The 144,179-nt window shown below is 44.1% G+C and overlaps 2 protein-coding genes across 5 annotated transcripts in view; both read right to left on the bottom strand.

The window, feature by feature from the left end:
- The window catches only part of LOC111146043 (tudor domain containing 7), an 82,761-nt gene extending 29,764 nt beyond the window's left edge, over positions 1 to 52,997 (bottom strand). Inside the window, exons 1-12 of one of the 4 annotated variants that reach the window (XM_022501417.1) lie at positions 52,925 to 52,997; positions 38,735 to 38,947; positions 36,308 to 36,449; positions 35,105 to 35,318; positions 32,648 to 32,721; positions 30,240 to 30,457; positions 19,900 to 20,486; positions 16,038 to 16,224; positions 11,919 to 12,030; positions 10,104 to 10,306; positions 8,777 to 8,911; positions 6,980 to 7,066 (exon numbers count right to left, since the gene is read on the bottom strand). In XM_022501417.1, coding sequence (XP_022357125.1) covers positions 6,980 to 7,066; positions 8,777 to 8,911; positions 10,104 to 10,306; positions 11,919 to 12,030; positions 16,038 to 16,224; positions 19,900 to 20,486; positions 30,240 to 30,457; positions 32,648 to 32,721; positions 35,105 to 35,318; positions 36,308 to 36,449; positions 38,735 to 38,941 — 2,166 coding nt within the window. In that variant the 5' untranslated portion in view covers positions 38,942 to 38,947; positions 52,925 to 52,997. Of the gene's footprint in view, positions 1 to 6,979; positions 7,067 to 8,776; positions 8,912 to 10,103; positions 10,307 to 11,918; positions 12,031 to 16,037; positions 16,225 to 19,899; positions 20,487 to 30,239; positions 30,458 to 32,647; positions 32,722 to 35,104; positions 35,319 to 36,307; positions 36,450 to 38,734; positions 38,952 to 46,663; positions 46,787 to 52,449; positions 52,500 to 52,924 lie in introns of those variants that run through there. The other 3 variants (XM_022501415.1, XM_022501416.1, XM_022501418.1) reach the window with 3 other exon arrangements.
- Positions 52,998 to 74,007: 21,010 nt separating this feature from the next.
- On the bottom strand, positions 74,008 to 135,644 carry LOC111146215 (coiled-coil domain containing 180). Its single transcript, XM_022501659.1, has 37 exons — positions 135,576 to 135,644; positions 134,226 to 134,416; positions 131,284 to 131,372; positions 130,174 to 130,286; positions 129,228 to 129,356; positions 129,014 to 129,124; positions 128,795 to 128,890; positions 126,414 to 126,577; positions 124,908 to 125,027; positions 121,524 to 121,603; positions 118,724 to 118,812; positions 117,204 to 117,326; positions 115,881 to 116,054; positions 114,918 to 115,033; positions 113,702 to 113,828; positions 112,096 to 112,135; positions 111,452 to 111,966; positions 109,767 to 109,999; positions 103,348 to 103,523; positions 101,762 to 101,942; positions 100,686 to 100,832; positions 99,881 to 100,025; positions 99,592 to 99,708; positions 94,624 to 94,722; positions 92,483 to 92,602; positions 90,725 to 90,897; positions 90,401 to 90,456; positions 90,213 to 90,291; positions 88,411 to 88,488; positions 83,538 to 83,604; positions 82,595 to 82,736; positions 78,893 to 79,053; positions 78,208 to 78,345; positions 77,606 to 77,717; positions 75,782 to 75,887; positions 74,875 to 75,010; positions 74,008 to 74,468 (listed from the first exon to the last, which is right to left on the bottom strand). The coding sequence occupies exons 1-37, from the start codon at positions 135,642 to 135,644 to the stop codon at positions 74,337 to 74,339; spliced, it is 4,944 nt and encodes a 1,647-aa protein (XP_022357367.1). The 3' UTR covers positions 74,008 to 74,336.
- Between the last annotated feature and the right edge of the window lie 8,535 nt (positions 135,645 to 144,179).

Raw genomic sequence — 144,179 nt, 5'->3', positions numbered from 1 at the left:
TAACACCATAATCAGGTTACAGACCATATCCACCACTCCAAAAAGTTCTCCTTTACCCCTTTCCAATTAAACGCCCTCCACCTCCTGTCCCAGGCAACCACTGATCTGACTCCTATCACTACAGACGAATTTTACCTATTCTTAGACATCATTTACCTGGAATCATACAGGATAACTCTTTTGTATCTGGTTTCTCTCACTTGAACAGTCTGTGAGTTTTATCCATGTGACTGTTTTCAGTAATTCATTCCTTTTTATTGTCAAATAGTATTTTGTTAAATGAATAAACTACAATTTCCTTATACATTCACCGACTGGTAAAATATCTGGGTTGTTTCCAGTTTGGGACTATTAATAATAAAGCTGCTATAAACGTGTGTACAAGCCTTTTTGTGGACCTATGTTTTTACTTCTCTTGTGTAAATACTTAGGGTCATATGGTAAGTTTAGCTTTATAAGAAACTGGCAAACTATTCTAATTATCAGATTTTTAAAGTCAGGTCAATTGCTTAAAAGTTGGAGCTTTGTAGATTTAGTTAAGGAATTTCCTAAATCTCTCTGTGAATGACCAAGGATGGCTAGGTGGTTTGGGTGAGCTTGCCTCTGGAAGGGTCAGGGCCTCTGCTATGGAACCATTTGGGCAAGAAACAGCAAGTGTCTCTTTCTGAACCTCCTGACACTGTTCTTGGGTCAGGGGTTTCGGGGGAGAGTATCTGATGGACCTAGGCCCAGGTTCAGCAAGTAGTATTTGTACTCTGGGACACAAAACGGGTTATTTTCCAGAGACTGACATCACCCCAATAAATATGTTTCAAATTATGGAACAGAGACTGCAGAAATAGAAGTGTATTTCCCTGCTTACAAAACCTAGACAAAACTGCGCCTTGAGAGTGAGCGAGTTCTCCTGTTCAGTCTGCACTGAGGGTAAGAAAAGAGGTCATGCGGCAGAGGCTGACCACCAGGAACATGGCCAAGTCTGGAAGTCTTGGGGCCTGCTGAAAGAAGAGACTGGCAAAAGAGCCCTCTGACCTCTCCAAGAGGACCAAGAGGGCTACACATGGACAGCTCCTGGGGCATGACCCGAGCCCTGTTCATGGTTCTCCTCCCCCGGCTGCAGAAGAGGGGAGAGGAAGAATGTCATGTGCTCTGATCTGTATGCTTCCCTGACTCCAGAGTGCTGACCTGGATAGGCAGCCCACAGAGCTCTGATCGTGTTTATTGTATATCTCCTGAGAATGAAAATAAAGGCCTTTTCCTGATTATATCACAGATTTTGAATAGTGCCATGGAAAAGACTATTTTTTTAACTAAAACTCTGAGATAATATGACTACCACTGACTTAAAAGCTGACAGAGATAATCTTTTACAGATATTATCTTGTCAACTGGGAAAAAACTACATGCAGTTACAAAGGACACAATATTAGAAGGAACACTTACATTTGAAAAATAATGTGTTTGTCTTCATAACACTATGACAAAGTAAACAATGCTTGCCTTTATTTTGTTCTCTTCCGTTGAGATGATCTGTGCCCGTAACCAAGCATCCTCCTCAGCATTTACCGCCAGTAGCTGCCCTACATGCACCGTCTGGACTGGCGTGACCTTAGGGTTCTTACTGTAATACTCCTTCATCTCATCTTCCATTAATTCCTGAGCAGCAGAATAGTCTTTGCCCACATACCTGAATTAGTTAAAGGAAAGAACACACAATGAAGCAACCCAGGAGGAGGGAAACCATAGGAATTAATTAATGTTTCTCTGTGTTTTCCACAGCCATCTCTGGTTTCAGTCTCAGACCTGGCTTATACCAACAGGTAAGAGAACATATATTTAGTAAACATTTCCATCTTGATAAAGGAAACTGTAATATTGTGGAGTTCATGCAAAACAAGACCAGGTTGAACACAGCAGGGTAAACACGTGGTAGCAGTCCAGATAGCTAGAGGATGTCACAGTAAGCAGTCAGGGAAACTACAGGGAGGACGAGGCTGAGAAAAGATTCAAGGGAAGGAAAGAAAGGATACACGGTGGAAAATGGAGATGCCAGTGCAGGCCACATTAGCAAGAGTAGATTTAAGATTCTGACTAAGGCTGCTGGAAGTCTTTGTAGATTACTGAGAAGAGAATCTAGTTGACAGCTTTGCCCTGAGGCTGGGTTTGAACAAAGCTCGAGCTCTGAAAACAAATTAAATTTTAATAGAGAAAAACAAAGCCTTAAACACACTAAAGACGAACATGTGACAATCTCTCCCCCCGCCCCCGCTTATTGAACAAATTTGAGCAAATTATCACAAAATGTTGAGTTTTGATATCCTTAAAGAGATGATATCTTCTAGCTATATCTCTCTTAAATTATACCCTTTCTAAGAAGTCTTTTTTAGGATATGGCCTATCCCCTTCTATAATTTTCTGCTGCTGAAACTGCTGTCACCTTGTCCAAGTTTATGTTATCAAAACACATTATTTCCCTTTCTCTCACAAATAGGCTGTTGTTTTCTTGACCATCATCTCAAGGATAAGTCCACCAAAGGCCTCCTTCCAGGATGTAGACTCCAGCAAACCAAGCTCGATGCCTGCAGCAGGAGCGGTCTCGGCCACAGGAGGCCGCCTTCTCGGCTGGGAGCTATGCTGACCACTGAGATGGGGACATGCCACGAGCACACCACCCTCTGCACTCTTCTAGGTTTTACCAATGCCCCAAATGGTCCCACAGACCTTTAAGAAACTATTCCTCTGGGAACGTTCTCATGCGTTTTTGGTAACTATCAGCAGGACAGAAGACATCCTATTGAAGCTATTTGTTACTTGAGGAGAAAAAGCTTTAAATAATCCTACACAAAATAGAAAGAATGCCTCTTTTGAGGCAATGGCTACTTTAAAACCAAATATTACATGGACATCACTTATTCTAGAGGCCGAAGAAGCTTTGTCACACTCTATGGGTTCAGGTGACTGAGCTCTGCTAATGTGAAGGTGCTGCTGGAGTGCAGGTGCAGGCTTGCCTCTGAAGTCCCCCAGGGGGTCCGCAGCTCTGCCTAAGAGCCTATCTCCTGGGACCCTGACTCTCCCGGGCCTCCTTTTAGTGCTGCTACATCCCTGGGAGCCCAGTGGGCCAAGGCCTGTGCAGCAGCCTGTGACTTGGCAGTCTGCTCAGCACAGGCACCTGTAAGGGAGGACGGGGGCGGACTGAAGCAGCATGAAATGTGCTCTCCGGCAAGCAGCAGAATAGACTGGCTACACGGCTTGTGTGGGGTTGATAGTATAGTTGTGGCAAGAATGGTGGGTAGTAGCAAGAATGAGGTCCCCAAATTACCTAAGCAAGTGGGAAAGAATGACAGGTAGGCCAATTCAGTTATGCTGTTAAGTACAAAAACTTTACAAAGTAATTTTTGAGATCAGAGACAAGGGATTCCCGTACTTGATCTGAGGATTCGCTACGACACCTTCTCAGACCCTTTATGAGTCACAGGCCCAGTTTCTAGAACCTATTGCCTGCCTGGGTGAAGATGTAAATACAGAATAGGGCTCAACCCAGCTGGAATCTACTAAGTCTTTGGGACTGGGGTGGGGGATGCCAATGACCTAGGGTCAACCTAACAGCACACATCACCCTTTGTGCTTGCTGGCTGCCAGCCACTGTGCTGAACAGGCAGAATACTGACTCCAGGACTCAGATTTATACTGGAGAAGGAGATCTAAACAATCTGAGGACCTGGATCTAATCATCCTGAAGGAGATTAAACCCTTTCACTAAAGTCCTGGACCTGATCCAGATTCCTGCCAGCCCTTGGTAGGAACACCAGAAATCCCATGATCTGTCTAGCCCAGTGGCGAGTGCATGGTCTGACAACAGAACCAGCAGCTAATAGTAACAGACACCAAAGGATCTTGCCAAGGAGGCTGATTTAGATTTCCTTCTAATGCCAAATGGTAGAAGGTAGCATGTGCTCCTCAGCATCCTTCCTCTACATCAATTTATTAGTGAGCCACAGTGGGATCCCTAACCCTCAACAACCCATTTACATCTTCAGGTCATACCGCATCTTAGAATAAAAGCTTTACTCATTTCCTACCTCTGTAGCAAACAAGGCTTCTCCAAAGCTTCTGTACATTCAAATGGAAGAACTTTATAATTTTTATCTATTCTTTCACTTAAGGAATTTGACAATTTTTTGTGGTCTTTCTTTAGGCATTCCCAGTTTAGCTATGAGTCTCTGGAGGAGTAACAGCCCAAACCATATGGATGCTTTGGTTGAAGAAGGCTGGATACTATTCTGATTCAGCCTTTTCCTTTTCTGTCCACAAGCACACTCCGGGCAGGTGCCTCTAGAGATCTGCTATACACTTCCCATTCTTGATCCTGAGTCAGAAACTCCAAATTACAGATTTTCAATATCTTCTATGTAGTCTATATTTTCTCCAAAAGTCCACATCAAGTGCCTGGTTCTGGACCATTTTTTCATAATTCCAATGATCACCAGCCACTTTGACAATGACTGTTATCAAAAGGTCCGAGTAAGTAAGCAGAGTAGCTTTGGCTCCAAGGGCTAATCGGATGTATTATACTAGGTAGGCAGTGCTTAGGTATTCTGAATTTTGTGAAATGCTACATAGTCCCAGATTTAATAGTCTTACCTATCTACTGAGGGACTTACTTTTTCTATGGATCAGGTATTGCTTTTGACATACATAGTTATCATTATGCTTTCAACATAGATTTTGTTTCACATTCAGAACATACTATCACTCCAATTTTTAACTGTTTTTTTTTAAGATTTTTTTTAAATTTATTTGACAGACAGAGATCACAAGTAGGCAGAGAGGCAGGCAGAGAGAGAGAGAGGAGGGAAAGCAGGCTCCCCGCTGAGCAGAGAGCCCGATGCAGGGCTCGATCCCAGGACCCTGGGATCATGACCTGAGCCGAAGACAGAGGCTTTAACCCACTGAGCCATCCAGGCGCCCCTATCACTCCAATTTTTAAAACTATTAGTTATCTTTTCTCACAAGAACAGATGTATATTTTTAAAAATATAACAAATATTAAGAATATATGCAGAGACTGATTTTTTAAAGTGCTTTGATTTCAAGATGCTCACCACCTACTGGGAGAGACAAATGTACATATATAGTTATAATGAGGAAGAAATAAAAATTAATCTAAGAGATACAAACACAAGAAGTTCCAGTAATTGAGAGAAATGTACAAAATATGAAAACAAGAATTATTATTATACTTCATTATAACTCTGCACAACTAAGAATATACTATTCTTCCTCAACTCCCAGCATCCATGGGAAGAATAGCCAAGGGACAGTAGTATACCAGGGTCCTAAAGAATTAGAAAATAAAACTCACCTGATAACCACTTCGTTTGTGTTGCTCAGTTCAACCACCAATACTGATGGGGACGCCTCAGTCGGAATGATTAATGGAGGAACTGCTATATTCTCCACAAAGGTATCCGCACTTTTGGCAATGTTTTCTTCTATCTGCAAATACTCTTGTTCAATCATAGACTTGATATCATAATCTCCATGTGCTTGCCCTGCATCCTTCAGGATTTTGTCAGTGGGCAATGGAAGTTTAGCATAGAGAATGGCCTTCTGGGGATTTCCAGAAATGTAGTCTATGGTGCATACATCAGAAAACGAGGCAAGATTTTTTAAGGCATCCTCAGGGAATTTCACTTTGTACATGTCCGCAAAGGCTTTAGGGAGCGCACTGGCCCAAAGACCACTTGAGTATTTTGCCAGAAGCTCCGCAACTTTCTCTTTCAAGTCTCCTGGCATAACTGTTGGACACTCTTTTAATGGTGGTATTTGTTTTGGGGCAGGTAGTGGGGATGGAGGCACTTTTTCACCATCCAGTTCACTTCTCAAAAGCTGCTTTCTCTTAGCTGGATAAAGAAGTAAATCTTGACCACCACTGCAAGGTTTTTCCACCTGAAATTTTTAAGTAAAGCAAATGACAGATATCTCAATGGCTATAAACAACCTGAAAACATATTAATGCATTTTAAATAAGAACAACACTGTTTTCAAATTAATGAAGAGAACACAAAGTGTACACTTTACTCTTTTCAACTACGAAGACTTAATGCATTTCCTTCATCTACAAATAACATCATGAGCCACATTTCAGAAATAAACAGGGAAATAGAATAGCATTAATTTCGCTTATGAGGCATCTGATCTCCAACAACCCTATGAAATCCTGAGAGTTTCAGCCCTACAAACCACACATCTCATCGAGTTCTCTGTCAGATCCAAAGCAACAGCTTACAAAAACAGACTGAATATAAGGTAGGATGAAGCTATGAAAGGTATCAGAATGTCAGGAATCAGGTGGTGGGTATTAGAGAGGGCACGGATTGCATGGAGCACTGGGTGTGGTGCAAAAACAATGAATACTGTTATGCTGAAAAGAAATAAAATAAATAAATAAATATCTGTTGTTAGGAGAATGGAGTGATCACGTTGGTATCTTCACACATTATTGTATCAAACAGCAGTGAAAACAAATGAACAAGAGCTGCACACACCAACATGAACCTCACACATAATGAAGAAGCATGTTTCAGAAGAATCTATACATTCTACTATTTACATGCATTTTATAAATGTTTATCTGTTAAGTTATATTTTATTAAGTTTTACTATAAATATTCTATATACATTTCATTTCTGTATTTCTACTATCTCTATATTAGAATATAAATTTGTATGTATAAATACAAATAGAGTGAAAGTATAAAGAAATGAATAGGAATGAGAAACACCCCTTTGGCCGGCAGCCCCCGCCAGGGCAGGAGTAGAAGGGGATGCGGACTCGGAGCCTCAACCATACCGGGCATATTTTCTTTCTCACGTGGTAATGAGTACATGGGTGCTTATTTCATTTTTTTACAAAACTTGTTTGTATATCTACAGTATTTCCTAATAAGCTTTAAAAAAGAAATCAAGTGACTGCTTTTACCTCTACTCGTAACCATTTTCCTTTGCAATGGAAGAGGCAGACTTTCCCACAGAAGGGTAATGAAACGAAGTACTCAGAGGTCATGTGCTGCAAAACAGAAATGCGTGACACTTTTATTGCTCTGAGCAAGGAGCAGATTGCCACACAGTCAGAAAAACATCGCCGTGGCTCAGGCCGACTGGTGAACCCGTATTTAGCCAGGCTCCCCATGAGGAGTGCGCAGTGGTGCATGCATGAGGGTGATGGCCTGTCCTGTTTCTCAGACATTTGCTGGTGGCCTCCTCTACTCTCCCCCTCGCACATGGCTCATAAATGAGCACTGTTAAAATGTCTCCAGACATCAGTGTGCAGGTCAGTGTGATTCATCCAGGCACTGATGCCTTCAGTTAAACAGGAAGAGGGAGAATGAATCTGCCAAAAACGAGGAGAAGAGCCTGGAGGAAAGTGACGTTGGGCTAGCCATCCAGAAGGCCTCTTCTTTTCAACTTTTAACATTTAGATTCAAAGATGAGATTTTACTTTCAAAATAAATGTTATGCACACAAATATGGATATCAGTGCCAGTGAAATGTCTACAAATCACAGCTGTGGACCTCTACTCCCTCCTCTTTGCTGTAGTTTGAAGCTGGGGACCTGCCTTGGTCTCTCTTGTTCAGGGTGAATGTTTCTACTGTCCCCACAGGCAATGTCTCCATTCAGGTTACCAGAGCACTAGGGACTATCAAGAGAGCTTTCACCACCATAGGTAATAAGCACATGCATTCCAGTCAGTCACGGGAGGCAGCTTCTCTGGATCTCTCAGATTTCTCTCAGATTTCAGACTACCAAAGCAAACTTCAGTAATGACCCTGAGATACAGCTAAGACATCTGTAAGGAAGAGGTAAAGCTACAGATCTAAAGCTTCTGTTCTAGACTGTAGTCTGAATACAAGTTTAACCTGATTCCGCAAATATTTTAGAATACCTGTTCTATGTATGACACTAGATTAGGTACTGTAGTTTGTAAATGAATTAAGTACCCACCAGTACCTGGTAAGGCTCTGTCTCTGCCCTCAAGAAGCCTATACTCTAGTAAGGCAAACAAATACCCAACAGCTAAACTACCAGGTGGCAAATGACGCCATGAGGCATATTCAGAGGTTAGAGGTAAGGGTTCACTTCTAGGAACAAGGGGGAATATTCTGGATTACAACTATAATGTCCCAGTAGAGGTAAGACCACCACCTTAGAACCTTAAAACAAAACCTCTACGGGCCCTGATTCAGAAAATAATACTAGAATCAAAGGGTAAGGAGCTTATTAATACATTTAGACAGAGAACCACATTTACAGAGGTAGTAGCTTCTCAGGGACCAAAAAGAATGTGGGGAGTGGTGCCTAGGAGTTTTATCCTCCTCCTAAATTCCATGGGATTTTTTTTGCCCCAGGCAGAGGACCCAGCTGGCTCTAGCAGACGAAATCACAAGCAGGTGCACTGTAGCATCAACTGTATCTTGTAAACCACAAATCTGTCAGTTGCTGAGCAATTGCTCTGTGCCAGGCACTGTGCTGAGCAGGCCTGCCACGAGTCTTCAAGACAGTCCTATGGATGGCTATATACACTGGCTATATACACTATTATTATCCTCATTTCCTAATGCAGAAACCAGTGGCTCTTTTGTCTTTTAAGGTCTGCAGTCTGGGGCTCTTACCCACTATTCTACAACTCTTACCTCAAACTAGTCAAAAGTCATACACTTGTAACCTCTTGTTTGAATTTTTGGATTAATTTTCAAGGCAGGTGATGCTTGGCCATACCTTGCAATGGAAGTAGTCCTCTATCTTGTGCAGAAGATCATTGAGCTTGTTCAGACCTTTACAGGGCACCTGGCAGTAGAGTGTGCCATCGGAGCAAATATTAGTCACTCTGACATTGGTGTACATAGCATCAATCTGGAACAAAGGACACACCAAGGATGTTTGAGAATAGAGCCAGCTCTTCTTTCCTTAAGGGCTATCTACCTCAATAATCTCATTGGTCTTTGCCTACTTAAAATCTTTTAAGTAGGGGCACCTGGGTGGCTCAGTGGGTTAAAGCCTCTGCCTTCGGCTCAGGTCATGATCCCAGGGTCCTGGGATCAAGCCTCGCATTGGGCTCTCTGCTCCGCGGGGAGCCTGCTTCCTCCTCTCTCTCTCTCTCTCTGCCTACTTGTGATCTCTGTCTGTCAAGTAAATAAATAAAAATCTTTAAAAAAATCTTTTAAGTCAGCTGGAGAATAGATAGGATAATAGAATAATGTGAAAAACTCATTTGGATATCTCTCTTCCCAAAAGGAATATCTGAAATCACTGGGTCAGGCACATGTAGACATTTGCAAACATTAACTTATTACCAAATTTCATTACCCGAAAGGCTAAGAATATCTTTCATTTTGGTTTATTTTCTCCACATTAATTGAGAGAAATCATTATTACATGAAACATATTTTTGTGACATTAACAGAAATGAAAATAAAAAACTCACAAAATCAATCCCATCTTCAGCATACTTTCTAACCTGTGTTTATCAGCCACATGAATTTTAGTAATTTTTAAAAATGATAATCATAATAAAGGTTTCATTTTGGCCATTTTTTTAGTCAAACCATAATATAGAGATCACTCACAGTTGTTCTACCTATGAAACACACGTTTTCTCAATGTTGCCATGAAGTCTACAATGACCATTTTTAACATCCTTTTCTTTAGAGTGGCTGTTCTGTAATGTAAAGATTTCCTTTTCTTGCAGGAACTTGTGTTTTTCACATTTTAAAACTGTAAAAGCTAACAATTTAATAAACATCTTCATGGATCTAATTTTCCCTTCTTTTGTATTATCTGCCCCTCTTATCTTTGCAAAATAATTTCATATAAAATATAATTTTAGTGTAGACACTGGAATATAAAATGAAAACCCAATTCCTAATAATGACTGTTTATGTTTTGGCCTTATTTCCCCCCTCCCAGCTCCCCCCTACCTTTTTTTTCTCCATTCACAGGGAATGTGTCCCTATCTATTGCTAGCCTAAAATTTGTATCATTCTTTTCCAGTAACTTTCCTCCCTATAGTATGTGTAACAGATGACTGTAGTGGTCACCGTGCTACCTGAAGGTGAGCCTCCAGAGACTTGTCACAGATCGCCTTCAAGCAGGTGGCGTTAATATTGACATCATCTTCTCCTGAGGTGTCGTACAGGACAACAAGCGGGATATCCGCTTTTTCAAGTATTTCCACTGCAAAGATCTTTCCACAAGTTAAAGATTCAACCACCTTTACTAAATCAGGATCATCACTTAAAACTTCCAACCCTGAAAAATATTGAATATTTTAATTTCTACTTAATTAGCAGAATCATTCTAAGATTGAACAGGTTTGTTTTGGCCACTTATTATAATTGTGATTCTACTAAAAAATTCTCACAAAATTTTCCAGGGAAGCTTTGTTTTACAATCTTCTTCACATTACCAATCCTTAGGTCTTAAAATACATATTATAGTGTGAATGCCCTTTTAAATGATTATACAAAGGCAGGCAATCTTAAAACAAAAAGTTGGTGCCCTCTCAGAATTTGTATCTCAGGAGAATGGTCTTCACTTTACATATAAACACATATTTAAAACAAGAAAACTAGTATACATAAGAAGCTATCAATCAGTTATGTCTGCCAGTCAAGTATTTGTAATGTTTTTCCTAAAAATTTATCCTTGACCTTTTTCATTTTTTCTAATTAAATATATGATTATTTCATATAAAATGAACATAAATGTATTGGAAATTTACAAAATCACTTTTTTTCTTTAATTCCTCTTAAGCACGCCATGATGATTCTGAGTATACCAAAGAACTTTGTAATTTATCAGAGAAAGATTAAATTGTATTTAATATAATATGGGTTTTAGGTGAGTTTTATTGTAGTCCGATTACTCTTTAAATTATTTGAAAATTGTAATTCTATGTAGCATATACATGATAACTCAAAGTTATTCTATTACACTAATTAAAACTAGCTCATCATTCCCGAAGTGGTGCTATAAGGCCCATTTCCGTATACTTCCCCTTGAAATCCATAGCACAAGTTCACAGACTACCTCTGGCCTACCTCTCTCATTCTTGTTCTGTTCTCCAGACATGTAACGTTACAGCTTTTACCAAACCTCTCATTTCAGCATCCTAAATCTTGGCCTATGCTCTTGATATGTTCTTTTCAAAACTGCCTCCCAGGGGTTTGTAAGAGGCTTCTAACATTACTTGAGATTTATCTCACAGACAGAGCCATACCGAGTTCCTCCAACAGACACATTCTTGCTGAGAAGGAGGTATGTCTCCAAGGGCTAATATTCATGAAAGAATGGCGATTATTTCCCGAATCTAGCTCAGGCTCTCCTGGCATGATGCTTACACACTTCCTTGTCTTTCCTCGTATGAACGTGGCAACCACGTCCTCCGTGGCTGGAGGCTATCCCTACGATGTCACTCATGCATATGTGCAGAGACGCACGAACTTGAGCTTGACGCAGGTGATGTGTTACTTGCCAGTGAGCAGCAACCAGAGCCCACCTCAGTGGGAAAGAAGCAGGGAGTCACTTCATAGCACGTCAAACAACGGGATTCAAACTGACCAAACCTCATGATACAGCGCCTCTAGCATTGTTGCTAGGGCAGTCAGGACAACAACAAAACCTTTAAGATGGCCAATACACATTTTTATAATAAAATATATATAAAATAAAATATTATAACGTATTTACAATGATCACATCTTATAAAGAGGACATTAAACATGAATTTATTCGCATCTTTCAAGAAATAACACATTATAAGACTTTGAAATATTTAGTACATTTTAGGATTTAGCCACCCAAAAGTACAGTGATAATAATGTATCAAAATGGAGTGAGCATTAAAAAAAGTTCCTCTTACCTGCTAGCTTACACTTGGTAGCTTGGAATGAGAGTGAACAGAACTTTGGGTTCAACTTGTATGCTTTGCTCTTTTCAATATTTTCACTAAAACCATAGTCAACATAGCATACCTGATGATAACAGAAACATCATTTAGGTTCAAATAAAATATTTTAAGCTCACTTCTTTAAAAAAAATCTGACACATTTACCTAGTTGCATGTATTTCATAATCAGCATGCTATGTGGCACCAGACTGCCTGGAAAATGCCAGGGGCGGGGGGTACCCCTGATTCAGCCCAGGAGAGAAAGGGTAGGGCTGGAACCAGGGAAGTAAGGGCTCCTGACTCCAGGCCCCACTCCGCTTTGCCAGTCAGAAGAACGAGGGAAGACTGTGAACTCGGAAGCCTGGGTACCAGCTTCTTAGCAGCACCACCGTCTGGTTCTGCCAGCCCTGACTGCCAAGAGGCAGACTGTCCCTGACTGTCCATCTCACCTTATTCTTTCCTGAATTACACACTTCTACTACGGATGCACGTCCTTAGATGGTAGTGTTTGTTTCTAGAGAGAGCACCACCTAGAGAGGGGGATTTATCAGATCTGAAATCCCCAAAGCAGCAATTGTGACGACGGCCTATTCCCAGCAACTATGCTTCGGAGGACCGAGCTGCTCTCTGTCAGTGACAACAGTGATGTCATGGCTAGACAACAGGGAATTTTACACTGTAAAAATAGGTACTTCTGGTTCATTTTATTTCAGTGGTACAAAGCTGGGTTAGGCCTTTGTCCAGCTCAGCATAACACCTTAAATTGGAAAGCACTATATAAACAAAGCCTCTTTTTGAGAAAAATAAAATCTAGAAACACTGAGCTGTGGTTTAGAATGATAACTACAGGATGATAATAAGAATCTGAGAGAAGCTGTTGAAAATCTAGTATGCTTCCTAATTCAAACAGGACATTATTAAAACAAAGCAACAACAAAAACCAGAGCAAAGGCATGGCTAAGAAATAATGAGTAGCACAGAGCCAGGTGCTTTCACTTCCTGTGGAAAAATTAAGTCCACAGGCCAGCTTCTTAGTACCTAGATTATTTGGATGTACTAAACATCCGAAACAGAAATTCTCCCCAGCAGAGAATCAAAAGCAAAAAAGAAGAGATGTAGAGACTGCGAACGTCTTCCAGACCACCAGATGATTGGGTGTGTGGGGCCTCCATGTCCCATGCCGGAGACAATCACCTCCCAGAGTCCCTATCCTGACTCAGAGCTCACATGGGTTGAGATCTCTGGTGGGGCTCCCACAGAAGGCAGCCAGCCATTTAAATGTGGGGCCCATTTCTCCAGTCCCAAGTCACTGGGACTCCGCAGAGGCCTCAGAAGTCAGGAGCACTCCCCTCCTTTCATAGCTATCACCACCTACAACTTGGGTTTTGCTCTTCCCAGACCCAGAATGGAGATAACACAGTCTAACAACAGGACACAATCCGCGAAATCATCAGTCTCGGGAAACTCAGAGTGTACTCCTAGTGTCACGAGACTCAAGAATAAGGGCTCCAAAATCTTCAGAGGGTTTCTGTAGTGCTTGGAGTGTGTTCTCTCGTCTTCCCTCCTTTCTGAATCGAACACCGTATGGCAAATACTTGCATGGCAGCGGCAGTTTACAAAACACCTGCTGGGGGGCTGAGAGTTTGACTCACACCACACCCTGCTCTGGGTCCTTTGCTCTGTGAGGACTGAGTGGGATTTCTCTCCCTAATGCCCTGGGATCCGCACAAGCAGGCTCACAGTCCTGGCATCCAGCCCCAGGCGATTCCTGGTTCTCTGGCACCATCCAGTGGCCGCAGATCTCACCGTGTCCTGTGAGAGAGAAGCAGCCGGTCTGGGCCAGCACCAGACCGCACCGCGCGTCAGGGCATGACTTCATCCTCCTGTTTCCCATACTCACCAGCAATCTGACAAGTGGAAAGCAAGGAGGGAACTGTACTTGCTGTCGGGCATGGCATAGCTCGAGAGGAGTAAGACTGGCTAAGTAGCTGGGGTCTCTCCAGATAAAGGGGGAACTGCATGTCTGTCTGCTTCATGGGCTGTGGGGAACAAGCTCGGGCCAGAATCACTCCAACCCCTGCTGTGTGAGGGCTTAGGACTGTACAACATAGGAGATACCCCTCCACTCCAACACTCTCAGCAGCCATGCTATGGCGCATGCTCCCTCCCCACCAGACACTTGCTTCTTCTGGCTTTCATGACCCTGCCCTCCTGGTTTTTACTTCTTCTTTAGCCATTCTTAAGATGTGTGAAAGGTCTTCTTTTCCAGAGGAGGCTCCGGTGAAGATAGGGTCTCTTGATCAGAGCGTTTTCACCCAGGGAAGGGCATTTGAGATGCAGAGAAGGGAATGGAAGGACTTGAGCAAGGGCACAGGACATTCACAGGCAGAAACAAGACTAGGGCCCAAGCTGCTAATCACACTGTGGTCCCCACTAGTCCAGTTCTATGCTTGGTCCTTAGCTTCTAACAGATTTTTTTTTTCAAACTTTATCTACATATAATTTATATTGAATGAAAAATGTCCATTTAAAGCATATAGTTTGATGGATTTTGACAAATGTATGTACCCATATAATATACCCATATAAATCATATAACACCATAATCAGGTTACAGACCATATCCACCACTCCAAAAAGTTCTCCTTTACCCCTTTCCAATTAAACGCCCTCCACCTCCTGTCCCAGGCAACCACTGATCTGACTCCTATCACTACAGACGAATTTTACCTATTCTTAGACATCATTTACCTGGAATCATACAGGATAACTCTTTTGTATCTGGTTTCTCTCACTTGAACAGTCTGTGAGTTTTATCCATGTGACTGTTTTCAGTAATTCATTCCTTTTTATTGTCAAATAGTATTTTGTTAAATGAATAAACTACAATTTCCTTATACATTCACCGACTGGTAAAATATCTGGGTTGTTTCCAGTTTGGGACTATTAATAATAAAGCTGCTATAAACGTGTGTACAAGCCTTTTTGTGGACCTATGTTTTTACTTCTCTTGTGTAAATACTTAGGGTCATATGGTAAGTTTAGCTTTATAAGAAACTGGCAAACTATTCTAATTATCAGATTTTTAAAGTCAGGTCAATTGCTTAAAAGTTGGAGCTTTGTAGATTTAGTTAAGGAATTTCCTAAATCTCTCTGTGAATGACCAAGGATGGCTAGGTGGTTTGGGTGAGCTTGCCTCTGGAAGGGTCAGGGCCTCTGCTATGGAACCATTTGGGCAAGAAACAGCAAGTGTCTCTTTCTGAACCTCCTGACACTGTTCTTGGGTCAGGGGTTTCGGGGGAGAGTATCTGATGGACCTAGGCCCAGGTTCAGCAAGTAGTATTTGTACTCTGGGACACAAAACGGGTTATTTTCCAGAGACTGACATCACCCCAATAAATATGTTTCAAATTATGGAACAGAGACTGCAGAAATAGAAGTGTATTTCCCTGCTTACAAAACCTAGACAAAACTGCGCCTTGAGAGTGAGCGAGTTCTCCTGTTCAGTCTGCACTGAGGGTAAGAAAAGAGGTCATGCGGCAGAGGCTGACCACCAGGAACATGGCCAAGTCTGGAAGTCTTGGGGCCTGCTGAAAGAAGAGACTGGCAAAAGAGCCCTCTGACCTCTCCAAGAGGACCAAGAGGGCTACACATGGACAGCTCCTGGGGCATGACCCGAGCCCTGTTCATGGTTCTCCTCCCCCGGCTGCAGAAGAGGGGAGAGGAAGAATGTCATGTGCTCTGATCTGTATGCTTCCCTGACTCCAGAGTGCTGACCTGGATAGGCAGCCCACAGAGCTCTGATCGTGTTTATTGTATATCTCCTGAGAATGAAAATAAAGGCCTTTTCCTGATTATATCACAGATTTTGAATAGTGCCATGGAAAAGACTATTTTTTTAACTAAAACTCTGAGATAATATGACTACCACTGACTTAAAAGCTGACAGAGATAATCTTTTACAGATATTATCTTGTCAACTGGGAAAAAACTACATGCAGTTACAAAGGACACAATATTAGAAGGAACACTTACATTTGAAAAATAATGTGTTTGTCTTCATAACACTATGACAAAGTAAACAATGCTTGCCTTTATTTTGTTCTCTTCCGTTGAGATGATCTGTGCCCGTAACCAAGCATCCTCCTCAGCATTTACCGCCAGTAGCTGCCCTACATGCACCGTCTGGACTGGCGTGACCTTAGGGTTCTTACTGTAATACTCCTTCATCTCATCTTCCATTAATTCCTGAGCAGCAGAATAGTCTTTGCCCACATACCTGAATTAGTTAAAGGAAAGAACACACAATGAAGCAACCCAGGAGGAGGGAAACCATAGGAATTAATTAATGTTTCTCTGTGTTTTCCACAGCCATCTCTGGTTTCAGTCTCAGACCTGGCTTATACCAACAGGTAAGAGAACATATATTTAGTAAACATTTCCATCTTGATAAAGGAAACTGTAATATTGTGGAGTTCATGCAAAACAAGACCAGGTTGAACACAGCAGGGTAAACACGTGGTAGCAGTCCAGATAGCTAGAGGATGTCACAGTAAGCAGTCAGGGAAACTACAGGGAGGACGAGGCTGAGAAAAGATTCAAGGGAAGGAAAGAAAGGATACACGGTGGAAAATGGAGATGCCAGTGCAGGCCACATTAGCAAGAGTAGATTTAAGATTCTGACTAAGGCTGCTGGAAGTCTTTGTAGATTACTGAGAAGAGAATCTAGTTGACAGCTTTGCCCTGAGGCTGGGTTTGAACAAAGCTCGAGCTCTGAAAACAAATTAAATTTTAATAGAGAAAAACAAAGCCTTAAACACACTAAAGACGAACATGTGACAATCTCTCCCCCCGCCCCCGCTTATTGAACAAATTTGAGCAAATTATCACAAAATGTTGAGTTTTGATATCCTTAAAGAGATGATATCTTCTAGCTATATCTCTCTTAAATTATACCCTTTCTAAGAAGTCTTTTTTAGGATATGGCCTATCCCCTTCTATAATTTTCTGCTGCTGAAACTGCTGTCACCTTGTCCAAGTTTATGTTATCAAAACACATTATTTCCCTTTCTCTCACAAATAGGCTGTTGTTTTCTTGACCATCATCTCAAGGATAAGTCCACCAAAGGCCTCCTTCCAGGATGTAGACTCCAGCAAACCAAGCTCGATGCCTGCAGCAGGAGCGGTCTCGGCCACAGGAGGCCGCCTTCTCGGCTGGGAGCTATGCTGACCACTGAGATGGGGACATGCCACGAGCACACCACCCTCTGCACTCTTCTAGGTTTTACCAATGCCCCAAATGGTCCCACAGACCTTTAAGAAACTATTCCTCTGGGAACGTTCTCATGCGTTTTTGGTAACTATCAGCAGGACAGAAGACATCCTATTGAAGCTATTTGTTACTTGAGGAGAAAAAGCTTTAAATAATCCTACACAAAATAGAAAGAATGCCTCTTTTGAGGCAATGGCTACTTTAAAACCAAATATTACATGGACATCACTTATTCTAGAGGCCGAAGAAGCTTTGTCACACTCTATGGGTTCAGGTGACTGAGCTCTGCTAATGTGAAGGTGCTGCTGGAGTGCAGGTGCAGGCTTGCCTCTGAAGTCCCCCAGGGGGTCCGCAGCTCTGCCTAAGAGCCTATCTCCTGGGACCCTGACTCTCCCGGGCCTCCTTTTAGTGCTGCTACATCCCTGGGAGCCCAGTGGGCCAAGGCCTGTGCAGCAGCCTGTGACTTGGCAGTCTGCTCAGCACAGGCACCTGTAAGGGAGGACGGGGGCGGACTGAAGCAGCATGAAATGTGCTCTCCGGCAAGCAGCAGAATAGACTGGCTACACGGCTTGTGTGGGGTTGATAGTATAGTTGTGGCAAGAATGGTGGGTAGTAGCAAGAATGAGGTCCCCAAATTACCTAAGCAAGTGGGAAAGAATGACAGGTAGGCCAATTCAGTTATGCTGTTAAGTACAAAAACTTTACAAAGTAATTTTTGAGATCAGAGACAAGGGATTCCCGTACTTGATCTGAGGATTCGCTACGACACCTTCTCAGACCCTTTATGAGTCACAGGCCCAGTTTCTAGAACCTATTGCCTGCCTGGGTGAAGATGTAAATACAGAATAGGGCTCAACCCAGCTGGAATCTACTAAGTCTTTGGGACTGGGGTGGGGGATGCCAATGACCTAGGGTCAACCTAACAGCACACATCACCCTTTGTGCTTGCTGGCTGCCAGCCACTGTGCTGAACAGGCAGAATACTGACTCCAGGACTCAGATTTATACTGGAGAAGGAGATCTAAACAATCTGAGGACCTGGATCTAATCATCCTGAAGGAGATTAAACCCTTTCACTAAAGTCCTGGACCTGATCCAGATTCCTGCCAGCCCTTGGTAGGAACACCAGAAATCCCATGATCTGTCTAGCCCAGTGGCGAGTGCATGGTCTGACAACAGAACCAGCAGCTAATAGTAACAGACACCAAAGGATCTTGCCAAGGAGGCTGATTTAGATTTCCTTCTAATGCCAAATGGTAGAAGGTAGCATGTGCTCCTCAGCATCCTTCCTCTACATCAATTTATTAGTGAGCCACAGTGGGATCCCTAACCCTCAACAACCCATTTACATCTTCAGGTCATACCGCATCTTAGAATAAAAGCTTTACTCATTTCCTACCTCTGTAGCAAACAAGGCTTCTCCAAAGCTTCTGTACATTCAAATGGAAGAACTTTATAATTTTTATCTATTCTTTCACTTAAGGAATTTGACAATTTTTTGTGGTCTTTCTTTAGGCATTCCCAGTTTAGCTATGAGTCTCTGGAGGAGTAACAGCCCAAACCATATGGATGCTTTGGTTGAAGAAGGCTGGATACTATTCTGATTCAGCCTTTTCCTTTTCTGTCCACAAGCACACTCCGGGCAGGTGCCTCTAGAGATCTGCTATACACTTCCCATTCTTGATCCTGAGTCAGAAACTCCAAATTACAGATTTTCAATATCTTCTATGTAGTCTATATTTTCTCCAAAAGTCCACATCAAGTGCCTGGTTCTGGACCATTTTTTCATAATTCCAATGATCACCAGCCACTTTGACAATGACTGTTATCAAAAGGTCCGAGTAAGTAAGCAGAGTAGCTTTGGCTCCAAGGGCTAATCGGATGTATTATACTAGGTAGGCAGTGCTTAGGTATTCTGAATTTTGTGAAATGCTACATAGTCCCAGATTTAATAGTCTTACCTATCTACTGAGGGACTTACTTTTTCTATGGATCAGGTATTGCTTTTGACATACATAGTTATCATTATGCTTTCAACATAGATTTTGTTTCACATTCAGAACATACTATCACTCCAATTTTTAACTGTTTTTTTTTAAGATTTTTTTTAAATTTATTTGACAGACAGAGATCACAAGTAGGCAGAGAGGCAGGCAGAGAGAGAGAGAGGAGGGAAAGCAGGCTCCCCGCTGAGCAGAGAGCCCGATGCAGGGCTCGATCCCAGGACCCTGGGATCATGACCTGAGCCGAAGACAGAGGCTTTAACCCACTGAGCCATCCAGGCGCCCCTATCACTCCAATTTTTAAAACTATTAGTTATCTTTTCTCACAAGAACAGATGTATATTTTTAAAAATATAACAAATATTAAGAATATATGCAGAGACTGATTTTTTAAAGTGCTTTGATTTCAAGATGCTCACCACCTACTGGGAGAGACAAATGTACATATATAGTTATAATGAGGAAGAAATAAAAATTAATCTAAGAGATACAAACACAAGAAGTTCCAGTAATTGAGAGAAATGTACAAAATATGAAAACAAGAATTATTATTATACTTCATTATAACTCTGCACAACTAAGAATATACTATTCTTCCTCAACTCCCAGCATCCATGGGAAGAATAGCCAAGGGACAGTAGTATACCAGGGTCCTAAAGAATTAGAAAATAAAACTCACCTGATAACCACTTCGTTTGTGTTGCTCAGTTCAACCACCAATACTGATGGGGACGCCTCAGTCGGAATGATTAATGGAGGAACTGCTATATTCTCCACAAAGGTATCCGCACTTTTGGCAATGTTTTCTTCTATCTGCAAATACTCTTGTTCAATCATAGACTTGATATCATAATCTCCATGTGCTTGCCCTGCATCCTTCAGGATTTTGTCAGTGGGCAATGGAAGTTTAGCATAGAGAATGGCCTTCTGGGGATTTCCAGAAATGTAGTCTATGGTGCATACATCAGAAAACGAGGCAAGATTTTTTAAGGCATCCTCAGGGAATTTCACTTTGTACATGTCCGCAAAGGCTTTAGGGAGCGCACTGGCCCAAAGACCACTTGAGTATTTTGCCAGAAGCTCCGCAACTTTCTCTTTCAAGTCTCCTGGCATAACTGTTGGACACTCTTTTAATGGTGGTATTTGTTTTGGGGCAGGTAGTGGGGATGGAGGCACTTTTTCACCATCCAGTTCACTTCTCAAAAGCTGCTTTCTCTTAGCTGGATAAAGAAGTAAATCTTGACCACCACTGCAAGGTTTTTCCACCTGAAATTTTTAAGTAAAGCAAATGACAGATATCTCAATGGCTATAAACAACCTGAAAACATATTAATGCATTTTAAATAAGAACAACACTGTTTTCAAATTAATGAAGAGAACACAAAGTGTACACTTTACTCTTTTCAACTACGAAGACTTAATGCATTTCCTTCATCTACAAATAACATCATGAGCCACATTTCAGAAATAAACAGGGAAATAGAATAGCATTAATTTCGCTTATGAGGCATCTGATCTCCAACAACCCTATGAAATCCTGAGAGTTTCAGCCCTACAAACCACACATCTCATCGAGTTCTCTGTCAGATCCAAAGCAACAGCTTACAAAAACAGACTGAATATAAGGTAGGATGAAGCTATGAAAGGTATCAGAATGTCAGGAATAAACTGTTGGGAAGAGAGCTAGGAAATATTTAGACAAAATGGAAGCATCAGGAATAAACTGTTGGGAAGAGAGCTAGGAAATATTTAGACAAAATGGAAGCACCAGCTGTTTTTCTTCTTCTTGTAGTGTCCTGAGAAAACCCTTAACTTTCCATTACTTAGAAAAAGACCTTCCAGGGACGCCTGGGTGGCTCAGTTGTTTAAGCAGCTGCCTTCAGCTCAGGTCATGATCCCAGCGTCCTGGGATCGAGTCTCACATCGGGCTCCTTGTTCTGTGGGGAGCCTGCTTTTCCCTCTGCCTGCCACTCTGTCTGCCTGTGCTTGCTCGCTCTCTCTCTCTCTTTCTGACAAATAAATAAATAAAATCTTTAAAAAAAAAAAAAAGAAAAAAGAAAAAGACCTTCCAGAGGGAAGGTGCAGTTTTTACAACCACCAAAGTAGAAAGTTAGCTGAAAACTGACCCTCCAAAGAACAAGAGATGAAAATGCCTATAGCATTTGTACGTCATCCAATCTCTAATTTGATCTGTTTAACATTTCTGAGAGGCATGGCTTGATGGCATCTCGTATAAGAAAGAGAAACTGATGTATGGCACCATTTTCCCCAAGTTTTAAGCCTATAGGTTATTGGACCAGGGGTCCGCAAACTACAAGCTGCAGCCCAATGCAGCTCGTCACCTGCTCTGGCCTTGCCTGTGAGCGAACACGATTTTTACCTTTTTAAATGGTTGAAGAAAAACAAAAGAATTATTCCGTGATGTGAAGATGGTATGAAATCCAGTGTTCATAAAGATTTGTTGGGACACAGCCGTGCCCATTTGTGCAGGTGTTGTGTTTGGCTGCTTTTGCACTTCAAGAGCGGAGTCAAGCAGCTGTGCCAGATGGTGGGTAACAATGACAGCTGCTGGCCCTCAAAACTGAAAACATTTACTACCTGGCCTTTTATTTTAAAAAAGATTCTCGACTTTATTAGACTGAAGTTAGCACTCCCAAGTTAAAAAAACATAAAACGGATGTAATTTTTTTCAACTGAAACTTTAAGATTTTCATGAAAATTTGTTTTTCTCAGGCATTCTACAGTGATTGCAACCTATCCTCCACAAAATATGTCTTTGTCTCTCCTTAATTATCTGGTAAATAGGCTTACAAAAGATACCTACTAATGTATCCCCAGCTTACAACAATCTCCCCAAAGATAAGGAACTGCTATAATACGGGTAACAGTGTGATGTCCATTATTCATTGTGCTCTGGTACATCCAACCAGATTGTCATGTGATCTCCTGTTGCATCCCCCAAGTAGAAAGCTTTCCTCTAGCCTTCATGAATGACCAAGGTAAGTCAACAGCCACTTGAAATGTGGCTTTTATTATATATTTGGTATGATAATCAGCCGCTCATCATTTCAGTTATCTCTTAGGAGATACCTTCTTTACACCTTCTTCAGTCTTCCTGATCCAAATACATATCTGAGGAGGGAGTCAAGGGCCTTCTGTTCTGTAGGACAAGATTTCAAGGTCAAAACCTTCCCTTTTCCTCCATATTTTCTTTGTTTTGTTGGCTCTACATCCCCCCCTCTTTGGCTTTGGATATCCACTCAAAAAGCTACCTGGGAAGTGGCATGACCTGGAACTCCACATCTTTACTCACTCCACCTCAACCTCACCCCCAACAGGAGAGACAGGTAGGTAACAGAGAAGATTAACTCCCTACTCCATGGAGTTTAAACCACCTCCTTTGGCACTCATCAGAAGATTCTGGTATCTAATATGCCTTAAACTTTTTATCCCCATAAGTTCATTATATTTAGTTTCATTTCTGCCTCACTTGGAACTGCAGTGAAATACTTCTCTCACACCCCTCTGGGACTTTTTGTTTATAGTAGACATATTAGGTTTGATATATGAGAGGCCCAAGGATTTCAAGCATCGATTTCTTCAGGAGCCCCATTTGTTCATACAAATGTCTTTATCCTACACACCTAGAAACTTTCTTCTTAATTCCAGAAGTCTTTACTTCTTCCTAATTTTACGTGTAAACTTAAATTCCTGAAGCCCAAATCCTTTGAGACTATGGAAGGCTCATCTGCTAACTCTGCAGCATGAAGCACTGAGGTAAACTTACTGTCTCTCATGGAATCAGAATTTTCTCTGGGATTCTATAATAGAATCAGTATTGTCCAATTAAAAGGTTTTCTGAAACAGTTGTATTGGTCTCATCCACTGGGTAGTTTCCATGGGGTAGTGGTTCTTTGTGTTGAAGCTTTAAGTTCTTCCTTTTTTTAAAAAAAAAAAAGATTTCAGGGGCGCCTGGGTGGCTCAGTGGGTTAAGCCACTGCCTTCGGCTCAGGTCATGATCTCAGAGTCCTGGGATCGAGCCCCGCATTGGGCTCTCTGCTCGGCAGGGAGCCTGCTTCCTCCTCTCTCTCTGCCTGCCTCTCTCCCTACTTGTGATCTCTCTGTCAAATAAATAAATAAAAATCTAAAAAAATAAATAAATAAAAATAAATAAATAAATAAATAAATAAAGATTTCATTTGGGACGCCTGGGTGGCTCAGTTGGTTAAGCAGCTGCCTTCGGCTCAGGTCATGATCCCAGCGTCCTGGGATCGAGTCCCACATCGGGCTCCTTGCTCGTCAGGGAGCCTGCTTCTCCCTCTGCCTCTGCCTGCCATTCTGTCTGCCTGTGCTCGCTCTCTCTCCCTCTCTCTCTCTGACAAATAAATAAATAAAATCTTTAAAAAAAAAAAAGATTTCATTTATTTATTGTTTGTGAGAGTGAGAAAGAGAGATAATGCAAGAGAGCATAAGCAATGGATAGGGAGAAGCAGGCTTCCCACTAAGCAGGGAGCATGACGTGGGGCTCGATCCCAGGACCCTGGGATCATGACCTAAGCCCAAGGCAAGTGCTTAACCTACTAAGCCAACCTGATGCCCCAAAGCTTTAAGTCCTAAATTTCATTTTTATGGTCACCATCCAATACAAACCCAAGAAAGAACCGTAAAATCACATTTACCTGGAGGTCTGCTTCTGAGCAATCCAAGCATTAGCAAGGTTTTGAACTCAAAAAGAAACCAATTTAAAAACTCAACTTCAGCAGTGAATAAAGACCCCTGAGTACCTTGCAACAGTGAAAACATCAAAGAGTTACTGACCAGAAGCTAGTACTCTACGATCAGCCAGTTCACAGAAAGAAAGAATGACTGGTTGATGACCTCCTTAAGAGCTCAGTATTTTTGTGCTAAAGCTGAGGAGTGCTAGAAAAGTCAGACAATTAAGAAAGAGATGAGAATATGGTGCTCAGTGGCACCATGGGGTCACAGTGAAAACAGACTGATAGGTTGGGAGCTATAGCCCATAAGGGCAGTGGGTGGGGCATATCCTGCATGCAGGAAAAGAGAGATGAGCTAACCCACCCATCTAACATTCCACACCGCCTACATCCGCCGCGGGCTCTGCGGTTTACCAGTACTAGTGGTGCTGAGCCCAAGATATTTAGAAACAGTTACAATTTTTAGTTGCTTCTGTTTAAGAAAGCACCAGTGTTTGTGGCATCTTCCACAGAGATTTGCTCAAAGATAAAGGTAAAAAGTGCCTTACAGAGGGTAACCCCTGAGTGTTTACAAACCTTCTGCCCAGCAAAAACTCTCTCCACCATCTTGGACGAGTAGTTCTATGGACCGTATACAATTTAAGGCTCACAGTCTCTTTCACCTCTCACTTCTTTCTCCTAGTAAGGACTTTCTGCTGACACTGACTGCCAACTATTTACGTTAGGATAGAACTCACGTCATTTTCCTTCAGTGTGTCGGAGGTCAGGCTCTTGCTCCATTTCCTTCAGGAAGACGATGGCATCTTCTCCTGGTTAAATGTGTGCAGAGCTTTTGGGGATGATCTTGGCTGGCAGCTGTGGTTCCCCTGTGCCTTCTAGGCTCAGTACATACTCTAGGCATGCTCTCATTATCTTTGGCAGCGGAGGGGGTGCCCCTTGGATAACAGAAATTCACCTCATCTTGGAGTTTTGATTCCTTTGACTTCAGTCACCCACTGCTCCTTATCTTTTTCAGTTTAACCTTTTGTTCTTTCATTAGCTTTTCCTCTGTCTCCACTGAGCCCAGTTCCTTTGTAGAGCTCACTGGGCATGTCTCTGGTTTCCAGTGGGTTCTAACCTGCTTTAATTTAAGCTTTAATTGAGGGCTGCCCCTCAAGAAAGAGCGGCCCTTTCCCTAAATACCTGCTGCGTGTCTATGCTGCACTGGCAGCTGCTTTTTATAGCTTGTCCCATTTCACACCAGCGACCTCATGCAATGGACAGAGTCACATTTTAGAGCCGAGTGGGGCCCTGGAAGGATGATTTGTATGTTGAAAGTAAGATAGCTAAGAAATGGCAAGGCAAACATGGAACTCCAAAGACCAAACTCCTCCTATCCTGCTCTGGCGCCCTGTAGGCAGTTGCTCCGTTTCAAGTCCCAGTGCAGCAACATGGTCCACATCAACATCTCTGTTCTCATTTCGCCACAGTGCTATTCTTTCTTCTACTGCGATGCTCACGGAAATTAAATTTAAAAACTGTTTCAATGTGTTCACTGAGTTTTTTTAATTGGTGAAAGATTAGAAAAGAAATTAGGTTCTGATTAGATATTATGGCTCTACTTTGAAGCCCTCGGTTTATCTTTTCACTGCTGCTTCTCCTGGCGTTGTGTCTAGATTGTATCCATGCTATTAAGTCTGACGATGCATCCATGCTGTTTGATTTATGTTCACTTCCTTAGAAAATCCAAGTTGGTCAGTTTTAGCCCAGAAATATCCAGGATTTTAAAAAGATCGCTTCATTTCGCATGGCCTGACAGGTAGTTTTATTATCTTAAACTATTAATTACCACAATTAAAGAAAAATTCCTGAACACCCAAAAATATAAAAATGTATCTTTGTAAGTGGTGGGACTGTTGTTGCCTCCTATGATATTACAGAAATTACTGTATTGATGCAATTCAGAACTTTGAGAATTTTTTAGAGTCCGAGGTAGAGTTACTCAACAATGTAAAGAACAGTGATTTCTAAGGGGTAGGGAAATGTCATTTAACAAAAATGCAGAATAATAGTAAATGACTTTTTGTAAAAGCATGAATAATTAGTACAATGGACAGTTTTTTCATCACTCGCATTTTATGTTCTAGAATTCATGCTCTCGTCACAAAATGTTATATTCACAATTAAGGCCTGGCGTGCCTCCTGAGCAACTCAGAACGTTGCCCCGGCCATCCTGAAGTGGCCCTGTGCTCCTTCTCTAGGTCTCTGAAGTGGGGCGGGAATTCTCAGTTGCGCGCATGTGGTCCTGTGTGGCTCTAAGACAAGCTCCCCAGCTCTCTGCGCAGCAGCAAATAAGGCTTTAAATAAATACACACGTGCTGGCTCATGTGGGAATGGAGAGGTCTCTCTCTCCACCCATAATGCAGAGTGGGGAATGTCGACAAAATCTCAGGTGTCCAACAGTCATTGTCATGAGATTTAGAATTTTACTAGAAAGCAAAGTCTGCCAGAGGCTCTGGATCCTGGGAGACCTCCCGGTGGGGGGGGTCCCCGCCAAGTTCCCACCAACTGACGATTCTAGGTGGCCTCTAGCCTCTGCTTGCCTTTTGAGTTTCTTCTTGAGCCATTCTCTCCTTATTGAATTTCTTTCAGTTTCCTGAAAAAGCTTTTCATTCCATCTCAGGGCTCTGGCACCAGCTGCCTCCTTTGCCTCTTTTTTTTTTTTTTTTTTTTTTTTTTTTTAATTTTTATTGTTTCACTGTAGCAGTCTCCTCCTCCGGGAAGTTTTTCTTAACTCGTCATACTAAGTTGGGCCATTTCCCTAACACCCTGGACTTCTCCTTCAGCACAGTCACAGGCTTATCATTATTTGTTCAATGTCTATTTTCTCCCTTGGACAGTAAGTGCCATAAGGGCAAGCAAGGACCATGTCTGTCTTGTTTACTGTCATCCTTAGCACCCAGGGCAGTGTCTGGCTCATAGAAGCATTTTATAAATCCTAGCTAAACACAGCAGTTAAGAACATTACTAAAAAGACCAGCATTTTAGAACAGCTAAAAGGTGTCACCATCCTCCTCCTAGGACTAAGTGGGAATTCTCAGACTCCAGTATCCTTGGTCTAGCGACCTACCATCTGGGGCTCTTTGCCTTTCCAGGATAGCTTCTGCACAATTTCCAACTTCCCTCACAAGTTGTCTAGGAACCCTATGCAACAGGCTCATCACTGTGAACATGACTATATTCTCTTTAGATTTCAAAACTCAGTCCACATTTTGTTGTTGGAGAGATTAAGGTTAAGAACAACAGAGTCAAAGCATCCTTCCACCTGCATCAAAAGGTAACCCAAGATCCTTGTAAAGTGGTTTATGGCACACAGCTGGTTAGAACCTCCATGAAAGTAAAGTTCAGAGGTGCTCTTTGGCCCAGAAGCTCACGTTGCCCATTCTGATATTAGTGGCTATCTCTGAGTTTGTCATGTACATACGTCGTATCCATTGTATACAGGTATAAATGGGAGATCTTGCTTTCCTAACTTTATTTTTCAATCTTTTTTATATAGAATGTTTTATATGATTGGGACAGAAAGCATCTTTTAGAAGAAATAGGGAAATGTGCTGCACTTGGGTTTCTTCTTCAGTTTCACAACGAGCTGTGTAGAGAGATACACACTACCAAATCTTCCTTACCCAGAATTTTCTATGTTGCATTTGAGAATGTACACGTCTATCATAGCATCAGCTCTGGGCATGCTATCAGTCAGCATTTCTGCTTTTCAGGAAGGCGAAAAGCAAGAAGTCAGAAGACAGGGAAAACAACTATGGTATAACTGTTTAACACTGTCTAAAAATAACCATGGTGTAATTGTTTAAAACCGTTTACCAGCAGACTGTTAAAAATGTTCAGAGGTTATAAGAAAACCGTTTTGAAAAGATTAATAGACATCAACAAGACTGGAAGTTTTGGCATCCTAGCCACAGTGCTTTAACAACTAAGCAAATTCTCATCCTTAATAATTTATAGTGTTTGCATCTAAACAATCCTACTCAAAGTTGAGGGACACAGAATATAGATAAGAAACGTATATTCTGTGTCTTTTTCACGTTCTACCCTCACTGTCTGAACATTATCATGCAACAAAGATGAATTTGAGCAATCAAAAAATAAAAAGTCAGTTGTTTTGGCACCTGAAATTTAGTAAGAAACCTTTTATTGTAGATAAAGTTTTAAACATCAAAGAAATACTCTCTCGCCTACAATCCTAGCAAGAGAAATCCTGGAGTTTTGCAGACAGATAGTTAGCAAAGATGAAAATTTCTCTCCAAAAGCCATAAATTAAGCTACACAGACACTAGTAGTTATCATGGAGTATAAAATAAAGTAGCCAGAAACAATAATGCATTAAGATCTGTGGAGTTTGGGACGCCTGGGTGGCTCAGTTGGTTGAGCAGCTGCCTTCGGCTCGGGTCATGATCCTGGCGTCCTGGGATCGAGTCCCGCATCGGGCTCCTTGCTCATCGGGGAGCCTGCTTCTCCCTCTGCCTCTGCCTGCCATTCTGTCTGCCTGTGCTCGCTCTCTCTCCCTCTCTCTCTCTGACAAATAAATAAATAAAAAAATCTTTAAAAAAAAAAAAAAAGATCTGTGGAGTTAATTTTTAAAAATTTACTCCAAAGACAACTTTTTTTATTATCAAACCTTTATGTGTATCCTGACAAAAAGGGGCTCTAAGTTTATTGAAGATATGGTGTACATTTATGACTATCTATGGATTTAAAAAATAAAAGAGCCCTATGCATTTGGAGAAGGGGCTCCAGGCCTTGCACCTCTAAACTGAGCAGCCCAGTGAAACATCGAAAGTCCCCTCAAGATGAGGGAACACTGAGGGGGCACATCAATGGTGCTAAATCTGCACCCAAGGAGAAAACTCACCCTAGGAAGGAGTAAAAATGGAATGAAATGAATGGCAAACAACAGGAATTCCCATTATAAGAGCAAACCCCATATTCCACATAAATCAGGAGTAACATAGTCCATAAATGTTCTTGCCTCTATAAATTATAGGGCAAAAGCCTATTTCCAGAGTTTGCTATTTCTCCTTGTTTTCCCACTTTTCACCGCGTATTCTGACATGTGACTTGGTCCTAAGGGGTCCTTGGCATCTACGGCGGTGACTGGTCCCTGCAGGTGCACAGTAAATGGTATATAAACAAATAGTCTGGATGAATGAAGGAATGACTCTTGCCTGGAAAGTGACTGGGACTCTAATGGGTGTCAGAAACCTGGAGGAAAAAGTGGTTACAAATACATGTTGTCTTTAGGCCAGGTGCTTAGAAAAAGAGTGGCCTGTGCTTTATCCAACAAGGTTGGGGGCCCAAAATATATATTTGATTAGATAAATGAAAGCCCTCTATCAAACAAAAATCATATACTTACTCAATTCTGCAAGCTTAGAAGCCCCAAGTAGCTTGCCATTTTAAAATAGTTATACATCATTGAATATATTCTATGTAAATGACAACATTAAGAAACATAGTAACTTTTGGGATGCCTGGGTGGCTCAGTGGGTTAAAGCCTCTACCTTCGGCTCAGGTCATGATCCCAGAATCCTGGGATCGAGCCCCGCATTGGGCTCTCTGCTCAGCAGGGAGACTGCTTCCCTTCCTCTCTCTCTGCCTACTTGTGATCTCTGTCAAATAAATATATAAAATCTTTTTTAAAAAAAAGAAACATAGTAACTTTAGTTTAAGAATCTAATTGTCTCTATTGCTGGCTGAACTAAGATTTCTAATAAACTATTCTGATCTATCATTTTATTAGACTCTCAAGTAGAAACAGGTATAGAAATTGATGTCAGTTCACTTGTCAATTTTTTTCCTCCAAAGAACTTTATAAATATTTTAAATCACAACTCTGTATTAATTTAATAATTAAAATAAGGTATTCTATAAATAGCCAAAATAATAAGCATGTAAAATTTGAGGCTAATAAAGTTTTATTACCGGTAAGTTTAACTTATGAAAATGGCAAAGTTAGTAATATCTACTGGAAGCAGGTCAATACAAAATGGTATTCATATTGAATGCACTTAAAAATAATTTAAGACAAAATATATAAAAACAGCAATCACAACACACATAGCCCTCAATCTTGACATACTTCTATAAATAAGAACTGATATATGTTAATCTTAGAGATAAATATTAATGAAGCAATATTAATAAATCAAGTGCTTCGTGCTCCCAGGGTAAAGGTGATATGACTAATAACTCAAATTCTGAAAGTGGGGCAGGAAGAAGGCATCAGAAGGAAAGAACAGGAAAAACATACCGTGCAAATATGAGGCCAGTGTTCAAATTGTTGTAAAATTCCTTGATTAAGTTCTTCTTTATATAACTCTTTGTAAAAATGTGGAAGCTTAGATATCCAAATGCCATTGTTATGCTTGTTTAGTATTTCCTTTATGCGGTTCTGAACCTCATCCATTTTATAAGTGTAAGAGGCAGGAGGCGTGACATTTGGTTTTTCAACAGTCTGATTTAAATTATCTTTAAATTAAAAAAATGACAGAATTAACCAGAAGGCTTAACATTTTAGATTATCCCCATTATCTAGTATTTGTGTCATTAGGCTTTGTTACACTTCAGGTTTATGGGGGTCAAGGGACTTAGAAGCAAGCGGGATTTAGGCCAAGTAGGACTATAACAACTTCATTCTAAATTTTAACCGTAAAACAACCAGCAGGCTCAACAGTCACCCACAGATGGAACCTGCTTCCTTTATGTTACCAGGGTGATTCCTAATTTAATTTAAACATCAGAATGATCTTGCTTTGTAAAGAATAATGAACTTTATTATTTAACCAATCATTTCCGAAGTGCAACTGAGAAAGGTTAAATTTAAGACAATACTGGATTATATGCAATGCTCAATTTAAAGCTATATTCCACAAAGCATTAGGATAATGCCTTAATCATAAGGTCAAAGAACATTTTATAGAAAATAAAAAATTGTCTAGGTTTCCTGCTCTATTAATGAGAAAAATAATTTAGCAATATACAGAAGTTCAAAAATTGATCTACCTACAATAATCATCCTAGCCTCAGCTTATAAACTAAATAAAAGCTCTAGTGTTCACAGATAAGTATTACTAATTTGTTTTTATTTCATCAGTCCAAATCATTTATCTTTTATAAGTGATTTTTATATAAAGTTTTGGCTCTCTTTACTCACACTTATTTTTTATTTAAAACTTAGAATGCCTGAGAAAACATCCTAAGACAATAAAGAAATTTGAATGTCTATAGCTGACAGTTCCGGTATTTTAAGAACAATGAAATTCATTCCAAACCTCTTCACTGGGACAACATTAGAGTGTATTAAAGATTACCATCTACAAGCAAAATATATTTGTACTTTAATATATTTGTACTTTTTTTCCTACTGGGATTCAGCAAATTTTATTCTATTTTAAACTGCCAGGTAGAGAGATACACAGACTGATTTGGGAACACTGGCCTCTGAGGATGCCAGAAAGCCAAAGGCGAAACTGTTCCTTGAGGATGGCTAGATGCTGACTTTGCCTTATCCAACACAAGGCACAAGACTTAGTCTGGCTCAGCAAACAAGTCAGTCCATCTAAAGGTATCACTAATTTATTTAGGTTTGCCCCAAATAATGATACAAAAGGACCAGGAATAAGGAAAAGATGAGCTTCTGAGAACCAGACCTCCTTTAAAGGGAGAATGTCAGAACTGATGCACAGTTGGGAGTCTCTGCAAATGCACCTGTTCTGGGGGGCCACTGGGAGTCCCCTAAGCTTGTGTGCCTTTTGTTAAACAAATCAAGGAAGCAATCTGTTTTACAGGTAGGAGAGACTGTGTATAAGGGTGTACACATCCGCTGCCAGGTGAACTGTAGTCGTTCTGAAACAAGTCCTCATGGTTCTGTAGAAAAAAGCTTATTCTAATTGAAAAAGATTTACAGTCTCTAAAGGGTATACAACTTTACTGAGTTGCCATGTTTCAGAAAATGCATGTGTAACAGTAATTGATATAAACAAAAATCATATTCAATTAGTCTCCATAAGAAATACTGGAGATGTGTTCTTATGGGAAAAATTATTTTGACTCAGTAAGAATCACACTTAAAGCAGCAAATCATTTCAAATCACACTTAAATTTCAGGCAACATAAGTACTGATGGAAAAGACAAGATAACGAGTGTGTGCATTTTTAATCTTCAGAATCTTTGACTTAACTGTTTTCGTAACAGTCCTTTTGGATCTTATAACCCAAGGAATCATTTATATTCATACTTAGATGGTTAGTGGTCATTGTACACAGTTTATGGTCCCAGGCTTTTCAATGGTGGAGTATCTGAAACCATTTTAGGAGTTGAAGTCCCATATTTGTGTACTTTAAAAGTCACCCCCTAATGAATGAGAGGGTGGCAAGGGACACAAGTACCTCTGCAGGTGACAGGCGGAAGTGAAACAGGAGTGGTCTGATGTGAGGAAGGCCTTACGTCAGAATGAGGATATCCCTGGAGGTATTGTTTGTTCTTTAGATGACTTCATGTCATAACGTAAAGAAATGAGGAAAGACGGGAGGAGAGACATATTCCAAGTAGGATAAGGTGACAGCAAATGTGAAATACCACCACCAGACATTTTTCTCGGGGACTCTGAGGTTCCAGAAACCAAAAGGTATCATGAAGATAATGGTTAGCACACATACCACTCATTTCCTTAGCACACGTTCTTGAGAGATGCATCTGAAAAGGTGGTGGAAGGGATGCCTTTGGGCTAAACCTAAGGTGTTATAAAAAAAGAAGAAAAAGGAAGTTAAAATTCTAATAGTGAAGCCTATGTCAAGTTTTAAACACCACTTTTCATTTAAAGTCTCTGCAGCACTGAACAGCAAAACAAGTCAGAATATTTCAAAATGAGCAAAAATGAAAATGATACCTGGTATTATTAGCTTTCATGTTTCATATTCACCCAGAGAAAAATGTGTTAAAAGCTAAATTTATTTTTTTAATTTTAACGTAGTCACGTTTATTAGTCTTTTTATTATGGTTTTCACTTTTTTTTATTATGTTCAATTAGCCAACATATAAACACATCATTAGTTTTTGATGCAGTGTTCAACAATTCATTAGTTGCATTAACACCCAGTGCTCATCACCACATGTGCCCTCCTTAATCCAGGGTGATGGGTATTAAAAGCTAAATTTAAACTAGAACTTTATAGGTTTTATTTATTTATTCATGAGAGACAGAGAGAGAGAGGCAGAGGGAGAAGCAGGCTTCCCACCAAGAAGGAGCCTGACGCAGGACTCGATCCCAGGACTCTAGGATCATGACCCAAGCAGAAGGCAGACGCTTAACCATCTGAGCCACCTGCGTGCCCTAAACTGGAACTTTAAAAGAACTTGGAAGTTAGATTTCCAATTAATCACCTTTAAGGGACTAGACATATAAAGTTAAAAAAAAAATCATGCAGAGAGTAAGTAGTTTGAACATAAAGAATATTTTAGAATATAACTAAAAAATGAAGGACTTCTATCACCAGGAATTGAAATGAGTTATAAAATTACATTTATAATCTTTGAACAGAACTAAAATGATACGGAGCATAGAAACACTCAATTTACATTGTATCTGAGCATATGAAAAAAAGTGGCATTCCAAACCACAGAGGGGATTGCTCAAATAACAAGGAGAAAAGAAGAAACATAGATTCCCCATATCTCACACCTTACTCAAATAATAATTTTCATATAAATTATATTGGATATATGTAGGAAGATTCCTCCAAATAGGACAAAGACACCACACACACACACACACACACACCCCATTTGTGTTCATATCAGTCTCCCTCACTAGACTCCAAGTATCTTAATGATTTGTTCCCAGTGCCAGTTTTGCTGTCATTTTATAGATTCAATTCAAATTCAAAATGGATCTTGAAATTTAGGCACACAACTAGAGGAGCAATGGTACCTCAGTCACATATTAGACCCAACTAGTGCTTTGGGTCAAGATCCAAGTTTAAATGATGTATTTCCCAGACCTTATCAAAATTATAATAACTAGCCATAACTAGCATTAAACATATACCATTATGAAAAATTTTACCTAACTTATTAAAAATAACAAATTCCTTCTAAATATTCTAATATGGGGGACAGTGCTGGGATTTTTGAACGCTGATTTAAAAGGATATGATACAACAAAATTTATTTTATAAAGACACAAAAAGAATGAAAGAATGTGATACTGATTCATCTACGTGAGGAGTTGGTAAACTTTTTCTGTAAAGGGTCCACTAGTATACATTTCAGATTTTACAGGCTATACTATCTCTGCACAACTACTCAGCTCTGTGGTTGTGCAAAAGCAACCACAGACAATACATAAACAAAGGGATATGGCTTTGTTTCAGTAAAACTTTATTTACAAAAAAACAGGCAATGGGCCAGATTTGGCCCATAGGTCATGGTTTGCTGACCTGAATTACCTTATAAAGCCATAAGACTTAGAGCCAGAAAGGAACTTTGAGATCACCTAGTTTAACATTTTCATTAAATGAATGAGGAAACCACAGCCCAAAAGATGAAGTAATTTACTTATTCACCTGGCTAATAAATGGTAGCACCCAAACTAAGACTTTAAGCTTGTCCTTATTCTGTCCAATATTCTGATGCATGGATGTATGATGCTACTGTATAATTATACTATATATATATATATATATATATATATATATATATATATATATATGACTATTAGAGCACAATGGAATGTGTAGACCAATATGATTTTATTAAAAATTTACAAAAGTAATTATAAGAAATATTTTCAGAAAAAAATGTAAGTTATGCTGAAATAGCATCTTAGAATAACTTGTGAGAGCTTTTCTGTTTTTTCCTGTGAGAGCTTTCAACATGAATTTTATAAGGAGAGATTACCAAAAATGCAGAGAAAATATAAAATGAAGATATTCAGACAATGACATTTAGATAGCAGGAAAAGTGGCTTTGTAGTAATGATACATTTCCCTCCTACATGTGAACTTACATTAGATAAACCAGAAAGTATTTCCTTCTTGACCTAAACATACATTTTTAACATTAATTATCCTGTGTTCTCCAAACTTCTCCTTTTAGCCAGATAAAGCCCCAAATACCTGTTGTTTGTAGGTATGGTCACATGCCTCTGCACTGGAACGTCTTTGAATACATCGCTTCCAATAGTTGCGTGTAATGTGTAAGGTGGCATTTCGGCATCAGACTTAATTCCAAGAGAGTTTCCTTTGTCTCTTAACAGTGTTGGATTAGGTTTTTTGCTGATAGAAAAATCTGAAGAAATTCCTGGTTGTCTGAGGGTTGCTTTTGGTTTCCCTATGAAGTTAGGCATACATAACAAAATCAATTAGCTTTCCCAGAACCTAGTTTCACTATCTCACTCCCCTGTCCAGATGTTTTCTGTGGGTCTCTATTCTTAGAACAGTGTGTAAGAACACAAGGAAGTTGTCACTACAGGGTTTGTCAGTAGGGGAAGAACAGATTGGTATTTAGCTGATGAGATTCTTTAAAATGTGGCTTCATCTGCTAACCTAGTCAGTTACCATCCCTCTACTCACCAATCAACCCTTCAATGACAGCCACTTTATGCTGCTACAAATGCAGCATATTCAGTCTCCCTGTCTCTTCTTCATCTATTTAAATTCTTCCCATCGCCCAAGGTCTGGGTCAAGTCCCCCTTCACCATGAAGTCCTCCACTGCCATTCTCACCACAATTGCTCCCTCATTGAAAATGCTCACTGTGGCATTTAAGCATCTACTCTTTTATATTATCTTTGAGCTACATCTTGAGAATTTAGTTTTAGAATGATTATAAGCTCTTTGAGATAAGTGTCCAGTAAACACTGGCTGAGTTTCCTACAACACCTTTGTGTATTATATAACTCACGATTTTTTCCTGAAAATAGAGGATTTTAGTATAAAAGTATAAAGACATGATTTTTGTATAAAGACATGATTTGCTAAATAAGTCACTGAATCCTAGGTTCTTGGTTTATCCAGCATTCTAGATTAGGCTTTCCCCCAAGTAACTTAAAAGAATAAAGCGATACTTTGCCATAATAAAGCTTAATTAAAATCTACTCTTGAGTTAGTTCACGCTGTGTGGTAACTTAGTAGGTCATGCTCATCATCTGGTGATGGAAGTCAAGTTCAAATGGAAATATCAGCTTTAGGATTTCCCCCTTGACATGTGAATGTTAACAAATATAGGTGTTTATCACGAATACAAGCAATGCTTCCGTAATTCCCTATGATAATGTATTCACAGACAGGCTTAAAATTTCAGCATATGAAAAGAACGTACCTTCTAGAAAAAATGGCATGGTTTTCTTTACTCTCATCTGACAGTTAACTTGCCGCCCAGTTTTCCTTTTAGAACTCCTCTGACGGGCCACAAGCTGAGCAATTCTCGCAGTTTCTGTGCAGGCCATGGCATAGCAGGTAATCTGTTCATGAGCAGCAAGGGGAAAGGAGAAATATTTCTCAGATTCACTGGTGCCTAGAGGCTCATTTTTGAAAGTGGATTTTTGTGAGGTTACACATCCCAAATCAGACTATATGCAAATGTTTAAGACTCTCTCCTTGATACAGTGAGAGCAAAATTACATATTCTACAAGAGAAACCAGGAGTAGTCCAGCATATTGAATAATCCCTCCTCAAATTGACAATTGTACTTATTCCTTAAATAGCTACTCATTAAGCATCTACAATGTGCTAGGTACTATGGGATTAACAAATGAACCAGAAGAAACCTGTGTCACACATAGTATCTCATATAATCCTTGAGATATATTTTATTCCCACTTATATATGGGTAAGGGAGGCTCAGGAAAGTTAAGCAAACTTCCTGTCACACAGCTAGGCTATCTCTCTGAATCCAAAGTATGGACTCATAACTGCTACTTGTATTACCTCTCAAAGATCACCCAACCCTAATCTTGTCACTGAAGTGGATTAACCAGGTGACTTGGGATAAATCAGTTTCCCTCCCATATTTTAGTATTCTCAGCTGTAAAGCAGGAGTGGGCTTAGATCTAGGGTTTTCAAACTGCTCGATGGCAGCTCCAGGGCCTCACAATGGCGGAGGGGTGGTGAGGGCAAGGCAGGCCAAGCAGAGGCCCTGGACCCTGTGGCACCTGCTTAAAACACGACAGCTCAGCTTTTAACTTTTGAAAAAACTGGTGTGACATACAGGAGATTTTTTTTTTTTTTTCAAGTATGTAGGTCTCTAAAGCCCCACCTAGTGTTAAAAAGCTTCTGATTCTAAGTTGAGAGCAGGAACAGGAAAGCAATGAGGCTTTATATAAGCCAAGATACACTCTTATTCTTTGGCCCAGTATTTCTATTACTGAAAATATATTACAAGAAATGACTGAAGAAAAATGTACATACCCAAATATGCGCAATAGGGGTTATTTTAATAATCAAAACTTGGAACCATTAAAAATGTTCATAATAGGAGAGCAGGGTTCAGTGAATTATAGCTAGTAGCCATATGAGGCATTATTAACTTATTAACTCATGCAGACATTTAATCATTCACACATTCAAACATATATTTACTAAGCAGCAACTATTAGAGGTGAAAAAAAAACAATCATTCATCCTCAAGAAACAAAGGAAAAAGACACAAAGAGACTAAACAAAAAACATTGTGTCAAGTGCTATCTGGGGTGTATTACAAAGTGCCAAGTAGACAGAGGGGAGGGCTTAGCACTGTCTGGCAGAATCAGGGATGTTGAAACAAGTTTTATTATTAATATAATAGTTAACTAATTTATACATGCTCCTTATAAAAATTACTACAGGTGAGGTGAGCCTTCCCTTTGATCACTCTCTCAATCCTGGTCACCTTTTCCCTCCTCCACTGCCTTCCCTATGCCACCAAACAGAACAACTATTATAAGTTTTGGGGAGAAATAGCCCAGATTTGTGTATCTATCTACACATGCAGAAGTGTACCCAGAAGAATGTGCTGTTTGGGGAGGTGGGTGATTTTTGTCTTTTGGACAATGGTTGTCTATATCTTTCACACTGTGTATTGGGCAGATACCAAGAGGTGAAACTGCTGAGTCACAGGGTATGTGCAATAAAACATTTAATTACTACTCCAAAGTGTTATGTTATACATAAAATGTTCTTCTGGAGAAACTAAAAAAACTAAATCATATGATCGTAACGGTGTGAAGGACAGAAGAGCCTAGAGAACAAAGGGTATCAAGACAAGGAGAATGGTGGGACTAGCCCTGTAATAATCAAAGTGCTGAATGCTCTGCTAGGGATTGAACTAGTGTCCAGATAATAGGAACAGATAGGAAGGAGGTCAAACCATGAGAATTTAAAAGTATCTATTAGCTTTGGTAACCAGGAGGTCATTACCACCTGGGCTAAAACAGTTGTAGCAAGTTTGTAATGCATGTAGTGTGAGACCTGGCAGGTCTCCAGTAGACTTATTTTGCTTGAATGCTGAAGACTGGGTAAACTTTAACTTTAAAATGTTTGATTTAACATGATTAGGGTCTACTTTTACAATGAAAAGAATTTGAGGGATCAAGTAAAAGACCTAAGAAGTCTAGACTGTACTTTGGATGCTGTTCTAACACTACCAACCTCAAACCACTTAGCTAGTACTTTTCCACTTTGACTTCTAGTCTAGTTAGGAGATCAGAAGTGCCAGGTAGGTAATCAAGATTGGTTTGACTCTTGTGACATGCACAATTACCTTCTTACCTCTCCAGATCTACTAGTCTCTATCCTCACAACTGCTGGCACACTTCTCAGATAGGCTTCTAGTGTAGGGTAACCTAACTGCTTAAAGGGAATCCAGTCTCCAGTCAAGGATCTGTACTCTCCTTGGAGCCGGGGTAATGCTATTCCGTTCTTATGAGACTGTAGGACAGCTCGTAGCATTTTTGAAACCAGATCTGCTTCCAGCATCTTCACCTATAAGAACACAATAGAAGGTTACTATAATAGGATTCAATAGTCTGTGGATTCAAATAGATTTTCAGAGTGTACACGTGTTAGATTATCCCACCAACTATTACTGACTACTTTCTGTGCTATTACAGTAGAGAAATAACTGCTATGGTGGAGAAAAGCACAGAATATTATGAGAACACAGGGAAGTCAGAAGGGCAAAAAGACTAGTCTACAGAGGGAAGACATCCGGGAATTTTTCCCAGATAAGGAGAGGCCTGAATTGAATTCTGAAGGACATGAAGGAATTAGCCAGGCAAGGAGGAAAAGGATGTGTGGGGTCAGGATGGGGAGAGGTATCAGTCTCTAAAGGGAACAGGAAGTTCAAAAGGCACAGAGGTCAGAGAGAAGTACATGGTTGATTCTGAGGAATTCCAGGCAGTTATGTGGCTGAACGTGATTGAACAAAGACTCTAAAATTATAAGCTGAGGACTGAAAGATGGGGGTAGGAGAGGTAGAAAGAGGCAGACCCAGATGAGACTCCTATATTATGTTAACATGTGCATTTCAGCAAACATAATGTGGAGACTAGGTTTTCTAAAGTTCTGCACTTTAGAAAAGGTAACTACTCAGTAGTGGAGAAGATAAATGCAAAGAAGAAAAACTAATGAGCTGTAAAGATACTTGGAAATGTGGAGGACTTGCAAATAGGGCCCTGCGAATAAACAAAAAATCAATTTGAGAGGTAATTGGGAGGTAGAAGCAACAGAAATTGATTAACTGGTTTGGACAATGAGGGAAGTTCCCAAGTTTCTAGCTTAGAAACATGGTGGGTAGTAATGACCCACACTGGATGAGGTAGAACAGGTTTGTAAGAAAGGAAGAGCATGAATTCCTTTGGGACATATGGAGACTGGGATCCTTGTAGGTCAGCCACACAGATATATTCACTAGGAATTCAGGTTAGAGATCTGAAGTGGGTTTAGAGTTGTTGGCCTTCAAAATATATGTGGTATTTGGTATCCAGGGAGTAAAAATTAAGGTTAAGGATGGACCTCTACGGAAGGCTGTCATTAAAGCATGGGCAATGAAAGAAGAACCTATAAAAGGCTGAGAAAAAGTACCAGAGAGATATAAGTAGAAAAGGCAGAGCTGATGTCATATAAACAAAAAGAGGAAAGAATTAGAAAGTGTCATACCTAGCAAAGAGGTCAAGCAAGAGAAAAAAAGAATTTTGGTACCTAGGAAATCTGTGGGGACCCTGGCTAAGGATTTTCATTGGTCATTAATTGGCATTTTTCAAGATTAACCACTCATATTCTCTTTGGACTAATAGTAAATGGAATGGTGATACAACGACAGAATGACATTCAGGAAGCCAAGAAAAGTGGACTTAGCAAGGCAAGCCATGGACAACTTGTTAAAAAATTCTTCCTTCAACAGTGCTACCCAATAGAACTTTCTGTGCTGACAGAAATATTTTGTATCTGTGCTGTCCAATACATATGGTGACTGAGCACTTGAAGTGTGGCCAGCACGGCTGAGGAAATGAATTTTTAATTTAACTGGAATTAAATGTGTCTAGTAGATACTATATTAGACAGTACAGAATTCTTGACAGTCTTATTCTTTCTCTGGTTTAGATAACAAAAAGGAGGAATAGCATACATGCTAGCAATTCCCTCATTTGTCCATTTTGAAAAGGAGATAAGATAGCAGCTTATTTGTGAGTGCTCTTAATGACAAATATGATACTCAAGTGACAGCAAGGTTTACGTGGCAAATAACCTAAATACTCATTATATACGTCCCTTTGCTAAACATTAGCTCTCTTCAAACTGTCACCACCAGCACCAACATTTAGTTAATACTATGTGTATATACACAATGTGTAGTATGCTACTATTTGAAAGGGGAATGTGATAAAGACATATATTATAAACCTTATGGCAACAACTAAAAATTTTTTAAAGAAGCATAATTAATAAGCCAGTAGTAAAGATAAAACAGAATAAAAATTTCAATCAAAAAACAATGAGATATACAGCTGAAATTATATAACACCATATGTTAAGTACATTGGAATTTTTTTAAAAAAGCAATTGAAAGTTAAAAAAAAAAAAAATTAGGCAAAAAAGTGGGGGGTGGGGGTGGAGCCAGAAACAACAACTGCCACAAAGAACAGGTAGCACAAATAGAAAACATCTGGCAAAATGGTAGATTTAAAGCTGGCCAGAGCAAAAATTACATCAAATGTAAACATTGAAAATATCTCAATAAAAATTTAGGATTGATGGAGTGGATATAAAAGACTTACCAATAAACTATATATGAGAAATTATTTTAAATAGATATACAACATAGGTTCAAAGTAAAAAGATTAAAAAAATATGCCATATTAATTAATACCAAAACAAGGAGTATCACTTGGGATAAGGACAGACATTACATAATTAAGGAGTTAATTCATCAAGAAGCTATTACAATCCTAAACACGAGTGCACCAAATATCAGTGCTTCGAAACACACAAAGCAGAAACCAATGGAGGTGTAAGAATATCTTCACAATTATTTGGAAAATACAAAACTTCTTTCTCAGTAATGTAGAACCAGTAAACAAAAACCAGTAAAGATATAGAAGAGCTGATTAACAACATCAAACTGACCTAATTGATATTTATAAAAGACTCTACTCCAATAATAGCAGAATATACATTCTTTTCAAAGACAGAATACACTCTGGGACTTAAGGCAATCCTTGACCAATTAGAAAAACTGAAATTATACAGAGTATCCTGTGACCAGAAAAAAACTAAATTAGGTATCAATAACAGAAAGATAGGTGGACATTCCCTTTGTATTTGCAAACTTAATGACATGCTTCTAAAAAAAAACCAAGGATCAGAAAGGAAACCTCCTTCAAAACAAAAACATCAGAAAATATTTTTAAATAAATGAAAACACAATGTACAAAGATTTGCTGGATGGCATTAAAACAATATTTAAAGGGAATTCTGCAGCATTATATGCTTATGTTAGGAAAGAAGAAAGGTCCCAATTCAGTGATCTAATCTACTACTTTGAAAAAAGAGCAAATTATACTAAAAGTAAAAGGAAGAAAGTAATAAAAATAAGAGTAAAATCAATATTGAACTGATGAAACACATCAGTAATGAAATAGAAAAGAAAATTAAAGAAAAAATAATGAAACCAAAACTACTTTTTAAAAAACATCAATAAAATTGATAAACTTCCATATAGATTAATAAAGAAAAAAAGAGAGAAGATGTGAATTATTATTAATGGGATTAAAGAACAGGCCATCAATACAGGTCTTACAGACATTAAAAAGCAAATGTCTGTAAACTTATAAACTTATGCCAATAAATTTTGTCAATTAGATAAAATGGAGTAAATTCATTAAGAGACACAAATTCCAAAGCTTATTCAAGAAGATATAAATAATCTTAATATCCCTATATCTATTAGGGAAGTTGAATTTGTAGTTAAAAACCTTCACACAAGGAAAACTCAAACCCAGATGGTTTGTCAATTCTACCGAAAACTTCAAGAAAAAAATACTACCACTTCTACACAAACTCTTCCAAAAAACATAGGGGAAGGGAATACTTCTAAACTCATTTTATGAGGCCAGCATTATGCTGATACTGAAACCAGAAAGAGACATTATAAGAAAAGCACAAACCAACTTCCTTCATTAACATAACTGCAAAAATTCCTAACAAAATATTAACAAACCAAATCCAACAATATGTAAGAAGGATAACACATCATATCAACTTTATGGTTTACTCTAGAAACACAAGACTGGCTCAACATTCGTAAATCAATCAATGCAACTGACTGTATCAACAGACTAAAGGAGAAAAACCACATGGTAATAATAGGTGAAGAAAAGACATCTGACCAAGTTCAAAATCATTTATGATAAAAACTCTCAGAATATAAGAAGGGGACGGCCTCAACCTGATAAAGAACATCTGTGAAAAATCCACAGCTAACATAACACGTAACAAGAAAAGAACGAATGCTTTCTCCCTAAGATTGGAAATAGGGCAAGAATGTTCACTCTCTTCATTCCTATTCACTATCACACTGGAGATCCTAGCCAGTGCAAAAAGACGGATTTCCAGATTTACTTAAAAGTATATTAATCAATGTAATGTAGGTATTGTCAAAAGGACAGTCATCAATGGAACAGAATACATAACAACAGATATAGACCGACATACATATAGTCAACTGATTTTCTTTCTTCTTTTCTTATTTTTTTTAAGTTTCCAATCAGTATTTTTTTTTTTTTTACTGTGTTATGTTAGTCAACTGATTTTCAACAAAGTTACCAAAAGAAATTCAATGGACAAAGTTCAATCAAGAGTTCTGGAACACTATTTATCCATATCCAAAAAATGAACCTTAAACTATATTCAAAATTAAACTAAAATAAAAACCCAGATCACTTAGGTCCTACTTGAAAAAACTAAAACTGCAAAATGTTTAGAAAAAAACAAAGGCGTAAATCTTCGCAATCTTGGGTTTAGCAAAGATTTTTTATTTTTAGAATACAGAAGAAAAAACTGACAAATTGGATTTCATCAAAATTTTAAATTTATGCTCTTTTAAATATAAATTTCTGTTGAGAAAATGAAAAGACAAGCCACGGACTGAAAGGATATATTTTCATAAAACACCTGGTAAAGGACAGGTAACCAGTGTATGTAAACAACCCTCAAAACTCAATAAGAAAACAAAGAGCCCATTTTAAAACATGCAAATTATTTGAACACATACTGAAGTTTACTAAAGTAGAGATGTAGATGGCCAAAAAACGCATTCTTCATTAGAGAAGTGAAAATTAAACCCACAATGAGGCATCACTACCCATCTATTAGAATAAGTTAAACTTTTTTAAAAAACCAACAGTATGAAGTGTTGATAAGAATGCAGAGCAACTAGAATTCTCATACATGTCTTGTGGCTTGCAGAACAATACTTTGAAAAGACATGGCTTGACAGTTTCTTATGAAGAAGCATGTTTTTATCATACAATCCAGAAAACTTACATGTCGGTCATTACCCAAGAGAAATAATGACATATATTCATACAAAAACCTGTACCTAAATATTTATAGTAGCTTTATTCATAATTACCACCCAATTAGAAACAATCCAAATGTCTATCAGCAGGTGAATGAATCAACTAGCGTTGCATATCCATGCAGTTAAGTAGTACTCCGCAATTAAAAGGAACAAATTATTGATACCTAGAACTATGTGGATGATTCTCACACTATGCTAAGTGGGAGAAGCCAGACACAAAAGACTATATGTTGTACGATTCTATTTATGTAATATTCTGAAAAAGGCAAAACTACAGGCATAGAAATTAAATCAGTGGTTGCCAGGGGATGGGAGTATAGGGAGGGGACAGACTGTAAAGGCGGCACAGGGAAATTTTGGGAATGACAGAAATATTCTCTCTTGATCATAGAACTATAGGGGCACCTGGGTGGCTCAGTTGGTTAAGTGTCTGCCTTCGGCTCAGGTCATGATCCCGGCGTCCTGTGCCTCGAGCTCCCTGCTCAGTGGGAAGCCTGCTTCTCCCTCTCCCACCCCTCTGCTTGTGTTCCTTCTCTCTCTGTGTCTCTGTCAAATAAATAAATAAATGAAATCTTCTTAAAAAATTCATAGAACTATAGACAAAAGAGGGGGACTTTTATTATATGTAAAGTATATATCAGTAAGTCTGAGAAAAAGAAGTTCTTTCAAGTTTGCAGGCAGTTTGCAGGCAGCTCTCACCCTCTCATACACGTGCTGTCCTGGCTCCTGGCAGCCACTGCTCTGCTTTCTGTCAGGATAGATCACTTTTTCCTGGTGTTCTTGAGTTTCATCCATGTTTCCACACTTAATAGCAAAAACTTCTCATACTATGATAAGCAGTATTTCACTGTGTAGACATGCCACAATTCATTTATCCAACCGAATGTTGATAGACATTTGGGTTGCTTCCAGTTTGGGGGTATTATAAATAAAGCTGCTTTGAATTATATAAATCTTTGGGTAGACATGTTTTTCTTCCTTTTGTGAGAATCCAAGTTCTGAGATTTGGATTTTCTAAAAATTTAATATACGTAATAATTCTAGGAGGAAATTGTTCTCATTCTATAGATGAGAATGCCAAAGCTGAGGGAAGGTAAATCACCAAGATATGATAAGATGTATGGAAGCCACTCACAGGGATGGTTCAGATTCCAAGTCAGTGATACTGACAGGCACTCTAAAGGGTAAACAGAAAATTCATGGCAGCAAAAGATGACAGCTGTAGTGTCTCAGAACCTCCATTCCCTTGATGTCCAACTACACTTTCCTGAGTGTGTTGGGGAGCAGCTCAGAGAGGATGGTTTTGACACCTATATTTCAAGGTTGCCAGAAGTTAAATCTAACATGTAAATTCTGGCTCTTAAGTAGTAAACTTCCAATGTAAGAGACAGACTTTGATTTGTAATGGTTCCTGGCTCAACAGTTAAAGATCACTGAACCTTCACTGCAGTTATTTCTTCAAATAGGAAAAACCATAATGGAGGCTGGCCAAGTTCAATTTGTAAGAGGAAAAGCTAAAGGATAGCCTACTAACCTCCCAGAGCCAAGCCTCCCAAACTTTTTTACCCCCACCTTTCCCATCTTTCCTTCAAAACTCTGTCTCTCCCACCTGTTCATCTAGAGCTCTTCTGAGTAAATAAAGCTGGACTTTGCATCTCTGTATATCTGCAGATGGGCCCGGACTATGAATTATGCACACGTGATGTGTAGATATGATGCCAGGTGGTCAGCACACACGTAGGAATACACCCACTTGCGTGTGAGCAGGGTACCTGGATCCATTTGGACCAGACTGTTTAGTACTGGCTCCTCCCTAGTCAGAAGCACTATAAACTCCTGCTGAGACTATCAGTAGGAAGGACCTATCCTTCATCTTGAGGAGGAGTTTCTATTGCCTCCTCCCCTTCTTTCTGGAAAGAGCATCTTTTCCATTACCACCTCCTCACCGTGGTCTACTTTTCTCCAGCTACATTAGTGGGTGGGCATCAATCACTAATTTGTGGGGTTAAAAAAAATTCTCATAGAATTCTACTCACTAATGGACATCCTGTGACTAAAACATAACAGAACTCCAGTATGCTGCTGGCTCTAAAGGACAAGTCTAATCCCATCTTAGAAGCTAAACAGAGACTGGTTCTCTAGGCTGCCCTATGTGAAAGCCTTCTACTCCTTCCACCCTTGGGAGAGCCACTTCAGACCACTTTCTCTCAAATGTCCCCTTTACCTTCCCAAGGTCTGCTCTGAAAGAACTGCTGGTAAGGATCTCCCAAACATTAACCATTTGGGGGTGTTGCTAACTAGTAGTTGATATATTGATTTTGATTTGATTGTGGGGAGAGACGAGGGATTGTGGAAGGCTGTGCCCATGCCTCCTCTTGCTAGTGTCTCCAAGTTCAATAACACTATGCAAAGAGCACTTATTTTCCTGGGACAAATCCTTTCTCCTGGGGCTCTCACCTCCTTCTCTGTAAAATGAAGCAACTGAGTATTAGTGACTCTCAACTCCTTACCACCATCACCACGTGATACACGAAGAGAGACAGGCTGACATTCACAATTCCCCCATTCCTGACTGTCTCGTGGTGATGGCTCTAGTCCATGCCAACAGCATCTTTTGCCTGGATTGGGGCAACTGCCTCCTTGCTGGTCTCAGCTTCTACTTCGCCTCCTAGAAATCTATTCTCCACACAGGGGCCACACAACTCACTGCCGCAGTTTCTTTGAGTATTTGCTCAAAGGTTACCTTCTCAGCAAGGCCTTTCCTGGCCACCCTATCCAAAATCCAAACTGTTATGCTGGCTGTCCGGTATTCCCTACACCCCTTCCCTACCTTATTTCCCTCCTTTGTACTTATTACCACCCAGTAGTCCTTATTTAATTGTACCATCTGTTTCCCCAACTTGATTATGAGCTCCATGAAAGCTGGTATTTGTGGGGGGTGGCTCAGTGGGTTAAAGCCTTTGCCTTCGGCTCAGGTCATGATCTCAGGGTCCTGGGATCGAGCCCCACAACAGGCTCTCTGCTCAGCAAGGGGCCTGCCTCCCGCTGCCCCCCTGCCTGCCTCTCTGCTTGCTTGTGATCTCTGTCTGTCAAATAAATAAATAAAATCTTTAAAAAAAATCTAAAAAGCTGGAATCTGTGAGCCTTTGTTCACTACTGAATCCCTAGAGCCCAGCCCACAACAAGAGCTCAATAAACATTGGATGAATGAGTGAGAAATCGTCCATCTATCTAATACTCCTTTCTACTTACTAAAACATAGCATAATGCATGTGAGCTATTAAAGGAATCATCTTAAATTTCTTTATTAAAAAACAACTTGCAAATTTTAACGACTGTCATTAACTGACTGAGACACCCCATTATGTCACCAGGCTGTGGTTGAGAATCATCAGGTAGATTATTTCACGGCCCTTTCACTCTGAGCCAGTGTTCTCAATGACCCAGTGTGCCTGTAAGAAGTTCACACATACCGATGAGCCAGAGGCACAGCCTGAATACCAGTAAGTGTCTCACACTGGCATGTATTCCCTGTTTTTCAAACATTGTGCCTATACTGTTGGGATTCACAAAGAAACTGATACTGAATTCACAACAACTTTTAGTAGCTATATCTTTTTGGAGGGAAAGGTGGTCCCTTGGGACTATGAGACTGAAGATCTCACAGCTGGTGAGAAGCAGTTAAGCACAGTGAAGCCTGGGAGGGAAAATATGACTACACATCTTGTTCAGATGTAGGTGGTATTCTCATGCTTGTCAGTTTCTTCCAGTTGGATCCGTGATTCCTACATTAGTAGTATTACTTTGGGCAATGACCAAAAAGAAAGTTACAACTAAAATAATTTTTTAAAAACAATCATTATTTTCTAATCTATATTGCTTTAAATGCCTTAAATTTTAATTCCTTGATTGTCATGGCATTTTTTTGAAATTTTCTGAAGATGGCAATTACACTCAATAACTTTTTTAAAAAGCATACAATACTCTCCTCTAGCTATAAAAAATTAAGTTTATTATCTTGGATGTCATCCATTAGAAGCACAAGAGGAAGTTTATGAGAATTTCAACTCTGGGCCTCAATGGCAAACCTTTAGTCATGCTTCCCCCAAAAACTAAGTTTCGAAGTTTCTCCAAAGTAGCTCCCCAAATTTTTTAAGTTGCTGCTTTGACTTGTCAACTCTCTTTCCTCTTTATTTCTACTCTCTGAAAGTGCTGTGACAAATATTAATTCTGAGTTTAAGAAAACTCAAGTTACTTTTATTTTGAGAATGTTACTCAAGTCCTGGTGACCATAAATTAGGCTAGGCTGGGAGAAATAAGGCTGGCTATCTCTGTTTTAGAACACAGCTTCTCAGGTTAAAATTCTTAAGGGTTTCCTTAATTTCCTTAAGAATTAAAGGTTTCCTTGAGAATTAAGGATATTCCTTAAGAATATTCTTATTCTGAAGACAATATAGGGTCTGCTTGAGCTGACTAAGAATCCTAAACAGCAGAGTAAAGTAGAGGTGGGTCTGGGGAATTATTGAATCAGAGTACTTTTGATCTCAAAAACTAACCAAGGTCAGTTAGCAAAGACCTTAGGAAGGAAGAAAATGGCCACAATAGGTCACAACCAATTGCATTTGACTTTCACTTCCTTCATCTTGTTCTTTTTCCTCCTCCTTTTCTTGCCTCTCTTCTGAATGACAAGCATCAACAGTAGAGTTCTATGAGCTTGGAATTCAGTACTTACTTGCGTTTCCTGGAAGCATGGTGTGGATGGGAAACTACCTATGAATATATGTATTAAATGGCTAAGAGCACAATGATAAAAGCATTGGTATATCGGGGAAATGTTTAGTACAGCATTAAATTTGAAATACCAGAATTTTCCCAGATTTTCTTATTTGCCTCATTAACATACTTATGAACTGGGAAGCTTGTTAAGAAAGCAACTGGATCTCCTCCAAAATTTCTCACTTAATTAGTAGACAAAAAGTCACTTACTGCTTTGGCAAAGGCTCAGGGAGCAGAGATTCCATGCTAGACCACAAGCCCACAATGTTCCCACACCCTGCCCGACTTAGGGAAGCAGCATAGAATGGTGGGCCCAACCTCACAGTAGAGAGCTGAGAGAAGCATGGAAAGCTGGTGGGCACCTTCAGACCATCTCCTCCAAACCCTTCAGTTTAATAATGAGGAAACTGAGGCCCAGAGCAATTATTCTAGGTCTCACATATTCTCACATATTTTTGTGGCCAGAATCACAATAAGAACCCAGGTCTTCTTGTTTCCAAACTTAGGGCTTCCTTTTAGACAGCTGCTCCAAATGTCTAGAATTGCCTTCTCTTAAGTAATTTGGAACTTAGGGGACACTGACTTCGTGATCAGCCCTTAAAGTGGCATGAAATAGGGATCAGCCATGTTCTGATTTAAGGGTATGGGCACCCAATCCCAAAAGAATCTCTAATTGTTGCAAATATTCAGTATGGCAATTGACATTTCCTTTTATCCTTTCACTCTGTCCTTTTTCTTTTTATTACACAATAAATCGTAGAGAACTCCAAAGTGCTAATAATGTACAAGAAGTGGAGCAAGGAGTAGGGGAAAATAATAACCTTTAAGAAAGCAATATTTAAATAATTTAAATAGCCTAAAATAACTCTCATACTCAAAACTGTGTTTGGAAATTCACAGCTTTTCTCCTTAATATACCTGATAATCGTCCTGAGAAAGTCTTATTCTGAAGAATGTGGTTTCAGTGTCCTCTAGATACAGCCTTTACCACTGACTGAGCCTCCCTGACTCAGTCATTTACATGTTATGTGCTTCCCAGAGCCCGAGATTCCTCACTACCCATTAGCCCAGCTGGCCCAGCTCTCACCTGTGCATGTTCTTCTCTAAATTTCTCTTTTCTCACCTATTTCCAACTGTCCTGTTTGGCTCATCTTCCTCAATGTCATAAATCTGCATTTCAGAGTGGCACTAAACCCCAGAAAAAAATCTGAAAAATTATTAGGGTAAATTGAAATTACCGAGTAACCTCTCTTACCTTCTTCAGTCAGTTACACAATTTTTAGTACCTTCTTAGGGCAAATACTTGTGGTAACTGATTGCCCATTTACTTGAAGACACTATTTTAGCAACATGCCAGGCCCTCAAAGTTCAGAATGTCTGTGCCAAAAAGATTTTAGATATCATCTAGTTTATCCCAAACCCCTCATTTTACAAATCAATAAACTGAGCCCAAGAGAGGGAAGGTTTTGGTCTAAGACCCTTCCAGGATGATTTCTCATCTTGCAACAGTTTAATATGTTTTTCTTTCCTATTACAGTATAGTCTACTTGTGACCACCTGAATTACTCCTTTACCAACTCTTTTTAAAAAGAAAGAGTAATTAACACCTTCAAGTGATGACATATTTCCATAGGGCATATTTAGGGAGCATTTTTATTTATTATTATTATTATTGTTGTAATTTCAAGCTCTAAGCTGTACATGCATTACTAACTACATATTACAAATAGTAAGTAAGGGGTTTCCATAAATCTACATATTAGAGAAAAAAAAGCTCTTGCAATAATAAAGTTAGGATTTGTGATCTTAATCCTAGTTCTGCTACTAATTAGCTGTGACCCTTTGAGTGAGTCACTTCAGGTCACTTTTTTTCATATGGAAGATAGGAAGACGGACAAGAGCTGTGACTCTCAACTTTCCTTGGAGTCCTTCAAGTTCTGAAGTGGGAGCCAAATATCTAATGGAAACCATAGGTTGGCTTCCTCCTGACAAAGCTGCACAGCTATAATATTGAGTTTGCTTTGGGGTCATTGGGCATTTTGTGCTGACCAGCAGCTCTAACTGGCATATATACACATTGCAGCTAAAAATCACAAAATCAATTACTTTTAGATAGTTTGAATGACAAAATTTTAAAAAATACATTTGGCCCATTGGGGAAATAATAAAAAGAATGAAACCTTCCAAAGCACAAAGACAGGAGTAGAGGGCAAAGAAAATAAGTTTTGCATAGAGAAAGAAAAACCAATTCACATAAATATGAAATTACATTTCACTCAAGTACCAAGGAACTTGGGTCCTTACTGTATTCATCTGCTGATCCTGAAAGTGCCCAGATGCAAAGCCCTCTGTCGAATCTCAGTTCTTGAAAACAGCACTTGATCAAACACAGAGTGGGCACTTAGAGTTGGTTTACAAAGTATTTTCCTTTAAATTCATATTAAGTCTCCAACTAGATTACATTGTACAGAGAATTTAAAGAGCAGTCCTTCAAGAAGTTTACATCTCTTGGTACAAAACACAGTAAGTTCATTCAGCCATGTTCAACCAATACACTTAAAAGGCATTAGCAGGGATTATGTTCCATCTCCAGTCTACAGTCTCCAGGGACTGAAATCCGAAGGCACTGCCAACGGCTGCCTCACAGTCTCACTGTGTTTAACCAGCAAAGAGGAAATCTGTGTGCCACCAAAGGGCCCTGGGCTGGGGCACAGGAGATGTGGATTCTAATGCAGCTGGCCCCGGGACCAATTACACTGCACCCAGCACAGTACTTTGCATGTAACTGATGCTCTGAAATGTCCATTAAGTGCAGATGGAAAAATCCCCACCACGGGCCAATTAATCTTATATTAGAGGACTCCAAGAAACTGAAATCCAATTACGTAAAATATGGGAAATTTGGTGGAAAGAAAAGAGTTAACATTTTTTGATCATTATTATAAACCAAAGGATTTACAGCAGTTACCTCACAAAAGCTGTGTGGACTTATGTTAAACATTTCCATTTGATACACAGAAAACCAGGCTCAAAGAAAGTAATTTATTCACCATCCACAATCAGTAAGAGGAGCAGCCCAGATTCCCAACCCAGGTCCGCAAAGCCCACACTATTTGCAGTATGCAACACCTACACATCCAAGCAGCCGAAGGTGACTTAGAAATTTGGGTCTAAGTTTCATTTCTGTCATTAAGTTGTGGCATATCACTAGGCAGAACACTTTGCTGCAATTTTTCCACCTGCACGACTGGGGCGGGGTGGGGGGGGCAGTGGGGGTTGACCCAGATCAGTAGTTTGTTTTGTTTTGCAGGGCAGTAATGAGAATCCTTTGGGGCCAGGACTTTTTCTAATACAGGTATTAACCTTTCTTGCTCTCTGAAACTATTTGGGACTGGTACCCTTTGGTTATAACCGGAAATATATTAAACCCCGCAAGCGGAACGTAGAAGAAAAGTTGGGCGGGCTCTAAGCCCCCTCCCAGTAACTTGAGGCTGAGCACCTGACCCTGTTGGATCTTGATCAAAGTTAAGAGACAACTCATTCATGAATTCGTGTCTCCTTCCTCGCTGTGCCCCGGCCTGGGTCTCACGGTTCGAGAGCCTTGTATAGTATTTGCGCCCCGCATTACCTGAGCGGCCTGCATGTTCCGGTCCGCAGAGAGGCCCCTGCCTTCGAGGGACTGAAAGCTCAGGGTGTAAAATACCGAGCTCAGGCAGCCGGGGGTTCTGATATGCCCTGCTCCAGGCGGGCGGCTGTGGAACCACTTCCTGGTCAGCGCCTCCCGCCCCTCGTCCACACCCGCACTGCTACATTTCCCCGTTGCACTGAGCGCTCGGCGGTCTGTCAGGCTCCCGGGCGGACGCCCAGCCTGTAACCCAGCGGCCGGGGAACGGGTCCCATCAGAGATTTAAAAAACACAACGCTCTGGAACTCCAACTCCCCCCGCGGCATCCCCTGCGGCTGCTGGGAAGAGGCCCCAGGCCCGTTCTTGTCCCGCCCGGGCCACTGTCCCGCTAGTGACCCAGGTGCTCCGCGCCCGCCCGAAACCTCGTCCGACGTCGCCCAGCACCTGTCGCACCCGCAGCGGCAAGACGTGCGCTCACCTCGTCCCGGGGGCCCACGGCCCGTCCCCGCGCCTCTGGGCCCAGCTCCCGCCGACGTCTCAGCCAGGGACACAACCGCGGCCGCCGCCCACTTTCGGTTTCCCCGCACGGCCGGAGCCGCCCCGCGGCTCGGGAATCACCTCAAGCCCCCGCCCCGCCCCACTCTGCCCCGCCCCGCTCCGCCCCGCCCCGAGGGCCCCCCGGCCTCGGCTCTGCGCACGCGCGGGCTCCCCGGTCGCGTCGGCCCACGCCGGCGTCCGCGCGTGGGAAGGGAAACCGACGCCTCCTAGCGGTTTCTGCGCGTGCCCACGCACGGGCCGTCGGCGGAAGACGACTGCGGAGCGGGCTCAGGCGCGCCTCCTCGTGGACAATGCAAGTACGGGCGGGCTGCGAGGGCCGGGGACCCAACGGGACCCAGCAGGACCTCGCCAGCACTTGTGCGCTCCTACACCTGCCTTCATTCACTCCTCAGACATTTCACTCAACTCTTGCTCACTCTTTTCGTCATTTGCGGGGACAGTTACTTTTCACTCTCCCAGACATCCACTTGGTCCACTCGTTTCCCTCAGGTTTTTTCACAAGCGTCACCTTTTCAAGGAGGGCGCCACTTTCGAAAAATGTCAGTCCCCAATATGTTCTCTCTCCTCAGCTTTCTCTCTCTTAACACCTATCGGGCACACTGTATTTTACTAATCTTTTTCGTTGTCTACTGTCCTCAAATTAAAGCTCTGTGAGCACAGGGATATTTGTCATGTTCTACAGGCTATTCCCAGAGCCTAGAATTGTGCCTGGCACAGAAGGGTGATGTCAAATTCATTCCTTCGTTCATTATAAAGTTATTGAACACCTAATATTCACTTATTTCTTCTACACATTAATTCTACCAAGATATATTGAGCATATTGCTTTGTATTCCTTAAAGCAACATTGAACACCTCCCTGCGTTTATTCTGTATTCATTTATTGGGGTCTGCTGTTTTATCAAGCAGTATTTTTTTTTTAAGATTTTATTTATTTGTCAGAGAGAGAGATTACACAAGCAGAGGGAGAAGCAGGCAGAGGGAGAAGCAAGCAGGCTCCCAGCTGAGTGTGGAGCCCGATGTGGGACTTGATCCCAGGACCCTGGATCATGACCTGAGCCAAAGGCAGCCACTTAACGGACTGAGCCACCCAGGCACCCCTCAAGCAGTACTTTTTTTTTTTTTTTTTTTTTTTTTTGGTACAGCTTGAGTGTAATTGGCATACCGTAAACCTCACATTTAAAATGTATAATTTGATGTTTTCATGTATGTGTACAGCTGTGAAACTATCACTATACATCCATCACCCCAGAAAGTTTCCTTGGGTCACTTTTGTAATCCTCACCTCTTGTGCCTCTGTCCTTGCCCCCTCAACTGCTGATCTGCTTTCTGTCACTATAGATTAGTTGACTTTTTTTTTTCCAAATATTTTATTTATATTTATTTTTAGAGAGAGCATGAGTGGGGGGGTGAGGCAGGGGGAGAGGGAGAGAGAATCCTCAAGCAGAGTCCACACCCTGAGCACAGAGCCCAAGGCAGGGCTTGATCCCAGGACCCTGAGATCACGACCTGAGCTGAAACCAAGAGTCAGACACCCAACCTACTGAGCCACCCAGTGCCTCTGGTTTGCTTTTTCTAGGGTTTTATATAAATGGAATCATACAGTATATGCTGACTTTGGGTGGGGGTGGTGGTGTCCAGCCTTTTTCACTCAATATAAATATGTTGAGATTCATCCATGTTGTGTGGACCATAGTTCATATCTTTTTATTGCTGAGTAGTATCCTAGTACATGGAGGTAATAAACCTACCATATGATCCAGTAATTCCATTTCCAGGGTTTACCCAAGAGAAATGAAGGCATATGTCCACATAAAGGCCCGGACAAGAATGTTCACAGCAGCCTTGTTCATAATAGCCAAGAATAGAACCAACACAAATGCCCATTACTAGGTGAACGGACAATCAACCAGCACCTACTAACACCCACTCTTATGTAATTTTCATGGAGTGCGTACTATGTTAAAGCACAAGCCTACGCTTGCGGAGTTTTTTTTATTTTCAGTTTAGTTTTTTTTTTTTTTTTTTAGGTTCTTTTTAAGTAAACTCTATATCCAACGTGGAGCTCAAACTTATGACCTGGAGATCAAGAGTCACATGTTCTACGAACTGAGCCCTCCAGGAGCTCCTTGAGGGGACTTTTGGTTCAGTGAAAAGGGATAGCAGACAATGAAAAGGTAGATTGGAAGTAGACCATGGAAGTCCTGAGAGCCCACTTGGGAGTTTGGGCTTCTCCCCAGAGGCGGTGGGGAACTATTCAAAATCTCCTTTGTATGCTGTTCTCTTTGATACTCCCACAACTAGTCTCTAACTAGATCGGCCCAAATGTCTCTCCCTGGCGCTCCTCTCCGTCCCTGCTGCTGTATTTCAGTCTGTTTAGGATCTCTCTCCCAGTCTGCTCTAAACACTGCAGTGGATTTAATAGACCTAAAATATAGCCAGACCCAATTTGGACTCTGCAGTGCTGATAACCTCCTCTGGTTCCACTTTTAAGATGGGAAAGATGTAAAAAGCAGCTCCCAATTGAAAGAGTGCCAGTTGGAATAGAAAATTAGGAAAAACTCCAGAGTCCAATATGCAAGGTAAGTCCTAAAAGCAATGTAACGGGACCTCAAGTCTGAGATTAGTTGTCCTTGCAAAGGAATTCTGTGTTTGGACTATCCTATATACAAAGAAAAATGATGCTCTGTAGCTAGTTTTTTTTTTTAAATTCAGCTTTTTCCATGAATATTTTACATATAATAAATATTTTAAATGTACAGTTGGATGAATTTTGACAAATGTATTCAGTCATGTGTCCACCCCCACAGTCAAGATGTAGAACGAGTTCATCATTCCAAAAGATCCCCTGTGCCTCTTTGAGTGTCTGGGTGGTTCAGTAGGTTAAGCTTCTGACTCTTGAGCTCACGTTATGATCTCAGAGTCGTGGGATGGAGCCCTGTGACAGGTTCTGCTCAGCAGGGAATCTGCCTCTGCCTCTCTCACTCTCTCCAACCCTCCCATCCTCTTCTCCCTGCTGGCACTCTCTTTCACAAATAAATAAATCTTTTTTAAAAAGTTCCCCTGTGCCTCTTTATAGTTAATTTCTTCCCCCTCTCTCCAGCCCCAGGCAGGCATTGATCTGACATCTATCACTATAGCTTTGCCTTTTCTAGAATGTCATGTAAATGGAATCATATAGTGTGTAGTCTTTTGTATCTGGCTTTCTTCACTTAGCATAATGCATTTGAGAGTCACTCATGTTGTCACATAGATCAGCAGTCTGTTCCTTCTTATTGCATAACAGCATACCATCACAGGTATGGGTGTGTCACGATTTGTTTATCCATTCACATTTGATACACATTTGTGTATTTCCAGTTTGGGACTATTATGAACAAAACTGCTATAAGCAATCACATGCAGGTCTTTGGGTGGTGACATATTTTTCTTGCATTAAGACTTAGAAGTAGAATTGCTGGTTGTAGAATCAGTGTATGTCTAACTCTATAAGATAAAACTGTCAGATTGTTTCTAAAGTGGCTGCATCATTTTGTTCTCCATGCCCCCACCACCTGCCAGCAACATATGAGAGTTCCGGTTCCTCCAAATCTTCTCAAGTCCTTGGAATTGTCAGTCATTTTAAGTTTAGCCATTTCAATGGATGTGGATACAGATATCACATTGAGGTTTTTAATTTGCATTTCCCCATGACTAATGATATTGAGCATCTTTTCATGTGTTCATTGGCCCTTCCTATATGTTCTTGGGTAGTGTCCATTCTGCAGGTGGATTTTTGGCTAAGACATATCGGGAGGTTCTCAGAACTCCATGGGTAGCTGACATAGCAAGGAGAGGTTAGGAAGTTTGTTTACTTTCTTTGGAAATGGTCCAAGGCCTGGGGAGTTCAAGAATTAATTCCCATGCTCTGGATGTAATTGGATTATGGGGGAATCAGAGATGACAAATGGGTTATGAGAGAAGGAAGTCAGAATATGTGAAAACAACACATGGATATAAAATTTGGCATATGATCTCAAAAATGGTTTGGGGGCACCCACTAGGAATCTGTATTGAAAACTGCCTTATATGAAGGCATATATCCTGAGGCCAAAGAGCGGAGTTTTCAGAATGAACTAGACTGAGGGAGAAGGTATTCTCTCTCAGCAAAAGCCCAAGATCATCTTTGGATGACAGAAGTGGGGGCCAGGAGCCTCTGTGGCTCTCCCTCAGGAGAGGCAGGCACAGCTTCCACCCCCAACGGCTGTCGAGAGGATGTGATCTGCACAGGTGGCATTTGGATATAGGGGAGTGGATAGGAGGGAGCAGCTGGCCAGTGGGCAGCAGCCTGGCAGGTAATCTGTGCCCATCCAAATACTCCAGAGAGAGAGAGAGAGAGAGAGAGAGAGAGAGAGAGATTGTCATGGAAACAGAGTGCAAATCAAGACCCAGGTATAAGGAAGGAAGTTGGATTTATGGCTGCCTTTTCCTGGGCTGAGAAAGGTGCGACTATTAGGGTGAAATGTCCACCTAAAGCCCTTCGTGCATTTTTTTGGAGAGAGCCACCTTGGACGCAAACACCAAAGCACCTGTACAAGGCAGACAAGGCCAAAACCATTGGTTGAGGCACCTCTCTGTCCTTCCCTCTTTCCCCTCTCTCAGTCCTGCAAGACACCATGTAAAAAGAAGGGGAGACAGCAACCGTGCTCCAAGACCATGTCTGTGGCTCACTTAGTTTTTATTTCTTCTGATGGAGTGTGTGGTATGCGATACAGTCTAAGAAAGAGACCCCCTTAACCCTCCTCCTCTGAGTTTCTCTGACTACCTCTGCCATCAGCGGCTCTTCCACTCTCCAAAATTGAGAGGGGCAATTTTAGAGACCTCTAGATATTCTCATCTTACTTTCCATCTGAACTCATCTGTTTCTTCCCTATATTGTCTCCAAAGAGAAAACCCAAACCAAACCTCTCATGTCCATCACTTTGCATACTGCCGAATGAGCCATAAGGTCTCAGTTGTGGTGTTATTCAGTGTCTTCATTAATTCCTCTCCGGAGAAATCTTCCTTGCAGGCCCACCTGAAAGTGACTTCTCCCTGGGCTAAGCTCCCAGTGTAACTTATTTGTCCTGCAAAAATGTTTACAGCAGGGGAACATGTTCTATGTCTCATCTCCCTTATGAACACTCGAAAGACTTTACATTTGTCTTTTTTTTCCCTCTGAGTTACTTAACTGCAAATAATTTCAGCAATAATAATTTTAAGTCCTTCTCAAAGCTAAACAACAACGTGTTCAATGTTATATTATGTGGATTAAGCCCAGCCTCACTGGTACTTTTTGCTTACACAAGGTCAGGAAAAATGGATTTATAACAAAAGAAATTTTTGGACAGATCTATGTTATGTTTGGTGAATCATTAACATCGTGATCTTACCCTCTCCGGTCAGCTATTGCCTCGCAAACAAGTATAGAGGAATTTCTAGACAATTGCATTTGTTTTAACTGAGTTAAGAGAAACAAAACAAAACAAAACAAAACACTGAAGGGAGAGATTGCTGGGGCCCTGCTAAAATCCAGGCCCTGATAAAGCTCAGGATGTGCTGATCGAGCAAAACTCCCTAATCTGTCCACAAAGGCCTCCAAGGTGAGTCAGCTGAAAGGGGCTAATCCCCAGAAGGGGCTGATCCCTAAAGCTGTAGAGGCCACACAGCCATCGAACACTGGAAAACAGGGGATAACAAAAGCTTAAAGCCATATTGTGTACAGCAAGGTCATAGGACCCATGGGGGGAGGGTCTTGGCTTCTAAGAGGTGGCCTCTGTCCCTCTGGAGCTGTGGTTCATTCACCCAGCCCAGCCTTGGACACAGCCCAGAAAGAAGGAGGACTCCAAGGGTGCAGGTGTTGAGTTGGCAGCTGCTGAAGGGCTCAGATGTGGGGTGGGGCATGGAGGGAGGGTAACTAATACTCTGAACAAGGGAAACAACTACAGCATTATGGATTCTGTAGTAGTTGATGAACAGACTGGTACAAAAATTATGCTGCAGTAGATACTAGGGGTGAGGAAGGGAGGAGGCAATGAGAAAGAACCATGTAAGTATACAGGAGGCGCTCAGCATTGGTTAGCTGACCCTGAAATCAAAATTGCAGATGGTACTCAAAAAATGTGGGTTCAGGGTGCCCGAAAGACTAAGTCAGTAGAGCATGTGCCTCTTGACCTTGGGGTCATGAGTTAGAGTCCGGTGCTGGGTATAGAGGTTACATAAAAAATAAAATCTTAAAAAATTGTGGGTTCATATTCGAAGTAGTATTCTGGGAATATCACTGGCCCACTTAAACGTTTGACCTCGAGGGGCACCTGGCTGGCTCAGTCATTAAGCATCTGCCTTCAGCCCAGGTCATGATCTCAGGGTCCTGGGATTGAGCCCCACTGCATCAGGCTTCCTGCTTGGCGGGAAGCCTGCTTCTCCCTCTCCCACTCCCCCTGCTTGTGTTCCGTCTCTTGCTATGTCTTTCTCTGTCAAATAAATAAATATACTAAATAAATAAATGTTTGATCTTGAATAAATTGAAGTCTTTTGTTGGATCGGGAGCCCTTTGGGCTCACTCTAACCTCAGATTTGCTTAAGTGGCGATGTTAACCCAGTATGTAGAAAAGGAGCCTTCCCTGTGGGCTGTTTGGTGGTCAGTTCCCATTCACCAGCTGTTCTCCATGGGAGTAACATCTCCCTGCTGTTTTCCCAAGGGCACTTTGGACATTCACGAGGTTATTTTAGGTTGTCACACGATGAGGGGGCACCTCCTGGGATTTAGCGGTCCAGGCTGCATGCTTGCTGTCCTGGTATATACGGAAGAGCTCCCTCATATCCGAGAAGTTCCCTTTGTCCCAACCAACACGTGAATGTCTTGCCAGTCATTCTTGTAGATGAAAAACCTTTGCTTTATATATAAACACAAATAATTTTTTCATAGTTTAACCTAAAATGAATTTTCCAGGTTATTTTATCTGTGGATTTCATATCAGGAGAGTTAAAGGAGGGATTACAAAATATTCATTATAAAAGAAGGTGGTGGGTCAGATAGGGCTTGAGTGCTGCTTCTAGAAATCCCCCAACAGCCAGTCCTACCCAAAGAGAAGCTGAACCAGACATTCCTGTTTACCCCAACAGACTTAGGGATGAATGCATGTACTTATATTTATTAGAATTCTGTATCACCCCGCTCCCAAATTATCTGATTCTATCTAGTCCTCACAACCAGCTGAGGAGATTAAAACCACTGTTTTGAGGGTTCTGCGTAGAATTCATTTAGCCCATAAGTAGAATAGATGGTCTTCCTTCCAATTCTCTCTTCATCTCCTTGCACTTAGTCTTTTTCCATTTAAAACTGTGGTCCCTGCTCTCAGCGGCAATTTCCTTAACACAGGGTGTTTTATATTTGCAATTAGAAAATTGTAATACCTAGAGGCCAGCTGTTGGTTAAGAAAGGAGCTAGCAGGCTGTTGGCCAGAGTAAGACACTAGAGGAGATTTTCTCTAGGTAAGTGGTTCTTAATCTGAGAGCAACACAGTGGTCAACAGTGACATAGCATTTCCTTCATTTTGTGCAATACATATTACCAAAAAGGGGTTTGAAGGTTGATTATAGATAGGTAGATAGATAGGGATATAGATATATTCCCTAATCATGATGATTGCAGTGTTCTAGTGCTTGGCACATATAGGCTTGTAATATTTACTCAAAAGGATGAATAAATAGGGAAGGGTTTAAGTCCATCCTCTTTCTACAATGCTATGCTGCCTCTATGTGTACCTGATGAATGAAATAAGGGACTGAAGAAGTAAGCAAAGTAAAATGCATGAAAAGTATAAGGACAAAGTAAACTTTTTTCCCTTATCAAAATCTCTAAGGAAAGCCATAGACCTATATAATAGAGGTTAACAAATAGCTTGCACCAAATCCAGGTACCAATTTATGGGCTGACAATTGTTCAGAAAGAGACTTGATCTTTATTTTGCCATTCTATATCCTAGAATTTTTCCTTTCACATCTCCAGATGTTTCCAATCAATTCTTTTCTTCTCTACATCCTTTCCTTCCTGGGAAGGCAGTGTGTTCACCTCCAATCCTAGTAGATCATGGGTGGTAAAGTAGAGAAGAGGCTGGAGGAGTGTGACCTGATACTTCTCCAGATGCTTGTTGACATCAACAGTCCTGTCGACTAGACAGACATCCTTTATGAACTATTTCAAAACATTGTTCCTCTGCGTGGACCACTTCTGTATTAGTGAGGGACTTCCCCTTGTGTCTGAGCCCTGTCTTTATTGGGCAGGTAGCTCTGAATATCAAAATGCCATTTGGATCTAAAAACTCTCTCCCTAGAGTGCCCACTCATAAGCTTTAGTGTTACCTGTTGGCTAAAGAGAAGGAATGTAATCTTCCCTATAGAGGAGAGCTTGTTTGATATTTGAAGACTGCTGTCACAACCTTCCTAATGTCTTCTCTTAATTAAATGTCACACTTACCTCCTCTAAGCAAGCTTTACTTAATCAAATTTCTTGAAAGTGGTACCCAGAACAAAGTCCTAAATTCCAGTTGGTCATTTCCTTGCAAATAAACAAGACCCATTTAGAAAGTGTTTATAACTCAGATAATGGCCAGATGTTTTCAATAGCATAATTTGCAACTGTTTTGTCAGAATCTTTCCTTGAGGGTATTTGGAGCCTATACTGCTAAAGTTGAGAAAAGCATTGCTCTGGGTGATTCCAAGTCTCAATCCTGAACTTGTAATGTGTCTCGGAAGGTAAAAAGGTCTTTATTTGAAATTCCAGGATTTGTGGCTAGGGATTATGACATGTTGCATAAACCCTATTGCTGGAAAGCTGATTTTATAACTTGGAGGCAATGTTTACAACATCATCAGCAACCTACTTAGGACTGTGGTGCTGACAAGATAGAAGTGAAGTCTAGGCCAATGTTGTATAAACTGGTGTCCTTGGACTTATTCTTGGGGGTCTGAGAGTTCTCAATAAGAATATAAAATATTTGCATTTTCATTTGGATGATTATCTAAATAAATACAGCTACATTTTGCATCTTCTTGAGGACTACAACAAAGCATTGTCATGCTAACAGATACTTAAAAAGATCTTTATAGGAAAACTATAACTCTGATGAAAGGGACCAAAGAATTGTTAAGTGTAGAGATACCCCATGTTCATGGATAGGAAGACCCAATATTATCAAGATGTCAGTTTTCCCCAACTTGATCTGTAGAGACAATGTAATCCTAATCAAAATCCCAGCAAGTCATTTTATGGACATTGACAAATTGGTTTCATAGTTTACAAGGAAAGGTTAAAAAAAAAAAACCCAACAGGACAGCTAGCATAGTATTGAAAGAGAAGAACAAAATTGGAGGACTGCATTACCAGACTTCAAGACTTATTATAAAGTAAAGCTACAATAATCAAGATAGTGTGGTCTAAGGGTGCCTGGGTGGTTCAGTTGGTTAAGTTGGTTAAGTGTCCAACTTGGTTTCAGCTCAGGTCAAGATCTCAGGGTCTTGAGATCAAGTCCCAGCATCTGAGTCCCTGTTCAGTGGCTAGTCTGCTTCCCCTCTCCCTCTTATCCTCCCCCTGCTTGCACACACACATTATCTCTAAATTAATCTCTAGAAAGAATGGTGTGGTTATAGATGAAAGAATAGACAAATAGATCAGTGGAACAGAATAAAGAACCCAGAAATAGACCCTCACAAACATAGTCAACTGGTCTTTAACAAAGGATGAAAGGCAATTCAATGGAGAAATGATAGTTTTTACAACAAATGGTTTTGGAACAACTGGACATCCACTTGCAAAAAAAAATGAAAAGGACTTTCACAAAAATTAACTCAGAATGTTCTGATGTAGAATGTAAAACTATAAAACTCCTAGAAGATAACATAGGAGAAAATCTATGATTTTCTATGACAAATCTTAGATTTGTCAACAACTTTTTAGATGAAATATCAAAAGTTAGATCCATGAAAGAAAATGCTGATAAATTGAACTTCTTTGAAATTAACACTACTCCTCTGCAAAAGACTGCTAAGAGAATGAAAAGACAAGCCACAGACCAGGAGAAAATATTTACAAAACACATTATCTGATAAGGGACTGATATCCAAAATACACAAGGAACTTTTCAAACTCAACAGGAAGAAAACAAAGAATTATTAAATTTAAAAATGAGCAAAAGATCTGAACAGACACCTCAGCAAAGAAGACATAAAGATGGCAAATAAGGATGTCCAAAACATACAAGGGATGCCTAAAACACAACAATATCTCAATTTGTAAACAAAATCTCAGAAGCAAAACAAACTCCTTAATTCAAGAAAAAAATACCTCAAGCAAATCACTAAAAAAATGGGCAATAAAAAAATGTATGGCTAATAGATCTGAACAGATAGTTCATCAAAGAAGACAAGTAGATGGCAAAGGCATATGGAAAGATGTTTAACATCATATATCATTAGGGAACTGCAAATTAAAGCCACAATGAGATACCACCAAACACCCATTAGAAGGGCTAAATGAAAAATAAAAAGAAACAAACCAACAAAACCCTGATCAGACCAAATGCTGACAATGGTATGGAACAACATTCCTGCTGGGAATGCAAAACAGTACAACAACTTGGCAAGACAATTTGGCAGTTTCTTAAAAAGTGAAACATAGTCCTACCTTATGATCCAGCAATCACGCTCCTAGGTATTTACCAAACAAGAGCTGAAAACACGTCTACACAAAAACCTGCACACAAATATTCAACAATTATGAATAACTGCCCCAAATTGGAAGCCACTGAGAGGTCCTTTAATAAGTAAATGGATAAACAAACTGTAGTACATCCAGATGATGGGTATTACTCAGCAATATAAAGAAATGAGCTACCCAGCCACAAAAAGACATAGAGGAACTTTAAATACATATTGCTAAATGAAAAAAGTCAGTCTGAAAAGGCTACGTACTATATGATTCCAACTCTTTGACATTCTGGAAAGGGCAAAACTCTAGCGAGAACAAAAAGTGTTTGGGGGAGGAAGAGAGGAAAGAAGAGGTAGAACATGGGATGTGAGCCTTGTACAACTATTCTGCCTGATGCTCTAATGATGGAGACATGGCACTCCACATTTGTCAACACTCACCAATTGTGTAGCAGGAAGAAAGAGACCTACCATAAACTATGGACTAGTTGTAATAATGTACCAGTATTGGTCTGTAAGCTTTAACAAATGAACTACTCTATTACAAAATGTTAAAAATAGAGCAAACTGGGGGGGGAAGGGAGTGAGATAAACAGAATTTGGTGCTACTTGCTCAATTTTTCTATAAACCTAAAACTGCTCTAAAATATGAGGTTAGGGGGAGGAGTCAAGATGGCGGAGAAGTAGCAGCTGAGACTACTTCAGGTAGTGGGAGATCAGCTAGATAGCTTATCTAAAGATTGCAAACACCTACAAATCCAACGGGAGATCGAAGAGAAGAACAGCGACTCTAGAAACAGAAAATCAACCACTTTCTGCAAGGTAGGACTGGCGGAGAAGTGAATCCAAAGCGACGGGAAGATAGACCGCGGGGGGAGGGGCCGGCTCCCGGCAAGCGGCGGAGCAACGGAGCACAAAAGCAGGACTTTTAACAAAGTCTGTTCCGCTGAGGGACATCGCTCCAGAGGCTTAACCGGGGTGAAGCTCACGCAGGGTCAGCGTGGCCTCAGGTCCCGCAGGGTCACAGAAGGATCAGGGGTGTCTGAGTGTCGCAGAGCTTACAGGTATTAGAACAGGGAAGCCGGCTACAGAGACAGAGCCGAGGAGTGACTCTAAGCTCGGGGTTACCTTGAACCGGTCGCAGGCTCGGTCAGCTCAGAGCGCGGCCGGAGGCAGGGTGACGGGAGTAAATCGGCGCTGTTCTCTGAGGGCGCACTGAGGAGTGGGGCCCCGGGCTCTCGGCTCCTCCGGGCCGGAGACCGGGAGGCCGCCATCTTCATTCCCGCCCTCCGGACTCTACGGAAAGCGCTCAGGGAACAAAAGCTCCCGAAAGCGAACCCGAGCGGATTACTCAGCCCGGCCCCTGGTAAGGGCAGTGCAGCTCCGCCGGGGGCAAAGACGCTTGAGAATCACTACAACAGGCCCCTCCCCCAGAAGATCAACAAGAAGCCCAGCCAGGACCAAGTTCACCTACCAAGGAGTACAGTTTCAATACCAAGGAGAGCAGCGGAATTCCAAAGGAGGAGAAAGCAAAGCACGGAACTCATGGCTTTCTCCCCATGATTCTTTAGCCTTGCAGTTAATTTTTTTTCTTTTTCAATTTATTTTTCTTTTTCTGCTAATTTTTTTTAACTTTTACCCTTTTCTTTTTTTAACGTTTTTTTAACTAGTTTATCTAATATATATATATATATTTTTTTCCTTTTTATAATTTTTTCTTTATTGGTTTTCTTTTTTTAATTGTTTCTTTCTTTTTTTTTTCTTTTTTTTTTTTTTTCTTCTTTCTGAACCTCTTTTTATCCCCTTTCTCCCCCCTCACGATTTGGGATCTTTTCTGATTTGGCTAAAGCATATTTTCCTGGGGTTGTTGCCACCCTTTTAGTATTTTACTTGCTCCTTCATATACTCTTATCTGGACAAAATGACAAGGCGGAAAAATTCACCACAAAAAAAAGAACAAGAGGCAGTACCAAAGGCTAGGGACCTAATCAATACAGACATTGGTAATATGTCAGATCTAGAGTTCAGAATGACAATTCTCAAGGTTCTAGCCGGGCTTGAAAAAGGAATGGAAGATATTAGAGAAACCCTCTCGGGAGATATAAAAGCCCTTTCTGGAGAAATAAAAGAACTAAAATCTAACCAAGTTGAAATCAAAAAAGCTATTAATGAGGTGCAATCAAAAATGGAGGCTCTCACTGCTAGGATAAATGAGGCAGAAGAAAGAATTAGTGATATAGAAGACCAAATGACAGAGAATAAAGAAGCTGAGCAAAAGAGGGACAAACAGCTACTGGACCACGAGGGGAGAATTCGAGAGATAAGTGACACCATAAGATGAAACAACATTAGAATAATTGGGATTCCAGAAGAAGAGGAAACAGAGAGGGGAGCAGAAGGTATATTGGAGAGAACTATTGGAGAGAATTTCCCCAATATGGCAAAGGGAACAAGCATCAAAATCCAGGAGGTTCAGAGAACCCCCCTCAAAATCAATAAGAATAGGTCCACACCCCGTCACCTAATAGTAAAATTTACAAGTCTTAGTGACAAAGAGAAGATCCTGAAAGCAGCCCGGGAAAAGAAGTCTGTAACATACAATGGTAAAAATATTAGATTGGCAGCAGACTTATCCACAGAGACCTGGCAGGCCAGAAAGAGCTGGCATGATATATTCAGAGTACTAAACGAGAAAAACATGCAGCCAAGAATACTATATCCAGCTAGGCTATCATTGAAAATAGAAGGAGAGATTAAAAGCTTCCAGGACAAACAAAAACTGAAAGAATTTGCAAATACCAAACCAGCTCTACAGGAAATATTGAAAGGGGTCCTCTAAGCAAAGAGAGACCCTAAAAGTAGTAGATCAGAAAGGAACAGAGACAATATACAATAACAGTCACCTTACAGGCAATACAATGGCACTAAATTCATATCTCTCAATACTTACCCTGAACGTTAATGGGCTAAATGCCCCAATCAAAAGACACAGGGTATCAGAATGGATAAAAAAACAAAACCCATCTATATGTTGCCTATAAGAAACTCATCTTAAACCTGAAGACACCTCCAGATTTAAGGTGAGGGGGTGGAAAAGAATTTACCATGCTAATGGACATCAGAAAAAAGCAGGAGTGGCAATCCTTATATCAGATCAATTAGATTTTAAGCCAAAGACTATAATAAGAGATGAGGAAGGACACTATATCATACTCAAAGGAACTGTCCAACAAGAAGATCTAACAATTTTAAATATCTAGGCCCCTAACGTGGGAGCAGCCAACTATATAAACCAATTAATAACAAAATCAAAGAAACACATCAACAATAATACAATAATCGTAGGGGACTTTAACACTCCCCTCACTGAAATGGACAGATCATCCAAGCAAAAGATCAACAAGGAAATCAAGGCCTTAAATGACACACTGGACCAGATGGACATCACAGATATATTCAGAACATTTCATCCCAAAGCAACAGAATACACATTCTTCTCTAGTGCACATGGAACATTCTCCAGAATAGATCATATTCTCGGTCCTAAATCAGGTCTCAACCATTATCAAAAGATTGGAATCATTCCCTGCATATTTTCAGACCACAATGCTCTGAAGCTAGAACTCAATCACAAGAGGAAATTTGGAAAGGATCCAAATACATGGAGACTAAACAGCATCCTTCTAAAGAATGAATGGGTCAACCAGGAAATTAAAGAAGAGTTGAAAAAATTCATGGAAACAAATGATAATGAAAACACAACGGTTCAAAATCTGTGGGACACAACAAAGGCAGTCCTGAGAGGAAAATATATAGCTGTACAAGCCTTTCTCAAGAAACAAGAAAGGTCTCAGGTACACAACCTAACCCTACACCTAAAAGAGCTAGAGAAAGAACAAGAAAGAAACCCTAAACCCAGCAGGAGAAGAGAAATCATAAAGATCAGAGCAGAAATCAATGAAATAGAAACCAAAAAAACAATAGAACAAATCAACGAAACTAGGAGCTGGTTCTTTGAAAGAATTAATAAGATTGATAAACCCCTGGCCAGACTTATCAAAAAGAAAAGAGAAAGGACCCAAATAAATAAAATCATGAATGAAAGAGGAGAGATCACAACGAACACCAAAGAAATACAGACAATTATAAGAACATACTATGAGCAACTCTACACCAACAAATTTGACAATCTGGAAGAAATGGATGCATTCCTAGAGACATATAAACTACCACAACTGAACCAGGAAGAAATAGAAAGCCTGAACAGACCCATAACCAGTAAGGAGATTGAAACAGTCATCAAAAATCTCCAAACAAACAAAAGCCCAGGGCCAGATGGCTTCCCGGGGGAATTCTACCAAACATTTAAAGAAGAACTAATTCCTATTCTCCTGAAACTGTTCCAAAAAATAGAAATGGAAGGAAAACATCCAAACTCATTTTATGAGGCCAGCATCACCTTGATCCCAAAACCAGACAAGGATCCCATCAAAAAAGAGAACTACAGACCAATATCCTTGATGAACACAGATGCAAAAATTCTCGCCAAAATACTAGCCAATAGGATTCAACAGTACATTAAAAGGATTATTCACCACGACCAAGTGGGATTTATTCCAGGGCTGCAAGGTTGGTTCAACATCCGCAAATCAATCAATGTGATACAACACATTAATAAAAGAAAGAACAAGAACCATATGATACTCTCCATAGATGCTGAAAAAGCATTTGACAAAGTACAGCATCCCTTCCTGATCAAAACTCTTCAAAGTGTAGGGATAGAGGGCAAATACCTCAATATTATCAAAGCCATCTATGAAAAACCCACCGCAAATATCATTCTCAATGGAGAAAAACTGAAAGCTTTTCCGCTAAGGTCAGGAACACGGCAGGGATGTCCGTTATCACCACTGCTATTCAACATAGTACTAGAAGTCCTAGCCTCAGCAATCAGACAACAAAAGGAAATTAAAGGCATCCAAATTGGCAAAGAAGAAGTCAAACTATCACTCTTCGCAGATGATATGATACTATATGTGGAAAACCCAAAAGACTCCACTCCAAAACTGCTAGAACTTGTCCAGGAATTCAGTAAAGTGTCAGGATATAAAATCAATGCACAGAAATCAGTTGCATTTCTCTACACCAACAACAAGACAGAAGAAAGAGAAATTAAGGAGTCAATGCCATTTACAATTGCACCCAAAACTATAAGATACCTAGGAATAAACCTAACCAAAGAGACTAAGAATCTATACACAGAAAACTATAAAGTACTCATGAAAGAAATTGAGGAAGACACAAAGAAATGGAAAAATGTTCCATGCTCCTGGATTGGAAGAATAAATATTGTGAAAATGTCTATGCTACCTAAAGCAATCTACACATTTAATGCAATTCCTATCAAAGTACCATCCATTTTTTTCAAAGAAATGGAACAAATAATCCTAAAATTTATATGGAACCAGAAAAGACCTCGAATAGCCAAAGCAATATTGAAAAAGAAAGCCAAAGTTGGTGGCATCACAATTCTGGACTTCAAGCTCTATTACAAAGCTGTCATCATCAAGACAGCATGGTACTGGCACAAAAACAGACACATAGATCAATGGAACAGAATAGAGAGCCCAGAAATAGACCCTCAACTCTATGGTCAACTAATCTTCGACAAAGCAGGAAAGAATATCCAATGGAAAAAAGACAGCCTCTTCAACAAATGGTGTTGGGAAAATTGGACAGCCACATGCAGAAAAATGAAATTGGATCATTTCCTTACACCACACACGAAAATAGACTCAAAATGGATGAAGGATCTCAATGTGAGAAAGGAATCCATCAAAATCCTTGAGGAGAACACAGGCAGCAACCTCTTCGACCTCAGCCGCAGCAACATCTTCCTAGGAACATCGCCAAAGGCAAGGGAAGCAAGGGCAAAAATGAACTATTGGGATTTCATCAAGATCAAAAGCTTTTGCACAGCAAAGGAAACCGTTAACAAAACCAAAAGACAACTGACAGAATGGGAGAAGATATTTGCAAATGACATATCGGATAAAGGGCTAGTGTCCAAAATCTATAAAGAACTTAGCAAACTCAACACCTAAAGTACAAATAATCCAATCAAGAAATGGGCAGAAGACATGAACAGACATTTCTGCAAAGAAGACATCCAGATGGCCAACAGACACATGAAAAAGTGCTCCACATCACTCGGCATCAGGGAAATACAAATCAAAACCACAATGAGATACCACCTCACACCAGTCAGAATGGCTAAAATTAACAAGTCAGGAAATGACAGATGCTGGCGAGGATGTGGAGAAAGGGGAACCCTCCTACACTGTTGGTGGGAATGCAAGCTGGTGCAACCACTCTGGAAAAAAGCATGGAGGTTCCTCAAAATGTTGAAAATAGAACTACCCTATGACCCAGCAATTGCACTGCTGGGTATTTACCCTAAAGATACAAACATAGTGATCCGAAGGGGCACGTGCACCCGAATGTTTATAGCAGCAATGTCTACAATAGCCAAACTATGGAAAGAACCTAGATGTCCATCAACAGACGAATGGATAAAGAAGATGTGGTATATATACACAATGGAATACTATGCAGCCATCAAAAGAAATGAAATCTTGCCATTTGCGATGACGTGGATGGAACTAGAGGGTATCATGCTTAGCGAAATAAGTCAATCGGAGAAGACAACTATCATATGATCTCCCTGATATGAGGGAGAGGAGATGCAACATGGTGGGTTAAGGGGGTAGGAGAAGAGTAAATGAAACAAAATGGGATTGGGAGGGAGACAAACCATAAGTGACTCTTAATCTCACAAAACAAACTGAGGGTTAATTGGGGGAGGGGGGTTGGGGGGGTGGGATTATGGACATTGGGGAGGGTATGTGCTATGGTGAGTGCTGTGAAGTGTGTAAACCTGGCGATTCACAGACCTGTACCCCTGGGGATAAAAATATATGTTTATAAAAAATAAAATTTAATAAAAAAAAAAAAATAAAATAAAATAAAATATGAGGTTAAGTGCTAAAAAGTGAGACAACATTCGAGAAACAAATATGTAGTACAGAAACTCAATTGTAGCTTATCTACTTTTATTATTAAGTCACTGCAACTATTTATATCAAGATACTTTTTTTACATAAATTGATTTTTGGCCCAGATCATAATTTGCTGACTACAGATTCTGCTATTATAAATTTTAGAGGGTTATTATTTTTATCAAGTCATTTTTCTGGGGTCAAGTTATGCCTATCAAAATATTTTTCAAATATATTTTTTCCTCCATTAATTTTTAGTCAGTGAGCTTCACCATGAACGATGTTAACCACTGTTAGTTTTATTTTGTGTGTATTATTTTTACTAGTATAATCACCGTGAGGTTCAACATGGTGGGGTCAACAGATTCTATTCTTTGATTTACAGAGATATAATTTTGACTCAGCATTTCAGGAACACGTTGTTTGCTTAAAAGACTTCACAAACTGACCTCTACCCACCCCATTTATGAAATAGAGAAGGATTTGCTCAGATCTTCCTGTAAGGGACAAGCAGATGAAAGCCAACACAGTAGTTCCCATCATTCTGTTGGAAGCCCAAAGCAGAAGTCCTGCTCATACGCTGTGGTTTAGAGCAGAGACTGTTCTCTCTGTGAACGAGTGAACATGAAAGAAAGAGAGGCTGCAGACATCCTACCCACCTGTAAAGAACCCCCTCTCCTGTTCTTCATCTTGGAGTTCTGGGTAGCAAAGCGTGCTGGTAGTTTCCACAGTTTTTGTTCACCCTTTGCTTAAAGACAGACAGTTTTAATTTGGGCAGCAATTCTACAAATGAAAAGATTAAAGTGCCTAACCTCTGTGGCAGCTAAGAGTGACCAAAGTTCAGGCCAATGACATGTGATCAGAGTGTGGTGTGGGACTTCAGGGAGGCTGGCCAGATGGCCCAGACACAGCTGGGAGGTCCTCTTTTGCCCTCCTCCTTTCCTCCTGCTGCCGTCTCAAGTGTAGGCCTGGTGGCTGGTCTAGGCTGGAGCTCCAGCAGCCAGCCACCCTGGCCAGGGACAGACTGAATGATGGAAACCACAAGCTAAGATGCTGGAGGACAGATGACATGGGGTCTTCCATGACGAGCAGTCCAGGATCAGTAAGGACTGCCCGCCTCTAGAGTTTTGGAGGGGGGGATTTGTTTTGGTTTTTGTTTTCTTTTATTAGCAAATGTCCTCCACCGCAGGGGAGGTGGGACAGTTTTATGAATACAGAGAAGGGGGGTTACTGAGGACAGCCCATCTCCCTGAACATAAGTAATTTTCTCTGGTTATTTTGAGTAAGTCACAAATAAGTCAGTGTCATTGTCCAGTTGCGGGGGGTGGGGGTCACTGGAGTTGTCGCATGACAGAAAAAGAGTTCTTTTATATGAGAAAGATATAAATCTCTCTCTTGTTTATGCCACATTACTTTGGGTTTTCTGCTATATATAGGCAAATCCAAGCCTAACCAAAATATGAGGTTGGCCATTGAATCACTGTGTGATTTTGGACAAGACAAGTCCCTTCTCTGGGGACAGTCCCCTGAGCATAGTGGCAGAGACAGGTTTGGAGGCAGCTTGCATGATTCTGAGACTTGGGGAGCTTTTGCCTGCCCGACATCTACGTCCTTGTCTGTTGGGAACGGTAGTACATCAGCATTTCTTTGGGGAACTGCCCCTTCCCTACCCTCAGTCCTAGTTAAAGTGACACCCCTGCATGGGTCTGGGGGAGAACTTGTGACTCAGGTTTCAGCAGCTGTGGGGTGCACAGAACTGGTTGCAGGAGAGCAACCTCACGTGTACAGCACACGTGCACACATCAGTTTGAGGGCTCACGTGTATGCACTCTTCTCAGGTCTTCCCCAGGGCCCTTTGTATGTGCCTGGCTATGGGCAGACAGACTGGCTGCCATGCCCTGGTTTCTTTTCTGAACCCATGCTACTCCACCCTGACACCTCCAACCTGTTTTGGTGGAGCCTGACCTCACCGAACATCCACATATGTGGTTCTGTATCTGGTCTCTCGTTACACAATTAGGAAACTGAGGCCTGGAGTGTGTCAGTGACTGGTCTGGGGCTTAGGAGGTGGGCAGAGTCTAAAGGAAAAGGAAGAGATTTAGGCAGGGCTCAACACCTCCCTTAGGGGTTTACTTGATGCTGAGAGCCTCTAAGATCCTAGGGAGACCCCTGTCTACCCCCTTCTCCATATAAGGTCATTTTCCTCTCCACATCCTCACTTGGGCACAGGCACACTCACTCACACTGACTTCATGGAGGTGTGGCTAAGGAAGAGTAGACACAGGGGAACTTACAAGAGGGAGAGTTATAAAGAGACTGGAGGCAGCTCTGTCCTGGGGCAGTGGCATCCATTTTCCTAACTACCTGCTCTATGGGGAATCCTTAAGGTCCGAAGGGTAGATTTGAGGGAAGAGGACTGGAGTCTTGCAGTCCACTTCTGCGGGCATGTGGAGCTACAGTGAGCCCACAGCCCCTAGTGTGGACCGGGGTTATAGGTGAACAGGTCAGGAGACAGGTCAGCAGCAGGCCAGAGGACAGGTGATGCAGGGTGGGGGACAGGTGAGGAGGACAGAATGTGCCTGCTGTGGGAGGTGGAAGGGCTGGGAGCGAGGCTAAGTCGCCTTCCAGTCTCCCCTTCCCCATGCTCCTTGGGATCATCTCCAAAACAAACGACTTGTCCCCAAGTCCTCGTCCACGTTTGGGAACCAAAAATTATGCTGAAGGTCTATGCTGGTTGTGTGCCTTTAAGTAGGTTGTCTCCGCCTTCTGGATTTGCGTTTCCACACCTGTAAAGCAGGGGCAAAAGCCCCCCTCATCAAGTCATTAACAGAGGTTAAACATGGGAAAATCCAAACTGATGCAAAGTCCAAACACAAACCAGGTAAAAGAAACAGGAGTTGACGAAGTCAAGGAAGGAATGTAGGCAGCCTGTCCATCTGCCACAGAGAACTACTGACCAATGAGACTTGGCATGATTAGGCCACCTAATCCAGGAAGATAAAATCAACAAGGAAGATGGCACCATGTAGGCTTCTAGAGAGAAGGATCTGAGTCTCACAAGATTAGAGGTCCCAGGAAAATTAAGAAGGCCTGGGAGGTTTTCCTCAAAATGCTCTAATTTGGCCAGGCAAATTGCCAGACAGATACCCAATCAAGACTGGATTAATTCTTTGTTGGTTGCATGGTTGCAATTATTTTACACTGTGAAATGTAAAATGTATTCATGCTCATACATTTTAATTATTGCGTTTTCCAAGCTGAAGTGCCAAGCATGCCTATTGGAATTACGTCCTCTGAAGTGCTGGTCTTTCTTTTAAATGGCCCACGCCTGTGACCCACCATCCCTGCTAACCACGTGGAACTCCCCTTTCCCCTCCGTCCTCCTCCTTGGAAGTGACCTCCACAAGGACAGAGACCACACCATGTCCTGGTCACTGATGGAGCTACAGAGCTGGGTACAGAGCAGGGATGGATGGATAGATGGACGGATAGACAGAGAGAGAAGGAATCTAGTAAAAATGAGCCTTTACGTGGGGTGGGTTGAGGGTATCACAAGTACAGGCCCTGGATGGTAAGCACGGAGCGCTTCCAGCAGTCCTTCCAGCTCTGAGCCTCCTTCACCTGCAACATGCTGTCCTCCTGGATCTTCTTCAACTCCTTTTCAAACAGTGTTAGATATTTCTAGGAGCAAAGCAGCAGGAGGAGGCCAGATGAGGAGGGTCTTCAGGACGGCCGCCCACTGCTCCCGTGGCCTCTGTCCCCTCGGTCTCACTCAACCATTCCTCCGGAAGGTCCTCCTTCACCCCCCAGTCTGGGTGGGATGTCCTTCAACACCGGGGCTCAAGCCATCAGACCCACGCTGTCACTGGGACTGGACATGACCTGCAGATCTCAGCCTCGGGCTTGAGAACATTAACCATCTGGAGTGTTGACACCATGCTCTGGGGCACCCTGACATGGGTCATCTGCTCCATGGGCCAAAGCTCGGGGAACCCTGTGACAGGAAGCTCCCTTCTTCCTAAGGCAGCCAAAGAGCTGCCCTGTGCTCCCTGGGTCCCACCTGGCCCCACCTGGTCTCTCCGCTCACCAGGTAGACAGCATCTCGGGCTTCCACGGCTGCCAGGTGACCCAGGGTCGTTTTGGTGGTGGTGATGCATGATGTTTTCCGGAGGAGAATGTTATTTTGGATGGTGACTTCGGTGGGTTTGATTCCTGGCCACTTCCTGCATATAAACACACACGGTGAAGTTGGACAGGCTTGTCCTCATCATCGTTCACAGCGCACCCTCCAATCCTGGTGGAAGAGCCTAGCAGATCTTTTTTTTTTTTTTTTAAACATCATGTCTGAAATATTATCATTAAGAGGAAAACCCTACTGAGCACTTAACATTATGCTTCTTCAAATTCTATCTCGTACTTTCACACTGTTTAAATCCGTGTGCGTGGACGGTCTTGGGTTCTGCGCAGGGCGGGAGGAATGCCATACCGCTGATTGGCTCCCTTTACCAGGCCTGTTTTCTCAGCAGGGGGCCGGCCAGGTGACAGGCACCCATTCCTGGCCCATTTTTCCTACTAGGCTGGGCAAATCACTGCCTGACTTCTTCCAGAGCCACATTCTTGGGGCCCAGGGAATAAGCACTTTGACAACTCCCATGCAGGGGTTCATGGTGCCACCAGCACCTCGAGAATGTGCCCCATACTGGGATGGGCCTCTCTTTTTTGTAGCCCCCCCCCACTTTGTGTGTCTTTAGCAGGGAAACTAATAGCTGCTGAGCTTTTGTTATGTGCCAGAGGCATTCTAAGAAAGATCTCATCGAACTTTCTCTTTGGAATGCCATGGAAGGTGGGCTGGACATGCCCATTTCTCAGGAGAGGAAACTGAGGCTTAGAACATAATGCTTTTCCAAGGCTTCCAGGCTCCTAACCATCCCACTGCCCTGTGCTCCAGCAAACACCACCCTGGGTGAGTATTCCTCAATGCTCTCGGCTCTTACCTGCTCCCCCGTTCAATCAGGGGCTTCTCACTTTCTTCCTTCAGGGAAAGCCTAGCAAGTTTCCTCCGTATGAGGATTGATGTTTTCTGTTTGGGGGACTCCATCCCTGGCAGGCAAAAGACAGGTTATGACCATGGCCTCACGCATAGGCTGAGATCAAGGGGATTTCCCCCTGACCTTACGTTTGGAGGGATGAGGGCTTCCTCCCCTCCTTCCCACTTGGAGTCTCCAGGGGGTCACAGAGCCTGGTCCCACAGAGAAGCTGAGGGCACCAGATCTGTAGGCCTGGGGTGGAGGGGGGCAGCCAGCAGCGGCGGCCAGGGGGCCTGGCTGAGTGATGGGAAGTATGGCTTAGGTGCCCTTCCCAGCTCCAAAGCCCAGGACACGATGCTCTGACCTTCACACAGTTCCCATGAGCCTCCAGATAAGTTTTAGTTCATACTAGCGCAAATGGGTTCTGATGGAAGAACTACCCCTGGGGCAAAAATATTCAAATCATCTCTCTGATGTCTGGCTCACTGACCTGTCCTTCGATGTGCTTTCCTGAGAGGGCCACACCAGTGGTATGAAAGCCAGCAGGCAGGGGCAGCCCCAATCTCCCAGGGAGGGAGCCTGACTTACAGCAGGAAAGGCCTCCCTGGGGCTGATACAGGGCGTCTCCCCAGCATCCCGGTTCCTTCCAAGGTACTGAGAGTGTCTTCGCTGCTGGCTGGTCTGCCCGTTCTCCCTCATCTCTAATGCCTCTGCAGGCCCCGCTTCCCACACAGGGCTCACCCTGGACAGAGAGACTGCCAGTATGGGAACGTGACCAGTGCCTCAACATGCATATATATGTTGACCCCAAAAGTCCACTTCTAGGAACCTAGAGCCCCAGAATAGAGATATAAGGATGCAGATGCTCCCTTCAGCACAAGCACAGGAGTGAAAAACTGGAAATGGCCCAATGTTCAACAGCAAGGAACTAAGTAATAAATTAGGATGCACAGTAAGAGAAAATTCTCAAGAAGATGACTGACTGGCTTGGCCAATGACCACTTGAGGGTGAATTAAGTTATAAAAGAGCACATACCCTATAATCTGCCCCACAAAGACACACACGCTCAGACCTGTGCCCAAAAGGAAAGGCCTGGAGGATGGACAGCCAATAGAAATGGCACTTCGTTCTGGGTGGAAAGACTGTGTTCTTTACTTTACTTCCTTTGGAACTGATAGTGAGTTCTTAATTTTACTATAAAAATGTATTGTCCTTGGAAAACAAGCTTTTTAAAATAAAAATATTTTAATTACTTGCTAAGTTAGTGATAGATGGATAACATTTAATACATGATTCACATCTTTATATATAGTAGCTTGCTAAAATATCTGTCCAGGTGCCTCCTTAGCGCAGTAGGCAGCACGTCAGTCTCATAAAATATCTATCCAGTTTGTAGTTTGTCTTTCAATTTCTTGACATTTTTTTTTTGTTTTTGTTTTGGCCACAGAAGAGTGCCGGCCGTTTCCTTAATGGCTTCTGGCTTTCCTCTCATACATAGGAAAGCTGCCCCTACCCCAAGATTATGAAAATATTTACTATTAGGGTTTTATTTTTTTACATATAATTTTTGACCCACGTGGGGATTTGCTTTTTTAATTTAAACAACAACACTTTACTTTTTTTTTTTTTTAACACTTTACTTTTAATGAAAACAAAAATCCATCAATCCTCTGAGTGGAAAGTCTGTTTTCATTCTGGTGGAATGGGGGAAAAGCAGATGGCTCTGGCCCATCACCCTCCACCTCACCAACCCCCTGGGGCCCAGGCATAAGGCCGGTGGCATGACTTACTTGCAACCCGGACATCATCGATGGTGACCACTTCATCCAACTGCAGCAGGAACTTCTCGGTGAAGGAGGCCAAGTTGGCTATGAAATGCCGGCCGTACCTCCTGGTGAATTCCTGGGGAAAACATGGGCAGCCTGGTGTTGCAGGGAGAGGAGGCTGCCTCCAAAGGCAGGCCAAGGGAGGACTTGGGGAGACGGCAGGTGAGACAAGACCAAAGCCATGTGTCGGCTATGTCCAAGGTAAGTGGCGTCTGGTCCTCAGCCAAGAGGCCTCTCCCAAAAGCTGACTGGGCTTGAAGATAGGAAGTGATTCATTAGTGGCCAAGGGATGCCCACAAGCAATTCACTAAAGAGATATAAATAGACATGGATCTCGAAAAAAGAAGTTCTCATTAGTAATTTTATAGTTAACGAACTAAGAAATCAAAAGACACATGTGAGACCAGCCAATAATGACGAGCCAGCCCACAACACATGCTGACTTTCATGCCCATCTTCAGCCAGGATGCCAGCTAGGTGCCATGCTCAGTGCTGTCGCTGGACTGTCAGTTGGGGCAGAGGAGGGGCAGTGCTGCCCTCAGCACCCTGACCTGGGCACCACTGACCTCAAGCTTTTCCCTGGTTGTCACGATCATGGTGTCTAAATCATTCTGCCTTTTCTCTTCCACTTGACACAGAGACTCCATTTCTTGGAAATGTGCGGGATGTCCAAGATTTGGATGGAGCTTCTGGGCATTTTCATCCTTCAATCAAATAATCCAGAAATTGGTGGGGGTTTTGACCTGGTTTCTAGGTCAGGAACAAAAGGTCATTGGCCCATGTCCTCTGCTAATAAAGGCCATGGCCAGAATGATGTGTGCTCCAACTTGGGTGTGTGAAGGGCCATGGATGGGCAGAGGAGAGGCAGAGAAGGCCAGATGGGGGCATGGTTGGAGCTGACACTGAGAGCTAGGGAATGGGAGAGCTGAGCAGCTGCCTCAGCACAACCAGGGCCTTAGTCCAATAAAATTGATGGCATCCATGTCCCATGCCTCTAAGGACCAGGTAGCCCATCACTGTTGATGTCAATGACCACACTCCCACAGAAACAGCAAACCCACCCAGTAAATAAAAAAATAAGTTTATTGAACACCTTCTATGAAGAAGACATTTCTCCAATGCCCTATGCCTCTCCCCTCAGAGCCAATCCGTCAACCCCAGCCTGGCCAGTTCTGCCTATGCCCTGCCTCCATTTCTGAGCTCTCAGGGCCCTTGGTCCTAGAGAGGAAGGGCTGGGCTGGGGGCCCCCACCTTCCCTTTCTCCAGCTTCTCCTGATAATTCCGGAACTGTCCCCGGATCTCTTCGGCAGAGACACAGAATCTTTTCCAGTGGTTTTCCTTGAAGTTCTCCATCACCAGCCAGCACACCTGGGGCAGCAGCTCCTCAAATCTCCTCATCTGGGCCCGCAATTCTATAAGAATTGGAGGTGGGAGGATCAAGGGAGGGGACAGGAAAAGGCAGGTGCTGAAGTGGTCAGTCTCACAAAATCCCAAAGCAATGTCCCAAAGAAAAAGACGGGGTCTACCACCTGGCAACAGCTACCTCAGAGCAGTGTGGAAAACACTGAATTAAGCAAGTTCAAAGGACTTCTCTTCACCACTCGGCAGGACCTCCCAGCTCATGAAAAGTGCAGCCACTCTTGAAGAGTCTTTCTCATCCCTTCAAAGACAGCCTTGACTCCAGTCCCCTTCTGTCCCTCTGGACCCCTAAGTAGCTCTATGTTAGATCTACCTTCTCATCCAATATCCCTTTGCCTCTCTCCCAGACTGTGATCTCTTTGTTTTTCTGCTTTGTATTTTGGATGTTTTCTTTGATAGTAAAGCCATTCATAATTTTAAAACTTCATCTATTTATTTCTCCAATTTAGAAGTTCTATGTGGTTCTCTTTCCTATCTACTTGGTCATTTTAATAGCTTCTCACTCCTTACTCATTAATTGATTAATTCTAATAAATTCTAATAATTAATTCTAATTAATTATAATAAATACATGATTTTATATTCTGGTCTGATATGTTCAATAGCCAAAGTCTTTGCTGATCTCATTCTGTGACTCACACTTAAGGGGCCCCTTTCTTGTGTGTGTGTGTGTGTGTGTGTGTGTGCGTGCGCGCGTGCGTGTGTGTTTGTCTGTTATCTTACTGTGAGTTTTTATTCTGGACATTTGATGTGTGAGAATCCTTAGAGGTCTTAACTGAAGGCGGGTTTTTTCTAGAAAGGATGTGTAGTTGTCTCCACCAGGTAAGCATCTGGGCACCACTAACACGAGCTCATTTTGAGCTATATTATTCGATGGAAGTCTTTTGGATGATCCGCAAAAACAAAGTCAAATTCAAGCACAAAAGCTGTTTTATAGTTATGGATTTTTTTTTTTAAAGATTTTATTTATTTGCCAGAGAGAGAGAGAGAGAGAGAGCACAAGCAGGGGTGAGGGGCAGAGGGAGAAGCAGACTCTCTGTTGAGCGGGAGCCCATCACGGGACTTGATCCCAGATCACGACCTGAGGCAGAGGCAGCCACTTAACCAACTGAGCCACCCAGGCGTCCCAATAGCTATGGGTTCTCATTGGAGTTTTCCTTCTGCTTTACCCAGTAGCAGAGTTTCTAATAAGACTGTTTCCTTCTAGGGGAGCCTGGGTGGCTCAGTGGGTTGGGGCGTCTGCCTTTGGCTTGGGTCATGGTCTCAGGGTCCTGGGATCGAGCCCCACGTCGGGCTCTCTGCTCAGCGGGGAGCCTGCTTCCCACTCTCTCTTTGCCTGCCTCTCTGCCTACTTGTGACCTCTGTCTGTCAAATAAATAAATAAATAAATCTTAAAAAAAAAAAAAGACTGTTTCCTTCTAGTCACTGGTGGTGGTAGTGGTGTGGAAATGGGGAGGGGGGCTTGGTTTCTGTCTCATTTGTCCTACTCTGCAGCTGGAGCCCTTTGGGGTCCCAGTTTTCTGTGGCTTGTGTCCTTCCAGACTTTCTCCCTTGGGTGGTCTGGGGCTTTGTCTCTTCTTCCCAAGGCCCTGGAGACCCACGAAAATAAAGGTGTAAGTTCACCTGGGAGTCAGCAAAGGCCTTCGGGCAATGTGTTACTATTCAATTTCTCTCTTGGAGTTCCTATTGTCACCCAATTTAGGGGCCTTGTGTGTTTCTTACTTTATTGCTAGCTCACCAAGACATTTAAAAGACTTTTTATCACAGGGTGTCTGGGTGGCTCAATTGGTGAAGCAGCTGCCTTCAGCTCCCGTCATGATCCTGGAGTCCCAGGATTGAGTCCCACATCGCGCACCCTGCTCAGCAGGGAATCTGCTTCTCCAGCTGACCTCTCTCATGTTCCCTCTCTCTCAAATAAATAAATAAATAATATTTTTAAAAAAATGACTTTATCACAAAAATATTATATCCAATACTTTCAAATGTTTTCAGTGGGAACATTGGTCAGGATACTGGACTCCCATGCTTTGGGAAATGGAAGTCACCATTTAATGGGAACTGTGACTCCTGCAGAGAAGGACATAATCTGCAGCATTTCCCAAACCCATTTGACCAGAACCTTTTGTTTGAGGACGGTCATAGAGGCTGGGATCCTGGAGTTCATGTGGGGAAATTCTGAGCTAGAGAAACAGTTTGAGATCCAGTCGCTCTACTGTAACAGCAGCTAGCCCCACACGGCTGATTTTCCCTGGATGTGGCGGGTCTCTGCGGCAGTGAGTGTTGTCCTAATCTCTGGTGTACAGATAAGGAAACTGAGGTTCACAGAATTGAGGTGACTTAATCAAGGTCACAAGGCAGGGAGATGACAGTGCTGGGTCTTGATCTGAGGTCTGGGTGTCCCCTGATCCTCTTCCTCTTCTACCAATAAGCATGCTTGTGAGGGGCCCTCAGGATTCCTGCCTTAGAAGCAGGAATAATTAGGGCTTACAAGAGCATACAACAGACATGGCTATGGACAAAGCTGTGGAGGAACGTGGAGAGATGACAAAGGTGGGCACTGGGTGTGTTTTCACAGCTTCTTTCAAGTCATTACAATAAACGTGAACAGACAATGTGTTCTACCTGTTTTTGTGTCCCTGCTCTCCAGGAGGCTGTGTCTGTTGGGGTCATCAGAGCCCAGCACAGGCCAGGCATACAGTAGACACTTAAACAAACAACCATGGAAAGTTTTCTTCAGACGGTCAAATACAGAGTTACCACGGGGCCCAGCTGTTCCACAATTTGTTATATACATCCAAGAGCAGTGAAAACATACGTCCACACGAAATGCATGTGCGAATGCATGTGGCAGCATTATTCACAGTGGCCAAAGGTGGAAACCACCAGATGAATGGATAAACGAACCATGGTACGTGCACACAATGGAATAAGAATTGGCCATAAAGAGGAATGAAATAGTGCCACTTGCTACAGCATGAGTGAACCTTGAAAACATTACAGAAAATGAAAGAAGCCGGTCACAAAAAACCACACAGTACATGGTTCCATTCATACGCAAGCCTGGATTAGGAAAATCTATAGAGGGAGAAAGCTGCTGAGCAGTGCTGAGGGCTGGGGCAGTCACGGAGGGACAGGGGTTCTGAAACTGGCAGTGGTGATGGTTGTCTGACTCTGTGAGTCTCCTAAAATCCACTGGCTTGTACTCTACATGGGCGAACAGGACGGCATGTGAGTATCTCAGTAAAGCTCTCAAAGTCATCTGTGCAATGAACAAAGCATTCTTAGTGATGCCCATCACCAGATTTCTCAAGAAACATGATTTTTTTTTCCAGCATTGCTTTTCCTCCCAGTTCAATCCGATCAACACTTTGACCTCACCCTAAGAGGATGGCTCTTCTTAGGGAGCCTCCCAGGCCTCCCCCAGTGGCCTCCAGGTCAAGAAGGCTTCCTGCGGGCTCTGAGGCCCAGGCTCCCCTCAGTTGGTGGCATGTGCCATGCCCCTGACCCGCCCACCTGCCTGCCACCTGCACCCACCTATGAGGCAGGAGTTATGGTACTCATCAGCCTGCATGTGGTACTCCAGGATCTTCTTGCAGATGTTCTCAGCGCACTGGTCAAAGTTTTCATACATGCAGTCAGGCCTGGTGATGGAACGCTTCTCTCTGCGATAGAACTCCTGCAGGAGAGGCTGACCATCACCACGGGGCTCCAGAGCATCACCACGCTCCTACGACCTCCACCCTGTCCTCCACGCCGCCTAGCCCTTTCTCCTGATGGCACCCCTGCCAGCCACACTCCTCCTACCCAATTGCCCTTTTCACCACTGTCCTTATCCCAGATGCAAGGCACACATGACCGAATGGCAAAACTCTATTTGTCCTTCAAGACCCAAATGGAATCTTATTTCAATGATCAGGTCTATAGCTTTCTACGATGCTTTCTCTGAAGTGCCAAGCTGGGTACTAGGCCGAGTACCACCAATATGGAAGACTCAGAGCCCCAGTTCTGAAGGATTTGCAGCCCAGTGGGAGGCTGACAGGAACATGCACAGACACCTGCGTGTGGGGTGTGCAGGAACTGGGCACTGGGTAGCTCCCATTGGATGTCCCCCCCAGGGTGCCTGCTCTAGCAGCCCCACCCATGAGGCCATCATGCCTGTCGCCCATCTGCGGGACACTGGCCTCCCAGGCACAGAGACTGGGCTTGCTGTTTTGGCCCACTCAGTATCTGACACACAGTGTCTGGGAAAAGTCTTGTGGATCAATACATAGATAAATTATTGAATGAGGTTTAATTTTTAGGAAGACACAGGACGTGACATGAAGGTGGGTACTTGTGGGTGTGGGAGCTGGAATCCCTTTCCTCAATTTCACCCATAAGGCCATTATCAGCAGAACAAAAGAGGCAGAGGCAGCTGTGATGTGTGGCCCACAGCCGGTCAAGGGACAGGCCGAGGCCTGTAGGTAGCAGCCCTCACCTCTACCACGTTCAACAGATGCTCATTACTCTCCCAGAGAAGGGTCAGGATGATCCCTTTAAAGTCCCTGCAACACACAAAAGACAGATTCCTGAGGGGCCTTGTCTAATCACACCAAATGGTGTGGACAAAACCAAATGGACAAAACATTCTGAGTGCAGAGTGGCCCAGCCAGAATTAGACACTTCATGTGATGCCCAGGTGTGCTCTCACCTGATATTTCTATGTGTCTAGTTTAAATCCCTCTCCTATGTGACAAGGTGGGTTTGGCCCCTTACAAGAGTCTATTCTCTTTTGGCCTCATTGATCCTTGTAGCTATTTGTTCCTGCCCCGGGACCTTTGCACATACCGATTCCCCTCCCCACCCCGAGAACACCTCCAACTTTCCTGTTGGTCACATTTGCTACTGCTCTTCCTCAGATCCCAGCTTGGTGACAATTCCTGACCATCTTATTCCCATGCTCTCAAAGTGGTCCTCAGCCCTACAACACTACCCACAGGGGGATTTAGGACTGACTTGTGTGACTGGCTGATTAACCTCTATCTCTCCCAGAAAAACGGTAAAGTCCACCTGGACACAATTTTTCACAATTTCTGTTAATGACACAGTGACGGTTGAACACACATGTTATTGGCCAATTCCTAAAATATATGCATATCGGTCACTTGATGTTTCATTTGGAAAATCTGCTCATCATAATTAAAGAAAATTAGAAATAGACTGAAAAGCAAAGGGAAAAATGAAGGCCAACATTTTATGATATTTCCTTCTGCTGCTTTTAAAATCAATTTGGAATTAGGTTCATGTATATTTTACATTCTGTTCACTTGTTAAGTGTTCCCCCACATTAAGATATCTTTTTAAATGGCTGTGTAACACTACTGAGTATGGAAGCACCATGGTTTGCAATCTCCTATTTTTAGAACGTTAAGTTTTCCCATTTTTAACCAGGATAAAAAGTATTGCGTGGTGTATCTTTGTGTGAGTTCTCTCTTCTCAACGGTTTCCTTGGGAGAAACACCTTTTGGTGCACAAAAGCCATAATTCTATGGCCTTTACTACCTTCCCAAACTGCTTTCTGGAAAGATCTTTTACTGGCCGTGATAAAAACTCTTTTTGGCCAAACGTTAGACAGAATCCTTTGTATTTTTCACCATCCCTTCCCAAACAGTCTGCTGTATGATTCATGCCACTGGCATGATTTGACTAAGGATAATGTGGAACCTCACTGGCTTCTCTGGGAAGCTTCACGCATCCCCAGACTGGCCCATCTAAGCCCTCTGCCTTCGCCTCACCTTTGTTCCTTGACTTCCTCCTCTCGCCACCTCCATCTCCCCTTCAGTTTCCTGGTACACTTTGACATGCCCCCCTGCAAAGCCCCAGCTCTCTCCACCCTGAAGGAACTTTCCCTTCCCATTCCCACCCTCAGCTCCCACAATCCCTGAACTCTAGGTTTCCCATCCCTCTCAGGGCTCTCAGGGAACCAGAGAACCCTTAAAACAAATATCTGAGATGGAAAAGGAAAAAGGGCTAATTGGAAATAGGTTGAGTGTTTTAGCCACTCACATGCACCCCAGAATTTGAGAACTCTTACTGAGTATACCTATTTTCATGGCACTACAACTAATCATGGGGGTTCAGTAAGAATCCATCCTCCTTGTAATGGGACATACTTCAAAGCACTGATATATAACCAAGGCTTTGGCCAGAATATCATGTGGAGAAGGACACATAGAATCAGATATGATCAGACAATTTTAAGGAACTAGGGTCAATTTTATGGAGCCAATGGTTTTTACAAAGCCCTCTTAGGAAAAGCAGCCTGTACCTGGCTTACAGGGTTCCCAGCTTACAGGTGAGGAAGGAAGACCCCTTCCTAGCAAGCCGAGGAACCTAGAATACTGTGGGGCCTCAAGAAGAGAGGGTTTCACTTAAATCTAGAAGGATTGCAGGTTAACTCTGGCCTGGCTTCTTAGCCCCAGGAGGCTTTTGCAAGTCTACTCTGAAACTCTTTATGAAGAGATCTGTGCAGTCAGTTACCACACTTGCAGCACCTACATGAAGAATCGGGCCAAACCTAAAGAAATCAGGCATGTTCTGTAGACAAGCATCAGAAAGAGGGGCGATAGAAGTTTTATGCCTCAGTGGAAAACTACAGCACACTCTTGCGGGTTAGAAGATTCTAGTCCTGTTTACTGTCTTTGAGCTTGTGTCACCTACCTGTGAATGGGACTGGGATCTTGCCATCTTGCACAGTTGGTCAGTCCTTACCAAACATTCAGTTCTGCTAGTTTCCTTCAATATCTGGCTACAACTCCCCCAGTGAATGTTTCCAAATTCTCTCCCACTCGGCTGACTTGATGCCACCGAGAACAAGGCTTGGCTGCCTGGATCTTTATTGGGACTTCCTGTCGTCTATGGCTGGCTTTCCCTCCAAAATCTAATGAAGTCCAGCAAGCTGACACTGGACAAGGGACAACCATAACGCCTAGAGCTGCTCCCGTGTGGGCCACTCAGGATGCTTCAGGCCCAGCATCTAGAAAGCTTGACTGGGTACCCTACCACCGAGTCTCAACAGGTGGTTCAGCTGGTCTTTAAGGAACAAAAGCCGATGGAATGAGAAATGAACTGATAGTATTTCCTTGAATAAGAGGAGGGACTGATCATGACTCTCTGCTCGACCAGACTTCAGACAGGCTCTTCTGAGCCTACTTCCTGACGAGGCCTCATCCTTGGGCACTGTCTTTGGCCTGCTAGGTCTTATGAGAGCAAGAACACTATTAAGTCAGTTGAGACACAACCCCCCACCCTCATATTGGATGACCTTCGCTATCCGATCACCATGACCAAGAATCCTGCTAAGTAGGCTTAGCAAGAATCCCACTACCCTTCAATTTTCCACTTATTACCCACCTCGCTCTGCACACTGGCTACAGATCTTCTCTTGTCCTTATTGTATTCTGAGTTGAGGCCCACTTTCCCCTGTTGGAACAGTCTTGGTCCTGCATAAAGTCTTTCTTACTGTTCTAACAAGGATCAGAATAAAATTTCCTTCAACAACTCACACTGGCAGTACCTGGGAGGGACCATCTGCACCCTCCCTTGATATACTGGGAACTTCCTCTAAAAATCTATTTACAGATTGGTTAATCTCAGGCAAAATATGGAATGGATTTCTTCCCCTTTCGTTGGTTTGCATTCTAGTGAGAATTAGTGTTTTCTCCACATGTGTGTTCCTAATTTTATCTCCTCCTTGTGTTGTCTCTTCCAGTTCTCCCCCTTACCCTACTGAGTGCTGGAAATTTCCTTAGCAGTTTGCTGGGGGTAGGGAGGCAGGGAGAGGAGCCAATTTTTGCTTTGTTGACCTTATCTACCACTGTTGTGTCTTGGCTGGTTGTTATGTAACTTTTAATTGCAATTTACCTCAGAGGAGTTAAAAAACCTATTTTCCAAAGTTTTCCATCATTTTTCCTTGTGCTTTCATCTAGTGTTTCTTGGGGTGATGATCCTGTATAGTCAAGGGAGGCCTGTGGGTGACCCTCTGCTCCTCTCTACAGCTCCACGAGGAGGATCGTCTTCTACCCACAGTGCACAGAGAAGGTGAAGGCTTGGGAGACGTCGCTTAGCCAGAGTCCCAGTGTGGGGGTCAAAACATCATCCATCTGATTCCATTTTCTGATCAATTCACCACTGAATGGGGAGAGGAAAGTCTCTCCCCTTTCAGAGATTTCATAAATGCTGGATTTATTTACTTTTTTTTCTGTTTAGTCTGTGATTTTTTTTTTTTTTTCCTACCACAAAAATACCATGGTGCCTCAATATGGTGGCTAACTATTTAACAACACAAAGGGATGGACTACTAATGCATGTGACAGCTGGAGCGGACCTCAAGGACATTATGCTGAGTGCAAAAAGCCACTCTGAAAAGGTCATACACTATATAAGACTGTTTATATGACATTGTTGAAATGACAAAATGGTAAGGCTGGAAAATGGATTTGTGGTTGCTCAGGGTTGGAAATGGTGAGGGAGAGAGGGTAGGTATGGATATGAAGGGATAGCAGAGTGACCGATCTGTTGGTGGTGATGGCATAGTTCTGTTTCTCGATTTTGGTGATGGTTATACGAATATACACATGCGATAAAATGACAGAACTATACAAAATGGAAAGAGAGAGTCAAGGTTTTAATGATAAGGAATGTCTTTTTGTGAGGGAACAAGGGAGATTCTAGCTGCTGACTTGGACCCAACTTCTGGGCCACCTGAAGTGAAAGCCACCTTTTTTTTTTTTTTTTACAAAGTTCACAAAACCCCAGAGATAAGACCAGTGGGGCAAAAAGCCTGATAAGTAGGGGTGCTGTGATGGTGAGATCCCTGGTTAAGGGGGTTATGTGTGTATTCATTGTATATCTTGACTTTCTCTGAGGGTCCCCAGTTTTCTGAAGTTAAAATCTTGCTTGTTTAAACAGCTTGAAATGTAGCCATATTAAGTATACTATTATAATATAATATTATAATATATTAAAACATACTGATTGTTTTAATCAATAAAATTAAAATAAAGGAAAAGAGGAATGGGGGAGGTGAGGCATTAGAAAATTGAAAAAACAAACAAACAAACAAACAAAGAAACGACAAAAAACCCCAAACCTAAAAGGGGTATGCTCCCTGCTACTTAGCTTGGAAAATGAGAAATTTTGATGAACATGTCTCTCAAAAGAATTTAGGTGAAATGGAATGAGACACATTGACCTTGATCCTTACCTGTCCTCTCACCCACCTCTCCTTCTTCTTTTCCCCCCAGTTGTGTCAGGTTTAGCCACCCCCTGAGACAATCAGTTAAAGAGTTAAAGGATGAGGTTCCACTTACTCAGCTGGAGGTGGTGGCTTCTCCCCAAGCACCTGGAACTTTCTGTCCATTCGGTTGGGCTTGGAGTACCGTGTGATGCTGTGAGACACAGGTGAGTCAGTGCCTGGGAGGTTGGCATGGACAGGCAGGTCTCCTGTGCCTAGAGCCTCTGGGGATACCATGACTCCCATGTCTGGGGCTGAACCCTTCAAGATACTTCCCTACTCCCCATCTTCTGTGGAGATAATCTTATTGTGGGGGTGAAGTTCTTATCGTTAAAACCCACCCAAGGTCCCTGAGAGGGGGGTGAAGGGCCAGAAATTATGTATCCTTGCTTCCCTGTAGTGAGGACCCAAAGAAAAACAGGTTGAGGTGCTTCTCAAATCAAAGTACGTTATGCCCAATTAAACTTGAATTTCATAGAAGCAGCGAATAATGTTTAAGTAGGTCCCAAGCAACATCAGATAGCCCTAGCAACATGGACTGTATTTTGTAACCACTGAGAGACTGACTGTACAAATGGATAGCAGCTGGACTGTACAGAAATACAGAAAGCTCTGAGCCACACCCTACAGCCACCTGCCCGGGAAAGCAACTCCTTGTCGACTGTAAAAAAAAAACTTGGGAAGCCAGCCTGACGTAGGGCAGACTTGCAGGAAGCCTTACTGTTATCTCTCATGGCAACCCAAAATGCTAAACAACAACTCATAACAGTCAGCTCCAAAAGGTTAGGACTGGATTATTGTCCCTCTTTCCAACTTGGGATTAACCAGAGAAAGCCAAATACACAGCCCCAAGTAATCACATCAATTGGCTGCTGCTAGCTGGCCGGCCTCCAGCTTCCCCATGTCAACAGCCTCCAATAAAAGCACACGGAAAGTCTTCCCTTTCTTCACCGTCGCCTTTTCACTCCCTCAGCTGCCTTTGAGTCTCTGCTAAAATGTAAGTGATGCTGGCTGACCCCCTTGCTGTACCACGCTCCGAATAAATAGCCATTGCTTTTCCCATCTGACTGGTCTTGGGTTTATTTCCACATTGCAGATGGCGTTCATGTTCAATTGGGCCTCTTGGAGGTATGCAAAGCAGGAATTTCCTCACTACCACTTCTTCAAAACCAGGAACTAAACCATATAAACAAAGGCTCACAGAGAATGCAGAAGTCATTTCAGCCACTGGCTCTGTTACTTGCCTTCTATAAAATCATTATCAGGGGACAGTGGGGCCCACACCCACTGAGCCATGAGTCTAATGACCCCAATGTGGGCACAGTGGGTAGAGTACCTGGCCAGGATGCAGAAGTCTAGGATTCCTTCTGTAAGGGAAGCCATCTCCAATGTGCCCCCCTCTTTTTAAAGATTTTATTTATTTATTGAGAGCAGATTACCTGCTGAGCAAGGAGCCCAATATGGGCCTTGATCCTGGGACTCCAGGACCATGACCTGAGCCAAAGGCAGACACCTAACCTACTGAGCCACCCAGGCACCCTCCAATGTCCCTCTTTTTTTTAACCAGGATGATGGATATGGGAAGAGGGCTGGGATCTAGCAGCTGCCACCACGGAAAGCCACAGAACATCAAGATGGATTCTTGAGGTGGGAGGCCCATGTGAGCCAAGTCACTCAGCAAGAACGTGCACAGACCTGACTAAAGCCAGCTTCAGAGCCAGCCTCTCATGGGGTCCCTTGGGGGTCTCAGAATAGTGAGCATAGGTGGTGCCTTCTGAGGACAGTCTGGTGAAGCAACAGGGTGGGTTCTGGCCTATGTCTTGGGGGTGAGGGAAGGCATGTGGGGAGGGGAGATCCTGGGCAGCCCAGACTCCCTACCTTGCCGTTGAAGTGGCACTGCCACTGGACTGGGCTTTCTTCACGACATGTTCCCCCTGGTTCTGGTGTCGCTTCAAGCCTTTGGGTGATGAGTGCCCAGGGCAAGAATGGAGGACCGGAGGTGAGGATGGGCCAGGGGGCTCCCCCACCACCAGTCTCCTGAGACCCACAGGCCTGTTTGCCTCTACCTGTCTGGGACCGGTCTTTGTCACATGGCTGGGTTGAGCATTTTTCATCGGGAAGTCTGAAACCAAAGGAAAGGACATGAGCTTTTTCCCAGTGAGCACAAGGTCAGCTACCATCCCGGTTAGCCCACAATACTGTGTGTATCAGTCCGATTATGAGCCTCATTCCAGAGGAGGAAACTGAGGTTCAAGAGGAGAAGGTGTTGTACAAAGTCACAGGCTGTCAGGGGTGGGAAACTTGTGTGTGGGACCCCACGGATGGTGCCTGAAGTTTCGAGGCCATGAGCTAGGGTGGCAGGCCCTCTCACAGATCCCATAGCCACTCACTGCAGGATATTCTTGACCACTTCCACAGCTGGGTCTTCAATCATGGGCTTCCCCATGCGGCTCGGCTGGGCGAAGGACTCGGGGGTGACCAAGTCTACCTTGGCCTCCTCTTCAAGGGCTTCTGAAGACACCATGATGTCACTCTCCACCTCTAGGTCTGTCATGACATTGTCCTACAGGCCCAAGAGAAGGACCTGAGTTGGTGGGCCCAGCCTCAGTCCAGAGATGCAGGCAGGTTGTGTTCGTGTTTCCAGGGCCTGCAGCTGGCAGCCAGCTGCCTGATTCTCTGAGCCTCAATTTTCCTTCTTAAAAATGGTAATGGTCCTATCTCTTTTAGAGGGTCATTCATGCAGGTATGCACGCGTGCATTTATGTGCGCGTGTTGGCTTTCAAAATGTTTCCCAAGTACTTGCCCAGGTGCTGCCTGGGGCCTGGGACACAGCATAGAGGTGACATGTGACCCTCATCTTTATGGGGCATACAGTCTAGTCTAACATGCGCTTCCACAAATAAATGATTGGTCAAAACTGGGACCAGCGTTGTGAAAGAGAAGTTCCAGAGTCTTCCATGAGACCAAGGATCATGGACTTATAAGGCCAGCCTGCAGATATGCCCAGGCACTGTTCTTGAAAGGGAGGAGTGAATGAAAGTGTACACAAACGAGGAGACAACACCCCCCAAAAGTTGGATCTTGGAGAAAGGGTAGGAGTGGTGGCCCACAGGGGGTGCTTAGTTAGGTTGTTCCCTATCTTACCGAGTGTCCTTCTCTCAGAGGGAGACTATAAGAGGGAAGGACCCTGAGTTTCATCTGGAAGGGCGCAGTGCCAGTGGTGTGAGGGACGCTTAGTACTGGTGGCCTGGTGTGAAGAGCCTTCCCATAAAGGAAACACTGGCTCAAAATGTGGCAGTGAGAAGGTGCCCAGAAAAGAACTTTCGGGGTGTCGCTTTTGCCCACATTGGTTCTACGACACTCCACCCCTGGAACATGGTTGAGTGCCTCCAGCATTCAAAGCCTGATGTGAGAGGCTGAGTATGGGTGAAGGCGACAAGCTCTGCCCTTTTGGGGCACACTGTCTAGAGAGACAGCCCCTAAAAATGGAGACCTCACTGTAGGGTCTGAAAGAGAAGGCCCGGGGGTAAGCCATGTCTTTGGGGTGTTAATGAGGGCGAGAAATGAAGAGGCCATGGAGGGCAGGTTGAGAAGGCCGTTGTAAAGGCCCCGTCCCAGGGTCTGGATTTCACCCTGAAGGCAGAAGAGTGACACAGTCAGACTGATCTTCTCCAGACTGCAGCTCAGGGAGTGGATCATGAGGGGGAAGTGAGAGGGCATGGGCACCCAGGTGGGCAAGGAGAGCAGGTAGGGATGGGGTGGGGAGAAGATAGTGGTTGCTCATGGGTGTGGGCAAGAAGGAAGGGGCTTAGAGGTGAGGGTTGCCTGAGAGCCAGTGGGTGGGGTAAGCCGAAGGTCCTGGTGGAGATGAGGAGGTGGTGTCAAGAGGTGAGGGGTCTTCTAAGCACCCAAGGCAGGGAAGTGGACTATCTGGGATTTGAGCTCAGGTCTGACTGCATAGCCTATAGTCTTTCTAGTAGATACATATATATGTATCTACTAGAAAGTATATATATAGTCTTTTAGTAGGCCTGTTGTCCAACAGGAGCCTGGGAGCCTCCTCTTCCCTTAGGCTCTACTGAGCCTACACCTGATGGCTCCCCCACCCTTTCCACTGCCAGTCCCTTCCTTTACTGTCCATTCCTTACGGCAAAGACCACTTGAGTCATGGACGCTGTGTCCAGCCTGCAGTTGAGGTACTGAATCCTCTGGCCCAGTTTCTCTTTCCAAGTCTGGACGAAGCCAAGGAGGTCTTCCGAGGTCACCATCTAGGGGAAGAAAACCACAGGAAGCAGGCTGAAGGAAGGCTAGTTTCCTACATTTGAAGTGCAGGCCTCTTGGTTCTCTGGAGGCCTCTCACTTGCAGGGAGAGCTCCGAGACAGTGGGGGATGCCAGCTGGCTCCCCTGTGCAGCTGCACTGGGGCAGCAAATCCTTCAATGATGGGGCATAGGAATTCTAGTCCTGGTTTTATGGGTTCATTCTGGACTAATCATTTAAATTTGCTCAACTCCATTTCCTTATTTGCACGGTGGTGACCCAGAATGTTCCCTTGGATCTCTTCTAGCTCTGAAACTCTGAGAAGGAAATGTTTGGCCCAAGATGGCCAGGCTGTGTAGGAGTGAAATGACCACAGCCTTTCTGAAAGGTGATCTAATAAGGTCAGGGGCACATGCAGCAATCCCACAGACCATGCCCCTAGGTGTGCAGAGAAGCACCTGGAAGGATGTTCACGCTCACTGCACATTTCACACATCACTCAGCAGTCCTCACACTTGGTCCCCTGAATTGTCCACTGGCCTCTATAGACAACCCAGGCCAGGAGGTGCGTTGGCCTCTTCCGCTTCCTTTATCTCCACTATGCTCTGAATCCTATCCATTCCCTTGCCACTCAATTCTGGAATCAGAGGTATCTCTGCTGGCACAATTCTCTCTGCCTCAGTTGCGGCACCCTGCCTCACTTCTCACTCCCTCCCTGACTTTCTGCACACAGTAGCCAGAAGGCACTCTTTGTGTGTGGCACTGAGCCCATGACCCTGGCCACATCTGCCCCTGGTTCCCACCGCCTCTGCCATGTATCCAATGCATTGTTCCTGTCTCCCAATCACTGCTTTGCAGATAGCCAACCAGTCCCCTCCATCCAACACGGTTGCCTGCCCACCCAAGTTCATGCTCCCCTGCCCTGGCCAGGAGGCTGTGCAAGCCCCAGACCCCCTGTCCGGCACCCTGACACCACCAGGAGGGTACAGTGAGGGGGCTGGGGAGGTGAGGAAAGGTAGAAGTGCAAATGTTTCTGCTCTGGAGAGAGAGCTATCTCTAGAGGGTCTGCTAAAGGAGTCACTTCAGATAAACCTGCTTTCTGTGTTCCTGGGTATGTGTAGAAAATAAGTACAGGAAAATACAGAGGTCACTGGGGGCTCTGCAAAAAAAAAAAAAAAAAAAAAAAAAAAAGAAGAATGAGAGAGAGAGTGAGAGAGAGACAGAATAAGATGAAGGACATGTATTCACTCTGTGCTTTGTGGATGTTTGAATTTTCTTCAAGAAGCATGTGTTACTATGCAAGAAAAAGCAACAAAGATAGACACTAAATGTCCTCTCAGTGTTGACAAAAATAAAACCTCAACTCAGTCACTGAAATGGAAGAGAAAAGACAGAGCTTGGTGAGGAAGGAACATCCCACTCAAGAAACCTCCAGCTGAGACTTCTGGTTCTCGAGTGTCCGGGGGAGTCGTTGAGCAAACATTGCTCAGGGAGGCCAGGTCTGAGCATGAAACTCATGGGGGAAAACAAGCAAGGAAACAACAGAAACGTGCAGAGAGACCTGCTATGCTGATCCGTATCGCTCTCGTTTGGACTCTTCAGTTTATACATAGAAAACAGAAGTCGCCAGTGTGTGTGCCATGATCAAAAAACCAAGCAAATGAAAACAACAACAACAACAAAAGTGGTTGTTCAGAGGCCAGAGTCCTGCTTCTATCTTTCATTGAGGGCTGAGTTCCAGTTACAGGGAGGGATGCCTGGTGACATCGGAGGGGGAGTGAGGTCAGACCTAAGCCCCCAACTCTCTGGACTCTAGAAGCCTGTTTGGGAGGGTCTGGGGGCTGAGGGAGGTAGCTGTGTTTTCTCTTCGTCCTTAATTCCATTGACTAAAGCAGGAGTTGAGTAGGAAGGCTAGGAGGCCCCTCTGGAGTCAGAGGAATTTTGATGACAGATATAAGTTTACTTCTAGTTTATAATTCTGGTGTAATGCATCTTTACTATTCATAGCTTAGCAAATACTGAATACTTACTTTTTTATCTCCCTTTGAGTTTCGACACATTTCTACTTTCCTTTGGAGCTGTTCCAGAGAAGAATTTAATCCATCTGTTTGCAAATTGGATTTTGCAACCTAGAAAAACCAGAGGTTCCATGATTTGTTTCTAGAATACTTATTTTGACCAGGAAAATATATTATCTGGGAGATGAATTCAATATTGGAAAAACGAAATGGGGGAGAATACAAAATGTTATCAGAAGCTAGATCAATGCAAATGTAAAAACTTTTTTTTTTTTGCTTGCTTTTTATTCTCAAACAGATAAGGTTTAAAAATAAAATCAACAGGGCGCCTGGGTGGCTCAGTCAGTTGGGCGTCTGCCTTTGGCTCAGGTTGTGACCCCAGCGTCCTGGGATTGAGCCCTGCATCGGGCTCCCTGCTCATTGGGGAGTTTGCTTCTCTCTCTCCCTCTGATTCTCTGCACCATTCACGCTCTCTCTCTCACAAATAAATATAAATAAATAAATAAATACATAAATAAATAAAATAAAATCGTCAACCCACAGTAGTGGTTAAGGGCATTGTCCCACTGGGGAGGGTTGTCTGTATAAGCCACCTAGAAAACATGAGGAGCCTTAAAACATTCGTGCTCTGCCCCCGTGATCCAGCTCTGCGAGATACCCATAGACATAATCAGAGTTTCCTGTGCAAGGGTGTTCATAATACCATTGGTATAATAAGTGAAATCCACCAAAATGTTCCTCCAAAAAGGAATGGCTAGGTAAAAATGGCAACAAATTCAGGAGAGGGAAACCATCACAGTAGTGTTTTTGAAAGAATCTTTAAAGATGATACACTTTAAAAAATTGTATAAATAGCATGAGGCCAGTTTTGTTCTTTATGTGTGTGTGTACACACACACACACACACACACACACACACACATATATATGAGAAATCTTTCCATATATAACATTTTTTTTTTTTTTTGTTAGAGAGAGTGAGCACAGGCAGACAGAGTGGCAGGCAGAGGCAGAGGGAGAAGCAAGCTTTCTGCTGAGCAAGGAGCCTGATGTGGGACTCGATCCCAGGACACTGGGATCATGACCTGAGCTGAAGGTAGCCGCTTAACCAACTGAGCTACTCAGGCGTCCCTCTTTCCATATATAGAAAAAAGCTTAAAAATAAGTCAAAGTCACTCCTGGCTTTATTGAGATATTATTGATGCATAACATTATGTAAGTTTAAGGTTTACAACGTGTTGATTTGATACACTTATATATCACAAAATAATTATCACCATAACATTAACTGATACCTCCACCACATCAAATAATTACCATTTCCTTTTTGGGATGAAAACATTTAAGATCTACTCTCTTAGCTACTTTCAAGTATACAACACAGTATTTGTAACTATAATATCATGCTTCACATTAGAGTCCCAGAACCTATTTGTCTTATAACTGAAAGTTTTTACCCACTGACCCTCATCTCTGCATTTCCCTTACCCCTCAGTCCCTGGTAACCACCATTCTATCCTTGGTTATCTCTAAGTCTGGCTTTTGTAGATTCCACATGTAAGTGAGATCATACAGTATTCATCTCTCTCTGACTTATTCACTATGATTAATGCCCTCAAGGACCATATGTGTTGTCACAAATGGTAGGATTTCCTTCCTTTTCATGGTCAAATAATGTTCCATTGTACAGATACCTCTTCTTTACCCATTCGTCTGTTGACAGACACTCTGCCACATTGTTCACATTCACATTGTGAAAAATGCTGCAATGAGCATGGGAGTGCAGATATAGCTACAAGACCATATTTTCATTTCCTTTGGCTATATAACCAAAAATGGGACTGCTGGACCATATGGTGGTTCCATACAGTTTTCCACAGTGGCTGCACCAGTTTGCATTCCCCCAAACAGTGCACAAGGATTCTTTTTTCTCTACACCCTTGCCGTCAGTTACTATCTCTTATCTTTTTGATGACAGCCATTTTAACAAGTGTAAGGTGATACCCCATTGTCATTGTGATTTGTCTTTCCCTGATGATGGGTGATGTTGAGCACTTTTTCATCCACCCGTTGGCCATTTGTATGTCTTCTATTGGAAAATGTCTATTCAGTTCCTTTGGGCAAAGGAAATCTAATTTATTATTTATTTTATTATTATATTATTTATTTATTATTTATTATATTATTTTAATTTATTACTAAATTTAAATCATATTGTTTACTTCTTTTGCTATGGAGTTATAGGAGTTCTTTACATATTTTGGATGTTAACTTCTTATCAGATATATTATTTGCAAATATTTTCTCCTATTCCGTAAGTTATCTTTTCATTTTGTTGTTTCTTTTGCTGTGCAGAAGCTAGTCAATGTGATGCAGTCCCACTTGTTAATTTTTGCTTTTGTTGCTTGCGCTTTTGGTGTCACATCCACAAAATCATTGCCAAGACTAATGTCAAAGAGTTTTTCCCTATGTTTTCTTCCCACAGTTTTATGGCTTCGTGTCTTACATTTAGGCCTTTAATCCATGTTGGGTTAATTTTTGTGTGTGGTGTAAGATAGGATTTCAAATTCATTCTTTTGCATGTGGTTATGCAGTTTTCCCAACACCATTTATTGAAAAGACTATCCTTTCCCCCATTGAGTATTCTTCACTTTCTTGTCAATACTCAATACTTCTTGACTCTATATGTGACAGTTTATTTCTTCTGAACTTCAGATTTTGTTCCATTGATTTATATGTCCATTTTTATGCCAGTACCATACTATTTTGGTTATTATAACTTCGTAGTATAGTTTGAAATAAGGAATTGTGAGGCTTTGCACTTCTTTCTCAGGATTGCTTGGCTATTTATAATCTATTGTGGTTCCACAGAATTTTTAGGATGGATTTTCCTATTCCCATGAAAAATTTCAATTGGATTTTGATAGGCGTGGCACTAAATCTATAGATAAGCTTGAGGAGTATGGACATTTTAACAGTATTAATTCTTCTGATCTATGAACATGGGGTATCTTTCAATTTGTATCTTCTTTGATTTCTTTCACCTAATTCTTACAGTTTTCAGTGTGTAGATCTTTCATCCTCTTTGTTAAATTTATTCCTAAGTGTTTTATTGTTTTTGATGCTAATGTGAATGAGATTGTTTTTCTTCATTTTTTTAGATGTTTTACTGTTAGTATATACAAATGCAACTGATTTCTTGATAATGACTTTGTATCCTACAACTTTACTGAATTTGTTGATCAATTCTAACAATTTTTTGATGGCTCTTCTATATATAAGATCATATGTTCTGCAAACAGAGATGATCTTACTTCTTCTGTTTCTTTTTGGATGCCTTTTACTTCTTCCTCTTGCCTGATCACTCCGGCTAGGACTTCCAGTACTATGTTGAATAGGTGTGGTGAGAGGGTGTGTCCTTGTCTTGTTCCTGATCTTAGAGGAAACACTTCCAACTATTCATTGTTGAGTATGATATTACTTGTGGGCTTCTCACATATGGCCTTTATTATACTTAGGTATTTTCCTCCTTTACTTCATTTGTTTAACATATTTATCAAGAAAAGATGTTGTACATTGTCAAGTGCTTTTTCTGCATCCATTGTGATGATTAAATGATTTTTATCTTTTATTCTACCAATATGGTATCACACTGATTAATTTGTATATGGAACCATCCTTGCATCCCAGAGATAAGTGACACGTGATCATAGTGTATGATCCTTTTTTTAAAAAGATTTTTAAAAAGATTTTATTTATTTATTTGACAGACAGAGATCACAAGCAGGCATAGAGGCAGGCAGAGAGGGAGAAGGAGGCTCCCCACTGAGCAGAGAGCCCGATGCAGGGCTTGATCCCATGACCCTGAGATCACGACCTGAATCGAAGGCAGAGGCCCAACCCACTGAGCCACCCAGGTGCCCCCATAGTGTATGATCCTTTTAATGTGCTGTTGAATTTGGTGTGCCAATATTTTGTTGAGGATTTTTGCATCTATATCCATCAGGGATATCGGTCTGTCATTTTCTTACCGTGTTCTTATCTGTCTTTGGTATCAGGGTAATGTTGGCTTTGTAAAATTAATTTGGAAGTATTCCCTCCTATTCTATTTTTTGGAAGAGTTTGAGAAGAATTGGTGTCAAGTTTTCTTTAAATGTTTGGTAGAATTCACCCATGAAACCATAAGATCCTGAGTTTTCTTTGTTGGGAGGTTCTTGATTACTGATTCAATCCCCTTACTCATTCTTGGTCTCTTCAGATTTCCCATTTGTGTATGATTCAGTCTTGGTAGGTATGTTTCTAGAACTTTTTCCGTTTCTTCTAGGATATGCAATTTGTTGGCATATAATTGGTCATAATAGTCTTAAGATTCTTGTATTTCTGCAGTATCCATTGTACTATCTTCTCTTTCATTTCTGATTTTATCCTGGTCTTATCTCTTTTTTCTTAGTCTAGCTAAAGGTTATTTGATTTTGTTTACCTTTGAAAAACCATCTCTAGTTTCATTGATCCTTTCTATTGCTTTTCTGGTCTCTATTTCATTTATTTGTTACCTGATCTTTGTGATTTCCTCCATTCTGCTAACTTTGGGTTTAATTTTTTTTCCAGTTCCTTGAGGTGTACAGTTAGGTTGTTTATTTAAGATCACTGACCTCAGTTCACATTTTGATTTCACATTCAAGAGCTCTGTGTTCTTGTCTAGGTCACCTATTACTCTCTGTCTCAGTTTCTTTGTCTCTAAAGTAGGGGGGGAAACAGGACTTGCTTCACACTGTTCTTGGGAGGACTAATATAGCTGATCAAAATAAGTCGGTTAGCAAGATGTATAGTGCATAATAACTCAATGAATCCTAGAGGTTATTATGATTTAATATCTATCTCCCTGGGTAGAGTTCAAGTCCCATGGGGCAGAGCCCATAGTCGTATCCCCAGCACTTGGGACAGTGTCTAGCATGCAGGTGAAGAATGAATCTGTCCTACCTCACACTTGATGTTTACTTGCAGATTTGTTAGCAACCGCTGGATTTTCTCTATGAAAATAAGGTCCACAGACAGGTTATGGAATTTGCTTTCAAACTTGTTGATGACATCATTGGCCTGTAAAGATATATAAAAAGTAAAGGAGGTGGGTTTAATTTGGAACTTACAGATTTCGGGAGCAGAGTGGGACAGGCACAATTTTTTGGAAAGGGGGCTTGACGGACCCGTCAGGCAATGAGCAAGGGTGTCCTGGGAGCCTGGCTGGAGGTCAGGGGCAGGGCTCCCCCACCTGGTCCAGGTATTCGCTCTCCATCTTCTCCATGTTGATCATGATTAAACTTTCAACAAACTCTATTCTAGAAGCTTCCTTCTCCAGTCGATGACACAGCGAATTGATTTCTTCAGAAGAAAAGTTGCCTCCCTCAGAAAACAATCTGAAAGTGGTTTGAGAGAAATACAAGCCACTGATCAGACCTCAAACTTCCCTCCCATCCCCAAACCTGTGGTTGATGAAGCTTTAGAAAGTATAAGCTCACAGAAAAAATAGATACAGGGGGTTCAAAGACAGAAGCAGTGAAATGACCCAAATGTCCTTCAAGGGAGGAACAGAGAAACGACGTGTGGTGTATACACACAATGGAGACATATTCAGCCTTGAGGAGGAGTGACATTCTGACACATGCCACGTGATGAGTCTTGAAGACCCTATGTTCAGTGAAATAAGCCAGATACACAAAAGGACGAATATTCTATGATTTCACTTACATGAGACACCTACAGTAGTCAAATTCACAGAGACAAAAAAACAGAATTATGGCTGTCAGGGGCTGAGGGAGGAAAATGAAAGTTAGCGTTCAACGGATTCAGAGTTTCAGTTTATGAAGATGAAAAATTCTGGAACTGGATGGTGGGGATGGTTGGACAACAATGTGAATGAACTTAGTGTCACAGAACTAATGGTCCACCTGAAAAATGGTTATAATGGACAGTTTGATGTGATATATTTTGTCACAATAAAAAAGTAAGGGGAAACAAGACCAATTCTTGACAGGGGAAGCCCAGGGCCCGCAGAGGCCCTGGATGCAGGCTCCCACCTGCAGTGCTTGATGAACTCAATGTTGGTGAGGCGAAGCTTGCCCAGGCTCTCCTCCAGGTACTGGCGGAAGCTGCGCAGGGACACCTGGATGACGTCGACATAGCTGAGCAGCTCCCGGTGCAGCGTGCTGCTGAGACTAACCAGCCTGGCGGACACAGGAGGGCAGGGTGGTGACCCGGGTGTGGAAGGGCAGCCTGGGGGCTGCTTGAGCTCCACTGCTGTGCCCAGCTGTGGGGCCACCAGAACCACGGCCATGTTCCTCTGGGTAGGAAAAGTAGCTAAAAGGAAGTTCAAAATGCCAGTGTGTACAGGACACAGCGTGGAACTCTCAGTGTGCTGTCTCAGAGGCCATCTCTTGCTTCTCTCTGGCCCTCGCTGCCAAATTACTGAAGGAATCCCCAGGTCCCACAGGATCTTCAGCCTCCCTGCAGCGCTCTCTCTCTCTCTCTCCCCCAGCAATGTGCTTCCTGTGGTTGATGCTCTCCTGAAGGAGCACCATGCAACTTTCCTCTTTACCTGAAGTCCACCCTCAGCAGCCTCCTGTGTACCTGACACCAGGGAGGGCTCCTCACCTGTTACCTGATGGAGGCCTCCCTGAGCACTCAGGAGCCTCCATCTCAAAGCCCTGAATGGCCTCCTTGGAACCCCTTGCTCTGCCATGAGCACATTCCCACCTCAAGCTGGGCCAGTGCTCCTTTCTGAGGGGGAAAATTCTGTCTCCTCTTTACCTTCCTCCATCCCAGGACAGGGGGGTCCTCCTGCAGGAAGCTCTTTCTGATTCCCCTGGGTGGAAGTGGCCTTTCCCTGCATGGACATTTTGGGGCAGCTTAGTAACATCCCTGCCTCCTGACCACAGGTGCCCTTTTCTCTCCCTGGCTGCTCACCCAGCACCCAGTGCCCATCTCCCCGCCAGAGGAGTCACTCAGTTAGCCCCTGACACCTGTGAAGAGGTGAACTGAAAAGGGAAGGTTGCTGTGGGGCCTGGAAAACTGACTCGTGTCCACCAGGAAGGGACCACTCCTTTGAGAGCAGCCAAAGGCTGGCATATCATGTCTGGGATTCCATGGCCCTCACCTCTGGCTCTTTGTGGCATTCAAGAAGATGTGTTCCATGTTGTAAATCTTGCGGCGGAAGTTTTTGCTCTTTATGTTTTGCTCTTCTTGGAACTGGCAGAACATCATCTTCTCCTTCCTTAGCGTCTCTGTCACCCCAACACAGTGGCTGTCCAGCCGCTCTTGGTGAAGCAAGAGCTCAGCTGAAAAAGGACGAGGCAGAGTGAGGCCCTCTGGGATCTCAAGTCACCTCACGACATTTCTTTCCTGGATGGTGACAGCTGCCCCTGCCAGGGCTTGGCTGGGGAACGGGTACCGATCTGAGGGGGGCCGATCTGAGACTGCCCCAGGGTCTCTCACTGGAAAGGAGGCTGACCAGGCTGTGAGCAGGGGAGTCCCTGTGTGTGAAGAGATCCAGGAGCAGGCGGGTGGGGTGGAGGGTGTCAGGAAGGGTGGGAATGTGGTGAGAAGAGTGTGGAGAAAACAACCAGCACAAGTCTGGGCAGAGCAGCTGGATTTTGTTCCTTTCTATCAGTGGCTGCTCTTTCCAGGGAGCTCAAACTCCAAAAGATTTCTAGGGCAGAGTAAACGGAACTGGAATTTGGCTTCAAGGGCTCTATCAGAGGCCTTTAGAGCTGGCGGATAGCCCTAGGTCAGCCCACCCTCTCTGCCCTGCGGCCTGCAGGGGAAAGTGCTGTCATCCCAGCTCTACCAAAAATGAGTGTGGGGACTCTGGGACCTTGTTCCTCTGACCTCAATCTCCCCATTGTGCACTGGGGCAGGGATCCAGGGAAGACGCAGGAAATCAGCCTTCATGGAGAATCTCAATTTATACTTATATTTAATGCACACATTTTCCGGATGAACACAATGAGGTTCCAAAGCCAAGCAGGGCTTCCTGGGCCACAAGCACTGGGATTCCAGGCCAGGCTGTCTGATTCCACAATTCTGTCACTGTTCTAGGCAGGAGGAGTTTGGTTGGGACCACGTGGGGGGTCACTCTGGGAACTCAAAGCGTTTATGAAAAAGTCTGAAGTGTGACACAAGTGAAAACCCAACAGGGTCCCTGAAGATCCAACTAAAAGTATGCCACCCTCTAGGAGCCCTCTGCCTAGGAGAGAAATGGCACCTCTTCTCAAATTATAAATTATAAGCTGAAATTAATGGGTCCCACTTGCTCACGATTCCTCACTCTACCCTTTCAGGGAGAGTTAATTACCATCAACAATATCCCCTTCTACAAGTAAGGGAGGGATCAGAGAGGTCAGGTAACATGTCCAGAGTCACACAGCCAGAGTCTGGTAGCTATGATTCTTGAGCTACAGCTTGCCTCTAGAGCATGTGCTATGCAAGTGTGTATCAGATAGGTGTGGAGCAGATCTGGTATTCACACAGCTAAAACAGGACAATACTCTTCATTCTATTTAAAAGAACTGTAAAAAAATATTTTTTTTAATTTTAATCTCAAGTGTGGGCTCTGAATACTGCCTTTTCCACCAGCCTGGGGGTGTAGAACCCTCAGACAGGGGCACCTAATGAATACAGAACTGCCGTGGCACAGACTCCGGCTGTCTGGGGCAGGGAGGCCTTGCCAAGCAGGGTCCATACCTGCCCTGACGTTATGGATGTCCTTTTCAATGCACTTGGCTCTTGGCTCATGTAGATGCTGATGCAGCTCCAATTCTGAATCCAGCTCATTGATCTTGGTGGCCACCATGACCCGAGTTTTGAGGACACACTGGTCAAACCACTTCTCTAGGTGCTCAAAAAGGCCAACTCGAAGTCTGAGGGAGAGACCGGTGAGGGTCAGCTCTGCCAGCGGCAGTGAGCGGGGAGAGAGCTTTCCCTAGTGACCCAGAAAGTGCTTCCCCCTTTCATTTCTTCCTTATTTTATTTCCCAACTGTATTCTATTCCTTTGTCTGGATGGAGCATCATGAATTCAGCCAGACTCCTGCTGGAGGACACTGGATGGTTTCCAACCATTCATTCTTCAAAAAAAAGCTGCAACGAATTACCTTGTACATAAACCAAGTGTAGAAGCACTTCTACAGGACAAATTCCCTGAACTGGAATTGTTGAATCAAAGGTTAAAATACATGTGTGGTTCTTCGTGTGTGTGTGTGTGTGTGCGTGTGTATGTGTGTGTGTAAATACTGTAACTACTGAATAACTAAAACACAGCCTTTGTCTGTTTTCACGTACAATTTTGCAAACAATGAGAAACAGAAATGAAATGGTTATACCTCTGAGGCAAGTCTCCTTCCCCAAACCATACGCCAGAGATATTTTTCATCAGTTTAGTTAGCTTTATAGTTTTTAGAGACTAATTTTGCAACAGAAGCGAAAGCAAACTGTACTTTCAGAAAGCTTGTAAATGCTATTTCTAATTTATATCAAGTACCAAAAATTTGGTTAATAAAACTTTAATGCTTTACAAGCATACAGACAAACACAAATGTGGGGTTAATGTCGTTATGCAGATTTCTCAAAATTTCTAGACAAAATTGCACACTTGAGAATTAATACCTTTCTAGAAAATAGTTATACACAATTTGGATTTTTAAGTGAACACTCTCAAGTTTCCTGATACAGTGCCATCCCTATTAAAATACCATTGGGGGCGCTTGGGTGGCTCAGTGGGTTAAGCCTCTGCCTTTATTTCAGGTCATGGTCTCAGGGTCCTGGGATTGAGCCCCGCATCAGGGAGCCTGCTTCCCCCTCTCTGTCTGCCTCTCTGCCTGCTTGTGATCTCTCTGTTAAATAAATAAATAAAATCTTAAAACAAATACCATTGGCACTTTTTAAGGAGCTGGAGTAAACAATCCTAAAACTTGTATGGAACCAGAAAAGATCCTGAATCACCAAGAGAATGTTGAAAAAAAAAAAAAAAAACAAAGCTGGGGGCATCACGTTGCCTGACTTCAAGCTACATTTCAAAGCTGTGATCACTAAGACAGCATGGTATCAGAACAAAACAGACACATAGACCAGTGGAACAGAATAGAGAACCCAAAAATGGACCTTCAACTCTATGGTCAACTAATCTTTGACAAATCAGGAAAAAATATCCAATGGGAAAAAAGTCTCTTCAATAAGTGGGCTGGGAAAATTGGACAGCTACCTACAGAAGAATGAAAGTGGACCATTCTCTTACACCATACACAAAGATAAACTCAAAATGGATCAAAGGCCTCAGTGTGAGACAGGAATCCACCCAAATCCTAGGGGAGAACATAGGCAGTAACCTCTTTGACATGGGCCACATGTGTGGTTCTTGAAGATATAACTTAACTGCTTTTAAGGCGAGACAACCAGAACTGCCCTCTGTAGTAACAGCTCCCATTTCTCCACAGTCTTGGAATAGATTGCCAAACTTTTGAATTTGACAATTTCATCATGGTATGACTGAAACTGAGCATACTGGCATGTGTTTAAGACTATTTAATTTTTTTTCTACATACTGTCCATTAATATCTTTTGCCCATTTCTCCATTGTGAAGATGCTGTTCTTCTTATCAGTCTCTATACTGGCACTCCTTATATATTGGGAACATGAAATCTTTGACTGTGATGTGAGTTGCAATTTTTTTCCCAACTTATCACTTCTTCTTTTTCAAAATTTATGTTTTGTTCAGATGGCGATATTTTGTTAAGATGTTGGTTTTCCCCCAAATATATCTATAGATTTAATTCAGTAACATTTATCTATAGATTCAATGCAACCAGGGTGCCTCAGTTGATTAAATGTCTGATTCTTGGTTTTGGCTCAGGTCATGATCTCATGGGTCATGAGATCAAGCCCCATGTCGGGCTCCACGCTCAGTGGGGAGTCTGCTTGAAAATTATCTCCCTCTGCCCCTCCACCTTGTGTGCACACACACGTTCTAAAATAATTGAGTAGATCTTTTTTCAAAATATTTTTACTTATTTATTTGAGAGAGAATGAGAACAAGAAAGATCACAGAGGGAGAAGGAGAAGCAGACTTGCCTTTGAACAGGGTGTCCGATGCGCGGCTTGATCCCAGGACCCTGAGATCACGACCTGAGCTGAAGGCAGATGTTGAACTGACTGAGCCACCCAGGTGTCCCATGAGTAAATCGTTAAAAAAATAAATAAAAATAAAAAGCTCAGTAGATTCTTTTTCTAGAAACTGATAAGCTGATCTCAAGTCTATGTAGAAATGCAAATGGCCAAGGATAGTTGAAGAGAAGGCCAAAGTTGGAGAACTTATACTACCAGATAATAAGACTTAGTGTAAAGCTACAATAATCAGGCAGGGTGAGGCAGTGATGCAAGGATAGACACACAGAGAAACAGAAAGGAAGTACAGTAGAGCAGTGGGGAAAGGAGAGTCTTCTGGGGTCAAGTAGTTATCCATATAGAAAGAAATGAATCTGACTCCTATCTTGTACATAAAATTAATTCCAGGTGGATTTTACATCTATATGTGGAAATTTAAAACAATAACATTTGTAGTACATACCATAGGAGGATACTTTCATGAGCTTGGGGCAAGTGAAGATTTCTTAGATAAAACAGAAAGTACACTAACCCTAATGAAAAAAGTTGATGAACAGGAACTTATTACAAATAAGAATTTCTTTTCATCAAAAGATGCCTTTAGGAGAGTTAAAAAATAAAAAAACAAGCACAGAGAGGGATAAGCATTTGCCACATATTTATCTAGGATAGGTAACTTATTCACATAAATTAAGAAAAAAAAAAAAAGATTGACAATCCACCAGAGAAAAATGGGCAAAAGATTTGAATAGGCATTTCAGAAAAGATAACCGAATGGTCAACAAGTATATGAAAAGGTACACATCATTACTCATCAGGAAAATGCAAATTGAAACCACAATGAAGCATCACTTCATGTATACTGGAGTGGCTAAAACAAAACCTCTTGACACTCCCAAGTGTTGATGAGGATGTGGAACAAATGGAACTCCTACACACTGTTGTAAACTGTTAAAATAAAATCACTTTTGAAAACTCTTTGGTAGTATCCTTTGGTTGTATCCTCTCAAGATACATGCATATAACCCTATGCCCCAACAATTCCACTCTCAGTTATATATCTAAAAGAAATGGAGACATATGTTTGCCAAAAGACTTGTACAAGAATGTTCAACCGATAGAATGGGAGAAGATATTTGCAAATGACATATCAGATAAAGAGCTGGTCTCCAAGATCTATAAAGAACTTATCAAACTCAACACCCAAAAAAACAAATAATTGGGTCAAGAAATGGGCAGAAGACATGAACAGACACTTCTCCAAAGAAGACATAAAAATGGCTAACAGGCACATGAAAAAGTGTTCTACATCACTAGCCATCAGGGAGATTAAAATCAAAACCACATTGAGATATGAGCTGACACCAGTTAGAATGGCCAAAATTAACAAGATAGGACACAATAAATTTTGGCAAGGATTTGGAGAAAGGGGAACCCTCTTATCCTGTTGGTGGGAATGCAAGCTGGTGCAGCCACTCTGGAAAACAGTATAGAGGTTCCTCGAGACATAAAAATTGAGCTATCCTATATCCAGCAATTGCACTACTGGGTATTTACCCCAAAGATACAGATCAGTGAAAAGAAGGGGCACATGCATTCCAATGTTCATAGCAGCAATGTCCACAATAGCTAAACTATGGAAGGAGCCAAGATGTGCTTCAATAGATGAGTGGATAAAGAAGATGTGGTTCATATATACAATGGAATATTACTCAGCCATAAGAACGGATGAATACCTACCATTCAGATCGACATGGATGAAACTGGAGGGTATTATGCTAAGTGAAATAAGTCCAGCAGAGAAAGACAATTACCATATGGTTTCACTCATATGTAGAATATAAGGAATAGTGCAGAGGACCATAGGGGAAGGGAGGGAAAACTGAATGGGGAGAAATCAGATGGGGAGACAAACCATGAGAAACTCTCAACTCTGGGAAACAAACAGGGTTGCAAAAAAGGGTAGTGGAGGGATGGGGTAACTGGGTGATGGGTATTAAGGAGGGCACATGATGTGATAAGCAACTAAGTTGTGTTATATGCAACTAATAAATCATTGAACAGGACATCACAAACTAATGATGTACTATATGTTGGCTAATTGAACTTAAAAAAAATTTCAGAAAAAAAAAAATTCAGAGTGGCATTGTTCCATTCCCCAATGAAAAACAACCCAAACATGCACCGGTAGTAGAATGGATAAAGAAAACGAGTGATGTATTTTTATAATAGATTACTATACAGCAGTAAAAATGAGACGACACACATCAAAAATGCATATGAATCTCATGAACATAATGAAAGAATTCTAACATAAAAGAGTACGTTTTCTATGATTCCATTTAAATAAAGTTCAAAAAAAGCAAAAGAAATGAGAGTATTTGCTATGCTTGAGGGAGAGAGAGCAGTGACTTGAGATGAATACATGAAGAGGCTCCTAGAGAGTTGGTCATGTTCTATTTTGGGTGTGGGGGTACTGGTGAACAGGTGTGCTCCCTTTGGATAATTCACTGAGCTATACATTCATGATTTCCATACTTTTCAGTATTGTATCCATCAATATGTAAATCCAATTAGTTTAACACAGAATTATTTTTCTGGTTAATCCCAAGGCCAGATGACATAATGTTTGGCTTAAGACTCTGGAATCACATGGTCTAGATTCATATCCTAGATCCAACCATTCCCTAACTCCGAGATCTTATCCAAATTACTAATTCCCTGAGCTTCAGTTTCTTTGTGTGTAACATAAGCTAATTATAGTACCCCCTCATAGTTATTGAGAGTATTAAATCCTCTCAATAAATATTAGCTCTTGTGGTGGTCCTTGCTTTTCTTCTTTAAGGAGAGGACAGACAATGGCCTGTGACAGAGGAAGGAAAAAGGATGAGTTTCAAGTCAAGAGATTATGCTGAGTGAAATAAGTCAAGCAGAGAGAGTCAATTATCATACTATTTCGCTTATTTGTGGAGCATAAGAAATAACACGGAGGACATGGGGAGGTGGAGAGGAGAAGGGAATTAGGGAAAATTGGAGGGGGAGACGAACCATGAGAGACTGTGGACTCTGAAAAACAATCTGAGGGTTTTGGAGGGGCGGGGGTGGGAGGTTGGGTGAGCCTGGCAGTAGGTATTATGGAGGGCACGTATTGCATGGAGCACTGGGTGTGATGCATAAACAGTGAATTCTGGAACACTGAAAAGAAATTTAAAAAGTAAATAAAAATTAAAAAAAAAAAAACATTTTCAGGATGAGATGATGCTGAGGTGAAAGAGAAGAGTCCAAAAGCCTGACTTAACTCCTTTTATCCCCTGCCCATGTCTACACATAGGAGGGAGACTAATCAGGTGATCTCTAGCTGGTCAGTCCTAGCTATGACATTTAGAGTCAGGAGGGCAATGGAAATGCTATCCTAAAGCCAACTGCAAATTTCCACATTGGGTCCAAGTTCAAACACAGAGGCCCAGAAACCTGGGAGTTAGGGGAGGTAAATTCTCAGTGGTAGAATTATGGGTTATTTTATAATCTTCATTGTACTTTTTTCAGTTTTCTAATTTATGTAATTAATATGTCATATAATCAGAGCCAAATACCATACAGATACATATTCATGCCTAGAGTCTATGTCTACATAATCATTAAAAAAAAAGGAAAAAAAGGGAGGAGAGGGGGAAGGAATGAAAGAAGGAAGGGAGACAGCAAGATTCCACATGTGCTGGGGTTCTAACATCTTGCAGGGAAAACACTATTTCTTATGTACAAGCCCCAGGCTAGCAAGGCATCCTGGGAGAGGTGGAGGGGATCACTCTCACAGAAGATACATGTGACTACAAATAATTCTCGGAAATTTACTATTTTTTAAAATTGTTTCTCATCTCAACCCTCAGTTACCTACACATTTTCTTTTTCCAGTTGAAACTAGTCCAATCTTTTGTTATAATACCTCACTTTGTTAAAAAAAAAACTTAGGATAGGAGAATGAGAATAAAAGGGGTTTCTACTCACTGTTTCTTAATTTGTAAAACTAGTCTGGATGGAATGATCACTTGTTCTAGGAAGCTGGCACTGGAAATGTCATTGACAAGAATGGTAGAAAGGTTGGAATAGGGTTTCTTGCAACTCTCTTCTTGTTGTTCCAGGGTTAGGAAGACAAAATAAGTGTGTCCACTGGAGGTTATGAAGGACTCCATGTCCTCATCATGGGAGATTTCCTCCACACTCTCTTCCTGGGCTCCGGCCTATGCAGAAGAGAAGACTTTATACTTGACATCACCAGACAGACCTGGGGATCCAGCCACAGGATCTTTGATATCAAGGTTATACACCTGTGGGCTGAATCTTGCCTGAAATTATTTTTTTCCCCAATATAGTGCTTTCAAAAATCAGGAAATCCTACAAAGAATTTGGATTTTGGATTTCTCTTAAAAATCAGGAAAGCTGGCAATTCTGTCTGCATTCCCACATGGTGTTATTGGCTGGAGCTGAATAATGACTGCACAGTTGCCTTAGACTAAATGTTGGGTGCTCTCCGAAATTCATATCCCCAGTGTGTTGGTATTTGGAGGTGGGCTTTTAGGAGGTGATTAGGTCAGGAGGGCAGAGCCCTCAGGAGTGGGATTAGTGCCCTTATAAAAGAGTTGGCTCTTTCCACCATAGGAAGTCACAGTGAGAAGATGGCTGCCTACGAACCAGGAAGTGGGACCTAACAACAAATCAAGTCTGCTGGCACCTTGATCTCGGGCTTCCCAGCCTTCAGAACTGTGAGAAATAAATTTCTGTTGTTTATAAGCTGCCCAGTCTATGGTATTCTGTTATAGCAGTCTCAACAGACTAAGACAATCAGCTTCACCACTTGTTACTATTTTATACTTGGTCTCTAGACCACTTTTCTATTACATGCCTGTGGAAATTTGAATTTGGGATCTCTGCTCAAAAACGAGTCTCCTGGGGCGCCTGTGTGGCTCAGCGGGTTAAAGCCTCTGCCTTCAGCTCAGGTCATGATCCCAGGGTCCTGGGATCGAGCCCCACATCGGGCTCTCTGCTCAGCAGGGAGCCTGCTTCCCTTCCTCTCTCTGCCTGCCTCTCTGCCTACCTGTGATCTCTGTCTGTCAAATAAATAAATAAAAATCTAAAAAAAAAAAAACACACACAAAAAAACGAGTCTCCTATGCCAATTCTTCTATAGCAGTATAGAAAGAGAGTCTTGCAATTTAATGATTATGGAATTCAAGTTACTGTTCTATGAGTTGGAATGTGTTTTGAGGACAAGACTTATTAATGTGAGAGTAACTTCCCTACACTCCAAGGAGAGCTCTGTCTGCCATCTTGGATATGGATCTTTTCTGCTACAGAAGAGAATGGGAAGAGAGAGGAAATGGAGAGGCAAGGTTGGTCTACACAGGAAAGAAGAGTTGGGAAAGAGATGACCAGGGAAAGACAAGGAAAGCCATAGAGTTAAGGGTGACTTCAGAGTAGGTTGCAGGATAAGATGTTAGGAGAAGAAAGTGAATTTTAAAAAGCACTGTTGTGAGATAAGAATTGGATTCCTTTTGACAAAATAAAAGATGTGCATACATTTGTAAATCCCAATGGACACTGCACCACTGGGGACCCCAGCTGGTAATAGGGATACACAGAGTGAGCCTAGAACGCTTTCCCCATACCCAAGAATGGATCCATTGCTGGCCTACCTCTTCTATAAATAAACTCTCATGTTCTTCCTCCTCCTCCCCCTGCTTCTCTTCCTCTTCTTGCTCCTCCTCTTCCTCCTCCTTTTCCTCCTCCTCCTCCTTTTTCTTCTTCCTCTTCACCTTCTCCTCCCTCTCCTCCACCTTTTCCTTGTCTTCCCCCTCTTCCTCCTTTTCCTCCTCCTCTATCTCTTCTTCTTGAACCATCATATCTTCCTGGTTCAGAGATGGTTTTAAGGAGCTGTCTCGTTCAACTTGTACTTTTTCTGATTCTTTAACTGACTCCTCACTGGACTCATCCATCTTGTCACTCTGTAGAGACGGTTCCTGCTGGTTCACTGCCATCTCCTCAGTTAAGGAAGACTCAATTTCTTGATCATCTTCTTCCATCTCTTCTGCTGGACTGGAGGGACTTGTCCTGCTACTTTCACCTTCCTCACTTCTGCTCATTTCCACTTGAGCCCTCTGTTTGCTTCTCCAGCTTCTCATACTCTCCTGGAAGTGCTTTTCGTACACTTCTGTTGATGACCAACCCCAAAGCACAAGGAAAAACAGGTTACCAAGGTAGCCTGGATTGGGCCCACCCAGCCCACAAATGTACAAGAGTGAAGTCAGAGAGGATCAGACTTGAATTAGAATAATGTTACCTGGTTCCCTGAATTTGAAAATGACTTCCCCATCCAAAGTCTACAAAGAAAAACCACAGGGCACTGAGTGAGCAGCACTGCCTTTCTCCAGAGTGCCACTTCTAAGGGCATCTCTTCTCATTTAAGGAGAAGCACCCACCCCTTCCCTTCAACATCTGACGTGGCCTTGACTACTTATTTTCCTGCGGTAATCACAGTGTTCCCAAACCGGAGAATCAGTTTTCCTTAATCCCAAGCAGGCTTGCAAATCTTTCTATCCCACAATAGGCATTATCAGTAAACAAAGTCTCATTCTGACATTTTTGTGGTGATCTGGGGCAAAGAGCAAGAAAGTATAAATCGAGGGATGCAGACCAAGGGGCAGGGGTCTGCAGCTCCCAGTGCTGGGTGTGAACATACAGAATGAACATGATTTACATGACCTGGGAGCCCCTTCATTAACCCTACAAATTCCCTGTTTCACAGACTCTACATGAGGTCGTGAATATACTGCCCCATGGATAACACTGTGGACTGTAGAATTCGCAGGTCCAGATTGGAATCCCAGCTCCTTCCAAGCTGAGTGACCTCAGCCAAGCTCCTTAAGCCCGACAGAGCTCAAGGTCTTCCCTTGTGCCATGGAGATCACAATAGATACTCAACATGAACCGAGGCAAGCAGACCAATCTCAAAGTGCAGATGGTGAGCTCCCCCTCAACCTAGGCGCCAGAGGAAGAATTTACTATTGACTGAAACAGAGATCCTTCCTCTCTGCAGGGATTCCAGGGATTCTCAGAGTAGCTGGGGACCCTGTGCATGCAAGAAAGCCTCGGCCAGGTTTAGTGATAACTGCAAGTAGTGTCCGGTCTGGCCATGCAGGACAACGGCTGGCTGGGTGGGAAGGAGACAAACTCTAGGAGGGTCAGACCAGGACGTTCCAGCTAGTCATGCATTCACCAGGGAATATTCACTGTGTCCGAATCATGTGCAAGACACTGTGTGAAGGGCAAGTGAAGCTGCATCAAAGTTAGTGAGACGTAACCTGCCCTTCAGGAAACACCTACTCTGGGATATTCTGTGCTCCTCTCTTTGCCAGCCACCAACATACAAGCACGCCTGGTGAGAGGAGCAGGGACAGGGGCCGAGGAACGTGAGTGGTTGGGACATTAGTCCCTGGTAGTGGAAGACTGGCTGGCTCTGGGATGTGTGGAGACAGAGGGCTGCCCACAGATAAGGCTGAGGAAGGCTGGCGGGGTGGGTGGTGGATAGGGGGAGGTGGGCAAGGGTGGGGGGTGGACTCCTGAGGGGAGAGAGGGTAGGTCCTAGCTGTATTATAGGACACTACGTGGCAGTGGTGGGGAAGATGAACGAAATTCAGAGTCCTAGAAAATCGTCTTTTCTTCATAATTCCATACAAGCCTGAGGCCTGAATTCAGAGCCCTTCAACCCCTTTTAATCTAAGAAAGAGAAGGTCTCTTTCAGAAACACCTTCGGCTTCTTACCGCTTGTTGTCCTGACCGAGAAGGGGATCGTGAAGGTATGGAAGGGAAGGCAGATCAGAGCTAAAAGATACCCTTTCCCCTTTGCTTCTCCGGGAGTGGCTGGGTGTTTGCACCACTCTCCATACCTGCTGAAAGATCTCCCGAACGTAGAAGTGTCGGCTGAGGGCGGAGCTGTAGGAGTTCAGTTCTTCCACTATGATCACTGGGTACTCCGTCGCTTCCTTTGTCAGGAGCTTGTGGAAACACTCATACCTGGGAGGGGAGTGAAGGAGGGGGTCTAAGGCGGGGGGGCTCCACTGAGTTGGGGGGACCCCAACCCAGAGCCACACCCCAGGCCGCTGGGAAATGCCCAAGTTTCCTTTCGCTTTGGCAATCCTTGGTTTGTTTTGCTATTTTTCTGATCCTACAAGGAATACACACTTTTTGTAGAACATTTGGAAAACACACATGGAAGAGTTCTCTGTTTGTTATAACACGTGTTCCCATTTCCTGTCCACGGTCCTAACCCTGTGCTTGAACTTGACCTACATGATCCCATCAAACCTCTAGGCTCCAGGGATCAGGCTTTATGCGTCTCCCAGATAAGGAGAGGAGGCTGAATGGCGGGGGTGGGGAGGAGGTGACTTACCTGCCTCAAGATACACTTCGGAAGCTAAGTACTCAAGCTAAGTACTGCAATCATTTGGCGGTGCTGTGTCATTTCTGTGAATGGTCCCTATAGAATCGGTTGTATAAAGGCACAAAGATACAAGACAGTTCACAGAGTACTGTTTTTAATATTGTGAAAGTGGAACCAATCTTAAAGAGCTAATCAACTGGGGGATGGTTTGACCATTATGAAGCACCCATATTGATGAATTCTGGGCATTAGAAAACGGACATCTATCTGCAGTTAGAGATCTACTTGCATCGCCTGAGTCAACCTTTATTGAAAAAAACACTGTATATGTGTTTACATCCACATAAATAAATGTACACACCCATGAAAAAGACGAGGTGGGCAGGAATGAGGGGGAAATTTCTACATGTTTGTATTGGTTAACTTTTTTGTCTTTAAGAAAGAGCATCTGTGTTTTAAAATCTGAAAAGGTAGTGGAGGGGCCCATGCTCTTGACCTTTAAACTACATGGCCTTGAAATCTTCTTCCATAAACTTTTCAGAGGAAAGTTCTTCCTGGAAGCTTCTGTGTCAGAAGGACCACTAGGACATTCTCCAAAGCTAGAGGCAACATTTTAATCTTGAGCTCGCTGAGCACACCCTGGGCTCCTAAGCAGGCGGCCTCTGATCTTAAATATGAATTTCAGGCCATTCCCTTCTGTCTTCGGGATCTGGTCTGCCTACCTGGATTTCATATTCTTCAGGAAATCTTTGGCCTTTTCCAGGTGAATCTTCAGTGTTTCCTCGTCGCTTTGCTGCCTCAGTTGGTCCAAGAGCTTATCCAGGCGGGCTTCCAGGGCCTGGCAGCCACCCCCAAAATACAAGGAAGCAGATGTGAGTTACCAAAACTCAAAACTCACCGAGTGCCTATGAGTGACATGCAGAGACCCTACCACCAGAACCAAGGGGCAAGTGCCTCAGGGCAAACACAGGGCTTTTTCCTAGAAAAGGGGGCACCAAATGTGCTACCTCACTTACACTCAATGCTCTGGGCTCTTCTGTCGATAATGTTCTTCTCTGTCTACTTTACATCCCTGGAGACCCAACTCAGATGGGACTCCTCAGGGACACGTCCCTATACCCACACTGCCTCGGCAGGCCACCCCCCACACCCCCCCATGGTGCCTGCCCCTTGCTCTCTTTGAACCAATTGTATTTAAAATCAGATGCTGGGTGTGTCCCTCCATTTCCTAGATTGTGTGAAGGCAAGGGGGTTGGGGGCCCAGCTCATCTCCTGTGGGCACGGGGTGACTGCCATAGGTAGAAGCTCCGCACCCCACCCCAGTCTGTCTCTCATGCACACTCTCTTACAGACACATTTGGGTCCAGGGACCCATCACTAGCCCAGACCTAACAGGTGGATTTCTTCTACTCCCATTTAGCCCATGACCAAAGTGAGCCTTGATTTCTCCATCTGTGTAAGTCTTACAGCTTGAGGTTTTACATTTGAATCTAAGATAAGTTTGGGGTTAACTTTTATTTACTCTATGATAAATATGGTGGGTTGTTTTATTTTTGTTTTTGTTTTTGTAATATGAATGCCAGCTGAGGTTACAGCCGCCCAGCAGAGCCATCGGGCAACTGACTGTCTGGGTGTGGCCCTCCCTTCCATCCCCACAGGAGCTTCTGGGGGGCGAGAGACCACACCTTCTCGTCCAGGCTGCGCTTCTGCCTCAGCTGCTCCATCCTCTTCTCCAGCTCCAGAGCCAGCACCGACAGTGCGCTCTGATGTGCCTCCCACAGCTGCACCGCCTCCTGGAAGTAGCTGAAGAGATCTGAGCTCTGCCATTCTGTCTGCTTTGCCAGGCCCTCGAAGGATATCTGCAGTGGCAGAACCCAGAGAAGGGAGCTTGAAGACCAACGGGCCCGGGGTGAGAAGAAGGCCACCCCCTCACAGGGCTCCCTCGCCAGCCAGTGGAGGCCCCACCTCTCCAACGACCGGCCTCGCCATCACTGCCTGGGCACCATCCCTTGGGGTCATCTTCCTGTCACACACTGGTTCATGGCTCTCCCTCCTCTGGAACAGCTTCTGGTCTGCCCAAAGCCATGCCCTCATTCTGGCTGAGCCTGAAGTCCCATCTCTAGACCTGTCCCCTATGCACTGAAGTCACTAGTGGGAAGAAGGGGAGGTTTGGGGCCTGGAAGAAAGCAGGAGCCGCCCCAGACGCCAGCCTGGGTACTCAGGCAGGCCACGCCCATCTCAGCCTGGGCAGGTTTCCTTCTTTGGAGTTCCCTGATTCTTAGCATCTGAGCCAAACACCATTCTCGGCTGTTAAATCCTCACCTCTCCCCATTTTGTGGTTGTATTTTATGCTCTCATTGGGGTCCGGGGGCAGCAAACTTGGTCTAAGAACTAAATTTGGCCCTCTGCCTTTTTTGTATGTGGCCCTGAGAGCTAAGCTAATTTTACATTTTTTAATGGCTGAACAAAAAAAATCAGACAAAGATACCGAATGATGTGGAAATTATATGAAATTCAAATTTCAGTGTTCACAAATAAAATTGTCTTTTGTGTAACAAGAACGGAGTGAGAAGTTGTTACAGAGACTTGACAGTCTCCAGGGAACTGAAATATTTACTATCCAGCGCTTAGCAGAAAATGTTTCCCCACCCAGGTCCTGATCCTAAGCATCTTGGGGCAGGGGCTTGTTGCTCCTCGTGGCCCTTGGGCACGCAGACTCGACAAGGGCTCAGAGGAACTCTCGCTACCCCAGCCCTGGGCAGCGCGGCTGTCACTGGGCAGCAGGGCCGGCGGGGGGGGGGGGGGGGGGCGGGTCACGGGGGAGCCCAGAGCACCCCGTGCAGAGAACTACCCCAGAGGGGCAGCCAGGACTGGGGAAATGGTCTCACTGGTGACAAGAAAGTTTGGGGCCCCCGGACTCTGGTCTTCTCATAGCAGGGCACTCCAGGTGACCGCTCCCCCCAACCACCCACCCCACTCTCCAGCTGTGCAGGTCCCCAGCTACGCACATCCAAGAGCTCCAGCTCCTCCTCCACCTTGCTCTGCAGCTCGCCCACCATCTGGAAGAAGTATGGGCTCACCAGGCTCTCTGCCTCCTCCTCAGTGAAGGCTTTGCAGTCCAGCAGCTGCTTCTGGAGGGGAACCAGGGCAGAGTCTGGCTTAGGACGGGGGAGGGCTTCACCTCAGGGCCTGGCCCTGCCCCCTGAGGTCTGCCTCTCACCCAGCCTCAGGGGAAACCCTCCCAGCGGTAGGGATGGTCCATCTTTACGGTCGGCCCACAGAGTACAGGCGCTGTGCACTATCCCTGTTCTCTCACTTAGCCCCACTTGACAGATGAGGAAACCAAGGCTCAGAGAAGCGGAGGAACTTGCTAGAGGCCACACATCTGGCAAGTGGGGGGCTGGGACCTGAACTCAGAACTGTCGTCCTGCAGACCCCAGAGACATAATCAGCCATGCTAACGGCCTCAGTGTGGCTGCAACTCAGACGGGCTCCTACTTCCTGTAACTGAATTCCTATTATGCCAGCTGGAAAGCAGTCTTCTTCATATTAATAAAGCCTTGGTTTATGTACAAAATCTAATATAAACCAATATCCCCAAATAAAAATTGTCTATAGTTGTATGCTTTCAATGCTGCTGAATAGGAATACCAAGGGCCCTTCCTGTCCAGCCTAAGACACTCCTGGGGTGTGTGCTGACTTCAACTTAGCCCCTGCTGCGCCTGACAAAGAGAAGTAGGATGGGCACAAGAGTCAGCACTGAGGGCCCCTGAGCTCCTCGGGAGGTCTCAGGCAGCAGCAGGGATGAAGGGAGGAAACCCTCAGGGGCATGGTGCTGGGAAGGCTCTCCTAGGGTCTAGGAGCAAAGGTTTCCACCCTTCTCTCCCTCCATGCTTTACTTCTGAGGCTTGATACCCTGAAAAACCTGACTGAGAGGCACATGGCTGGCCCTAAGGCCACAGAGCACTGGACCCTGCCTGATACCATGAAGTACTCTGCTCCCCGTGAATTCTGCTCACCCCAGAGTCTCAGGGGCAGAACAAAAGCTGTACAGACTCATGACGGGAGGAGGAGCAGGAACTTGTCGGAGCCAGGAGGCAGGAGGGGGCATTCTGCCCAAATTATCTTCCTGTACCCCAAAAAAGCAGGCACTGTCATGGAAGTAGTCTGTGAGGGACCCATGGTCTCACCCTCTGACAGGGGCCAGCAGGGTGGACAGAAGGGCTGGGTGTGACAGCAGTGGCTGCACTCACTTACGGAAGCGAAGCCCTGGAAATAACCCCCTGGTCCGACCTGCCCTGGATCAATGTCAAGTGCTGTAAGGGGTACAGATGGTCAAGGCTGAAGGCTGACGTGGTCAGAGTGTATCACCGCCCCCATGGGGCTGGGACGTTTTCCTGGAGGAGGTCAGGCTGGGCTCCACCCTGAGTGACAGGTGGGAAAAGCTGGGGAGGAGGGGTCCGGGCAGAGGGGGTGGAGGGGAATCCAGGCTGGAGGAGGGCAGGGGTGGGGCGGGAGGGGCCCCCACCTTGCACGTTTGCACCTGGGCCAGGCACTCCTGCCACGTCTTCTCGTACTGCAGGCGGATCCGCATCATGCTGTCTATGTGGCAGGTGTCTCCGTGGGCAGAAAGAAAACATGTCAGCTGCTCTTCCAGGAGGAAGAGGGAACATTAGAAAGAGTTTACCCTCTGCAAGGGAGGTAACTTCTCCCCTTAGCGAAGATAATTGAGGTGAGATCTGTGGTCTCGATTCGGAGCAGGGGCTGGGATCCCCTTCCTCACAAAGTCTGTGACACCCCAAGAGAAGGGCCTGGAACGAGGAGTTGCCTTTATCTGTTCCGAATCTATTCTGACCCTGATTCTTGACTCCATGTCAAGGCTAATGAAATTCTTTTCAGAGGGTTGCACCAAATCATAAAACAATACCAAGGGTGCAAATTAACGAGAGTTTACGGATCACGTCTGTGGTTAATTCCCTAAGAAGTGAAAGGTTTGGCGGAACACTCAGAAGGTGACTGATTTTTCTCTCCTCCCCGACTACTGTTTCCCACTTTCCAATAAACTCATTGTGTGACTCTTGGTGTCTAAGACAAGCAGTTGAGGTTTAATGTTCGTGGAAGTTCTAGAAACTGAAAGCACAAAGATTCTGAAGTGGGTTTTTTTTTTTTTTTTTTTTTTTTTTTTTGGATGAGGGCTGAGGAGGAGGACAGGGTGGATGGAAGCTGGGTAGATGGCGGACACAGGACAGGGGAGGACAGGTATGTAGTAGAACCGACAAGGAGAAGCTCTAAAGCTGGTTTCTCCAGCCCCAGGGCATCTCCCTTGGCGAGCACGTCCCCACCCATCCCCTGAAGTCACAGTGATCTGTGCTTCCACTCCTGTACCCTTCTGACCTCTTCCCACTCTGACCTCATCACTCCCAGCTCAGAACTTTGCCCTGGGTTCCTGCTCCAACCACAGAAAGCTCAGCCTCCCCCGACATGGTGACGAGGCTGGCACGGTCTGGGCCCCGGGCACCTTCCAGCCTCTCCTGCGATGTTCTTCTTTCCCCAAAGGCCTCAGCTCTGTCTTGCCCGTGAGCCTTCTCACATGCTATTCTTCCTGCTAGAAAATCTCCTCTCAGCCCTGGGTTTGGCTAACTCTTGCCTTGCTCTTCTTGACTGGAAGAACACTTCCCCCGCAAGGTCTCCTATGACCCATAAAGGAGCTGCGTCCCCAGAAACCTGCTGGTCACCTGCCTGCTCCCCGCTGTAACACCCTGCATGGCCTGACCCCCACCCTGGATGGGAAACACCCAAGGAGCCACCCTGCTGTGTACCGAGGCCCGGGCCCACTCCCGTCCCTAGCAGGTGCCTGCTAAATGGCAGTCACTGCTATTATTGAGGGTCTTGGGGCTCTTACCTTGGTATTATAATACCTTTGCAATTCTAAACCTGAGAGCCCTGGGAGCAACGGTGGGTACTCTTAACTGAAGTATCCAGGTCAAGTTCAAGCGTGACTTCATTAGCTGTGTGACCACGGGCAGGATACCTCACCTCTCTATGCCTCTGAGTTCTTCTTTATCACAGGGGGACAATGACACTACCGACCTTACCAGGGTGCTGTAAGCCTCAAAGGAGATGGAAATATCCTATGTCTTCCAGAGCAAGGCTTGGCAAACATTTTCTATGAACGGCTAGATAGTAGATACTGCCAGCTTTGCCAGACATAGAGTCTCTGTTGAAGCTACTCTTTTTTTTTTTTTTAAGAACTTATTTATTTGAGAGGCGCCTGGGTGGCTCAGTGGGTTAAAGCCTCTGCTTTCGGCTCAGGTCATGATCCCGGGGTCCTGGGATCGGGCCCCACATTGGGCTCTCTGCTCAGCAGGGAACCTGCTTCCCCCTCTCTCTCTGCCTGTCTCTCTGCCTACTTGTGATCTCTCTCTGTCAAATAAATAAATAAAATCTTAAAAAAAAAAAAAGAACTTATTTATTTGAGAGAGAGAACTAGAGCACAAGCAGGGAAGGGGCAGATCCCAGGACTCAGGGATCATGACCCGAGCCGAAAGCAGACACTTAACCATCTGAGCCTCCCAGGTGCCCTGCAACTATTCGTTTCTGCTGCTGTAGAGCAGAGGCAGCCAGAGACAATATGGGAACAAACGGGCAGGGCTGTGTTTCAACGAAACTTACTTGCAAACAAGCAGGGGCCCGTGGGTGGGAGTTTGAGGACCCTTGATATAGAGCATTTCTAAACATTACCATTTATTACTGAAGCTCTCTTGTAAGCCAGGCATTGAACTATGGACGACCGGACTGTAGGATGTGATTCCCACAACAACCCCACAAGGTAGGTACCTTTATTGTTCCTCTTGAGATCCCTATTTTACAGAGGAGCAGTTCGAGGCCAAGAGAGGCTGCACCTTCCCCAAGGTCACACAGCTGGAACAGCACAGAGCTGGGGGTCAAACCCAAGTCTCTCTGACTACAAGACCACATGCTTGGTATCCCCTATGCCCAGGGCCTGGCCCCCAAGCTGTCCTCACAGAAGGTCATCAGAGCCATCCCTCTGGCTTCCTGCTGGTTAAGGGATCAGAGTGTGTGGATGGCATGGCTGCCAACGGGGAAGAGACCAGGAAGCTGTGGGAGGGAGGAAAGGTGCTCTACCATGCAAGGTTTGGGAGATTTTATGTGAACCCTCAGAGCTCATGCTTGCATCTGCATACCCTCCCTCCTCTAGGGGGATGTGCCCCACTTCTGAGTTTATGACAGGCTCTCACATAAATGACTGGCTACTACTTGAACAAGTTCTGAAGAGACCCAGGTGGCATCCCACAGACCTCACTCACCAAGGTGCTTATTGAGGGAGTTGAGAGAAGAATGCCATTCAGTCAGCTGAGCTTTGCTGTAACTGGGGGGTAGAAGGTCACTGGGGAAGGAATATAGGACAAGTAAGCCATGCTTGTATAGAACGTTCACTTACCAGAACTGGTAGCATCTTCAGGCACGTGGCCCCAGTATTATGTGGTATCTATATAAATATCAAAGAAATAGTTGACTTGTTGGGGACTTCCTGGTACCAAAAATATAACTCATAAGAGGTCTACTAATATTACCAAGTCTGTTACTTAGAAAATAAAGCCAAGGACATCCGAGTGGCTCAGTTGGGTAAGTGCCTAACTCCTTATTTCACCTCAGGTCATGATCTCGGGGTCGTGAGATGCGGCTAGTGTGGAGTCTGCTTAATATTCTCTCTCTCCCTCTCCCCACCTACTCCCCACCTCATGTGCATGTGCACTCTCACTCTCCCCCCACCCCCCCCCAAAAAAAAAAAAAAAAAAAAAAAGGAGGGGGAAAAAAAAAAACAAAATTTCCTTAATGGAAAAAAAACAAATGGCTTACATGACTGGACAAAGGAAGCCTACTTGCCTACTTCTAGGAACCGAATTCGAGATAACAGTATAAATGCATACAAAGTTTATGCATTAAGACACACTTAACAGTAGTGTTTATAAGCACTCAAAAAATCATAAACAAACTTCATATCCAACAACTGGATTCTGTCTAAATAAAGCACAGTGCATTCTCTTCTGAAGTCACTGAAGATCATGTGGCAGATTGAAAAACGGGCCAATATCCTTAGCTGTTCCCCTCCGTCTATTTCTCCACCCCTGCGCTGGGCCAGGCCACGTGATTTGCTTTAGCCAATGAGGCATTAGCAAATGAGAGCTGGAGGTGGAAAAGCTTGTGTTCTTCCCTTTCTCTCTCCTGTTGCAGGTATCTCTGCCTCTTCTACCAGAGAAGCCTCAGCTGTTCCAGTCCAGGCTCCAGACACGGGAGTGAGGCCATTCTTGACCATCTAGCCTCAGCCTGGCCAGCCCAGACCAGGGAAACATCCTGTGGGAAATGACCCACAGAATGGTGAGAAACAGCTTGTTGTTTTAAACCACTAAATTTGGGGTGGTGTTTAATGGTATGGAAAGATGCATACAATGAGGACCATATAACGTATTGTCCCAAACCAGGACATCTTTGATGATGAAGAGAGGGAGTCTATTAATGATTATACCAGGACAAGATGTGTAACCCAGGATGGCCTTGGGCACCCTACTTATGGTGGGATGGTAAAGAGCAAAAGATAAGTCCGAGACTTGCACAGCATAATCTCAAGTCTAAACGTTATACTAAGAGCAGTACTTTGTCCTGGCTTGGATCCTGGGACAGAAAAAGGACAGTGGCAGAAAACTGGTGAAATCTGAAAACATCTGGTGCCTAGTTAATGGGAATGCGTGAGTTTATTTCCTAGTTTTGTATTTAAGATAATGATAGTAGAGGAAACTGGGTAAGGGGTCTACAGGAATTCTATGCACTATCTTTTTAAGTTTTCTGTAAGTCTAACATCACTCCAAAATAAAAATTGAATTAAAAAATATTTTAAAATTATATGCACATATGCTTATCAGATCCAGGAAAATCCATGGAAATACTCCTAGGATTTTGGAAAACTCTCTCTTGGGAGCCCTGGGAATCTTATCAAGACCCCCCCAGCCCTGCAACACCAGTGCCCACAAGCCTACAGAGGGCCTCTGCATGAGCAGAGAAATAAAGTCCAGGCCTCTGGGGTTTCAGGAGTAAGGCCTGGAGCTATGGGAGGATGGGGTATGGAATCCCATATGAGGTAGCTCCTTGAGACAGCTCCTTGAGCTTGACGAGAAGGCACCCTACCTTCCCAGTAGGGGCCAGAAGCACCAGGAAATGCCTTTTCCTGCCTGTCTTTGGCCCTGTCTCTCCCTTCACTCAGGCAGGTAGCCAGCCTATGTGTTCACAGCCTATGTGCGGGATATGGCAGGGTAGAAAAGACAGCAGCCTAGAAATCTTTCTGGATCTTGTCTCAAAATCTAAGTTTTCTGGGGAGCCTAGAGCACTGGGGAGGGGAAACCTTGGTGGGAGAGGGCTGAGAGCCCAGGGGAGGGGAGCTGGGCTGGCAGCTGAGACCTGAGGACCCGGAGCTCTCTCCTCACCCAACAGAAGGGGGGCTGGGGACAGGGGAGGGCAGAGAGGACGGCTGCCTGGCAGGGGCAGCCTGGGTCCTCCTTCCTGGTGGAAGGCTGGGGAGCAGCTGTAAGACCCAGGTACCAGGAGAAAAACAGCTCCCTGGGTGTGAGGCCACAGGGGCGCAGAGTAGCCTCAAGATTCCTGCAGCCAGCTGTCTAGAGGTGAGGGCAGCTGCCCCGGGGCAACTGGGTGGCTCAAACACAGAGGAACAGACCCCTTCATGTGGCTTCCCGTGGGGAATCATGGCTTCACCTCAACGGCTACAACCCCAAGAAAGACCTGAGTTTGGCCCGGTTTCATAAACAGGGACTCAGTCAGAAAAAGTAGAGTTACAGAAAACAAGAAAAGCGCTTTATCTTCTGTGGAGATTTTTATCCACCTTGTTAATTTTGCACCAGCATGGAAAAGTGCCGGCCTGGGAAGACTGGGTGGGGTTCTAATTGTCACTGACACCCGAGGAGAACTTGAGGAGAACTTCAGCTCCGTGGTGGGGAGATAAGCAGGGCTCCCTCGCAGGGGTGGGAGGGACCAAGGCACACAGGAAGAGGAGGAGCGTCTCCCAGCAAGGTGAAGTGTCTCCACTGTCTGGACCACGCAGGCTCCGCCCTGCTGCTGAGACGGGATGCTACAGGATCCCGGGGCAGCGGGCTTCCAGGGTCTAGCACATTCACTGTGTGCCTCACCAGCTTATTATGGGGTCAGAGCTGGGTGAGCCCAGGGCTGAGGGGCGCAGCCCCGGCCTCTGACAGGTTCCTCGTCTGGTGGCAGCAGCCTCTTCAAGGACCTCAGGCTCCAGCCTCGGACGCTCCCACTCACCCTCCAAACTGTGAGGCTGCTGGAGCCATATGCTCCCCACCAGCTCTCAGGAGAAAGTCCAGCCCCTGAACCTGCTCCCTCCCCACCCACTTAGCCTGCCCACCCCCCCACCACTGCCTCCTTCCAAGTTTTTTGGCACAGTCACACTAAACTTGTCTCCTCAGCAAATACATCCTGTTCTTTGTTGCCTCTGTGGCTGGAATGCCCCCAGAACGTGGGCCCAGGCGGCCAGCACAGGACTAGGGAAGAAAGAATTGGCCTGGCTTGGGGGATGCTCCAGGAGAATGGTCAATGCAGAGGACTGTGCCTGCCTCCCCCACAGCACCCCTCACTGGAGCCCCACCCCACCCCCCGCAGCATACCAGATGGTGCAGAGATGCTCCAGCCGCTTCTGCTGCAGGGCTTTCTGGTCCTTCAGCATGCTCTCCATCTCCTTCCTCACACCTGGAGGAGCCTGGATCCTCTCACTGGCCATGAACTCACTGGGGATCCAGATGCATTGGTACCACGGAGAGGAGAGGAGGGGCAGGGCAGAAGGGAGAGAGGGGATGAGACCCGTGGTGAGAACATTCTGAATCTAAGTACCCTTACACCCTCCAGCTGCTTCCTCCCCACTGAGGGCCTCTGGGACAATGATGAAAGGAGGGAGGGTGGAAGGCGAGAGAGAAGAACTAGAGGGCCACCAGGGAGGTTCCGGCACTAAGAGCATGTGACCAGCAGGCACAGATCTAGGTGTGGGTTCTGACTGCTGCCTGCCAGCTCTGTGACCTTGGGCAAGTCCCTCCCCTCCTCTGAATCTGTTTCCTTTTCTGTAATAGACCTTATAAAGAGTACCTTCCTTGCCTGACACTTACAAGGACCCAGTAAGATAATGCAAGCAAAGCCCCTCAGACCATGCCTGGCTCAGGGGAAATGCCCCATAAATGTTAGCTCCTGTCATCACTGTTGATGATTACTGACATCTGTAACAATCTCCAGGCCCAGGCCCAGACAACTCACTTTCCATATAGCATCTTGATCATTACTGAAACCCTAACACTGGCCCATCATCGGGTCTGCTTTGCATAAGGAGACAGAGGCTCTGAGACGTTCAAGTGCTTGATCAAGGTCACAGGGAAAGTACAGATGGATCCAGGTCTCAGTACTCCTCCCTGGTGTCAGATTCTGGTGTTCTCCAAAGGGAAATTCAGGTGTACAGATGGGCCTCCCAGCTGTAGATGCACCATGCAGACGGACAGACAGACATCCTTTGGCATCCTCAGACGTCTTGGCCCAACAAGCAAAAAAAAGCCTTGCTTGTTGGCCAGAAGCCTCAGGATCCTTGTGTCCCTATTAACAAAAGGGCCACCTGGCGGCAGAAGCATGGAGATGGGCCCTCTCCCTCCCTCCCTGAGGTGAAACTTGATACCAGAGGGCAGGAAGTACCAAAGCCTGAGGAACCCTCATTCTCCCTAATCCAGTAACAGGGTTATATGTAGCAGTAGTGTGGAAATTGGGCAGATAATCAGACGGATGTTTTCAAACAATTTGTACCAGGCTCCGAAAATGCTTATGTGATCATGTTTATGGAGGAAATTAAGATACATAAGCGACATATGCAGTGTGGGTCTAAAAAAGCTTGGGAGGAAATATACCAAAATATCAGCTGTGCTTCTCCCCGTGCTGAAATTAGTGGTGATTTTTAATTTCTTCTTTCTACTTTGATCTACTGAGACTTGAAAAGAAAAGAAGCACCTATTTTCCACCCCAGAAGAACAGCAGGCCTCTGGAGTCCCGACAGAAAAGGGAGGGCGAGGGCCACAGGCCTACTGTGCCGGCCTCCCAGGGAGGCTATGGAGGGGCTACAGGCAGGGTGGGCAGCCACGGACCTGAAACTCTGCACCAGAGCCTGCTTCTTGAGATCCTTCCAGGCGTCCACCAGGTTCTGCCAGTGGCGGTGGCTGTGGAGCTCCTGCTGCAGCGTGGCCTCCGTGAGGTTGATGAACAGCTGGGCGATGGCCCTCCGGTTGCCCAGGAGGGCTTGGTTTATAACCTGTGATATAGGCAGGCAGGCTCTGCACGAGGCGGGGGCTCTCCAGGCTCAGAACAAGGCTCAGTTGGAGAGGGATGATGGGAAGAGGAGCCAGGTGAGCGGCAGGCAGAGGGCCTGGGGCCCAGCAAGGCCAAGGAGGACAGTGACAGCATCTGAAGGGCACTGAGGGGTCACTGGGCACTCAACAAAGTTGCCTGGGGCTGAGCGGCCATGGACAGGGACAGGGGCCTTTCCCGAAGGCTTACCTATGAACCCTGACTTAACTATGTACCCTCAACCCAACCCCAAGACCATATCAGATTGTTGAAGAAGCTGATTTTAGGTCACCGGAGATAAGCACTCTCATGGGCTCTTAGTGTTTAATTGTTTTGTTTTGTTTTTAATAGATTTGTTCCAAAAGCAGAGTGCTCATGCCAACAGGGATCAGTCACATATGGTTATAATGAGAATGAAGACTCAATTACCAAATGAGGCCAGATCTAGAACATTCATCCTCAGTCCTCCCAGTGAACCTCCCCTGGGCATTCTTGGTAAGGCAGCGGAGACAATTCTTCATTGTGTGGCGCTGTTCTGCTACTTAGTAGCCTGCCCCCTTTATGAGAGCAGTCTCCCCCATGCCCCCGTGGGGTGTGACAGCCAAGTGTCTCCACAGCTGCCCAAAGCCCTCATGGGAGGCGCCTCCCTGGGGCAAGGGTGGAAACCTGCCGAACTCAATGGGTAGAAATTCTAGTAATAATTTTCACCAGAACCTGAGGTTTGTTGCCAGCTAGACTTCCTAGCTGGGGAGCACTGGCAGGTTTTTCCTCAACCTCCAATTCTGCAGCCATAATCTGAAGCTAATGCTATTGGCAGCATAGGGATTTTGTGAAATTACATGAGATAAATGCACATGGAGTCAGGAGCAAGTGCAGCTGTCCTAATGAGTCAAGTAAGCGTGTGGAAGTCAAACAATGAAACATCCCCGGGACGCTGCTAACTCTGACTCCCCCTCACCCCACGACAGATCAAATGGATAAAAGTTAGGGACTCTTGCTTATTTCAAATGACCGGGGCCACTGCTGAGCCATCTTTTACCCCTCCTCCCCCCAACAAGCATTGGTATTTAAGGATCATGACCCCCATTTTATGGACAGGGAGTTCCAGGTGCTGGAGCAGAGTGATGTTGGGAGCTTGCGTGTCTGGGTGGCGGAGAGGGAGGTCTGTGCCTGCTCCACGTCTGTGGTTCGTCCGGGACTCCCACACACTGCTGGGAGGCCCCACTTTCTGCACAGGGCCTAGAAGCCCGTGCAGGCAAAACGTGCCCCTGAGTAGCCAGAGGAAGCAACAACATGCATGGACACAGAGCGTGCAGTGCTAAGTGGAATAAGTCAGACAGAGAAAGACAAATATAGGATTTGACTCGTGTCAAACTGAAGAAACAAAACAAACAAACAAAAAGACAAAAAAAAAACCCAGACCCCATATAGAGAACTGGTGGTCACCGAAGGGGAGGTGGCGGGGGGGAATGGGTGAAACAGGTGAAGGGTATCAAGAGCACGCTTGTCATGAGGAGCACTGAGTAATGTACGGGTGTGTTGGGTCACTGTACCATACACCTGAGACTCCCAGAGCACTGCAATGTTACTTATACTGGAAGAAAATACATATGTACATACACAAGTGTCCTTTCACATGGCGAAGGAGTCAGGCTTAACTCTGACTTTGGAGGCATTATGAACAACCTTGAATTTCTTGTTTTCTACACCCAAAGAAAGCAGCTGGACAAGGGTGGGATGCGGACAGAGCTAGGAGACTGGCATGGTTTAACAACAGGCACTGAGAGCCAGCAGGAAGGCAGACAAGAACCACCAGAAAAACAGAGCAGGCTGGGGTCACTTAGGAGGGCACAGACCACCCAGAGAGCAGGACTGCTCATCATCTAGCACCCACGACACTGCACAAGGGAAGCTAAGACTGGGCCCAGACCTGCTCAGAAAACCATCAGTGCTCAAACCAGTGACCCTGTGCTAGGTCACTGGGATTCAGACAGTAGGGATGGGTGCCATGTACTTTAGAAAGATTTCTACTGAAAATACTTAGCCAAAACCCTTGTTCTGAACCCAAGTTACCTGGAAATGTGACCTACGAGAAAACCCCTGTTCCTGAGACACCGGGCTTGGGGCATCCTCAGGTCCTGCTCCACCTCTGGGCCGACCCCTACACGTGCAGACCACTCACCATGGCCTCCTTGTTTATCAGCCTGTACACGTCAGGTTGCATGAGGTAGGAAGTCTTCTCTATGATTTCCGCATACTTCTTCAGCACGCTTTTGAGCTAGAAACAAAAAGGTGCCATTGTTAGCAACTGTCTTCTCTTGGAGCCCTAAAAGGACACAGACGAGGCCTCATAAATCCCACAGGTAGAAATCACCACGAGCCCACATGCAGGCCAACTCACTTTATCTGCCCGAGAGAACTCGGCCTTATACAGGGCCTCATCCAGCTCCTTGATCCCCTGCTTCTGGAACTGGAACTTCTCAGCCACCTGATCCCACAGCTCCAGCAGGGTCTAGGCCGAGAAGCCTGGGTCAGGCTGGGAGGACAGAGAGGCTGGGAGGGAGGGAGCAGGACCTGGGTAGGGCGGGCCTGGCCACAGGGGAACCCCTCCCTACTTCGATGGTGTAGTATTTGAGGTCGGTGTTGCTTTCCACCTTCTTGAAGAGTTGGTTGATGTCTTCAGCCGACTCGGCCAGCTTTTTCATAAGAAGCATTCCTGGCTCCAAAATGAAAGGTTCCATTTCCTAAAACAAGCCAGTAGGGCCACCACAGCTGTGGGGTCAATGCCACCAGAGAGCCCGGCCCTCCTCCGCCCCCACACCCCTGGGGCCTGTGCTGGGGAAGTGCCAACTGTGGTCCTGCCTCAAAACTGATAATCATTCTCTAGACCTAAGGGGCTAGGATTTACGAATCCGTTCACAGCCAGAGCACAAGGGCCAGCGCCATTTATTCGGTCACGGGCCTTGTGCCACGGGCTCCACTCTGGGCTGAGCCCTTGTCCTCGTCCTCAGACTCTCATGCTCCTCATCACAGCCCCTGGAGTAGGTGCTGACATCAGGCCTGGCCCATGGCTGGGAGTCGACAAATAGTCATTAAAGAAGTGCCCAGTGCAAGAATCCCGAGTTTACTTCTAATGAGGAAACAGGCTCAGTTGTGCTGTATGACCAAAGCCACAGAGCCACAGGCGAAAGTAGAGCTCGCAGACAGCTGGGACAGATGAGTGAAGTGACAGCGGACAGGGGGTGGGAAGACCAGCAGCCCCCGGGCCCCCCCCCCTCCCCGCCCCTAGCAGGACTGAGCAGGGAGCTCAAGGGCTGGGCTTTGGCCTCAGCTCTGGAGTCCAGTTCCCACCTGGCCCCTTACGTGCCAAGTCAGCCAAGACGTTCTGGGCCTCACCTGTAGACTAGGAGAAACAACGGCACCCGACTTAGCTGTGCGTGTGCTGAGCACTCACCATCAGCCACTCAGACATGGCTATTCTGATTCCATCTACACTACTGGAGAGCCACTCAGGACCCCTGAGCTGGGAGTGGGGTGGGGGGGAGGGGGGAGGACTCTCACCATCCCAATCTGGGCGATCTCCTTCTTAAAGTTCCCCAGAGCACTCTCATAGTCCCGCCTCTGGGAGTCCATTCCCTTGGTGCCCAGGGTGGGGGTGCAGGGCCTCTCGGGAACTGGGGGAGAACAACAGAGGTGAGGAGGCGGCCCTCAGAGCTTCAAAGCGTGGGGAGAGCGCCCAAGAGAAGTCAGCAAGGCAGAAAGTGCCTCGGTTCAGGAGATGGACCCCCAAACCAAACCACAGGGTCAGAGGCTTAAGGAAAAACAGAAAAGACAAAGGTGATGCCTAAGTGCTGTTAAGGACTGAAGTTTTCATCCACAGTTAAATGCCAGAAAAAGTTTCCAAATGGGACATATAGAACGGGACCAGTTATGTTTGTTAAAAAGTTTTATAGAAGCACATATGTACACTAGTAAGAGTAACCCACACTTACATAGCACTTACCACCTTCCAGGCATTGTTCTAACTCAACTACCACTCCTGAAGACGCCAAGAGGCAGTCGTATTTATTAGTCCCATTTACGTAAAAAGTGAGGAAGGTCAGGCATGGGCGGTAAAGAACAAACACGGGCAGTGGCTGAGCGGGGGTTTGGCTGAGGACCGTGTGCTCTGAGCTCTGTGTGCCTGCCCCGTGCTAGGCTGTCCCCTGAGTCTATGGGGGAACCTAGACACTGGACTCCCCATGTGGTTTCACGGGGCGGGGGGCAGTCTCGGGAGGAGGCAGTGCTATTGCGAAGGGAGAGTTTTTACTTTCTGCTTATCTCCTTCCTTTGTTTTTCTACCGTAAGCATCTATTAGGGGGTGTCTGTTATAAGTCTGAACCCCACGTTGGGTGTAGAGATTACTTACAGTGAGCACGTATTATTTTTTTAATCATGAAGAAAAAGACCCTTCCTCCATCGTAAGAAGGAAGACAAGGTAGATTGAAATCCTCTTGTGAAATTGCAGTAAAGTCAGCCCGTTACCAACTGATTTTCATCAGGACATGCCAAGTGTGCACAGCCCCTCACCCCCTCGCCCCCTCCCCAGCCCCCTGTATTGAGGAGAAGGCCCAGGGGAGGAGGCGGAGGGGAGAAAGCCGAGCCTGCCCTTGTGGTTGGACAGAAGCTCACCGATGGTGTCCATGAGGCCCCGGACCTCTCTGGCAGCAATGGTACTCTCACTTTCTTCAGCTTTTTTCTTCTTGATTATTTCCTTTTCCCTGAGGCACAGAGGAAACAGTAAACCCTCAGCCCCCTCCCCCATACCAAGGCAGCTCTGGCACACAAGGGAGTCCTCAGAGGGACCATGGGCATCAGCAATAACCTAGGCTCACCCCATCCCCGACAGCCCTGAGGCCATGCCAGTCTCCCAATGGACATCTGCAGCCAGCAGGCACCATGGTCCCCAGACAAGAAATCAGGGACATGGGGCACCTGGGTGGCTCAGTCGGTTAAATGTCTGCCTTTGGCTTAGGTCATGATCCCAGAGTCTGGCTCAGTGGACAGCCTGCTTCTTCTTCTGCCCCTCACCCTGCTCATGCATTCTCTCTCTCTCAAATAAATAAATAAAATCTTAAAGAAAAAAAAAAAAAGAAATCGGGGTCTGCTTCTGCTCTGGCTGCAAACCAAGTGTGGGTAGTAGGCAAGAGCCACTTCCACACGGGGACACTGAGGACCAGAAAGGGCGTGACCAGCCTGGGAAAGTCAGGCCGGTGCTAAGCATTCAGCATTTGCTCCTTCGGCAACCCATCCTATGAGGTATTTGTGGGGAAAGGGGTTTAGAGAAGTCACTGTATGAAGCAGAGCTGAGACTCCCAGACCCACATGTATGAAGCCAAGGTCCATAGTCCGTGGGGTTTGGGTGTGGGAGGAGAAAGCTGAGACCCCAGGACAATCCATCTCAGCAGGGAGGAGGAGGGTGGCTGAGGAGGACCTTAGCTTTGGAATAAAATCCCTGAATGCACTGTCCACAGGACAAAGCAGCACAGAAATGCAACATATCTCAATGACACCTGCCATTCCTCAGGGCCCCCACATGTGTGGTGGTTTCTAGTCGTTTCTCACGCAGTCCTCACTGCAACCTTACCAGCAAGGAACACTGCAGAACCGGGGCTGGCCCTGCAGACGTGGGTCCTTCAACCTCATCGACCAGATGCCCATGGGAGCCCAGGTGCTCTGACTACAGGAATGCTGATGGCTCTGGCTTCTCAGCCACTTGACCCAAGGAATTGTTTTACACTGGTGCTGATCTATCTCTACCTTGGGCTCCCCTTCCACTCACCAGAGGCCCTGCCCTGGGTGAAGGAACACACAAATTGGCTGGCTTTGCCTGGCTGAATTTTCAAGAAGGGGACAAAGCTGGCGGAGAGACGCCAATGCTGAGTCAATGACCCTAGTCATCGGAGGGCGGCAGATCCTGGCAGGTTACAAACGCATCTTCCTTCCTGCCACAGCCCATAGGGAGTTGTCCTCTGGGTCTGCATTCAGGGCAGAGCTGGCTTTGTCTGTCCATCCCAGGAAGCAAGCTCAGCACAATGCCAGCACCCTCCATGAGAAGTGCCTTTTCTAAAACACTGTCCTGTGGGGGCTAAGAGGTCCTGACTAATCTGGTTATTGGGATAATGGGTGGTCCTAGACTAAACCTTAGGAGGCACAAGGACTCTCAGGTCAGCTGAGAGGGGGCTTAGACCCTGAGGGAGCCAGAGTCATAGGCAGGCTCCAAGACCATCCTCCTGGGAAGTAGGGGTAGCATCAGCAGGGCCCTGCCATCTGTGCCTCTGGACCCCTGCACTGGGCATCAGCACTGACTCCCAGCCTGGGCTTGGGTGCCTAGTGGGTTTGCCCCTCTGGAGGTAGTTAAGGGTGCTAAGGGTCAGAAGCTGCAGGAGATTTCCCTGGGAAAAGTCAAAGGTAGGTCGGGGCAGAGACCGTTACCCAGCATCGGGTCAATCTCCACCCCAAGGCAGGTGAAAGAGAAAACAAGGGCAGGTCAAGAAAGACTGACTTCCCCTTCAGGGTCCCAGGCCTGAGAAGGGTTTGTGACTTGTGCCAGCTTGCAGCACGAAGGGAAGGTCAGCTCCTGCTACGTTCTCCCCAGCGCCCCAGTGAGGTAGATGCAGCCTCTCCGTTTCCTTTTCTCTCCTTTTCTCCTGCTTGAGGCGTCTGAGCTCAGGGAGCTGAAATGGCATGCTCGGGAATCTCAAGTTCAACTTCTAAGCATGGAGGTTCAGAAGGAACTCCCCGTCTCCCGGCCCCAATACCATATGCGCCCATCTCAGGGAGTGGCGCCTCAACCGTCCACGCAAGCACTCAAGCCACAGACCCAGCACTCTCAGGAGCCTTCTCCTCCCATCCAATCCACTACCTCATCTGGGGGGTTCTGCTTCCAAAACAGACGTGAAGTCCGCTACTCTCTGGCCCGCAGCCCCACCAGGCTTCTAGTGACGGCGGCAGCTCCTCCCTGGCCTCCCAGCCTCTGGGCTGGCCTCCCACACTGTGCCCACAGCAGCCAGAAGACCTTCAGAAGGCAGGTCAGTTGCTGACTTCAGCAGGCCCAAATCCGGACTGTGGTGCAGGCCTCTCCTAGCCTCCTCTCCCACCCCTCTGCCCCAGGCCCACGGACTTCTTAGGTCTTCTGGAGAGAACCAAGCCCTTCCCGCCTCAGAGCCTTGCCCCGTGCCTCCCTCCCCTCATCCTCTGGTCTCAGCTGAGGCCTCTCCTCAGGGGCTTTCTCACTTCTGCACCACCGCTTGTCCTCTGGGTCAGAGCCTTCCTACCTTTGGGGGAACTTGCTTATTTTTACCATCAAGGCCTCAAGTTCCAGGAGGGTGGGCTCCCAAACCCAGTACCTGGCCCTAGGTGCTCAATAAATCAATCATTCCTGACATGGGGGTGGGGGATAGGAAGAAGCAGAAGGGAGAGAGCAGCACACAGACCAGCAAAGTACCTCTTTCAGAGGAGGTACCTGGGACTCCATTCCTACCAGGCACTCATCTAGTGTGAGATCTTTCTGAGTTTTCAAAGACTCTGACCCCCCCAGTGTGTGGTGGTGCGGTGTGGACTGCAGGACCTACCTGTAGAGAACAGGGTTTTCTGTGACCCAGTCATTGGGTAAGCTGTGTGCCCATTTCCGCTGCCGGAAAGACATCATCTCTCCTTCAGGAATATCCATCTTCTTCATCAAGGGCTTCCTGCCATTCTTGGGGGTCATAGACCGTTCCAAGGCATGCTTCCTGGAGGCTGCTAGAGAGCGCACCAGCTGCGCCTGAGGCCACAAAAGATCCCAGTGGTGGGTCAGAGCAGCCGGCTCCCCAGCACCCTAGCCTGACCCCACAGTCTTGTAAGGTCACAGGGGAACTTCCCAGCAGGAAGGCACTTTGCTGGGGGGCCTTCAACCCAGGGAACGAACCACATGCTCCCCCAAAACATTCAGCTGTCTAGAAACGTATTTCTTAAGAAATTTCAATGAGAGCTAAGATGCTTATCGCAGCATCCTTAATCACAAGGAATTAGAAAAATGGGACTGTACAGTGATAGGGACTGGCTGAGTAAACTTGGTATGTCCCTTCAGTGGACTGTTAGGCATTTATTAAGAATTTATTAAGAATCAGACTTACAAAGGACTTCTTATGGCACAGGGAAATGCTTATGAAAGACTATAAAACAATTTTAAACTTACAGAAAGATGACCCATAGAACATGTGCTAACTGTTAAGAAATGGTGTGTTGCTTCCGGGAGCAGGATCATGTAAGTCATTTGATTCTTTGGTTTCCTTACACTTGTATAATTTCCAAGCCTTCTACAGGAAGCATTATTCAGGGCTCAAAGTAGGAAGGAAAATCCCTTTTAAATAAGCAGTACAGTAAGATATTGTTCTTGTCTGTGCAGTTTTTATAGACAACAAGGCAATTCAAGCAACCTATCAAGAGGTTGTCAAGAGGGTGTTGCTTTAATACATGATGGGAGGTCGGAGATGAACAACTAGGCAGCCTCTCAACATCCTGAAGTACATGAATGTCCCTTGACCTGGGGAAGGTCTACGTGATACTGCTAACAGGGAAAAGGCAGGTTTCAAGACACTGGTATAGAATCAAACCCATTTTTACATAGAAAAAACTAGAAATCCTTTTGTGCATAGAAAAAGGTCCCAAGATATTTATTGGTTAATTCTGGCTATTTCTGAATAATTTAAGTTTAAATTTAATTTAATTTAATTTAATTAAAATCTTAATGTAAATTTTTTTTAATTTTCAAGAACAGATATTCTAATTTTGTATTCCTATGTTTTAAGAGCCAATAAGAATTATTTTTAAATCGAAGCAATTTCAAAGCCTTATTTCATTGGATTCCCAGGCAAAAAAGCCTTCAGAGGGAGGGAAGCTTGGGGAGGAAAGGGAAGTGGGTGACAGAGGGACCGACCTACCTCAGCCTCAAAGATCTGCTGGTAGAGTTTCCCGCTGGGAACCTGGGTCACCTTCCCCACCGAGGACATCTTGGCTCGACCGCTGGCTGAACGCCCCTGTTGGGAATTCATTGTCTGGGAATCCTGTCTGGGGTTCGGTCTCCACTCCGACTGAGGTTGAGAAACTGACGCCCCCACCTCCAGGACAAGTCCTCCGCCTAGGACAAGTCCCACCCAAGCAACGCACGCTACTGCTCAGAGAAAGCCTGGGGTCCCTCTCAGACATCAGGGTTTCCATTTTAAACAAAAAAAGAGGAGAGGGGAAGAAAACAAAAAGGAAACAAACCTCAGGTGAGGACAGAACTCACGGAGAAGGCTGACTCTTCCAACCGGGCAGAGTGCAAACCCGAACTTTGGGGGCAAAGAATAATAATAAGTGGTTATTGTTTTGTGCTTCACTGTCCCAAGCTCTCCTGGGAAAAGTCAACGTGCCCAAGGCGTCGGTTTGGATTTTAACCCGGCCTTGAACCTCCAACCTGGAGCTGAACAGGGTTCAAGGACCCCTGACTTCCCACTCCGCTACTCCCCACCACCACGAGTGGACACAAGGAGGTGGTGGTGGAGGGAGGGAGCAACCTGACTCTGGCTACGCTAATTAGGCACCTACTGTATGCTGAGAAGACCCAGCAGGCTCCTCTCACGCCACCAGCCCTGCCAGCCTGCAGAAGAGAGGGTGCTGGGGGCAGTCCCTGGCCATCCCCTCTAACCCGGCGGACGAAGGGAGGCCCTGCGCCCCGGGGCCTGACGTCCCACCTGCAAGGCGGCACCACTCAGGTCAGCCAGGGCCCTTCTAGGCTTAACTGCGACTGGACGCACTTGGTCACCAAGGCAACGCAGAGGGGCGGGAGTCCCGCTAGCCCCGCCCTCATTTCCTTTCCGAGGGGGGAGGAGATTGCCCAGAGCAACGTGAGCTCTCCACCCGGAGCAGTGAAACCGCTGGGAACCTATTCCCTCCCTGCCAGTTTCTCCCCAGCGCGAGAGGGCGCCTCGGAGCTCTCAGGAGCTTCCGGAGCAGCACACCAGCTCTAACTCCGAGCCATGGTAGTCAAGAAAATCCCATCTTTGCTTGGTTAAAACCAACCTCTGCTGGCAATAGCACAGTGCTTGGCTCTAAGTAAGAAGCTGAACGCATCTCTAAAAAAAGACCAGCTCTTTCACAGAGTACGTGGTTGAAGGGCTCCGGATTCAGGCCTCAGGCTTGTATGGAATTATGATGAAAGACGATTTTCTAGGACTCTGAGTTCCATTCATCCTCCCCACCGCTGCTTCATAACCTCCTAACATACCTCTCGGACCTGCCCTCTCTCCCATTCAGGAGTCCACACCCGCCGCCCCACCCAAAATCTGGAGCCCCTGCCAAATCCAACTCTGTCTTAGATGACCACAGAGGCGCCGACGTCTGGTTCGCACCTTGCCCCTCCCTGCTTCAGCTAGCTCTCCACTCTGCGTATGCCCCTGCCCCCTGCCTGCCCACCCACCCCCAGCCAGGCCTTCCTCAGCCTTCTCTGCAGGCAGCCTTCCGTCTCCACACATCCCAGAGCCAGCCAGTCTTGCACTACCAGGGACAAAGGTCCCAGCCACTCACGTTCCTCAAACCCTGTCCCTGCTCCTTTCGCAGGGTGTGCTCGTATGTTGGTGGCTGGCAAAGACAGGAGCACAGAACATCCCAGAGTAGGTGTTTCCTGAAGAGCAGGTTACATCTAATTTTGATGCAGCTTCACTTGCCCTTCGCACGGTGCCTTGCACATGATTCAGACACAGTGAACGTTCCCTGGGTGAATGCACGACTAGCTGGAATGTTCTGGTCTGACCCTCCTAGAGTTTGTCTCCTTCCCACCCAGCCAGCCAGACTCCAGACCGGACACTACCTGATGTTATCACTGAACCTGCCTTGAAGGTTTCCTATGTTTTGTGAGGTACCCAACTCCCCAGAAAATCCCTCCCTTCAGCAGAGATCTCTGTTCCAATTGCTAGTAAATGCATCCTAGGACAACTTCCTACAAGTGATCATTCCATCCAGACTAGTTTCAGAAATTAAGAAACAGTGAGTAGAAAACTCTTTTATTCCCCTTCTTTGGCAATGGGTTTCCAAATATTATGTTACAAATACTGTAACAAAAGGTTGGACTAGGGCGCCTGGGTGGCTCAGTGGGTGAAGCCGCTGCCTTCCGCTCAGGTCATGATCTCAGCGTCCTGGGATCGAGTCCCACATCGGGTTCTCTGCTCGGCAGAGATCCTGCTTCCCTCTCTCTCTCTCTGCCTGCCTCTCCATCTACTTGTGATCTCTCTCTGTCAAATAAATAAATAAAATCTTTAAAAAAAAAAAAAGGTTGGCCTAATTTTAGCTGCAAAAAGAGAAAAGTGTAGATAACTGAGCGGGGGGAGAGAAACAGTCAAAACTAGGAAATGTGGGAGCATCTGCGTGGCTCAGTCAATTAAGCATCCAACTCTGATTTTGGCTGCCGTTATGATTTCAGGGTCGTGAATCAAGCCCCGCTTCGGACTCTGATGGAGCCTGCTTAGGAGTCTCTCCCCCCCACCCCAAAACAGGAAATGTGCAGGGATGATTTAGAGTCATCCATACTCTGTCTTGTCCCAGGAAACCCTGTTGGCTTGACACTTGCACATCAAAAACAGTGTTTTCCCTCTCTGGATGTGTTCTGGATCCTAGTTTCTGGCACATCTATAATCTGGGAGTTCTTTTTTTTTTTTATGTATATGGATAGAAATATGTAGGCATGGATATATCAGGTACAGTGATTTGTTCTGAGTGAGCAACACACTTACTGTATAAAACAGAAAAATATTCCAGGGAGAACATAAATATAACCCATAGTCTCACCACTGAGAATTTACCTCCCGAGTCTGGGTCTTTGTGTTTGAGTTTGGCTCAAACGTGGGAACTTGTGTTTGGCTTCTGAACGCTATTTGCATTGCCCTTCCAACTCCACAATGTGATATCCACAAGATTAACCGGCCAGAGATCACCAGGTTAGTCTCTACCCCATGTGAGAGGTGGGCAGGAGGCAAGAGACAGGGAATGGGGCTTAGTGGAGTCAAGCTTTTGAACTTTTTCTGCACCTCACCATCATATCTCAGGTTTCACCTTGAAAATATCTTCATTTTTTGTTTTTTTAGTATTTTTTTTAAGATTTTTTTTTTTTTTGACAGACAGATAACACAAGTAGGCAGAGAGGTAGGCAGAGAGAGACGGAGAAGCAGGCTCCCTGCTGAGCAGAGAGCCTGACGTGGGGCTCGATCCCAGAACCATGGGATCATGACCTGAGCCAAAGGCAGAGGCCTTAACCCACTGCGCCACCCAGACGCTCCTAGTATTTTATTTTTAAGCAATCTCTCTACCCAATGTGGGACACAACCCCGAGATCAAGAGTCACATACTCTTAACGACAGAGTCATTCATGCACCCCAAAAATGTCTCTTAACTAGAGTTTCATTTTTTCCTTCCTCTTCCACTGGCCATATTCCATCTTCTCCACAGTCCGTAGAAGAAAGACTGATAAGACCAACAAGAGCTAATCTTTTTTGAGAGGATTTAATCCCTTTACACAGGGTAGCATAATAAGCCTATTTTACAGGTGAAGAAACTGAAGTTCAGAGAGTGAATAACTGGGCCAAGATCTCCATGATAGGAAATGTTAGATCCCGGCTATGAATCGAGGTCGAGATCATGTAATTCCAGAATGTTGGACCAAACGCTATGCCAGCTGGCCTTGGTACTAACCAGGAAAAAATCCTGGATCAAGCTGACTGGATTTGCATGTTGAAGCACAGCGTACATACCAGAAAGTATAAGGGTATAGTTTAATACATTACCCATAAGGAACACATCTGGCAACCAGTACCCCCAAGAACTCAAACATCACCAACTCTCCAGGAGCCCCTTCATCTACCCATCTGCTGCAGTCACTGCCCTTTATTCCCCAAGGATAACAAGTATTCTAACTTCTGAATTAGTTTTGCTTGTTTTTGAACTTCATTTAAATGTAATCATACAGAACATACTCCTTTGTTGGAAACAAACATTTTTGAATGTAGCTGTAAGTTCATTTTTATTTCTGTATAGCATCCCATTATTTTTATGCCTATTTTATTTATTAAATAAATAAATTTTAAATGCCTATTATTTATTTATTAAATCCCTATTTTATTCTATTATTCATGCTCATTGGGGGTGTTTCCAGTCTAGGAAATTACCAAGTCGGGCTACCCTGACCATTCTTTAGCATGGGGAACATATGTAGGCATTTCTATAGGGACTGAAGAGTGGACTTCTGGGGCCAAAGGCTAGGTGTAAGTCCTTCTTTAGCAGATACTACCACAGTTTCTGAAAGTGGTTGTGTGTGTCTCCACCTTAGCAATGTTTAAGAGTTCCAGTTCCTCCACATCCTCCTCAACACTTGCCGTTGAGTGTTTCATTGTGTTTTTAATTTGAACCTTCTTGGTAATGATGTCGTGTAAACTTTTATACACTTTTAGTTGTATTTCTGAAAAATATCTGATCAAATGTTTTGCCCATTTTTTTTTCTGGTGGATTGTCTCTTATTAATTCATAGGATACAGTTACATATCCTATCTGGTGCTTTTCCCCCAATAAATAGATGACAAGTGCTTATTCCCATTCTGTTCTAGCCTTCTAACTCTCTGGAAGGTAAAGAGAAATTCTTAATTAAGTCCAATTTATTAATTTTTGTCTTTATAGCTGGTGTAATTTATGTCCTAAGGAATCTTTGCCTGCCCTCCAGGTCATGAAAATATTCTCCTAGGGCACCTGGGTGGCTCAGTGGGTTAAAGCCTCTGGCTTCAGCTCGGGTCATTATCCCAGGGTCCTTGAGCCCCACATTGGAATCTCTGCTCAGTGGGGAGCCTGCTTCCCCAACCCCACCCCCCGCCTCTGCCTGCCTCTCTGCCTACTTGTGATCTCTGTCTGTCAAATAAATAAATAAAATCTTTTTAAAAAAGAAAAGAAAAAAGAAAATATTCTCCTAAATTATCTTCTACAAATGTTACTGTTTTGAGTTGACACATTTAGATTTAAAACCCACCTGGAATTGATTTTGTTTATGATGGGGATTGGTGGTAGGAGTCCAGATTAATTTTGCTCCCATATAGATAACCAGTGACCCTGGGCCATTTACTGAGAAGACTATCTTCTCTCCATTTATCACCTACAAGATGTTCATATGTATGGGTCTCAGCTGGACTCTGTTGCTCCTTCTGTCTGTCCTTGCACTATTATAGCTCACTGTCCAGATTACTGTTGCTTTATACTAAGGCTTACCATCTGGTAGTGTAAGCCCTCCAAGTTGGATCTTCTTTAAGATTGTCTTGACTATTCTTGGCCACTTGTATTTCTATGGAAATTTTGAAAGCGTACAGTTAATGTCCACCAGATATCTGCTGACATACTTTTACTGTGGCTCTATGAATCTATACATCAGTTTTGGGAGAAATGACACCTTTTTTTTTAATTTTATTTTTTATAAACATATAATATATGGGAGAAATGACATCTTAATGACATGTAGAAAAACAAGCAAACACACACCAAAAACAAAAACAAAAACACCACCAAACCGACGAAAAAGTCCTAATAGAATTGATGAACTGGGAATAAATATTTGCAATTCATATTACAAAGGGGCTCTCATCCTTCATACCTAAAGAGTTCCTAGAAACCGATAAGGAAAAGAACAGACACATTGTGGGGAATTTGGCAAAAGACATGAATCCACAGTTTATAGAAAGAGAAATATAAATAGCCTTAAATATGTGAAAATAGGCTCAGGCTTAGTCATAATATGACAAAATTGTGAAGTTTAAACGTTTGACAATACATTCTAAAGTTAAAGGGGGAAAATAGAAAAGTAATTCTTTCCTCCCCAGGGTCTCCAGCCCACCAGGTCCAGCACCCCGTGGACCCACCTTATTGCAGGCACCCGTGGGGCTCCAGAGGTCTTGGGATGCTCAGAGGTGGCACGTGGTGGGATTACATAGAACTCACCTAAGCAGAACCATTGGTCCAGTGAGCAGCTGGGCACAGTGAGGTGGGCTCAGCTAGAGAAAGCAGAGCTTCCCCTCACAGCTCATTCTCTCCCCCTTTCCAGGAAAGCTGGGTCCTCAGGAACTTCTCACTGCGTGCCATACGTTGTCTGAAGAAGACATGGGGAGAAGTTTCCAGAATGGGAGGCCTCTCTCCACAGGAGCAGGGTGGATGAGGAATCTCCTGCAGAGCTGGCTTTGCCCCTTCCTTCAGCTGGGACCTTCTGGGAGGCAGCCAACCTTGGGGACAGGGATTGAGCTGGGAGTGGAGCCTCTCAGCCTCCCTGGAAGCTTAGACCACTAGCTCTGCTTCAGGAATCCGTTCCCTCCAATGCCAGAGATTGGGCTGGGCCAAACTGGAGATTTTCAAGTTTTCACTTTATGGCAACAAATTCTACGTCCAGTTGGAACCAAAACCAGTCAAAACAATGCTGCTTAGAAGAAATGAGAATGGGAGCCCCAGCATGAAGACCAGTATGAAGGTTCCCCTTCCCAGGCCCATGGAGCCCTTTGAGCTCAGAGGAAACCAGTGGAAACCCTAATTTGGACAGTTTTGATCTTTTGGGTACTCAAATAACAAGTATTGACACTCGCAGCTTTCCCATCATTCCCCCAATTTTCCTTCCTTCTGTTCTTTCTCTTCCCCTCAGGAAGAGCTCCTGAAAACTTCAAAAGCTTTGTAGCAAAGACAACTCACTAGGCAGGTGGAGTGGAGCTGGAGGTCTGGAAAGAGAGGAGGAGGAGGTGGGGAGGGGGACCAGGTAGGGTGTGGTTTTATTTCTCATCTAAAGTATCTTTGAAAAATTCCAGTCTTGTCTACATTAACAGAAAGAAGGTGCTGTTTGGTCTATAAGCAGGTGGGGGGCACTTTGCCGGGCAGAAGGCCCTGGTCATGGGATACAGTGGTGGTAGCTGGGCTGTTCCAGAAGGGGTCTCTGAGCTGGGAGAATTAGCAGGAGTCCGGCTTCCATGCTGGTCCATCCTCCTGGCACTTAGCTTCCTCCAGGCTATTGGGGGCCGGTGGGGGTTCCTTTCTTCCCTAAATAAGCCCAGCCTGTCCTCAGGAAGCCAGACCCTTGCTGCTCCTCCAGAATTCATCTCCAAGAGGAGGGCATCCTGCTTGCACTGGGGTGGGAGCTGCAGGGGAATCCCATGCGCCAGGTACACAAATGGCTGTTAGGCTTGGGTGCAGATGGCCGGCACCAGGGACCTGTAGCTGTGCCTTCTGTGACTTCCTACTTTGCCCCTCAAGCATCACTGCCAATCAGTCAGTCAGGAGTCTCATCTGGGTGTCTAGCTGACATATGTCCCAGATGTCCCAGACATGACATATGTCCCAGATACCTTCTAAGTGTTTGGGGAACTGATGGATTCTTTGTGGATCCTTCCTGGATGGAAGTCAGAAGCTTCAAACAGAGAAAGCAAGGTGTTCTCACGTTATGCTCTGGTCACTCCCTCCCCCGTCAGCCAGAGATGGCGCCTCAGCAGCCACTTTCTGAGTGGAAGAAGGAAGACAGCTGTGCAGGACAACGTCCTGAGGGTCATCTTGGAGAGGCAAAGCCTTCGGTGTGGCTGTAGGCCCAGCATGGGTGGCAGAAATCCCAGCGGGCTTGGGCAAGCAGGGGCCACTCAGCCAGGCTCCCAAGACCCCTGTCCCTCTTCATCCACAGCTTGGGTGGAGCTAGGGGTCAGGACTCACACTGAGAGCCCAGAGGACAGGACTCTGGTCAGTGATGGGGCCAGGTTGGGGGAAAGGCAGCTTAGGCACAGCCTCTGCCTGGAGATGGGAGCGGCTTCTCCTCTGTAGGCCTCTGAGAGAATCACTGCCCCTCTCTGGGGCTCTGTCTCCTCATCTGGAAGGTGGAAGGTGATGATCCCGTGGTGCAGGCCTCACAGGACCCGGTAATGATAAGGTTGAAGGGATAAGAGGAATGTGCTGGGGTGTGCGGGGAGATCAATGATGATAGTAATATGACACTGAATCCTTGGAGACCCTGTGAGGTAGGTGGAGTTCTCCTCACACTCCTCTGATGAGGAAACAGGCCCAGGAGGCCAGGGCTCAGGCCCGAGGCCACATATTAGGTGAGTACCAAGCCAGGATTGCTCTAGAATCAGAGCACTCTAGAAGACAGAGTAGCACTGGTAGTCACGGACTTAGGTCAGTTGTCCACGGTATGAGGGAATCTTGGAAGAAATGGGATGAGGGGACAATGGCCTCACTGACCTTGTCCTTGACCTTAGCAGGAAGGGATCTCCAAGTCTGCCACTGTGGATGATGCCCCAGAAAGCCCAGAAGAGGCAGCAGCAGAAGGTGAGGACACCTGTGGGGAACGGGGCCCAGGGTCAGCGGAGAGGGGCCTCCTAAACAGAGAGGTCTCCACACCAAGGGGGTGGAGCCTTCCCCCTCCAGCTCCACCTCCCGTCGCCACGGTGTCAGAAACCCCCCATTAGCAGTGACTGGGACCCAGGACCACATACCTGGGGATTGCCAGAAACAGGCCCTGA

The sequence above is a fragment of the Enhydra lutris genome, unplaced genomic scaffold (genome assembly GCF_002288905.1).
Source record: "Enhydra lutris kenyoni isolate GAN:26980312 unplaced genomic scaffold, ASM228890v2 scaffoldscaffold13, whole genome shotgun sequence".
NCBI lineage: Eukaryota > Metazoa > Chordata > Mammalia > Carnivora > Mustelidae > Enhydra > Enhydra lutris.
Note: the sequence above shows the minus strand (reverse complement) of the source record. Positions and strands in the feature narration are given on the sequence as shown.

Bases quoted from the DNA above. Each gene is read 5' to 3' on its own strand.
- LOC111146215 (XM_022501659.1), bottom strand. From the start codon at position 135,644: ATGTCCTCGGTGGGGAAGGTGACCCAGGTTCCCAGCGGGAAACTCTAC. The intron at 103,524-109,766 runs GTGAGTAGAAAC...TCTCTCCCTCAG, and splicing joins GTTTTACAAATTAAGAAACA to ACTTCGAGTTGGCCTTTTTG. The intron at 92,603-94,623 runs GTAAGTATTCAG...TTCTTCCCCTAG, and splicing joins ACTCAAAGGGAGATAAAAAA to ATGGTGACCTCGGAAGACCT.